This window comes from Amblyraja radiata, chromosome 38 (genome assembly GCF_010909765.2).
Source record: "Amblyraja radiata isolate CabotCenter1 chromosome 38, sAmbRad1.1.pri, whole genome shotgun sequence".
Lineage (NCBI taxonomy): Eukaryota > Metazoa > Chordata > Chondrichthyes > Rajiformes > Rajidae > Amblyraja > Amblyraja radiata.
In genome coordinates this window covers 17785556-17924123 of record NC_045993.1, presented here as the reverse complement: position 1 = coordinate 17924123, position 138568 = coordinate 17785556, and the positions used below count along the sequence as shown (strand labels likewise).

The window sequence follows — 138568 nt, the reverse complement described above, 5'->3', positions numbered from 1 at the left end:
AGCGCGGAAACAGGCTCTTCAGCCCACTGAGTTCGCACCGCACATTAACACTATCCTACAGAAGCCAATCCCGAGGAAACCCCGCGCATGTCACAGGGAGAATAGAAACATAGAAAAAAGGTGCAGGACGAGGCCATTTGGCCCTTCGAGCCAGCACCGTCATTCAATGCGATCATGGTTGATCATCCACAATCAATAACCCGTGCCTGCCTTCTCCCCATATCCCTTGATTCCGAATGTGCAAACTCCGTACAGACAGCACCTGAAGTCGGGATGGATTGCGGGTGTGTGGCGCTGCTGTCTACCTGCGCTTCTTCCCGGGTTATCCTACCTTGCTGCTCGCCAAATCCCTGGATCCATCCGTGCGAGACAGATGCACGACTCCGCTGCGGAAAAGCGCTTGTTCAAAACAACAACAAATTAGGCTTCTAAAGCAAAATAATCATTGTTTTTATCTTGATATTCTGTTACTAGGAGTCAATGTCAGTTTCACTCTCTGCTCTGGAGACCGAAACTGTCTTCCTGGAGTGAAATTGTCAATTGAAAGTATTGAGAATGTTTTCTGAACTTTCAATGGACAAAAGGCGGGGGCGGCGCCGCAAATTTACCGCCGAGCTTTCCGGACTTTTTTCTGGTAATCTGACTTTTCATGTGGCCGTTCGCTGGCAATTTGAAACGGGTGGTAAAGTCCCCGGTGATGTGTTCCCTAGTGTATGTAGGATAGTGTTAGTGTGCAGGGATCGCTGGTCGCCGCGGACTCGATGGGCCAAAGGGCCTGTTTCCGTGCTGTATCTCTAAACTAAACTAAAAATTAACTATCTACACACACAAGGGACAATTTGCTTTTTTTTAATACCAAGCCAATGAACTGACAAACCTGTATGCCTTTGGGTGTGGGAGGAAAGCGAAGATCTCGGAGAAAACCCACGCAGGTCACGGGGAGAACGTAAAACTCTCTCTCTATTGCTCTCTTCTATGTTCGGTCACAGACAGAGCATGCAAACTCCACACAGACAGCGCCAGAGTTCCCGATCGAATCCTGCCCACAACAGTGCCACCTGCTGAACCACTGCACCACCCAGTGGTCGGAGGACTGTTCACCGGTGAGCTCAGACTCGAGACATTCAGCAGAAATAAATGTGCCCATTGCGAAAAAAATCCCTGATTCTCTAATAATAAACTTGTTGACATAAATCGACCAAGAAAGTAATACTGATTTTCACGAGTCCAGGGGTAATACCCTGAATGAAAAATGGTGCTCGGTGAAAAAAAAGAAAATGTCATTTATTGCAGGGGGATTTTCTGATGGTCACTAGGAATGAGAAAAGAATATTAGTTCCCTGTCCCTAACCACTTATTTTCCTTCCTCTGGCTCTTCCTATTCGGAGTGATGCTGCCCTTCCTCATGGAGTCTGACATGCTGCCGGCTAGAAGCATGTCGTTGTACACTTCCAGCAGGTCAGGGCCCACCCAGTCCCACAGAGCCCAATACAACTCGGCCGGTAAGCCATTGCTTCTGGGTGTTTTACTCGGGTCAAAGGAACGGATGGAGCCAGTCAGCTCCTCTAAGGTCAGTGGTTGGTCCAGACTCTCCCGCTTGCTGTCCTCCAAGACCTCCGTGATAGAGGACAGGAAGTTCTGGGAGGGGGTGCTGTCTGTGTCTTTTTGTCATACAAATCCGTGTAAAAGGATTTACAGATCCTCAGCATGACCGTCTGCGAGGATGCTATTGAGCCGTCCTCCTCCCTAAGGCTGTTGATCACAGAGTTCCCCCTGTGAACCTTATGGAAGAAGAAACGTGAGCACGTCTCATCCTGCTCCACGTGGCGGACCCTGGGTCTTGGAGGATTCAGAAGTAAAGAGCCGAGCTTGCCGGTCCTTCACCTCTCTAAGTTCCTCCCTCACATCCACCCCTCTCGACTGCAGAAGGAGCAGTTGTTGCAAATCCAGACAAATGCATACCTCCAGATTCAGGGACAGTTTCTTCTCAGCTGTTATCAGGCAACTGAATCATCCTACCACATCCTGAGAGCAGTGCTGAACTACTCTCTACCTCATTGGTGATCCTGGGACTATCCTTGATCAGACTTTACTGGCTTTACCTTGCACTAAACGGTAATCATTTATCACGTATCCTCCACTGTAAATGGCCCGATTGTAAGCATGTTTAAGAAAGAACTGCAGATGTTGGAAAAATCGAAGGTAGACAAAAATGCTGGAGAAACTCAGCGGGTGAGGCAGCGTCTATGGAGCAAAGGAATAGGTGACGTTTCGTGTCGAGACCCTTCTTCAGATTGTAATCATGTATTGTCTGTGACTGGTTGGAACAGAACAAAAGCTATTCATTGTACGTCGGTACACATGATAAAAAAAACTAAACTAAACGAAAAAATGCGTGGGAAAGATTTCCTGGTGCCCATCCCTGGGGAAGTCCCATCTTCCCTCTGATTCAACAAGTGATTTTTCACAACCAATCTTTACTTCCTGTTCCTGACGCAATTTTCTATCAGTCCTGCAACAGCTCTTTTTATTCCCCCACAGAGTTTGGTGTTTCCACTCCATTTTCCAGCCCCTGATTTCACCCCCACCCTCCCCTCACCCCATCTGGTACATCTGCATCTTTACTTTTGCCTGGTGTGTTCATGTTCTTCCCCTCCCACACTGCTCCATTTGCCCATCATCTGCCTGTTCACTTTAGACTTTAGTAATATAGCACAGAAACAGGCCCTTTGGCCCACTGAGTACCCACCAAGCTGCGAACTAGCACTATCCTACACACACGAGGGACAATTTTACCCATGCAAAGTAACCTGCAAACCTGTATGTCTTTGGAGTACGTGAGGAAACCTGAGCACCTGGAGAAAATCCATGCAGTCACTGGGAGAATGTACAAACTCCGTACAGACAGCACATGTAGTCACGATCAAACACGGGTCTCGGGCGCTGTGAGGCAGCAGATGTGTGTGTGTCTGGCTGTGTGGCTGTGTGTGTTTCTGACTTGTGGCTGCAAACGTTGCTACGCCAACACCCGACCCAGTTTTTTTCCATTTCGGTAGAGATTTCACTTTTTATTCCACTCCTCATTAAATTTCGTCGTGTTTATGTACACAGCTGCGTTGGGGGAGCAGGCACAACGGGTCTGCACTTGGTCTAGTATGACAATAAAATTCTTGACACTTGACTCCCTCCCTCTAAACTCTCAGTCCTGTTCCCGATGTTGGGAGAGTCCAGAACCAGGGGCCACAGTTTAAGAATAAGGGGCAGGCCTTTTAGAACGGAGACGACGAAAAACTTATTCTCACAGAGAGTTGTGAGTCTGTGGAATTCTCTGCCTCAGAGGGCAGTGGAGGCCGGTTCTCTGGATACTTTCAAGAGAGAGCTAGATAGGGCAAACAATGATTGTGGAGTCAGGGGATATGGGGAGAAGGAAGGAATGTGGTACTGATTGGGGATGATCAGCCATGATCACATTGAATGGCGGTGCTGGCTCGAAGGGCCGAATGGCCTACTCCTGCACCTGTTGTCTACTGTCTGTTGCAAGATCCTGACCCGAAACGTCGATTGTCTGTTTGCCTCCACAGATGCTGTCTGTCCCACAAGCCCTCATCACTCAACGTGTATAAACACTAGCCGTCCCATTCTTTAAACGTTGCCCCTCTCACCTGAACGCTACGGCCTCTGCTTCATCCTGATGATGCCTCATAAACAAGTAAGAATACATTTCAAACAAGATGGACTTTTTCAGTGAAAGACCGACTCAGTAAAGACTGATACATAAACAAGTAAACAAATTGTACCCACCCCATCACTTCACACCAGCCACTCCCTCTTCTCCCTTCTCCCATCAGGTAATATAGAAGTGTGAAAACGCACACCACCAGAGATACAGCGCGGAAACAGGCTCTTCAGCCCACTGAGTTCGCACCGCACATTAACACTATCCTACAGAAGCCAATCCCGAGGAAACCCCGCGCATGTCACAGGGAGAATAGAAACATAGAAAAAAGGTGCAGGACGAGGCCATTTGGCCCTTCGAGCCAGCACCGTCATTCAATACGATCATGGTTGATCATCCACAATCAATAACCCGTGCCTGCCTTCTCCCCATATCCCTTGATTCCGAATGTGCAAACTCCGTACAGACAGCACCTGAAGTCGGGATGGATTGCGGGTGTGTGGCGCTGCTGTCTACCTGCGCTTCTTCCCGGGTTATCCTACCTTGCTGCTCGCCAAATCCCTGGATCCATCCGTGCGAGACAGATGCACGACTCCGCTGCGGAAAAGCGCTTGTTCAAAACAACAACAAATTAGGCTTCTAAAGCAAAATAATCAATGTTTTTATCTTGATATTCTGTTACTAGGAGTCAATGTCAGTTTCACTCTCTGCTCTGGAGACCGAAACTGTCTTCCTGGAGTGAAATTGTCAATTGAAAGTATTGAGAATGTTTTCTGAACTTTCAATGGACAAAAGGCGGGGGCGGCGCCGCAAATTTACCGCCGAGCTTTCCGGACTTTTTTCTGGTAATCTGACTTTTCATGTGGCCGTTCGCTGGCAATTTGAAACGGGTGGTAAAGTCCCCGGTGATGTGTTCCCTAGTGTATGTAGGATAGTGTTAGTGTGCAGGGATCGCTGGTCGCCGCGGACTCGGTGGGCCAAAGGGCCTGTTTCCGTGCTGTATCTCTAAACTAAACTAAAAATTAACTATCTACACACACAAGGGACAATTTGCTTTTTTTTAATACCAAGCCAATGAACTGACAAATCTGTATGCCTTTGGGTGTGGGAGGAAAGCGAAGATCTCGGAGAAAACCCACGCAGGTCACGGGCAGAACGTAAAACTCTCTCTCTTCTGCTCTCTTCTAGCAGATATAGCATGCAAACTCCACACAGACAGCGCCAGAGTTCCCGATCGAATCCTGCCCACAACAGTGCCACCTGCTGAACCACTGCACCACCCAGTGGTCGGAGGACTGTTCACCGGTGAGCTCAGACTCGAGACATTCAGCAGAAATAAATGTGCCCATTGCGAAAAAAATCCCTGATTCTCTAATAATAAACTTGTTGACATAAATCGACCAAGAAAGTAATACTGATTTTCACGAAAGAGTCCAGGGGTAATACTCTGAATGAAAAATGGTGCTCGGTGAAAAAAAAGAAAATGTCATTTATTGCAGGGGGATTTTCTGATGGTCACTGGGAATGAGAAAAGAATATTAGTTCCCTGTCCCTAACCACTTATTTTCCTTCCTCTGGCTCTTCCTATTCGGAGTGATGCTGCCCTTCCTCATGGAGTCTGACATGCTGCCGGCTAGAAGCATGTCGTTGTACACTTCCAGCAGGTCAGGGCCCACCCAGTCCCACAGAGCCCAATACAACTCGGCCGGTAAGCCATTGCTTCCGGGTGTTTTACTCGGGTCAAAGGAACGGATGGAGCCAGTCAGCTCCTCTAAGGTCAGTGGTTGGTCCAGACTCTCCCGCTTGCTGTCCTCCAAGACCTCCGTGATAGAGGACAGGAAGTTCTGGGAGGGGGTGCTGTCTGTGTCTTTTTGTCATACAAATCCGTGTAAAAGGATTTACAGATCCTCAGCATGACCGTCTGCGAGGATGCTATTGAGCCGTCCTCCTCCCTAAGGCTGTTGATCACAGAGCTCCCCCTGTGAACCTTATGGAAGAAGAAACGTGAGCACGTCTCATCCTGCTCCACGTGGCGGACCCTGGGTCTTGGAGGATTCAGAAGTAAAGAGCCGAGCTTGCCGGTCCTTCACCTCTCTAAGTTCCTCCCTCACATCCACCCCTCTCGACTGCAGAAGGAGCAGTTGTTGCAAATCCAGACAAATGCATACCTCCAGATTCAGGGACAGTTTCTTCTCAGCTGTTATCAGGCAACTGAATCATCCTATCACATCCTGAGAGCAGTGCTGAACTACTCTCTACCTCATTGGTGATCCTGGGACTATCCTTGATCAGACTTTACTGGCTTTACCTTGCACTAAACGGTAATCATTTATCACGTATCCTCCACTGTAAATGGCCCGATTGTAAGCATGTTTAAGAAAGAACTGCAGATGTTGGAAAAATCGAAGGTAGACAAAAATGCTGGAGAAACTCAGCGGGTGAGGCAGCGTCTATGGAGCAAAGGAATAGGTGACGTTTCGTGTCGAGACCCTTCTTCAGATTGTAATCATGTATTGTCTGTGACTGGTTGGAACAGAACAAAAGCTATTCACTGTACGTCGGTACACATAATAAAAAAAACTAAACTAAACGAAAAAATGCGTGGGAAAGATTTCCTGGTGCCCATCCCTGGGGAAGTCCCATCTTCCCTCTGATTCAACAAGTGATTTTTCACAACCAATCTTTACTTCCTGTTCCTGACGCAATTTTCTATCAGTCCTGCAACAGCTCTTTTTATTCCCCCACAGAGTTTGGTGTTTCCACTCCATTTTCCAGCCCCTGATTTCACCCCCACCCTCCCCTCACCCCATCTGGTACATCTGCATCTTTACTTTTGCCTGGTGTGTTCACGTTCTTCCCCTCCCACACATTGCTCCATTTGCCCATCATCTGCCTGTTCACTTTATACTTTAGTGATATAGCACAGAAACAGGCCCTTTGGCCCACTGAGTACCCACCAAGCTGCGAACTAGCACTATCCTACACACACGAGGGACAATTCTACCCATGCAAAGTAACCTGCAAACCTGTATGTCTTTGGAGTGCGGGAGGAAACCTGAGCACCTGGAGAAAATCCATGCAGTCACTGGGAGAACGTACAAACTCCGTACAGACAGCACATGTAGTCAGGATCAAACACGGGTCTCGGGCGCTGTGAGGCAGCAGATGTGTGTGTGTCTGGCTGTGTGGCTGTGTGTGTTTCTGACTTGTGGCTGCAAACGTTGCTACGCCAACACCCGACCCAGTTTTTTCCCATTTCGGTAGAGATTTCACTTTTTATTCCACTCCTCATTAAATTTCGTCGTGTTTATGTACACAGCTGCGTTGGGGGAGCAGGCACAACGGGTCTGCACTTGGTCTAGTATGACAATAAAATTCTTGACACTTGACTCCCTCCCTCTAAACTCTCAGTCCTGTTCCCGATGTTGGGAGAGTCCAGAACCAGGGGCCACAGTTTAAGAATAAGGGGCAAGCCTTTTAGAACGGAGACGACGAAAAACTTATTCTCACAGAGAGTTGTGAGTCTGTGGAATTCTCTGCCTCAGAGGGCAGTGGAGGCCGGTTCTCTGGATACTTTCAAGAGAGAGCTAGATAGGGCAAACAATGATTGCGGAGTCAGGGGATATGGGGAGAAGGAAGGAATGTGGTACTGATTGGGGATGATCAGCCATGATCACATTGAATGGCGGTGCTGGCTCGAAGGGCCGAATGGCCTACTCCTGCACCTGTTGTCTACTGTCTGTTGCAAGATCCTGACCCGAAACGTCGATTGTCTGTTTGCCTCCACAGATGCTGTCTGTCCCACAAGCCCTCATCACTCAACGTGTATAAACACTAGCCGTCCCATTCTTTAAACGTTGCCCCTCTCACCTGAACGCTACGGCCTCTGCTTCACCCTGATGATGCCTCATAAACAAGTAAGAATACATTTCAAACAAGATGGACTTTTTCAGTGAAAGACCGACTCAGTAAAGACTGATACATAAACAAGTAAACAAATTGTACCCACCCCATCACTTCACACCAGCCACTCCCTCTTCTCCCTTCTCCCATCAGGTAATATAGAAGTGTGAAAACGCACACCACCAGAGATACAGCGCGGAAACAGGCTCTTCAGCCCACTGAGTTCGCACCGCACATTAACACTATCCTACAGAAGCCAATCCCGAGGAAAACCCGCGCATGTCACAGGGAGAATAGAAACATAGAAAATAGGTGCAGGACGAGGCCATTTATCCCTTCGAGCCAGCACCGTCATTCAATGCGATCATGGTTGATCATCCACAATCAATAACCCGTGCCTGCCTTCTCCCCATATCCCTTGATTCCGAATGTGCAAACTCCGTACAGACAGCACCTGAAGTCGGGATGGATTGCGGGTGTGTGGCGCTGCTGTCTACCTGCACTTCTTCCCGGGTTATCCTACCTTGCTGCTCGCCAAATCCCTGGATCCATCCGTGCGAGACAGATGCACGACTCCGCTGCGGAAAAGCGCTTGTTCAAAACAACAACAAATTAGGCTTCTAAAGCAAAATAATCAATGTTTTTATCTTGATATTCTGTTACTAGGAGTCAATGTCAGTTTCACTCTCTGCTCTGGAGACCGAAACTGTCTTCCTGGAGTGAAATTGTCAATTGAAAGTATTGAGAATGTTTTCTGAACTTTCAATGGACAAAAGGCGGGGGCGGCGCCGCAAACCTACCGCCGAGTTTTCCGGACTTTTTTCTGGTAATCTGACTTTTCATGTGGTCGTTCGCTGGCAATTTGAAACGGGTGGTAAAGTCCCCGGTGATGTGTTCCCTAGTGTATGTAGGATAGTGTTCATGTGCGGGGAATCGCTGGTCGGTGCGGACTCGGTGGGCCGAAGGGCCTGTTTCCGCGCTGTCTCTCTAAACGTCGAGGTATGGAGCAATGGATATTGTGTAGTCTAATCAGGGTAGGACACATACCTCACATGGAAGGGTCCAGAGGAGTACTGAGGAACTCGTGTACCTTGGTGGCCCTGAAGGTGGCAGGACATGTAGATCATGGTGGTGAGGAAAGCAGATGGAATGCTAGTTTCTTTTACACATGGCATACTGTAGAACTGGCTCTTGCCCCTCCACTCTTCAGCTTTCTTTCCCTCCACCCCTGCAATCAGTCTGAAGATGGGTCCCAACCCAAAATGTCACCCATCAATGTTTGGCACGTTCATAAGTTCTAGGTGTAGAATTAGGCCCCATCAAGTCTACTCCGCCGTTCAATCATGGCTGACCTATCTTTCCCTCTCAATCCCATTCTCCTGCCTTCTCCCCATAACCCCTGACTCCCGTACTAATGTTTTCCAGGGATGCTGAGCCACTGAGTTACTCCGGCATTTCATATCTTTCCATAGCATGGAGGTCTGTCAACAACTTTGTAAAAGATTGGTTAGGCTGCACAAAAACCCAGGTCTAAACAAAAATACAATTTAAAACAGTAAGGACAGGCAGTTAATAGCATAAAAAGCACAGATTTATATAACTACTAGACTAAGTGGGATCCAACGGGAGGCCTGGTCCCCCAACGCAATATTCCCCCTCTCCACCAATTCCAATATTGGTGACCAGTGGGGGGGGGGGGGCTTTCTGGAGCACTAGTATGGGTGTTGTGGGCTGAAGCGACTGGTTCCCGGAGGGCCAGTATGGACATTGTGGGCCGAATGGATTCTTGGGCTGGTGACTTAGTCACTCAAGCCTGTTGTGCTGGCAGCTCACTCACTCACGGCTGGTGGGCTGGCAGTTGACTCATGGCTATTCGTTGAAATTCCATTTCAAGCTGGGTGCAAGGCCACTAAAGACAGTGAGCCGTGACCTCTCTGTCCTCCATCTTGCAGAGACTGAGCCACGCAAACACTTCTGGGTTTTATAGTCCCTCCCACCAGAAGGGGCATCGCCTTCATGCGTGATTGACAGGAGAGAGAATCTCAACATTTTTTAAACACTAATAACTCTTTGATTTTTCGTCGATGGGAAAAACCCTCGGCACCTGATCAGCAGAGGGGGACTCCGAGTAAGATGACCAAAAATCACTGTCGTATGTGGCAGTGTTTTTTCTAAAATCAATATACAGAACAGGAAGTGATCAAGATCAGACTTTTAGTAATATAGATTTATAATATAAAATTGAGAATGTAAAAGGACAAAAAGCTGAAACACTGAGGTCAAATACAGAGTAAAGTCAGATTAAAAGATTTTTAGCTGCCATTTAAAAATGGCAACTGTGCGGGCGACTCTCATAGCCCTGGGTCAAGTATTCCACAGCTTGGGGGCGTCATTGAAAAAGGCTGCTTCACCAATTGTTTTTAATGCTGCGGCACTGAGAGGTTAACAGGCCAGCTTCAGAAGACCAGGCCTTCAGAAGTAGGGGTATAAGGAGTCTGTACAGAGGGAGTCTGTAAAATATGCTGCTCCCTATGGGCCTGTCCCACTTAAGCGATTTTTTAGGCGACTACGACATTGAAATTCACCGAAGTCAGCACCGGCAACAACCGACGTCACCTGTCAACAACCAATGACAACCTACGACAGCACCTACGTTAAGTTACGCTCATTTGGCTTCAAACCCAAGGTTGTCACTAGAACAAGTTCTAAACACTCACTGTGTAAATAAATTATCTCCAAGTCACTTTGGAGGTTTTTAGGGATCAGTTTCATTCTACTCCTCCTTGTACTTGACCCCTCCACCAGAGTAGTTTCTCACTCAACTCCTTTCACGCTTTTGCATCTCTCAGTTTTCTTCGTAACCCCTCATGTTCCTGGAAGAACTGAAAAGGCTGATTATAACACAATGGAATTCTTAATCAAGTTGGAAGGTGACATAGTTTAATTTTCAAGGAATGTAGCAAGACCTAGGCATCATTCAAGTATGGGCTGAGAGGTGACCAGTAACATTCATACTACAGTAGGTGTCAAACAATCTGAGGCTTATATTAGAAATGTTACCCTTGCCTTTCCACACAATACTGAGCTATTTCTTATATTGGCTGCTCCTGTACACTCTCAACTTCTGCACCCTCATCTGAACATACCACGACAGTCCATTCTGTCAGTGGGGGATCGCTCAATGCTCAGCACTTCAACTCCCCCTCCCATTCCGTATCCGACCTCTCTGTCCTGGGCATCCTCCATGGCCAGAGCGAGCACCACAAGAAATTGGAGGAACAGCACCTCATATTCCGCTTGGGGAGTCTGCACCCTGGGGGCATGAACATTGAATTCTCCCAATTTTGTTAGCCCTTGCTGTCTCCTCCCCTTCCTATCTCTCCCTCAGGCTCCTCCTCCTCCTTTTTCCTTTCTTCTACCCCCCCCCCCCCCTCCCATCAGTCTGAAGAAGGGTTTTGGCCTGAAACGTTGCCTATTTCCTTCGCTCCATAGATGCTGCTGCACCCAGTGGCGTAGCGTGGGGGGGGCCAGTGGGGCGGTTGCCCCGGGCGCTAAATTTTTAGGGGCGCAAAAAAATTGTTGCTCCGAGGCCAGGTCGCCGCTGTCGCTGCTGCTGCCGCCGTCCCAGCCGCCGCCCCCCCCCCCCGACACCGCCCCCGCCCCCACCGCACCGCGCCCCGCCCCCCGGCTAATGAGGAGGCGCAAAACTTTAAACTGCCCCGGGCGCTCAAAACCACCCTACGCCACTGGCTGCACCCGCTGAGTTTCTCCAGCATTTTTGTGTACCCACCACCAGGCATATCTTCTTTCTTTACTGCTTTCCACAAGGATCACGCCTTCTACGACTCTGGTCCACTCTTCGGGCCCCAACCACCACGGCCCATCCCAAAGCACCTTACCATGCAATCGTAGGAGATGGAATATCTGCCCATTCACCTCTTCTTTTCCCACCTTTCAGGTGAAGCAGCAACTCACTTTCACTTTATCTATTCTGATGGACTGCATTCAGTGTTCATAATGTGGGCTCCTCTACATTGAAGAAACCCACGCAGATTTAGTCGTCCCTTAGCGGAGCACCCCCCTCAGTCCACAGCTTCCAGTTGTTTGCCAGTTTAATTGCCAATCCCACTCCTACGTCAACATGCGTGTGTGCAGCTTCCACCACTTCCAAAGTCAGATCCAAAGTAAACTAGGAGAACAAAGTCTTATTTGTTTAGGCACTTTGCAGTTCTTTGGAATGAACATTGTATTTTCCAACTTCAGGGAAACTGCTCTCTTATCATTTCCCATTTTTATGCTTGTGTCCCTTTCTCCACCGTTTTCATTCAAATGCCTGAAATCAGTCTTCCTGCTCCTTATTTGTGGTTTACAATTTCCATATCGTCTTTTGTTATGGAATCATACAGCACAGAAACACGTTTTCCCACCACACCCATGCTGACATTTTTGCTCTTCTTCCCCAATCCCATTTGTCCCAGTAGGAATGTACCTTGCACCTCACTCCTCCCCAGCTCTGCTTTGAAACTCACTCCCCTCATTCTTCCCCCAGTTTTGATGAAGGGCCCCTTTTGATGAAGAATTTTATAAGTTTCTATAAGATCCCCTCTCAATCTCCTAAATTCTAGAGAGTATAAACCAAGTCGATCCAGTCTTTCTTCATAAGACAGTCCTGACATCCCAGGAATCAGTCTGGTGAACCTTCTCTGCACTCCCTCTATGGCAATAATGTCCTTCCTCAGATTTGGAGACTTTGGAGAATTGTTACACGTATTGAAACTAATGGTATTGTGATCACTGGACCTGAAGTGCTCCCCAACGCATACCTCCGCCACCTGACCTGTCTCATTTCTTAACAGGTGTCCAGCACTAACTCTTCTCTAATAGGTACCTCTATGTATTACTGTAAAAAACTATCCTGCACACATTTTACAAACTCCAAACCATCCAGCCCATTTACAGAATGTGTTTTCCCAGTCTATGTGTGGAAAATTGAAATCTCCCACAATGCTTACTACTAATATCTGCTATCTCCTTACATATTTGCTCTTCCAATTCTCGTTCCCCATTAGGCGGTCTAAAATACACTCCTATAAGTGTTGCTACACCTTTCCCATTTCTCAGTTCCACCCAAATAGCCTCCCTAGACGAGTCCTCTAATCTATCCTGCCAAAGCACTGCTGTAATATCTTCCCTGACAAGCAATGCAAATTGAGAAGAAATGAGTTCAAGTATCAATAAAGGAATCAGTTGGAGGTGGTACCCAAAGGCTCTCTATTCACCTGCCAGAGACACCAATAGCAGAGATAAAAGTAAAGTTCAGACATGGACAGATTAATACTGTTACACACATTGCAAAAAGCAGATGCAGGTTAAAGAGGCAAACAACAAAAGAATGTACCAGAAGTTAGAATGGAACTGAAAAGCAGAGTAGTGGCAGTGCTAAACCGGAAATGAATATGGTTTCGATATAGATGGCCCGGTGGATTTCAAATTTTAAAACGAGTGAGGCGCTGGATAATGCATAAAGAAGATTGACCTCGATAATACCAGCACGGGCAGGATATATCCGTCAGCAAACATTCAATTGCCTGGGACTATTCCCCCGACAAAACACAGAATCGCTCCAGTTTTACCAATGAGTTTAATTAAGTGTACAGATGCCCATGGATGTTATGGCAGAAATAATAAAGTATATTATTGGTACATAAGTACAGTACATAAAACACAATGGACCCATGTAAATGCACTGGGCAAAATATAAACAAGTCCGGTTGTTGTAAGCAGAAGCTGCACGCCGCACAAGTATGCCTGTAAACACAATGCCTGTAAACTACAGTGCCCCCATAGTGACAAGTGTACACGTAGGTGCACGATGCACACTAAATGCAAGTGGTGGATACACAGTCTACAGTCAACACACACTGCAGACTTACTGTATGCGGATCACCGGCGCAACCTCCCCCCTCCCCCCAACCCAAGCGGCACCTTACCCGGCACAGCTAGGTTGGCAAGTGGCAGGGTGCAGTGACCACGGGATATGGGAAATGTGTCTTGTGGTGGGATCCCGTTGAAGGTGGCGAAAATGTCAGTGCATTATGTGTTGTGTGCGACGGCTGATAGGGTGAAAGGGAAGGACTAGGGGGCTCTGTCCCTGTTGCGATTAGGGGGAGGGGGAGCAAGGTCGGAGCTGCGGTGTACCGAGGGCCTCATCTATGATGGAAGAGGGGAACCCCTGTTCCTTAAGGAATGAGGGCATATTGGATGTCCTGGTATGGAACACCTCATCTTGGGCGCAAATGCGGCATAGATGGAGGAATTGGGAGTAGGGGATAGAGTCATAGAGTGATACATCGTGGAAACAGCCCCTTCGGCCCAACTTGCCTACACCAGCCAACATATCCCAGCTACAGTATTCCCACCTGCCTGCTCCTGGTCCATATCCCTCCAAACTTGTCCTATCCACGTACTTGTCTAACTGCTTCTGAAACATTGGGATAGTCCCAGCCTCAATTACCTCCTCTGGCAGCTTGTTCCATACACACATCACCATTTGTGTGAAAAAGTTGACCCTCAGATTCCTATTAAATGTTTTCTCCTTCACCTTAAACCTATGTCCTCGATTCACCTACTCTGGGCAAGAGACTGTGCATCTACCCAATGTATTTCTCTCATGATTTTATACACCTCTATAAGATCACCCCTCATCCTCCTGCGCTCCAAGGAATAGAGACCCAGCCTACTTCCCACATTGTACTTGACCTGCAGATCAGATGATGAGCTCACGTTCCATATTCAACTCATCGAACAAATTAAGCGCAAGTAACTTGAGCCGAAGATGGACCTTGTATAATCCAACTCAAAGTCAGTCCGAGCTTGTGGGACTGAAAGATTTATTGGTCCAGTTCAAGAGTCATGAGTGTTTAATTTTCATTTGTACAGGAGATAGAACAATGAAATTCTTATTTGCTGCAGATTAACAGGCCCAGTAATGAAATAACACACAAATAAATATATAAAAATCAATTCCCTGCATATCCATAAGCCTATCCAAAAGTTTTTTAAATGCCACTAACAAATCTGCTTCAACCACCATCCCCAGCAACGCATTCCACCCTCTAATTCAAGCATCATTCTGGTAAACCTCTTCAGTTTAGTTTAGAGATACAGCACGGAAACAGGCCCACCGAGTCCGCTTCACCCAGCGATCCCCGCACATTAACACTATCCTACACACACTGGGGACAACTTATAATTTTGCTGAAGCCAATTAACCTACAAACCTGTGCGTCTTAGGTGTGTGGGCGGTAACCAGCAAACAAACTCTGGTCTGTTCAATGGTGGGGAGAAAACCCACACAGGTCACGGGGAGAAAGTACAAACTCCATACAGACAGCACCCGTGGTCAGGATCAAACTCGGGTCTCTGGCACTGTAAGGCAGCAACTCCACCGCTTTGCCAACGTGCCGCCCCAAATAATACATTAAATCAATAACTAATAATAGTGAAAACCCGATGTCCGTCGTGCAACCAAACACACAATCCATTGAAGATCATAGTTGCTGAGTGGTTGGTGGTGTGTAGTTTTCAAGAGCCTGATGGCTGCTGGGAAGAAGCCATTCCTAGACATAGTTGTCAGTTTACAAGCTTCCCAATGGTAGGAGCAAAATGAGAGTGTAGCCAGGATGATGATGATACTGGCTGCCTCCTATTGATCTGTTCAATGGTGGGGAAGTCAGTACCAGTGATAGACACAATACCTGTGTCTCCCACACTCAGCAACCTCCTTTGTTCCTTGGCATTCAAGTTACCCATCCAAACCTTGTACAACCAGTGAGTATGCTCCTCGCTGTACATTCATGGACGTTCAATATACTATTCATCGACATTTGTGAGTCTCCTCAATCGTCTATTGGAAGTAAAGGCGTTCATGGGCTTACTTTATGATTGAATTGATGTGCTGACCACAGAACAGATAGTCATTGAGCCATACAGCATGGAAACAGGCCCTGCAGCCCAACTTGCCCACACTGACCAACATGCCCCATATTACACTAGCCCCTCCTGCCTGCATTTGGTTAATTTTCCTCTAAACCTATCCTATCCATCTACCTGCCCAAATATTTCTTAAACTTTGAGATAGTACCTGCCTCAACTACCTCCTCCGGCAGCTCGCCCCATACACCCGCCACCCTTTGTGTAAAAAGGTTACACCTCAGATGTTCAGAAATATGTACATCAAGGAACTTGAAGCTGTTGACTCTCACTTCCACTGTCCCATTGATATAGACAGGTCCATGGATCGCCGGCTTTCCTTTCCTGAAGTCAGCTCCTTAGTTTTGCTAACCTTGGCAACAAGATTATTGTTCTGGCATCATTCAATCAGTTTATCAATCTTCCTCCTGTACTCCGACTCATTATTGTCTAACCACAGTTCAGTGTCAGGGCAAGTAGAAGGACTGGAGGATGTTCCAGTAAATCAGGAGAATGTTCCTGTACAGACACTTTCCAAGATGGCGCCCAACACAGATTATTTGCGTGCTAGCCACAGAAGCAGATCTACAAACTCATATTACATATCGCTCCACACTCTTAAATCTCTAAACATTTATTACTTTAACTATGATCTTCTTAAACTTCTATCAGATCCGTCCTTACTTCTAATTGGACTTTACTGTACTTCATGGGACTAAACGTGATTCCCTTCATCATGTGTAGCAATGTTACAAAATTTTGAGATTTTAAAAATCAAGTCTGCAATTTATCCCATCAGATAAAGCATAAAAAAGAAGTTTAATTTGACACCTAATTCACTTTCATATCTTCAGTATTAAAAATGTTATGGCCATTTTCATACTCGGAAATTAGCATCTTGTTCCCGATTGCTTTTCCATTAACTTAACACAAAAGCTGTGATTGAGGACAGTCAAAAGCCCTTAACCTTCCTAAAAATTAAGAGAACTGAAAGGAATTTTCAGTTATTATAGATTGAAGCATTCTGAAACAAACATGAAACAATCTTACTTGGATGACCTGAAATTCAAGCATATAATTAGTTAGTTACCCAATTATAGCTAATTACAAAATTCAATTACTAGATCTAAACATTTATCAATTTCTTAAGAAAAGATTAACATTTTTTAATAGCCTAAGAGTCCAAATAACATTCACACAAGAATTCACAATATAACATGATTTTAAAATCTCATTGTCATGAATTTATAGGCCAAATGGAAGGAATTTAGTGGTTAATTCATGTGAATTAATGGCCATTTAAATCATCTTGCGAGTGGGTTTTTGTGGAACACGATCGTTTGGAACGTTGCGGTTTGCGGTGAATTTAAACCCCATATCGGCAGGAAAAACACTGCCGGTTCGTGTGGGGCCTAAATCACCTTTTAGCAACGTAAAATGTGGATTAAAGTCATCCTAAGAAGCACGTTTATATGTAAAATAAACGGCTTTCCTTTAGCTGTCCCGTACCTGAAATCCGTCCCCGTTGTCGGCGTTCACGGCATTAGAAGCGGCTTTTTAGTTTACTCCAGCGCTGAAATGGTCCAGCGATTAAAAAAAAATTTCACAGTCCGGCAGTCGGAACAAATTTTCAGCGTTAGCTAGCTTCCCAAGAACATATATCCAGGACAGGCGGTAGAAAACCGCATTTTAACCCCGCCCCCCCCTCCCCTCCCCTCCCCTAAGGCGCCAAAGTCGCACACGGCCAGTGACAGAACTGCAGCGCTGCTGAAGGTAAGTTTTGTAACATACCTATCATGTGCGTATACACTGTGGATAGCCTGATTGTAATCAGTATAGTCTACCACTGGTAGACAAAAAATGCTGGAGAAACTCAGCAGGTGAGGCAGCATCTATGGAGAAGGAACAGGCGGCGAGACTTCATCAGACTTTCCGCTGACTGGTTAACATGCAACAAAAAGCTTTAAACTGTACCTCAGTACACGTGACAATAAACTAAACTGTAGATAGACACAAAAAGCTGGAGTAACTCAGCAGGACAGGCAGCATCACTGAAGAGAAGGGAGGTGGCGGGACACTTCTTCAGACTATATGCGGGACACACTGGTGCCCAGGTGAGGCCACACGTGACCCCCCGCCGCAGGCTCACCACGTGATCTAGCCACTCCTCACGTGCCCCCCCCCCCGCAGGCTCACCACGTGACTCCAACCACGCCCCACGTGCCCCTACGATCACTCTCCACCCCACGTGACCCCCTAAACGGCACGTCACGCACCCGAATTGTGCGTCACCGGTTTCCAGGTGCGGCCCCGCCCCCTCGGTGGCGCGTGACGTCACGCGCAGAGGGCGGGGCAGCGGCGGGCACAACAACATGGCGCTGAACAGGAATCACTCGCAAAGCGGCGGTGGCGTCGTCATCAGCAACAGCGAGAGGTGAGCCGCTTCCCCCCCCCCCGGGCTCGGCGGCGGCTTTCGCGGCCGCTCCGGTCGGCCAGTGGTTTCGTGGCGACATGCGGAAATCATTCTGGAATGTTCTCCCCGCCGCCGTCAGGGCCTTCTTGTGGGCCCGGGTCACGGTTGCACAGCGGTGCCCGCGTTATTCCGCTCCTGCCCGGGGGGGAGGAGTGAGTGGGTAGGTTGGAGTGGGCAGGTTGGAGGGGGAGGAGTGGAGGAAGAGGGGGAGGGGAGGGAGAAAAGAAGAGGAGGAGGGGGTGGAGGAGGGGAAGGGGGGGGGGAGGAGGGGGTGGAGGAGGGGAAGGGGGGGGGGAGGAGGGCGATGGAGAAGGGGGGGGGGGAGGAGGGCGATGGAGAAGGGAGGGGGATGGAGGGGGAGGGAGAAGGGAAGAGGAGGAGGAGAGGAAGAAGAGGGAGGGGGGGAAGAAGAGGAGAGGGGAGGGGGGGAGAAGAGGGGGAAGAAGTGGGATGGGGGGGATAAGAGGGGAGGGGGGGATAAGAGGGGAGGGGGGAAGGGGAGAGGAGTCACCCAGCTCCCACCTCCATCTCTTGCTAATTTGCTGCTCCCTGCTGAGCTCGCGGTCCCATTGGCGGAGCGGGCTGTCAGTCAGAGCCGAGCGCCTCGCCCTTCACAGAGATGTAAACACGGTGCGATGTCACCACCCCGTGATGCCGCCGCTGGCCGCTCCTCACCCGGCCCCTACCTCCTCACTGTTGCTCTGTCGCCCGCTCAACATTGCTGGAGGAAGCAGCGAGTCAGGCAGCGTCTGTGGCGGGAAATGTCTGGATAGAGTTGATGTGGAGAGCATATTTCCACCAATGGGGGAGTCTAGGACCAGAGACTACAGCCTCAAAATAAAAGGATGTACCTTTAGAAAGAAGATGAGGAGGAATTTCTTTAATCAGAGGGTGTTGAATCTGTGGAATTCATTGCCACAGACAGCTGTGGATGCCAATCCAATAGATGTTTTTAAGGCGGAGATTGACAGATTAGTTTAGTTTCAGTTTAGAGATACAGCGCAGAAACAGGCTCTTTTAACCCCCCCCCCCCCCCCCCCCCTTTTCCATGCCAATCAGCCATCTCTGCACACTTGCACTATCCTGCACACACAAGGGACAATTTACAATTATACCAAGTCAAATAAGCTATAAACCTGTATGTCTTTTGAGTGAGCGAGGAAACCGGAGATCCAAAATAAACACACCCGGGTCATGGAGAACATACAAACATAGAAACATAGAAAATGGGTGCAGGAGTAGGCCATTCGGCCCTTTGAGCCTGCACCGCCATTCAATATGATCATGGCTGATCATCCAACTCAGTATCCTGTACCAGCCTGTAGCCACCAGGGCCACATCTAACTCCCTCTTAAATATAGCCAATGAACTGGCCTCAACTACATTCTGTGGCAGAGAATTCCAGAGATTCACCACTCTCTGTGTAAAAAATGTTTTTCTCATCTTCCTGCATCTAGCCTGTCCAACCCCTTAAGAATTTTGTAAGTTTCTATAAGATCCCCCCTCAATCTTCTAAATTCTAGAGAGTACAAGCCGAGTCTATCCAGTCTTTCTTCATATAAAAGTCCTGACATCCCAGGAATCAGTCTGGTGAACCTTCTCTGTACTCCCTCTATGGCAAGAATGTCCTTCCTCAGATTAGGAGACCAAAACTGTACGCAATACTCCAGGTGTGGTCTCACCAAGACCTTGTACAACTGCAGTAGAACCTCCCTGCTCCTATACTCAAATCCTTTTGCTATGAACCTATACTCAAATACTTTTGCTATATACACCGTACAGACAAGCAACTGTTGTCGGGATCAAACCCAGCTTCTGCCATTGTAGGGCAGTAACTCTACTGCTGTGCCACTGTGGTTCCCCTAAAGGTGTCGGGGGTTATGAGGAGAAGGCAGGTGAATGGGGTTGAGAGGGAAAGATAGATCGACTGTGATTGAATGGTGGAGTAAACTTAGGCCGAAAGGCTTAATTCTGCTCCTAGAACTTATGAACAAGGCATTATTTTGGGTAGGTACACAAAATTGCTGGAGGAACTCAGCGGGTGCAGCAGCATCTATGGAGCGAAAGAAATAGGCGACGTTTCGGGCCGAAACCCTTCTTCAGACTGATAGGGGGTGGGGAAAGAAAGAAGGACAAAGGGAGGAGGAGGAGGAGCCCGAGGGCGGGCGGATGGGAGGAGACAGCTAGAGGGTGAAGGAAGGGGAGGGGGGGAGGGGACAGCACGGGCTAGCCAAATTGGGAGAATTCAATGTTGATGCCAAGGGGACGCAAGGACCCCAGACGGAATATGAGGTGCTGTTCCTCCAATTTCCGCTGTTGCTCACTCTGGCAATGGAGGAGACCCAGGACAGAGAGGTCGGATTGGGAATGGGAGGGGGAGTTGAAGTGCTGAGCCACCGGGAGGTCAGGTAGGTTATTGCGGACTGAGCGGAGGTGTTCGGCGAAACGGTCGCCCAACCTACGCTTGGTCTCACCGATGTAAATCAGCTGGCATCTAGAGCAGCGGATGCAGTAGATGAGGTTGGAGGAGATACAGGTGAACCTTTGTCGGACCTGGAACGACTGCTTGGGACCTTGAATGGAGTCGAGGGGGGAGGTGAAGGGACAGGTGTTGCATTTCTTGCGGTTGCAACGGAAAGTGCCCGGGGAGGGGGTGGTGCGGGAGGGAAGTGAAGAATTGACGAGGGAGTTGCGGAGGGAGCGGTCTTTGCGGAAGGCAGACATGGGGGGAGATGGGAAGATGTGGCGAGTGGTGGGGTCACGTTGGAGGTGGCGGAAATGGCGGAGGATTATGTGTTGTATTTGCCGGCTGGTGGGGTGAAAGGTGATAAAAAAAATTATTTTGGGTAGAGTCCTTTCTTCAGATTCCTGACCTGAAATATCGTCTGGAAACGCAAGGAACTACAGATGCGTGGAACACAAAGTGCTGAAGAAATTTAGCAAGTCAGGCAGCATCTGTGGAGAGAAATTGTGTGACGTTTGGGTCGGGAGCCTTCGATCTCAATGCTTCAATCAATTTACCTCCACCGAGCCACTGACTTACTGCAGCAGTTTGTATGTTATTGGAGATTCCACCGTCTGCAGTCTCTTATATCAAAAATATATACTGGGCTTTGCCAGCAGATTGCACTTTGTGAAAGAGTCAGTTGCACACCCTGGAAAGTGGCCCTGCGGCCCAACTTGTCCATGACAACTAAGTTGTTTAACCAAGCTAAACACACTTGCCTGCACCAGGCCCTCCAAATCATTCCTATCCATATACCTGTACAAGTGTCTTTTAAATGGTGTCATTGTATCTGCCTCTACCCCTCTACCCCTTCCATTGGCAGCTTATTCCATATATGCACCTCCCTCTACATGCAAAAGTCACTCTTTTTCTTTGTCATTCACCTTTAACTCATGGCCTCTAGTTTCAGCCCCCCCCTACCAAGGAGAACGGACTGTGACCATTCACGTTATCTATGCCTCTCATGATTTCATAAACCTCTAAGGTCACCCATCAGCCCACTGTTTGTATTATGACTGCAGAAACGTAATTTTGTTTGAACATGTTCAAATGACAAACGATTCTGATTCTGACTTAGTTCAGAGGAAAAAATGTTCTAGCCTATCCTTGAAACTCAATCTCTCCAATCCTGGTGACAGCTCAAATAATCTTTGCACCCTTTCCATTTTAATGACACCTTTTCTCTATACGGTGACCAGAATTGTAGATATTACTCCAATTGTATGACTTGTACAGTCGTAACATGACATCCCAACTCCTGCACTCAATACCTGACTGTGACAGCAATTGTGCCAAACACCTTCACTGCTTTATCTACCCACGTTGCCACTTTCATGGAACTATGTACCTGTACCCCTGTGTCTCTCTGTTCTACATCACTCCACAGGGCCCTGCCATTAACTATTAATACTGGCCATTTGCTCTGCCAGAATGCAGCATTTTGCATTTATCTGAAATAAACACCATCTACCATTCCTCACCACATTGGCCCAGTTGATTAAGATCCCATTGTAATCTTATAAACCGTCACTGCTCGCGACACCACTGATTTTAGTATAAATTATGATCAACAGCGAACACAGCATCAATCCTTGTGGTACACACAAACTGCTGGAGTAACTCAGTGGGTCAGGCAGCATCTCTGGAGAGAAGGAATGGGTGACGTTTCGGGTCGACACCCTTCTTAAATCAGAAGAAGGGTCTCAACCAGAAACGTCACTGATGAGTCTGAAGAAGGGTCTCGACTCGAAACGTCACCCATTCCTTCTCTCTAGAGATGCTGCCTGACCCGCTGAGTTACTCCAGCATTTTGTGTCTACGTTTGATTTAAACTGGCATTGCAGTTCTTTCCTACACAATCCTTGTGGTAAGCCACTTGTTGAAATCCACCATTTGAAAATAAAATCCTACACCACCAATTTGTCTCCAACCATCAATAAATATTGTATCCACGCTTGGAATCCCATGTGATCAAATCTTCCAAAGCAACCTACCTTGTTGCGTTGTCAAAGGCCTTGCTAAAGTCCATGTAGACAATATCTACTGCACTGCCTTCATCAATCTTCTTGGTCATTGCTTCAAATACCTCAATCAATTTTGTGAGAGTTACCATGCACAGAGCCATACTCCCTAATCAGTCCTTGCCTTTCCAAATGGGTTTAAAACCTGTCTCTCAAAATCCTCTCCAATAAAGTTTACATCACTGATGTTTGGCTTTTCCTTGCAGCTGTTCTTAAATAGAGGTACAACATTCGGCACCCTTTATGGTGGTGCGGTGGTGCAGTGGTAAAGCTACTTCACTGTATATGGACCTCTCGCAACACCCAACTGCCTCTGGTTCAAAGTCATAGGGTGGCACAGCGGTAGAGCTGCTGCCTGACAGGGCCAGAGACATAGGTTTGATCCTGACTATGGGTGTTTGTATGGAATTTGTACGCTCTCCCTGTACCTGCGTGGGTTTTCCCTGAGTGCTCCGATTCCCTCCGACACTCCAAAGACGTGCAGGTTTGTTGGCTAATTGGCTTGATATAAATGTAAATTATCCCTAATGTGTGTAGGATAGTGTTAGTGTGCGGGGATCGTGGTCGGCGTGGACTCGGTGAGCTGAAGGACCTGCTTCCATGCTGTATTTCTAAACTAATAGTCTGGTCTCCCAGCACCTCACTTGTGACTATTGATTGTATAATATTCTCTGAAAGTAGTGCTGCAATTTTTCCCCTAGCTTCCACCTAATCCTTGGGATGCACTGGATCAGGTCCAAGTTTAGCCGTAAAGCATTTGAACCACTCCAGCACGTCCTCTTCTGTAAAGTGGACTTTCTTCAATACTTCCCTGAGTTTTCAAAAATCCATGTCGTTCTCCACGGTAAATACAGATGAGAAATATTCATTCATCAGGTTGAACAAGTTAGGGCTTTATTCTTTGGAGCGCAGAGGTTGAACAAGTTAGGGCTTTATTCTTTGGAGCGCAGAAGGTTAAGGGGGGACTTGATAGAGGTTTTTAAAATGATGAGAGGGATAGACAGAGTTGACGTGGAAAAGCTTTTCCCACTGAGAGTAGGGAAGATTCAAACAAGGGGACATGACTTGAGAATTAAGGGACTGAAGTTTAGGGGTAACATGAGGGGGAACTTCTTTACTCAGAGAGTGGTAGCTGTGTGGAATGAGCTTCCAGTGAAGGTGGTGGAGGCAGGTTCGTTTTTATCATTTAAAAATAAATTGGATAGTTATATGGATGGGAAAGGAATGGAGGGTTATGGTCTGAGCGCAGGTATATGGGACTAGGGGAGACTATGTGTTCAGCACGGACTAGAGGGGTCGAGATGGCCTGTTTCCGTGCTGTAATTGTTATATGGTTATTATATGGTTATTTAACACATTGCCAATCTCATGACTTCACATATAGAAGAACTGGATTGAAGGAAGCGTATGACACAAACAAAAATGATTTTACAACCAGTCATCTATCTCGGAGGGCAAATGTAAGCTTTCGGATACCACCTTATACCTTCCTCTGAGCTATGTCCCCATCACTGAACTTCAAGCCCTTTTCTCCCAGAAAGTCACACATCTCATTTCCTTGGGAGCTCCAATTATATAACCCCCTGACCCTGTGAGCTTCTGCCCAAGATCCACAAGCAGAGCTATCCACACAGACCCATTCTTTCAGTCAGCTCCTGTCCCCTGAACGCGTATCTTCCTAACCTAGCTCCATCCATCCCCAGGCTATTTCCATTCACATCTGTGATACCTCAGATGCTTTCCACCGCTTTCACACTTTCTAATTTTTTGGTCCCAACTGGCTCATCTTTACAACTCCATCTCACACCAGCATGGCCTGAGGGCACTCTGCTTCCTTAAACAGAGGACCAGACAGTTCACCAACATCCTCATTTGCCTGGCTAACCTCATTCTCACATTGACTTGTATATGGAGACTCTCTTGCTGCTTAATAGATCATCCAACATTAATTGTAATTCTATACCATTGACCTCCCAAGTCAAGAAACTTCCAACTAATGTACTGGTGTCATCCAATATTAGCTGCTCTACCCTCACCACCATTTAATTTGTGCTTGTCCTTTCTAAATGTTAAATACTCAGGAATATTTAGATCCCAATTTTGGTCACCCTGCAGGCCTGTTGCTGTAATGATAAACAGCAATTAGCTCATATGAAGAAAGATTGGAAAGACTGGGCTTGTATTCACTGGAATTTAGAAGGATGAGAGGTGATCTAAGAGAAACATGTAAAATTATAAAAGGACTGTACAAGCTAGATGCAGGAAAAATGTTCCCAATGTTGGGGAAGTCCAGAACCAGGGGCAGTCTAAGAATAAAGGGGAGGCCATTTAAATGTTTCCAGAAAAAATGTTTTCACCCAGAGAGTTGTGAATTTGTGGAATTCTCTGCCACAGAAGGCAGTGTAGGCCAATTCACTGGATGCATTTAAAAGAGAGTTAAGGGCCTGTCCCACTTGCCGATTTTTGATGGCGATTGTCGGCATCATTGACTGACGTATAAGGTCACCGAAAAAGTCGTGGCGTGATGACGTATTGACGTGCGGTGTCTCATCAAGTGTCGGAACTTTTTTTGTGGCCGCTGGATATTCAAATGTTCAAAATCTTTTGGCGACACTGATACGTCAGTCAATGACGCCGGCAGTCGCCGATAAAATCGCTAAGTGGAACAGGCCCTTTAGATAGAGCTCTTGGGGTTAGCGGAATCAAGGGGTATGGGGAGAAGGCAGGCACGGGTTACTGATTATGGATGATCAGCCATGATCACAATGAATGACGGAGCTGGCTTGAAGGGCCGAATGGCCTCCTCCTGCACCTATTTTCTATGTTTCTATATCTGTTTATGGCTATTTGTAAATTAATTTATTCACCATCTATAATATGCTTTTCTATATAATATCTTTACGTTTTGCCAAACCTTTCATAATATTAAATACCCTGAAGGTCAGCCTTTTCTTAGGACAAAAAGGATCCAGTCTGTTTGTCCTATCTTGATACATATACTCCTATATTTCTGGCATAAATTTTGTAAATCTTCTCTACAATTCTGCAGTGCAACTATTTCCTTAACACAGTGTGACCATTCCATCTCCAAATACATTTGTGTCTTTTTTTTTAAAAGCCTTATGGTAAATACCTGAAAAGAAAAATTATGAAACCTTTGGTGATATGTATGTACAGAATTTGTACGTTCTCCCCGTGACCACGTCGGTTTCCTTCCACACTTCAAAGACGTACATTAATTGGCTTGGTATACTTGTAAAAATTGTTCCTAGTTAATCTGCAGAGATCGCCGGTCGGTGCAAACACGGTGGGCTGAAGGTCTGTTTCCGCGCTGTATCTCTAAACTTAACTAAATATTGGTTAAAAGCGATTTGGTGGAATCTGAGTGCATTTGGTAGAGAGAATATAAACATTTCCCATTTGGCCAAAGAAAATTTAACCTAGGAAACTGAAGTGCATTGAAACAGCATTATATCTAAATGCATTCAGTGTCCACTAAAAGATGGAAACATTGATTGTACAGATATTCTCACTTGGATGTGATCTAATTGCCATTAGTTATGACTGATCTTAATCCTCATCTATAGAATTTTGAAAGCATACAGCACAAATATGAACCTATTCAGCCCACCTTGTCTATGCCGACCATGATGCCTATCCACCCTGATCCCATTTATCCATGTTAAGATAATTTCCCTTTTCTATCCTTATTCTACCACCACCACCTCCTTTGGCAGCTCATTCCAGATATTCACTACCCTCCGCATGGAAAACCTTAGCCCTGAGAACTCTTTTAAATTTCTCCTTTCTCATTTCTTCCTATCTGTTCCTCTTTATCCAGAAGACTATTGATCTCAACAGTGAATTGAGGTAGAGAGAATTCTAAAGATTTTTAGTTTTATGCACCAATATGTTTTGCCCCTATACGCCTCCCCCCTTATCCTCATATCCTGAACGGTTTACACTCCAGCTGGAGGAAACAGCTTTTTAGCATTTACTTTATAAACTCTCATGTCTAATTGAGGTCACCATCTTTTCTTTTCTGTTCCAATCAGATAAAGCAATCTTAATCTCTCTCTATCCCAGGAATTAATTGAATGGATTTACACAGCACAAACCTACGTCTACTTCAAGGTACACAGTCCAAAATTCCGTGCAGTACCCCAAGTCTTCCTAAAAACATGTATATCTGGCCTGGCTTCCTTTTTGTACTGGACAGCATACTTTTTGTTCTCCCAATTACCTACTGTACCTGGATGTTTGCCTTCTGCATCTTTCAGGTTCTCATACCAAATCTGTCTGTGGATTTACTAGTTTCTCGCGTTAAAAGAAGCATCTCATCCTGTCTTGTAAGTGGAGTTCGTGAACAAAAACTTTTCACTTGTACCGCGATACATGTGACAATAAACTAAACTGAACTGAACCGATATCTTAAAATTCGGTGAGTTTTCGGAGTTTTTGTTGTGGCTTAGTTGATGTCACCCATGCTTTCAAAAAGAAGAGGGCGTAGGATGAGGCGAGGGATAGAAGGATGCAAACCTGATGTGGGGCAGTCGCATTAGTTTCTGTGCTGAATGACTCCAGTATACCGGTTCTATGGGTCTTATTGCTATGCTGTTATCAAATTCTCAGCCAACACACCAAATTAAATGAATCACCTGATCAGTGTCACATTGTGGATTGTTTTGTGCAAGTCAGGTGCTATTTCTCTTATCTTACAATAATGACCACAGTCCAAAACAACTTTTCCATTTGCATTCCCAGTTAATTTAGTTATTTGTGGCTTGCAGATATCATAACAATAAATTCTGGAGGTAAGAGATTATTTCCTATAAATGTAATCAATTCTATTCACTAAAGCAGTTCATAAAAATGTCTCAAATATCTTTTGGTTTTAATAAAAATCATTGGTCTGAATCATTAACTGATTCCCTGAGCACTCCATTTTCTACATTTGGGTCATTTTGAACTACTTCCAGGAGTTACAAAACAATCAATCACATCCGGTGTAAGTAGTGAATTGTCACTGGACCTGCTGCAAGACCTGAATATCATTCCTAAAGTAGGCCATTGAGCACTAACCATAACTCTCACGTTTTAATAAAATTTGGTACAATAGACAATAGGTGTAGGAGTAGATCATTTGGCCTCTCGAGCCAGCACTGCCATTCAATGTAATCATGGCTGATCATCCACAATCAGTACCCCGTTCTAGCCTTCTCTCCATATTCCCTGACTCTGCTATCTTTAAGAGCCCTGTCTAGCTCTCTCTTGAAAATATCCAGAGAACCGGCCTCCACTGCCCTCTGAGGCAGAGAATTCCACAGACTCACAACTGTGTGAAAAAGTGTTTCCTCATCTCCGTTCTAAATGGCTTACCCCTTATTCTTAAACTATTACCCCTGGTTCTGGACTCCCCGCAGCATTTGGAACATGTTTCCTGCCTCAAGCGTGTCCAAACCCTTAATAATCTTTTGTTTCAATAAGATACCCTCTCATCCTTCTAAATTCCAAAGTAAGCAGCCCAGCCGCTCCATTGTCTCAAGATATGACAGTCCCGCCATCCCGGGAATTAACCTTGCTCCCGTAATAGCAAGAATGTCCTTTCTCAAATTTGAGACCAAAACTGCACACAATACTCCAGATGTGGTCTCACCAGGGCTCTGTACAACTGTAGAAGGACCTCTTTGCTCCTATACTCAACTCCTCTTGTTATGGAGGCCAACATGCCATTCGCTTTCTTCACTGCCTGCTGTACCTGCATGCTTACTTTCATTGACTGATGAACAACTACCCCAGATCCCGTTGTACTTCCCCTGGAGCATCCACGATGCTGAGAAAGTCGTGAATAGCACGTACAGTGAGTTGGTCACACCGCAGGTAAAAGGTAAGAGGACAGAAAGGGAACGGGTGGCCACTAGCCGGCATAGCAGTAGGCAGGTAGTGCAGGAGTCCCCTGCGGTCATCTCCCTCCTAAACAGGTATACCATTTTGGATGCTGTTGGAGGAGATGGCTCATCAGGGGAAGGCAGCAGCAGCCAAGTTCATGGCACCATGTGTGGCTCTGCGGCACAGGAGGGGAGAAAAAATAGTGGAAGGGCAATAGTAATAAGGGATTCAATTGTAAGGGGAATAGATAGACGTTTCTGCGGCCGCAAACGAGACACCAGGATGGTATGTTGCCTCTCTGAGCGGCTGCAGAACATTCTGGAGGGGGAGGGTGAACAGCCAGTTGTCGTGGTGCACATTGGCACCAACGATATAGGTAAAAAAAAAGGGATGAAGTCCTACAAGGTGAATTTAGGGAGCTAGGAGATAAACTTAAAAGTAGGACCTCAAAGGTAATAATCTCTGGATTACTACCAGCGCCATGGGCTAGTCAGAGTAGAAATAGGAGGATATTGCAGATTAATACGTGGCTTGAAAAATGGTGCAAGGGGGAGGGATTCAAATTTCTAGGGCATTGGAACCAGTTCTGGGGGAGGTGGGACCAGTACAAACAGGACGGTCTGCACCTGGGCTGGAATGCAACCAATGTCCTTGGGGGAGTGTTTTCTAGTGCTGTCGGGGAGGATTTAAACTAATGTGGCAGGGGGATGGGTGCAAGAGCAGAGAGGCAGAGGGGTGTAAAATGAGGGTAGAAGCAATAGGTAGCAAGGTGAAAAGTAAAACTGGCAGGCAGACAAATCCAGGGCAAAAATCAAAAAGGGCCACTTTTCAACATAATTGTATAAGGGGTAATAGTGTTGTAAAAACAAGCCTGAAGGCTTTGTATCGTAATGCAAGGAGCATTCGTAATAAGGTGGATGAGTTGAATGTGCAGATAGTTATTAATGAATATGATATAGTTGGAATCACAGAGACATGGCTCCAGGGTGACCAAGGCTGGGAGCTGAACATCCAGGGATATTCAATATTCAGGAGGGATAGACAGAAAGGAAAAGGAGGCGGGGTAGCGTTGCTGGTTAGAGAGGAGATTAACGCAATAGAAAGGAAGGACATTAGCTTGGAGGATGTGGAATCGATATGGGTAGAGCTGCAAAACACTAAGGGGCAGAAAATGCTAGTGGGAGTTGTGTACAGGCCACCTAACAGTAGTAGTGGAGTTGGGGATGGCATCAAACAGGAAATTAGAAATGCGTGCAACAAAGGTAAAACAATTATAATGGGTGACTTCAATCTACACATAGATTGGGTGAATCAAATTGGCAGGGGTGCTGAGGAAGAGGATTTCTTGGAATGTATGCGGGATAGTTTTCTAAACCTACATGTAGAGGAACCAACGAGAGAGCAGGCTATTCTAGACTGGGTATTGAGTAATGAGGAAGGGTTAGTTCGCAATCTTGTTGTGCGTGGCCCCTTGGGCAAGAGTGACCATAATATGGTTGAGTTCTTCATTAGGATGGAGAGTGAAATTGTTAATTCAGAAACAAGGGTCCCGAACTTAAAGAAAGGTGTCTTTGAGGGAATGGGACGTGAATTGGCCAAGATAGACTGGCAAATGATTCTTAAAGGGTTGACGGTGGATATGCAATGGAAGGCATTTAAAAACTGCATGGATGAACTACAACAATTGTTCATCCCAGTTTGACAAAAGAATAAATCAGGGAAGGTAGTGCATCCGTGGATAACAAGGGAAATCAGGGATAGTATCAAAACAAAAGATGAAGCGTACAAATTAGCCAGAAAAAGCAGCCTACCAGAGGACTGGGAGAAATTCAGAGTCCAGCAGAGGAGGACAAAAGGCTTAATTAGGAAAGGGAAAATAGATTATGAAAGAAAATTGGCAGGGAACATAAAAACTGACTGCAAAAGTTTTTATAGATATGTGAAGAGGAAAAGATTAGTTAAAACAAATGTAGATCCCTTGCAGTCAGAAACAAGCGAATTGATCATGGGGAACAAGGACATGGCAGACCAATTGAATAACTACTATGGTTCTGTCTTCACTAAGGAAGACATAAATAATCTGCCGGAAATAGCAAGGGACCGGGGGTTAAATGAGATTGAGGAACTGAGTGAAATCCAGGTTAGCCGGGAAGTGGTGTTAGGTAAATTGAATGGATTAAAGGCCGATAGATCCCCAGGGCCAGATAAGTTGCATCCCAGAGTACTTAAGGAAGTAGCCGCAGAAATAGTGGATGCATTAGTGATAATTTCGAGCCCTGTCCTGAGGATTGGAGGGTAGCTAATGTAACCCCACTTTTTAAAAAGGGAGGAAGAGAGAAAACGGGGAATTACAGACCAGTTAGTCTAACATCGGTGGTGGGGAAAATTCTGGAGTCAGTTATTAAAGATGGGATAGCAGCACATTTGGAAAGTGGTGAATTCATTGGACAAAGTCAGCATGGATTTATGAAAGGTAAATCATGCCTGACGAATCTTATAGAATTTTTGGAGGATGTAACTAGTAGAGTGGATAAGGGAGACCAGTGGATGTGTTACAGTGCATTGAGAAAGTATTCAGACCCCTTTACGTTTTCCACATTTTGTTACATTACAGCCTTATTCTAAAATTGGCTAGTCATTTTTTTTTATCATCAATCTATGCACAATACCTCATAATATAAAAGCGAAAACAGGTGTTTAGTAATTATTGCAAAATAATTAAAAATATATAACTGAAATATCACATTTACGTAAGTATTCAGACCCTTTGCTGTGACTCAAAATTGAGCTTTGGTGCATCGTGTTTCCATTGATTATCCTTGAGATGTTTCTACAACTTGATAGGAGTCTACAAGTGGTAAATTAAATTGATTGTACATGATTTGGAAAGGCACACACCTGTCTATATAAGGTCCCGCCGTTGACAATGCATGTCAGAGCAAAAAACAAGCCATGAAGACGAAGGAATTGTCTGTAGACCTCCGAGACAGGATTGTGTTGAGACACAGATCTGGGGAAAACATTTTTTGGAGCATTGCAGGTCCCGAAGAGCACAGTGGCCTCCGTCATTCTTAAATAGAACTTTGAAACCACCAGGACTCTTCATAGAGCCTGGCCAAACTGAGCAATCGGGGGAGAAGGGCCTTAGGATAGAGACTTACTAACATATTCAGGGAGATGACAGAGCTCCAGAGTTCCTCTGTGGAGATGGGAGAAACTTCCAGAAGGACAACTATATCTGCAGCACTCCACCAATCAGGCCTTTATTGTAGAGTGGCCAGACAGAAGCCACTCCTCAGTTAAAGGCACATGACAGCCCGCTTGGAGTTTGCCAAAAGGCACCTAAACAAGATTCCCTGGCCTGATGAAACCAAGATTGAACTCTTTGGCCTGAATGCCAAGTGTCACGTCTGGAGGAAACCAGGCACCGCTCATCACCTGGCCAATACCATATCTACGGTGAAGCATTGTGGTAGCAGCATCATGCTGTAGGGATGTTTTTCAGCGGTAGGAACTGGGAGACCAGTCAGGATCGAGGTAAAGATGAACGGAGCAAAGTATAGAGAGATCCTTGATGAAAACCTGCTCCAGAGCGTTCAGGACCTCGGACTGGGGCAGACGTTCACCTTCCAACAGGACAACGACCTAAAGCTCACGTCCAAAACAACGCAGGAGTGGCTTTGTGACAAGTCTGTGAATGTCCGTAAGTGGCCCGGCCAGAGCCCGGACTTGAACCCGATCGAACATCTCTGGAGGGACCTGAAAATAGCTGTGCATCGACACTCCCCATCCAACCTGACAGAGCTTGAGAGGATCTGCAGAGAAGAATGGGATAAATTACCCAAATACAGGTGTGCCAAGCTTGTAGCGTGATACCCAAGAAGACTTGAGGTTGTAATCACTGCCAAAGGTGCCTCAATAAAGTACTGAGTAAAGGGTCTGAATACTTATGTAAATGTGATATTTCAGTTAATTATTTTTTATTATTTTGCAATAATCACTAAACGCCTGTTTTCGCTTTTGTATTATGAGATATTGTGCGTAGATTGATGATTAAAAAAAATGACTAACCAATTTTAGAATAAGGCTGTAATGTACCAAAATGTGGAAAAAGTGAAGGGGTCTCAATACTTTCTCAGTGCACTGTATATCTGGACTTTCAGAAGGCTTTCGACAAGGTCCCACATAAGAGATTAGTATTCAAACTTAAAGCACACGGTATTGGGGGTTCAGTATTGATGTGGATAGAGAACTGGCTGGCAGACAGGAAGCAAAGAGTAGGAGTAAACGGGTCCTTTTCAGAATGGCAGGCAGTGACTAGTGGGGTATCGCAAGGCTCAGTGCTGGGACCCCAGCTATTTACAATATATATTAATGATCTGGATGAGGGAATTGATTGCAACATCTCTAAGTTTGCGGGTGACACGAACCTGGGGGGCAGTGTTAGCTGTGAGGAGGATGCTAGGAGGCTGCAAGGTGACTTGGATAGGTTGGGTGAGTGGGCAAAAGCATGGCAGATGCAGTATAATGTGGATAAATGTGAGGTTATCCAGTTTGGTGACAAAAACAGGAAAGTAGACTTTTATCTGAATGGTGGCCGATTAGGAAAAGGGGAGATGCAACGAGACCTGGGTGTCATGGTACACCAGTCATTGAAAGTAGGAATGCAGGTGCAGCAGGCAGTGAAGAAAGCAAATGTTATGTTAGCATTCATAGCAAAAGGATTTGAGTATAAGAGCAGGGAGGCTCTACTGCAGTTGTACAGGGTCTTGGTGAGACCACACCTGGAGTATTGCGTACAGTTTTGGTCTCCTAATCTGAGGAAAGACATTCTTGCCATAGAGGGAGTACAGAGAAGGTTCACCAGACTGATTCCTGGGATGGCAGGACTTTCATATGAAGAAAGACTGGATAGACTCGGCTTGTACACGCTAGAATTTAGAAGATTGAGGGGGGATCTTATAGAAACTCACAAAATTCTTAAGGGGTTGGACAGGCTAGATGCAGGAAGATTGTTCCCGATGTTGGGGAAGTCCAGAACTAGGGGTCACAGTTTAAGAATAAGAGGGAGGTCTTTTAGGACCAAGATGAGAAAATCATTTTTTACACAGAGTGGTGAATCTGTGGAATTCTCTACCACAGAAGGTAGTTCAGGCCAGTTCATTGGCTATATTTAAGAGGGAGTTAGATGTGGCCCTTGTGGCTAAAGGGATCAGGGGGTATGGAGAGAAGGCAGGGATGGGATACTGAGTTGGATGATCAGCCATGATCATATCAAATGGCGGTACAGGCTCGAAGGGCCGAATGGCCTACTCCTGCACCTATTTTCTATGTTTCCCAACTTAACACAATTTAGATAGACATTAGGTGCAGGAGTAGGCCATTCGGCCCTTTGAGCCAGCACCGCCATTCAATGTGATCATGGCTGATCATCCCCAATCAGTACCCCAGTCCTGCCTTCTCCCCATATCCCCTGACTCTGCTATCTTTAAGAGCCCTATCTAGCTCTCTCTTGAAAGTATCCAGAGAACCGGCCTTCATCGCCCTCCGAGACATAAAATTCCACAGACTGACAACTCTCTGTGTGGAAAAAGTGTTTCCTCGTCTCCGCTAAATGGCTTACCCCTTATTCTTAAATAATAATCTGCCTTCCTGTTTTTGCTACCAAAGTGGATAACCTCACATTTATCCACATTAAACTCCATCTGCCATGCATCTGCCCACTCACCCAGCCTGTCTGTCACCCTGCATTCACATAGCATCCTCCTCACAATTCACACTGCCACCCAGCTTTGTCTGCAAATTTGCAAATGCACAGGTATTCATACGTTATGCTCAAAATTTTAACTCCTGCATGACATTATCCATTTTCATTGCTTTTGCATCTCTGGGATAGGGTTTGATAATTTTCATATCTGGATTGCCAAAAATCCTACCATCATTCATCAGTAATAAAGAATACAGTGCTGGAGTAACTCAGCAGGACAGGCAGCATCTCTGGAGGACATGTTTAGGTGACGTTTTGTGTCAGGACCTTCTTCAGATGGTCTGAAGAAGGTGCTGACCAGGAATGCCGTTTATCCATGTCAACCAGTGATCTTGCTTGACCCGCTAAGTTACTCTGGCAACTTCTGTTCCATGCAAGATTCCAGCATCTGCAGCTCCTTGTGTCTTTCAGTAACATAGTCAGCAATATTTTTTTGCTTGTAGAATATATGATAGGGTCTGCAGTGTTGCAGTTAACTGGAGTTAGCACCATTCTGACCAATTAATCCTTTGGTCGCTTTTCAGAGCCTGGGCAATTCATTCCGTGAATGGCATTTACTAATACAAAGCTTAGTTGTATTGGAGCTGGTTGATTTATTCAAAAAGTCAGAGCAACACCTGTTGCAGTACCTCTTTGCCAAGTAGACCAGTCATGCTTAATAGCTGATCTGCAGCTATTTAGCTTAGGTCACACTTGTAATGAATTAAGCCAAGAACGGAAGATAAGAAAGTTCCATAATTATTCTGTACAGTTTGCTAGCCTATTAGTCTGTTAGTTTCATGCTTTCAGTCAGTGAACTTTATTCCCTCTGGCCTTGCTGAAATACTTAATGTAATGATTTATGATTCTACTTGCAGTAATCTGCTTACTAGATTTAATGTAGATTTGCGCAATGCTGTTTAATCAGAGAGCTGACAATGTGTGGCTCACATACAAAATGGTTAGCGCATTATAATTACATTGATGCATGAATTCAAGTATAACGTATCCATCAATTCAGTTAACTTTTGGGCAGGTATTTTGAAATCTATTCTTTCAAGTTAAAAGGCAAAGGAAAGAGTCTGAAAAGATGGTTTGGATTTCAAAAAACAATCCACAAAATGTATTATTGTCATGTGTAACAAGGTACAGTGAAAATATTTTGTTGTATGCTAATCAGATAGCAGAAAGACTATTATTACAATCGAGCTGACCATGCACATTGTATCACAAGCCATCCACAAAGTACTTTCAAGTCCATTTAGTGTGTAACTAAGCAGGATGAGCAGCAGCCAATTTAAAGCAGTGAAATATAATTGCCATATTATATTAGAGCTAGATAGGGCTCTTAAAGATAGGGGATATGGGGGAGAAGGCAGGAACAGGGTACTGATTGGGGACGATCAGCCATGATCACATTAAATGGCAGTGCTGGCTCGAGGGGACGAATGGCCTACTCCTGCACCTATTGTGTGTTGTCTATATTATTATTTTTTAGCAACCATCAGACTGGCATTGCCTCCAAGAGTGCAGCTCTCTCTCAGTTCTACATGTGTGCCATTTTAGAACCAATGTTCAGCTCCTTTGAAACAGGACTTGAATTCATACTTTTGATGCTCCCACTGCATCAATACTGATGGGGAAGCGATTAAAGAATTGGACAGAAAGGATAAGGTTGTGTAAGAAATTGTTACGTAGGAGAGCCAAGTAAGCAAGAGAGAGTCAGTGTCCCAAAGTATGGAAATGGATCTTTCGGCCCATCATGTTCATGCTAGCCATCAAGTACCAATCTTATACCAATCATTATTTCTAGATCTCAGCCCCTAGCCTATGTGCCATAACTTTTCAAGTTCCCATCCAAATATCTATTAAATGTTGAGAATACCTCCCATCACATCCTCTCAGGCAGTGTATTCCAGATTTCAACCAACCTTCGGTAAAAATGTTATTCCACAAAATTCCCCTCTAAATTTTCTTTCTCCTTATTTTCAACCTTCATACGTCTCTGCCGTGGAGAAAAAAAATCTCAATATCTCATCTATCTTGCTCCTATTTCTGCTCCAAAGAAAATAATACCAAACTTTCAAGTTTTTCTTCATTGTAATTTCCTGCCTTGAGTCAATAGTACTTTATTGTCACATATACTTTGATCCAGTGAAATTCTTTGTTTAGCATACAATTCATTAAAATCATACTATACATGAGCACAAACATACATAAGAAAAGGAGTGCAATGATTGTAGTGTAAAAATGGTAGTTTTCCTATGAGAAATTGCTACATTTCCAGCGTCATATTTCATATTTGAAGTTTGAAGTTCTTAAAAATATAAAGTCTTCCCTTGGCCTTAAAGGCCCGTTTCCCTGGTGGTGGCACTGGGCTTCCAATAGCATTGTGTGTTGCGTTTCATTCAACCCTCTGGGACATCTTAACGCCTCCTATTTTTAACTTGTTCTGGAGTTAAAATATCTCCAACCCTCCTGCCCCTATCCCCAACATTTCCAACTAACATCTCTTTCTCCAGAGTGAGTATAGAGGAGAATTATGCATGTAAGACATTGTTTGTATCCTCCGGCCCACTGCACAGATTGGCCCTTGATCCCCACCCTTTCCCTGGTTATCCCCTTGCTGTAAATATGCATGAAATGATTTGGGATTTTCTTTAACCTTGTTCATTAGTGCTATTTCGTACTCCGTCGGCATTGTCTTAATTAATCCTCTCTACATCCCTGCAATGTTTCCAGTTCCTCATACTAGTTACATGCTTCCCTTTATGGAACCCTTGACATTCAGAATTATTAGACTTGTTGGTCGTGTCTTTCACCCTTATGGGAACTAGTTAGCCCTGAACTCTCACTGTTTCACTTTTGAATATCTTCCTCTGGTCGAGTCAACAATGTGTTTTACTTTGTCATATGTCCCAGATAGAACAATGAAATTCTCTCTGCTCTTTATCTACTTTTGTCAGACCCAGTCTTATCATTATTGAAATGGGCCTTCCCCTAATTCTGGATCTTACATTTCTTGTCCACCATTATTTTACTCCATAATAACCTTCAAACTTAAAGTTGGTATCTCTGAAATGCTCTCCAACTGACCCACCCACCACATTCCTGGCGACATTTCAAACAATCGGGGCGGCGCAGTGGTAGAGGCTGCTTTACGGCTTCAGAGATCCGGGTTCAATCCTGACTACGGGTTTGTACGTTCACCCCTGACTGGTGTTTGTACGTTCACCCCAAGACCACGTAGGTTTTCGCCGGGTGTTTCGGTTTCCTCCCATACTCCAAAGATGCACAGGATTGTAGATTAATTGGCTTTGGTAAAAATTGTAAATTATCCCTAGTGTGTAGAATAGTATTAGTGTTTGGGGATCACTGGTTGGTGTGGACAGTGGGCCATTGGGCCTGTTTCGGCATGGATCTCCAAACTAAACTAATTTGATCCAGTAAACCCCTTCTCTCAGCTTAATAAGCTCTCCTGAACACACTCTCAACATTTTGCTATATCAAAGCTTTTCACAATACAATACAATACCTTTTATTTGTCATTTGAACCTCACATGAGGTTCAAACGAAATTTGGTTTCTGCAGCCATACAAAAAAAGAACCAAGACACACACCAACACAATTCAATTCACATAAACATCCATCACAGTGAGTCCTCCTCACTGTGATGGAAGGCAAGACTTGTCTCTCCCCTGCTCGCCATTCCTCTCCCGAAGTCGAGGTCAAAGCCCCCGGCGGGCGCTAGCAAGTCCGCGGCCACTACTACTACAACAAGGCAGTAGTAGTAGTGGCAGTTAAAAAGAAAACATTAGTGTGGAGAGCAGAAGATGAGTTACAATTTTTAATATGTTAAGATCAAAAATGGTCTTTTGTTTCAACTGGTTGCTTGGAGTTTGTTGCAATTCTGGGAGCTGCATGGACGTTGAACAAAGGATTTTATATCTTTTAACATATATGGGCACTGGTCCAATATTGTAGTTTGTTATGAATAAACCCTGGAGAGAGGCCACTTTACAGATGACCTACAGGAAACAGAAAAGGTGAGTTGCCTAAAGTTGTTGAATTTAATATCGAATCATTCCAGGTCATAATACACACCTGAAGGATTGTGTACAATTTTGGTCTCCTAATTTGAGGAAGGACATGCTTGCTATTGAGGGAGTGCAGCGTTGTTCACCAGATTAATTCCCGGGATGGCGAGATTGACAAATGATGAAAGAATGGATTGACTGGGCACTGGAATTTAGAAGGTTGAGAGGCCACCTTGTAGAAACATAAAATTCTTAAGCTATTGTACAGGCTAGATGCAGGAAAAATGTTCATGATGTTGGGGGAGTCCAGAATCAGGGGTCACAGTAAGAATAAAGGGTAGTCTGTTTAGAACTGCGATGAGGAAAATCTTTTTCACCCAGAGAGTAGTGAATCTGGAATTCTCTGCCACAGAAGGCAGTGCAGGCCAATTCAATGGATGTTTTTCAAGAGAGAGTTAGATAGAGCTCTTAGGGCTAATGGAATCGAGGGATATGGGGAAAATGCAGGAACGGGGTACTGATTTTAGATGATCAGCCATGATCATATTGAATGGCGGTGCTGGCTCGAAGGGCCGAATGGCCTACTCCTGCACCTATTTCCTATGGTTCTCGAGTGGCTTCCTGTTGCGGGCCCTTAGCCTGTACTTTGTGGACAATACAATTTGTAAATTTCAAAACTGTACGGATATGTAGTCCACATTATAACAGGTTCTCGTTTGTGTTAATGCCTGATTGTTCTATATCTGTAACAGATGGGGCAAAATGAATATCTCTGATAGGGCTAGGATTACTGTGGAAGTGTTTTAATGAAGTCATCTGCTTGATAGAAAAATGACGGCAGAGAGAGAGAGAGAGAGAGAGAGAGATAGTGTGCGCAAATGAGAGAGGGGAGTGCAAACAACAGAATAAAAACTGCAAAATCAAACCTGTAGAAAAGATTTGGCAGGTCAGGCAGTATTAATGGAGAGAGAATAATTGAGGTCACTTTACTGATGACCTACAGGAAACAGAAAGGGTGAGTTGTCTAAAGTTGTTGAATTTAATATCGAGTCCTTCTAGGTCAGACTTTTCTGTCAATAATGACCTTTCATCCCTGACTGTCACTCATCAGTAGATGTTTATCTCGGACTACAAGTACTCTCTGAGCAACAAGCTTAGCACAGTTTAATCAATCACCTTCTTGAAGCGGCACTGTGTGGGTTTAGCTATTGGGAAATGAAAGCTGATCATTTATATACTGATTGTGTAGGAAAGAACTGCCGATGCTGGTTTAAATCGAAGGTAGACACAAAATTCTGGAGTAGCTCAGCATCTCTGGAGACTCTGCAGCATCTCTAGAGAAAAGGAATGGGTGACGTTTCGGGTCGAGACCCTTCTTCCGACTGATGTCCGGGGAGTGTGCGGGACAGAGATAGAATGTTGTCGGAGACAGTAAGACTGGTGTGAGGTGAGGACAAGAGGGACTCTGCCCTTGTTGCGAATGGGGGGAGCAAGAGCAGAGCTGTGGGATATCGAGGAGACCCTAGTGAGAGCCTCATCTATAATGGAAGTGGGGAACCCCCGTTTCGTAAAGATTGGGGAGATCTCCGATGATCCAGTATGGAAAACCTCATCCTGGGCGCAGATGCGGTGTAGACGGAGAAATTGGGAGTAGGGGATAGAGTCTTTACAGGAAGCAGGGTGGAAAGAAGTGTGGTCTAGATAGCTATGGGAGTCAGTTGGTTGATAGTAGATGTCGGTCTACACTGCCATAATTCAAAGTCAAACATTTATTCTTAAAACAACTGAATATTAGATATCACAATCCTTGTTAAAGATACATTCCACCCCCCACAGTGCCCAGCAGTCCCGGAAATCATCCAGGGTGCCCATGGACAGCGTGTAGTCCCTCTCTAATGACATCTGGGCGCGGACGTAACCCCGGAAAAATGGCAGGCAGCCGGCTCAGGCAGAGCCCTCTTCCGCCTGGCGCCGTGATTCGCAGATAGCCAGCTTAGCCAGGCCCAGGTGTAACCCAACCAGGACATTCTCGGTTCTACCCTCTCCCATACGCACACAGTGTCCAGAGATAGGATGGTGGGTGTGAAATGCAGCCACAAGCAAAGGAGCACAGCCCCTTCAGATATAGGAACCGAGGCTGCAACCTCACACACTCCATATGGAATACAGACTCATCCAGCACACAAGAGTGGCAGGCAACTGGCCAGTCTGTGAACCGGCACAGAAGCAGGTTACATTTAATAAAAAATAAACTATCTTTTTTATATGAAAATAATATTTACATAACAAAACAGTGATAACACACCCACCATCATAATACAAAATCACCAAATTAACTTATCACTAAATTTTCAAATAACTATAATCACCATGCTTGTCAAGGATACATTCCAACCCGCCCGTGGAGCCCAGCGATCCCGGAAATCCCCCAGGGTGCCCGTGGACAGCGCGTTGTCCCTCTCAAGTGAGACCTCATTTAGAATATTGTGTTCAGTTCTGGGCAACATGTTATAGGAAAGATATTGTCAAGCTTGAAAGGGTTCAGAAAAGATTTATGAGGATGTTGCCAGGACGAGAGGGTGTGAGCTATAGGGAGAGGTTGAGCAGGCTGGTTCTCTATTCCATGGAGCGCAAGCGGATGAGGGGAGATCTTATAGATGTATACAAAATCATGAGAGGAATAGATCGGGTAGATGCACAGTCTTTTACCCAGAGTTGGGGAATCGAGGACCAGAGGACGTAGGTTGAAGTTGAAGGGGAAAAGATTTAACAGGAATCCGAAGGGTAACTTTTTTACACAAAGGGTGCTGGGTGTATGAAAGAAGTTGCCAGAGGAGGTAGTTGAGGCTGGGACTATCCCATCGTTTAAGAAACAGTTAGACAGGTACATGAATAGGACAGGTTTGGAGGGATATGGATCAAGCACAGGTAAGTGGGACTAGTGTAGCTGGGACATTATTGGCCGGTGTGTGGGCGAGTAGGGCCAAAGGGCCTGTTTCCACACTGTGTCACTCTCCATATAGGCATGGAACACAGACTCATCCAGCCCGCAAAGGTATAGAAAGAGGTTACATGGGACTCCTCTGTGTTATACCGTCCACTCCAGGTCCCCGATGTAAAGGGGGTGAATGGAGCGATGAGCACGGTTGGGAGCACTGAGCGGACTCGCTGCTGTGTCGGCGAGGCCCACTGGAGTCTGGGCTTCTCGCATCCGCTCATTTTCCCATCGCGGCTGTTTCTGTGATCCTCTCCCACAGTTTCTGTTCATTTTTAATTTGCAAATCATTCAGGTTATGAACGCCGTCATAATTTGAGAACTGTCTGTACGTGTCACAGTTCTGCAAGATGTAGCTCTCAAGGTCAGACACCCAATAGGAGCAATATTGGCTGAGTTCATGTCGGGTTAGGAATAAATAGATGAATTCATTAAGTTTGAGAGAAACAGTATTGAATTATTAGTTGAATTTTTTTATTTATATTTCAGCTTTTTAAAGGAATGCAAAGATGTGGAGCTATCATTCGGTGATTTGACTGCAAAGTCGGATTTCTTTAAAGGGACCAAGAAGGGAACTCTGTACTTGACCCCATACAGGGTAAGTTTCTGATCACAGATTGATTTCAACCCTACACTCAAATTGTTGGTCTGACCACAGATTTCTTCATTAAAGCAACTTAATGGAATTTTATCAAATGTCAATGGCATCTCTATAGTTTGCCAGGTTCAAAGAAATAAAAAAACATAACTTAACACATTTTCTATTCTACCTAATATGTCCTTAAACACAACTTCAAGATGTGTTCCAATGATTTGCTACCCTTTGAATGAAGAAACATTCTCATCTCAGCCCTGACAAGCCATTCTCTACGTTGAGTCGCTGACCTCTGGTTCGAACACCCCAGCCAGGGAAAACATAACCCCTGAATGTATCATGTCGTGCCCAGGAACTAATATGTACTGTTCAATGAGAAAAAAGACACTGTGCTAGGAAAAACTCAGCGGGTGCAGCAACATCTATGGAGCGAAGGAAATAGGCGACGTTTCGGGCCGAAACCCTTCTTCAGACTGATGGGGGGTGGGGGGGAGAAGGAAGGAAAAAGGGAGGAGGAGGAGCCCGAGGGCAGGGGGATGGGAGGAGACAGCTCGAGGGTCAAGGAAGGGGAGGAGACAGCAAGGGCTAGCAAAATTGGGAGAATTCAATGTTCATGCCTGCCGGACGCAAGCAACCCAGGCGGAATATGAGGTGCTGTTCCTCCAATTTCCGGTGTTGCTCACTCTGGCAATGGAGGAGACCCAGGACAGAGAGGTCGGATTGGGAATGGGAGGGGGAGTTGAAGTGCTGAGCCACCGGGAGTTCAGGTAGGTTATTGCGGACTGAGCGGAGGTGTTCGGCGAAACGATCGCCCAACCTACGCTTAGTCTCCCCGATGTAAATCAGCTGACATCTAGAGCAGCGGATGCAGTAGATGAGGTTGGAGGAGATACAGATGAACCATTGTCGCACCTTAAACGACTGCTTGGGTCCTTGAATGGAGTCGAGGGGGGAGGTGAAGGGACAGGTGTTGCATTTCTTGCGGTTGCAACTGAAAGTGCCCGGGGAGGGGGTGGTATGGGAGGGAAGGGAAGAATTGACAAGGGAGTTGCGGAGGGAGCAGTCTTTGTGGAAGGCAGACATAGGCGTAGGCGGAGGAATTGGGAGTAGGGTATGGAGTCTTTACAGGGGGCAGACTTTAGAATTTCAGGACAGGACCCTCCTATATTTAAGAGGGAGTTAGATGTGGCCCTTGTGGCTAAAGGGATCAGGGGGTATGGAGATAAGGCAGGTACATGATACTGAGTTGGATGATCAGCCATGATCATATTGAATGGCGTTGCAGGCTCGAAGGGCCGAATGGCCTACTCCTGCACCTATTTTCTATGTTTCTATGATGCGCAGGAAGGTCTGAAGAAGGGTCTCGACCCGAAACGTCACCCATTACTTCTATCTAAAGATGCTGCCTGTCCCGCTGAGTTACTCCAACATATTGTATCCATCTTCACCAGCATGCTGCCTAGGATGGAGCAGTTCAATTGTGAGGAGAGATTGGAGGAGCTAGGTCTTTTCTGCATGCAGTGGTGGAGGTTAAGAGGAGACAAAATGGAGGTGTATAAAATAGAGGGTTATAAATAATGTACACTGTAGGAAGCTTGCATCCACATCAGAAGTAGATAGAAGGAGCACATGAGGTTTAGGGTGGGGGGAATAGATTAAGAGGGGATGTGCGGGAGGGCTTTCTTCACCCAGAGAGCGGTGAGTACGAGGAATACACCAAACCTGAGGGGGTGATTGACAGCATTTATGGAGTGTCTCCATGAATCATTGTCATAAAGGCTGTGACCAAGGGCTGGGAGATGGGATTAATATAAAAGGCTCCCCACTGGTTTGCCAGGTTAGTTGGGCTGAATGGTCTGTTTCCATGATGCACCATTTAGTGATTTTAGTTGCACACCACTTTCTCCCTTGACTGACCAGCTTTTAGGAATGTTCAGGAAGGAACTGCAGATGCTGGTTTAAACCAGATAGACACAATAAGCTGGAGTAACTCAGTGGGACAGGCAGCATCTCTGGAGAAAAGGAATAGGTGATATTCGGGAAGAGGGTCTCGACCCGAAATGTCACCTAGTCCTTTTCTCCAGATATGCTGCCTGACCCGCTGAGTTACTCCAGCTTTTGTGTGTACCACAAGGATTCACTGTGTTCACTGTTGATCATAATTTATACTAAAATCAGTGCCGTCACAAGCAGTGACGGTGTCTAAGATTACAATGGGATCTTAATTAACTGGGTCAATTGGACAAAATGTCCAAATAATTTGAATATCAGACTATAGAGCATTAAGTTTGAGCTCTGGTTCCTGGAGTCACAATCACTTTCTGCACATAACATGGTCTTGGAATTGTCCACCTGCTGCAGTGCCACACGTTATCTGTCATCATGCCTGTGTGAGATTAGCCTGATTACCAATCACGTATCAACTACTGGCATGGTGATGCAGCGGTAGAGTTGCTACCTTACAGCGCTTGCAGCGCCAGAGACCCAAGTTCGATCCTGACTACGGGTGCTGTCTGTACGGAATTTGTGCGTTCTCCCCGTGACCTGTGGGTTTTCTCCAAAATCTTTGGTTTCCTCCCGCACACCAAAGATGTACAGGTTTGTAGGTTAATTGGCTTGGGTTTATACACTAGGTATAAGTGTAAATTGTCCCTAGAGTGTGTAGGCATTGTGTTAATGTGCGGGGATCACTGGTCGGTGTGGACTCGGTGGCCCAAAGGACCTGTTTCCTCGCTGTATCTCTAAACTAAACTAGATTTTATACTTGTTAATTTTTGTCTCGTACCAATCCTACACACACACACACAAGTACCAGTTTTAATTAAATGTACGCAATGTTCCAATTTAAAGCAAATCCAATTTAAAAATGGAGAGAACTACAAGCTCATAAGCCAGATTAACCTAAATTTACCTTCAGATTTACATCACCAAGACTGAACAAGGTATTTGCAATCCTATAATGTTTTATAAATAGAATCATAGAAAATAGGGGCAGGAGTAGGCCATTCAGCCCTTTGAGCCAGCACCGCCATTCAATGTGACCATGGCTGATCATCCTAAATCAGTACCCCGTTCTGCTTTCACCCCATGTCCAAATCTGTAACCAAATCTTTCCTCACCAAATTGTTCCCACTGTAGGCACCACACGCAATGGGCACAGCAAACTGCACACCACACGTAATGAGTACAGCACACACAATGGACACAGCAAACTGCACACCACATGCAATGGGCACAGCAAACATATGGTGTGTTTATCCATTACAATTGATGTTTGATATAAACAACCATGATGATGATCAGTCACTGCTGCATTAACTGCTTTCAGCTGGGCGTGTGCGAGTGACTGAATTTTTCAGCCTGTAGTGAGTTATGGGGAAATGGAGACAGGCTGCCACCACCCATTGCAACTCATTATTCTGTAATTACAAGCGCCGGTGGACACAGTGACGCAGCGGTCAAGCTGCTGCCTTTCAGCACCAGAGACCTAGGTTAAATCCTGATTATGGGTGCTGTCTGTACGGCGTTTGCACGTTCTCCCCATGACTTGCTTGGGTTTTCTCTGGGTCCTCCCACACTCCGAAAATGTGCACGTTTGTAGGCTAATTGTTAATTGTCTCGTGTGTGTGTGTGTGTGTAGGATTGTTAGTGTGCAGGGTCGGCGTGGACTCAGTGGGCCAAAGGGCCTGTTTCTGTGCTGTTTGTCTAAACTAAGCTAAAGCGCAGGTCTGTAGGTATAAGGGAGCACCAGATCTGGCTGTGATGAGTCTGAACACTCCACCATAATTTACAGCTGAGGTTTGCACTTCAGTTACCTCAAATAACCCTCTTTGTCAAGTACAGCAGAGTATCTGGCATAGGACTGTGCCAAGTTTTTTTTTAAAACTGGGGCTAAGAGGAAACAGGAAATGGGAAAAGGGCAGATTTCCGTTGTGAAATTTCCTTTCCTAGTAATGAGGCTTTGTGTTTGCGTAGACATGCGCAGGTTCAAGTGGAAAGAACACAATACACACATAAAATAAAATTTAACATAAAGATCCATCACTGTGATGGAAGCCAATAAAGTTCAGTCATCTTCCTCCTTTGTTCACCCGAGGGGAGAGAGGGGAAAAAGGGAGACACTGAGAAAGTCGTATCTTTGTCGAGGTAAATGACTGAAAAATAGTTTTCCCCTATTCTCCCTGGTCCCCATATAAACTAACCGAGAAACATTGAAATACACATTTAAAACATACTTAAAATAATAAAAACAGAGAAGGGACATGACAGACTGCTGGCGAGGCAGCCATTGCTGGATGTGATGCACGTGGTCTGTTAATTTGTCAATTGTTTTTGCAGTCATTCTACCTGGAACTAGTATATAGAGAGCCAAGGGACAAAATAGTCTCCACCCCATTGCTGCTTCCTATATCTCTGTTCATTTGTCGGGGAAAATCAATTGAAACATAACCTGCAAGCTGTTGCCAAATTCTCTTGTTTCAGATGATCTTTGTATCAAAAGGAAAAGACCCAATGCAGTCATTCATGATGCCCTTCTATCTGGTAAAAGGATGTTCTATTGAACAGCCAGTCTTCTCAGCTAATTACATAAAGGGTACCGTTCACGCTGAGCCTGAAGGTATGTGGAATTCATGAAAGGTTAAGTTCAGAACTGTCACGCTATTATTTTAGCAAGTAAACAGGGAATGGAGAGATATGCATCGTGTGCAGCTGAAAGTTTCTTTTGGCATCATGTTCCTGAGCTGCAGTTCTTTATATTGTATGCTCTATGTAAGCTGGATGTGGAAACTGAAAGGCAAAACAAATGTGTAACGTCACGAATCTTACCAGTAACTCAGTTATGTTTCAAATTCACTGACAGGGTGAATAATCTCCAATTGTCCTTGAATCTCAAAGGCAAATTGTTATCTGAGATTTTATCGGGCAGGAAAAATCATGTAAATTTGTGATTATTAGTAAATCCAGCAGGGATCAGACAGGAAACAAAGAGTAGGGATAAACAGGTCCTTTTCAGAATGGCAGGCAGTGACTAGTGGGGAACCGCAAGGCTCGGTGCTGGGACCGCAGCTATTTACAATATACATCAATGATTTGGATGAAGGGATTCAAAGTAACATTAGCAAATTTGCAGATGACACAAAGCTGGGTGGCAGTGTGAACTGTGAGGAGGATGCTATGAGAATGCAGGGTGACCTGGACATGTTGGGGGAGTGGGCAGATGAAGTTTAATGTGGATAAATGTGAGATTATCCACTTTGGTAGCAAAAACAGGAAGGCAGATTACTATCTTAATGGCGTCAAGTTGGGAAAAGGGGAAGTAAAACGGGATCTGGGGGTCCATGTTCATCCGTCTATGAAAGTAAGCATGCAGGTAGGTACAGCAGGCAGTGAAGAAAGCGAATGGCATGTTGGCCTTTGTAACAAGAGGAATCGAGTATAGGAGCAAAGAGGTCCTTCTGCAGTTGTACAGAGCCCTAGTGAGACCACACCTGCAGTACTGTGTGCAGTTTTGGTCTGCTAATTTGAGGAAGGGCATTCTTGCTATTGAGGGAGTGCAGCGTAGGTTTACAAGGTTAATTCCCGGGATGGCAGGACTATCATATGCGGAGAAAATGGAGCGGCTGGGCTTGTACACTCTGGAGTTTAGAAGGTTGAGAGGGGATCTTATTGAAACATATAAGATTGTTAAGGGTTTGCACACGCTAGTGGCAGGAAACGTTCCCGATGTTGAGGGAGCAGGGGCCACAGTTTAAGAATAAGAGGTAAGCCATTTAGAACGGAGACGAGTAAACACTTTTTCTCACAGAGAGTTGTGAGTCTGTGGAATTCTCTGCCTCAGAGGACGGTGAAGGCCTATTCACTGGATACTTTCAAGAGAGTGCTAGATAGGGCTCTTAAAGATAGCGGAGTCAGGGAATATGGGGAGGAGGCAGGATTGGGGATGATCACATTGAATGGCGGTGCTGGCTTGAAGGGCCGAATGGCCTACTCCTGCACCTATTGTCTATTGTCTAAAATTCCTTTCTCCCACATTGGTCAAAATGGAGTTGTTAAAGGGAATAAAGTTGGTTCATTTGATATAGATATTTGTGGACAAGCATGTAATCTCTATGTAGCATCAATGTGTAGAGCAACGTACATGCATATTGTAACCGTGTAATGCAATGTTGCAGGTTTGTTGCCAGGATAACATTGAGCAAAGTGCCGAGGCTTTTATTTGGCCCTTCAGGACGTAAATACAGTGGTGGAAAGAAAGGAGGGTTTTAAAATTAATTTTTTTGATTAACAATGTCTGTTTGTGCGAATTATAACATAAACTCTCTTTGCCTGCAGGCGGCTGGGAAGGTCAGGCAGCATTCAAGTTGGTTTTTAACAGTGGAGGGGCTATCGATTTTGGTCAGCTGATGTTTAAAGTGGCTCAACAGGGTAAGTTCAAAATAGCCACACCTGACCCTGTCCATTAAGCAATAGTCCTTTGCAATGGTGAGGGAAAATGTTAACTTCGATACAAGCATTTCCAAACACAGTTTCAACACTTCCATTGGAAATGTCCAGGCAACTGAACCATCCTGAACTGAACTGAAGGCCACTAGCGGCGCCGCATTGAAGGCAGCCTCTGCCTACAATCTGTCTGTTTTTTACTATCTTTTTTTATTTTAGTTTGTCTTAAAATTGTGTGTTTGGAGTTTCTTTACTTTTTCTATGTGGGGGAGGTGGGTAGGGTAAGGGGGAAACCGCTTCTCAGTCGCTTCCTGGCGAGGAGTCGCAGTGCTGGATTCACCTCGGAGTGGAGAGGAGCGATGCCTACCTGGATCGCCGTTTGAAGCTCCGGAGTGCTGGGCCCGCTGTTCCAACATCGTGGAGCTGAGGTTTGAAGAGCTCCCAACGCGAGCGGTGCTGACCTCAACGTCGCTGGGCCGAGGGCCGCCAGCGTGCATCACCGCCCAGCGCAGCCTGTGGACTCCGGGAGCCGCGGACTCTGGTAGGAAGCGGCCGATTCGGAGGTCCAAGCCGCGGAGGTTGTTCTCCCGTATCGACATCGGAGTTCCATCCCGGCGAGCGGGCCTGAATATCGGGCCACCCGTAGCGGCGACTGCGGAGGGCTCGGGAGGCCCAGACCACGGGTGAACATTAAGAACAACAGAGGAAGAGGACTGACTTTGGTGCCTTCCCTCACAGTGGGAAACTTTGATTCTGCTGTGTGGGGATGTTTTATGTTGGACTCTATCGTGTGTTGTGTACTTTATTTTAATTGTATGGCTGTATGGTGAACACACATTTCACTGTGCCAACTGGCACATGTGACAAATAAATGTATCTTGTATCCTATCAACAACTAGAGAGCGGTCCTGAGATACGATCTACCTCATTGTGTTCCTCACACTATCTTTAATTGGACTTTACTGAACTTTTATCTTGTACTAAACATTATTCCCTTTATCATGTATCGGTACACAGTGGATGGCTCAATTATAATCACATATAGTCTCTCCGCTGACTGGTTAGCACACAACAAAAAGCTGTGACAATAAACTAAACTATTCTAAACTAAAATGGTTCTGCAAATTCAATGCGGACAAGGCAAGCAAAAATACTTATTCTAACTAAAATCAATGTCTCCTGGCAATTAAAGCAATTAGGGAAAAATCGAACATAGAATGTACATAAAGTTTATTTCTATTTGCACCAGACATGCAATAGTTAACTGCAATAGTTAAAAAGAGTGAAAGGGCTGCAACGAATTAGATTGGGAGAAAGGGAATAAAACCCTATCTATCAGAGGTCAATTCAAGGGTGTATTAATAGCGGGCAAGAAGCTCTTACTGAATCTGGCGTTAAGTATTTTGAAGCCAGTGGGTGAGGGGAGAAGAGAAAATGATCGGGATGTGAGTGGGCCTTAATTAAGATGGTTGGTTCCCCAAGAGTGTGAAATGTATAGGAAGGACCTGCAGATGCTGGTTTAAACCGAAGATAGACACAAAGAGCTAGAGTAACTCAGCAGATCGGACAGCATCCCTCTACCCGGAACATCATCTATTCCTTTTCTCCCAAGAGTGTCCGACCAGCTGAGTTAATCCTGCTTTTTGTGTCCGTCTTCAGTGTGAAATGTAGATGAAGCGGGTGTAGGGGTGAGGAGGGCAGGCTGGTTTGTGTGGTGGACTGGACAGCATTTTCAACTCCCTGCAATTTCCTGTGGCCTTGGGCTATGTGCCACACTGTAATGCATGTGGATAGAATGTGTGGGGAGGAACTGCAGATTCTGGTTTATACTGAACATAAACATAAAATGCTGGAGTAATTCAGTGGGTCAGACCTCATCTCTGGAGAAAAGGAATAGGTGACGCTTCAGTTCGGAATCCTTCTTCAGATTGAAAGACAGAGCTCTATCTTCCAGTCTGGATAGAATGTGTTCAATGTGTATCTGTAGAAATTGGTCAGAATCATTGAAGACATGCTGAATCTCCTTAAGCGGCCTTTTCACGGGGCGAGTTGACGCAAGATGTCACAAGAGTGAAGAGGTCGTGGTCCAGCACGAGTCTCGCACGATATAACGGGGATAGATAAAGAGTTCCCACGGTACTCGGCATTTATGTTATTTGTGCGAGTGACTTGGCCGTTTCCCGAGCTTTCGCGTTAAATCTTGAATGAACATCGTGAACTACACGTGACACAAATGATGTAACTTTTTTTTTCACACACTATAAATATCCTCCCTTGGTTGAATTGGCTCATTTGGAGACATATTTTACTGTGTATGTGGGAGACACAGATGGACTGAGCACAGTACCTCGGTCTTACTGTGTGTGGGAGAGGGGGAGAAAGAGACGTACACTCACAGAGGCAGAGTCTCTCAGCCTGTGTAAGAGGGAGGGAGAGAGAGAGAGAGGCACACACAAGGTGGATGTGAAATCTCACCTGCCTGTTTCAGTGACAGACACCCGCCGCCAGTAAATGAAGACACCCCCATCTGTCTCCCCCTCCTCTCCCTCGACTCCCCCACCTTTCCCTCCCAACTCCAGTCCCGTCCCGACCCCCTGGGAAACTGAATAGAGCAACAATATAGATATAGAAACTGAAACAATATAGAAACTGAATAGCGCAACATGGCAAAAACATCTGACACGCTTTACCCCCTTTCTTTGAGATTTTCTGGGAGCCATCTCTGCAAGTGTTCCTGTTAAAAAGATTATCCAACAATGACAATTAGGTGGGACGTCCTCGAAGGACACATGTTCCCTTGTCGACATTTTTACTCACCTTCTGTCCCCTCTGTCCAGCTTCCGGGTTTACCGTTCGCAGGAGTTCCCACGCGCTATATCTCTAAAATCTGAAGTTAGGCAATGTCTAAAGGAACTGCAGACGCTGGTTAATGCTGGTTAATACGCACAGAAGGACACAAAATGTTGGTGTAACTCAGCAGGTAAGTCAGATCTGGGAAGAAAAACATAAAAAGCTGGAGTAAGTCAGCGGGTCAGGCAGCATCTCTGGAGAAAAAGAATAGGTGACGATTCGAATCGGAGCCCTTCTTCAGACAGCCTAATTGGAATTGAGTCTGAAGATGTGTCTCGTCCCGAAACATCAGCTTTTTTTCTCCAGAGATGCTGCTTGACTCGCTGAGTTACTCCAGCTTTTTGTGTCTGTCTTCGGTTTAAACCAGCATGTGCAGTTCATTCCTTACACGGGTCTCTGTACAACATTGATTGGTAGCGTTCCGGACCCCTGGACCCGAGGACTCCGACCTGTATCTCTCAAAGAAGTACATGTGAAAAATTTCTCACGGACCATAAAAATGCGTAACCTTTCAGTAAAGTCCCTTTTAAAGTCCCTTTTAAAGATTATAGTTATTTTCTTGAATCTCATTAACATAACTCATGAATAAGTTGATGTCCATATGCGGATGCAAATCTTTATTTTTATTTATTTTTAAAATTCAATCCCACAGAAGATAATTTTTACTCACCTTCTGTCCCCTCTGTCCAGCTTCCGGGTTCACCGTTCGCAGGAGTTCCCACGGTACCCGCAAGAGTTATTACGGATATCGCACTGGCCACTACGTCCATATAATGTTGCAATACTCAACCACAAGTGTACAAGTCAATCTTGGAGAAATTCAAACTTTCTTGAATTTTCTCCCGAGTGACCAAGTTACACGATGACCTGCCGTTAGCGCTACGGTGGTCCACGGTGGTCCACGAATGCCGTACTGTTACCGCACGAGGTTCCCACGATGTTAAACTCCGGTTAACTCTTGCGTCAAGTCGCCCCGTGAAAAGGCCGCTTTAGACTGCTGAGGAAGTAGTGGCGTTGGTGGGTTTTTTGGTGGTGGCTTCAGTGTGGTCAGACCAGGACAAATTGTTAGTGATATAGTGGTATAGTGATAATGGTTAGTGACCCAACTCGTCCATACCAACCATGTTGCCCTGTATATGCTAGTTCCATTTGTCTGCATTTGGCCCATATCGAACATAGACACAAAATGCTGACCAGCAGACATAGGTTTAAGTTGAATGGTAAAAGATTTAATAGGAATCTGAGAGGTAACCTCTTCACACAAAGGGTGGTGGGTGTATGAAACTAGCTACCCAAGGAGATAATTGAGGCAGGGACTATCCCAACGTTTAAGATGAGTACATGGATCGGACAGGTTTGGATGGATATGGGCCAAACCCGGATAGGTGTGAATAGTGTAGCTGTGACATGTTGGCCGGTGTGGGCAAGTTAGGACGAAGGGCCTGTTTCCACGTTGCATCCCTCTATGACTCTATTTACACCTAGGAACCTGTTCATTTTTAGGACTCGTCTCTTTATGAAGCACCTGTTTATCCTGTTCATATCTACTGTTCTGATGAGGGTAGGTATTGTGGGAATATAGACAGACACAAAATGCTGGAGTAACTCAGTGGGACAAGCAGCATCTCTGGAGAGAAGGAATGGGTGACATTTTGGGCCGAGACCCTTCTTCAGATTTTGGCCTATTTCAATAGACAATAGGTGCAGGAGTAGGCCATTCGGCCCTTCGAGCCAGCACCGCCATTCAATGTGATCATGGCTGATCATCCCCAATCAGTACCCCGTTCCTGTCTTCTCCCCATATCCCCTGACTCTGCTATTTTTAAGAGCCCTATCTAGCTCTCTCTTGAAAGCATCCAGAGAACCTGCCTCCACCTGAGGCAGAGAATTCCACAGACTCACCACTCTCTGAGAAAAAGTGTTTCCTCGTTTCCGTTCTAAATGGCTTACTCCTTATTCTTAAACTGTAGTCCCTGGTTCTGGACTCCCCCAACATCGGGAACAATCTTATATGTTTCAATGAGATATCCTCACATCCTTCTAAACTACAGAGTGTACAAGCCCAGCTGCTCCATTCCCTCCAGTCCACCCATCCTGGGAATTAACCTTGTAAACCTACGCTGCACTCCCTCAATTGCAAGAATGTCCTTCCTCAAATTAGGGGACCAAAACAGCGCACAATACTCCAGGTGTGGTCTCACTAGGTCTCTGTACAACTGCAAAGGACCTTTTTGCTCCTATATTCGATTCCTCTTGTTATAAAGGCCAACATGCCATTCGCTTTCTTCACTGCCTGCTGTACCTGCATCCTTACTTTCATAGACTGATGTACAAGGACCCCCAGATCCCGTTGTACTTCCCCTTTTCCCAACTGGACACCATTTAAATAGTAATCAACCTTCCTGTTTTTGATACCAAAGTTCCTTTGACTTCTGTTAATAGATGATTGTTGGATTTAGTTGAGTTTATTATTGTCATGTATATCAAGGTACAGTGAAGAGCTTTTTTGCGTGCTATCCAGGCACAGAAAAAACAATACATGAGTTCAATCAAGCTGTCTGCAGTGCACGGATAAAGGGTACAACATTTAGTGAAAGTCCAACAAGGTCTCCAATGAAATTGATGGGAGGTCAGGACAGCACTCGAGCTGATGACAGGACCGTTCAGTTGCCTGTTAACAGCCGGGAAGAAACTGTCTCTGAATCTGCGGGTGTGCGTTTTTGAACTTCTGTACCTCTTTGCAGATGGGAGAGGGGAGCAGAGGGAGTGTCCGGGGTGACACTGGTCCCTGATGATGCTGGCTGCCTTACCCAGGCAGCGTGAAGTGTGGACGCAGTCAATGTTGGGGAGGCTGGCTTGTGTGAAGGTCTGGGCTATGTCCACAAGTATTTGCTATCTCTTGCAGCTGTTCCAAAACCAGGTTGTGATGCATCTCAATAAAATGCCTCCTGCAGCACATCTGTATGCCCTAGTGAGGGTTGTTGGGGACATTCCACACTTCCTAAGCCTTCTAAGAAAGTAGAGAATTTTGCAACTGATTTTAAAAGACTTCATCTGTACTTCATATGTTTTAAAAGATGTTAGTGAAACATTTCAATGAACCTGGTACGTTTTCAGTGGGGACTGCCAACAGAAGCAGACGAGTGGACGTACTGGAAAGTAAGGTCCCAGTGAGGGTACGGGAGCCCCGGGGAGTGTAGAGAGAGGGGGCAGGGGAAGTGTAGAGGGAGGGGGCAGGGGAAGTGTAGAGGGAGGGGGCAGGGGAAGTGTAGAGGGGGGGCAGGGGGAGTGTAGAGGGAGGGGGCAGGGGAAGTGTAGAAGGAGGGGGCAGGGGAAGTGTAGAGGAAGGCAGGGGGAGTGTAGAGGGGGGCAGGGGGAGTGTAGAGGGAGGGGGGCAGGGGGAGTGCAGAGGGAGGGGGCAGGGGAGGTGTAGAGGGGGGCAGGGGGAGTGTAGAGGGAGGGGGCAGGGGAGGTGTAGAGGGGGGCAGGGGGAGTGTAGAGGGAGGGGGCGGGGAGGTGTAGAGGGGGGCAGGGGGAGTGTAGAGGGGGGCAGGGGGAGTGTAGAGGGAGGGGGGCAGGGGGAGTGTAGAGGGAGGGGGCAGGGGGAGTGTAGAGGGAGGGGGCAGGGGGAGTGTAGAGGGAGGGGGCAGGGGGAGTGTAGAGGGAGGGGGCAGGGGGAGTGTAGAGGGAGGGGGCAGGGGGAGTGGAGAGGGAGGGGGCAGGGGGGAGTGTAGAGGGAGGGGCAGGGGGAGTGTAGAGGGAAGGGGCAGGGGGAGTGTAGAGGGAGGCAGGGGGAGTGTAGAGGAGGGGGCAGGGGAGTGTTAGAGGGAGGGGGCAGGGGAGTGTTAGAGGGAGGGGCAGGGGGAAGTGTAGAGGGAGGGGGCAGGGAAGGGGAAGTGTAGAGGGAGGGGGGCAGGGGGAGTGTAGAGGGAGGGGGCAGGGGGAGTGTAGAGGGAGGGGGCAGGGGGAGTGTAGAGGGAGGGGGCAGGGGAAGTGTAGAGGGAGGGGGCAGGGGAAGTGTAGAGGGAGGGGGCAGGGGGAGTGTAGAGGGAGGGGGCAGGGGAAGTGTAGAGGGAGGGGCAGGGGAGTGTTAGAGGGAGGGGCAGGCGGAGTGTAGAGGAGGGGCAGGGGGAGTGTAGAGGGGGGGCGGGGGGAGGGTAGAGGGAGGGGGGCAGGGGGAGTGTAGAGGGAGGGGGCAGGGGGAGTGTAGAGGGAGGGGGCAGGGGGAGTGTAGAGGGAGGGGGCAGGGGGAGTGTAGAGGGAGGGGGCAGGGGGAGTGTAGAGGGAGGGGGCAGGGGGAGGGTAGAGTGGGGCAGGGAGAGTGTAGAGGGAGGGGGCAGGGGGAGTGTAGAGGGAGGGGGGCAAGGGGAGTGGGGATTGCGATCGTCACCTTGTTTCCAGCAGGTTAGACAGCAGATTATTGGAGTTTTACTGTGGTCACGGTGGGAGTGGACATAGTAAGGTCATGCATTAACACGGTGCATAATTGGTTGGGTTAATGGAACAAATGTCTGCACTAGAACCTTTAATTTGTTGGGAACTCTGGCAGTACCATCGACACACAGCCGTGTCATTTTTATATACTGTTTAGTACAAAAGGAGCTTTGTATAGTTTATCAAAAAATTGTCTTGTGTCAGCTCTTTTCAGTTTGAGAAGCATGGTTACCTGTATATGTGATGGTGCTGTGGTAAACTGCTGACCAGTTAAACCGCATTTTCCTGGGTGCAATGGTTGCATTGAGGCATGTGATTCTCCGTTGCAATAACCCCTGCTGCCTGCCACATCTAATTCTGTTTTCTTGTTCCTGTTAGCTTCCAGGGGTACTCCTGTGCAGAACAATGCTTATGGATATGAACCAGTGGGTGTGATGAGTTTTGGATTTGCACCAGCAAACGGCCCCTATGCAGCCAATGGCCCCTATGCAGCAAATGGCCCCTATGCAGCAAATGGCCCCTACGCAGGGAACGGTCCATACGCCTATCAGCCGCCTCCTATGAATGGTTATGGACCTCAGCCAACAACAGTGGGTTACTCTTATGGAATGTCTGCACTACCTCCAGGTATCTCTCCAACTTCAAGTAACCCTTCCTTTCCCTCTCTTCGTCCCTCCCCCACTCTAGTTCTCCGACTAGTTTCACTGACCTGCTGATTCATTTGACTGTTTGTATGGAAACGTAGAAAATAGGCGCAGGAGTAGGCCATTCGACCCTTCAAACCATCAACTGATCATCCAAAATCAGTACACTGTTCCTGCCGTATCCCTTGATTCCGCTAGCCCTAAGAGCTAAATCTAACTCTCTCTTGAATACATCGCCTCGTTGTCACCTTTACCTCGGCCAACAAAGAACCATTGTACATTTCCTTGATCATCGTCTGCTTTCATCTGTCCTTTTCACACCTGACATGCTCTTTATATCTTTCCATATCTCTAGTTTCCCTCTCCCCTGACTGTCTGAAGATCTCGCCTGACTCTGAAGAAGGGTCTCGACCTAAAATGTCTCCCATTCCTGCTCTCCAGCGATGCTGCCTGACCTGCTGTGTTACTCCAGCATTTTGAGTATACCTTAAAGAAAAGGGTCTGATAAAATAATGTCACCACTATCAGACATGCAGCTTATGCAGCAGCAGAACCATTAATAAGCATGTTGTTCCCTCTTAATAAATGCTAAAAAAAAATGCAGGCATCATCGATGATAAAAGATCAAGTATCATCTGATTGCCATCTACAATTCTGCACGTTGTGTTGTGTAGGAAGCAACAGCAGATGTTTGTTTACACCGAAAATAGACACAAAAATGGTGGAACAAGTCAGTGGGACAGGCAGCTTCTCTGGAGAGAAAGAATGGGTTAAGTTTTGGGTCAGAGTCTGAAGAAGGGTCTCAACTCAAAACGTCACCCATTCCTTCTCTCCAGAGATGCTGTCTGTCAGACTGAATAACTCCAGCATTTTGTGTCTATCTTCTGTGTAATAGTGTTATTGGCTAAGCATGGGAATTAATCATTGTTGTATGGAAACAGGCCAGGAATGAGATGAGAGAAACCGCTGGCATTGGAGAGCTTTGGAACTGTAGGTCTGAAGGACCAGTCTGAACCAAGAAACCTCTGCATCCCACACATCTCAATTTACTCCAAATTATTATTTTGGAAATTTTGCTTTAAAAGTGAAACCTCAGTGTTGTCCTGCTTGGCAGATTTCCCGAGCTCTGGGTTAATTTCGAAAGACTAGCACATTCGGAGAAAGAAACCTTGGCCGGCACGGTGGCGCAGCAGTAGAGTTGCTGCCTTACTGCGCCAGAGACCCGGGATCGATCCTGACTATGGGTGCTGTGTTTGTATCGGAATCAGAATCACACTTTATTTGCCAAGTATGTTTTGCAACATACGAGGAATTTCATTGGCCAGGTCAGTCATACAATTAAAAGTAACAGATCACTCAAAAACACATTTTAACATGAACATCCACCACAGTGACTCCTACACATTCCTCACTGTGATGGAAGGCGAAATAAAGTTCAAGTCTCTTCGTTTTGTTCTTCCTCGGTCGGGGGCCTCGAGCCTCCGTTGACGATCTTGACTCCTGTAGCCGGCGGTGTTCGGACCCTCTGCGTCGAGGCGATCAGCTCCTGCATCGGGGGGGTGGTCAGCTCCCCCGCACCGGGCGATAGAACCTCGCGTCGGGGCTGGTCCAACCCTCTGCGGCGTTGGAGCTCCCGACTAGCCTCACCTTGATGGTAAGTCTGCGGTGGGAGCGATCCCAGGCAAGGTATCCGCTCCCATGTTAAGTCCGCGCCTCCGATGTTAAGTCCGAGTAGGCCTCCAGCTCCAGCGATGGAAGGCCGCAGAGCCCGGAGAATGTGATCTGAAAAATTGATCACATCTCCGGGAAGGTAGGAACTTGAAAAAAAGTTTCCCCCGATCCCCCCCCCCCCCCCCCCCCCCCCCCCCCCCCACATAAAACAAACCAAAGTACATTAAAACAAACTTTTAACAAACGCTAAAAATAACATGTTGGCCCTGTGACCTGCGCTGGTTTCTCCAGGATCTCCGGGTTCCTCCCACACTCCAAAGACGTGCAGGTTTATAGGTGAATTGGCTTGGTATAATTGTAAACTGTCCTGTGTGTGTAAGATAGCGTTTGTGTGCGGGGATCGCTGGTCGTCGTGGACGCGGTGGCCCGAAGGATCTATTTCCGTGCTGTATCTCTACATTAAACTACTGCAATCTGGAGATTTCTTGAACGTCTGCAAATCTCCTGTGGTTAAATGTGGAATAAGTGTGTTCACAGTGGTGGGAGTCAGCAGATTCTATTGAAAACTACTTTCTCCCCAATGTAATTCTGTATCAGTGCTACCATCAAATGGCCTTGGGCAGGAATAAATGCACATTGATTGTAATTTGTGCATCTAACTTCTGATTCCAGGTGCGCACCCATCTGCTCCTGCCATGGACATGTACATGCCGCCCCCACCTCCTTACCCTGGACTTCCTCCAGCTAATGTGGCTCAACATGGACTGCCTGGTATGTACACTGAAACTCACCCTTAGGATAATGATAGGATAGAACTTTATTCATCCCCAGAGGGAAATTGGTCTGCGCATCACCTTCTGTGCGTGTTCCTGAATTCCAGTTCAGTTTAGTGAGTTTATTGTCACGTGTACAGAGGTACAGTGAAAGCTTTTGTCGCGTGCTAACCAGTCGGCAGAAAGACAATACATGATTACAATCAATGCATTTGCAGTGTACTGATACATGATAAGGGAATAACGATTAGTGCAGGGTAAAGCCAGCAAAGTCCAATCAAGGATAGTCCAAGGGTCATCAAAGAGGTAGAGTAGTTCAGCAATGCTCTCTAGTTGTGGTAGAATGATTCAGTTGCCTGATAACAGCTGGGAAGAAACTGTCCCTGAATCTGGTGTGTGTTTTCAAAATTCTATACCTTTTGCCCAAAGGGAGGGGGAGAGTGGCCAGGGTGCGACTCGTCCTTGATTATGCTGCTGGCCTTGCCGAGACAGCGGGGGGGTATAAATGGAGTCAATGGAATGGGAGGTTGGTTTGTGTGATGACCTGGGTTGCGTCCACAATTCCTGCGATCTTGGATGGAACTGTTCCCAAACCAGGCTCTGATGCATCCTGATAAAATGCATTCTATGGTGTATCTGCAGGAGTTGGTGAGAGTTGTAAGGGAGATTCCAAACTTTCTAAGCATTCTAGGGATGTAGATGGTCGTTGCTTCAATATGGGTGGTCTAGGAGAAATTGTCGCTGATATTTACTCCTAGGAATTTAAAATTTTCAACCTTCTCTACTTCGGCACCATCAATGCTAACTGGGGTATGTGTACCGCTTTGCTTCCTGAAGTCAATCACAATATCCTTTGCCTTGCTGACATTGAGAGAAAGGTTGTTCCGACACCAGGACATGAGGTTCTCAACCCTGTACTCCGTCTCATCATTATTTGATATCTGGCCCACAGTGGCAGATTTGTCTGCGACTTTGATAATTGAATTAGATTTGTACATGGCTGTGCAGCCGTGGGTGGAGAAGGAGTAAAGAAGGGGGCTGAGAATGATAATCGCTCGTTTCTGAGCTTTCCCCCAGTCTAGCTTCAGTAAAAACACTGAATCAAGCACTTGCAAAGATTAAAGTTTATTCTACCAAAATTATAAGCACGTTACAGATCACACACTGTACCTACTGTCCCCACAGCGGGTTTGATCCCTGCTTCTGTCTTTTCAAGCCCTCTAGGCCCCGCTTAGAGTCACTCCATCAGCCCTCCTGAGGATCGACCACGAACCTCGTGATCACCGTCTTTTATATGCCCCGCGAACCTGAGGGCCGAAGCACACTGGGGGTTGTCTTACAATTACCCAATAACAGATATTGATTAACCCCATACATAACAGATGTTTCCCTAACCCAATAATACAACAGTTCAATACATTATATTCCCAAAGAACTCCAGGGTGAAGTCAATTATTGAAACATGTACCCTGATTTACTGGGTTTCCAGACAAGGCTTAACACCATATCCAATAAACATCCAGCAGAGTTGGATTATGCAACATTATATACAATGTATTTACCAATGTATATCTAGTTTGCAACCACCCAATCCATTCTATGCATTTGGTATCTGATTGACAAGGCTTTCAGGTTCCCAACCCTTTTGCACAGAATTGTGTCTAAACTCCAGACCATCTGGCACCTCTTGCAGCCTGTCCCAGCTCTGCAGAGATAATTCCCTATCTGACCAAATTTCCCAACAAGCCCTGAAACTTAGCCCCATTTTAGAAGTCCTGACTGGTCCAATTTAGCCTGGATTAACATTTCTTCCTTTTATCATTATGATAATCCATCATAAATGATAACTAAAGTAGATGATGTTGTTTCTTCTGAGAATCTTGTAAAGCATCCCGAGTTTGCATGGGCATCACTTCACAAGTCCTGTCTGAGGAATCTTCACCTCCCGAGTTTTGTGGGTGCGAACTCCCTTCATCCGTGCACCTGCCCAGTCTTCCTTCACCTTCCAGTTGAACCTAGATCCTAGAAAAACCTCAAAAACACTTGGACAAAGCAAGCTACCATTATATCATACACTTGCTATTACCATTCCACTGAAACCTAACTAGCCGTATTATAATGTCTATTGCTCGCATTCCCTAACCTAAACTATAATTCTAGGATTGGCCAGGAATCCCCCTCTTCACACAACATGATGACAGAGAATCATATCATTTACAGCTGGGTGTGGTCGGAATTTCCCTAAAGGCGAAACTTAAATTTAAAGCAAACCATAATACGTGTTCCAATTAAACCAAATTCAGTCTCGGCCTTCAATTTACCATTTTATATTTCCATGCCCTTTCTTTATTCCACTGCATTGTAGCTGATATTACAATTCCATTCCAATTCCTGTGGAATTCCCAGCTGTTCAAATTTAGACAATCAATTTCCATCCCACTAATTCATGCAAAATCCAATTAAAGCTCCAAATCCAGGGACAATTTCTTCCCACCTTGATAGCATAAGCCTCTTTATTATCAAGGGTTAAGCAATTCTAATCTGTTGGGCAAATACACATCGGTTCTGCTATTCCAATACAATACAAGTTTTAACCCCTGCAGTTAACCAAATCAATCCTATACTCTCCCTTAGCCTATATGCTCTTACTATGATGATGCTAACTTCATTCTAAAGCAGGGCTCTCGCTTAACTTTTTTTCCCTGTTGCCAGCCGGGCAACCTTGGCAGCTTTTTAGGTTGCCAAATGACAGTTTAGATGGTCATTTAAGATGGCTTGCATGACGCGTGCTCGGACGAAGTGTGTAGTTACCAGTCGGAATTATGCTCAATGAAGCATTCACATATTATTTCTGCTTCAAATAAAGTCACAAACTAACATATTCACCAATCAAGACATGATATATACCTCAATGACATGCAGCAAAATTATAATACGGTATCTCAACTCTTTTTACACATTGCAATGAATGCAATTTTTATTATTTCTTTCCACTTCCAAACAAAAATGTGGTTGGATTATTCAGCATATGATCAACCTGTGTCAATAAATCATGGATCTTGATAACATATATGCATAACCATACACACTACAGATTGATACAAGCATGTTTTCTGTGAAGGACCGAAAATTATCATGACATGGCCATAGCATGGGTCGTTATTGCTATTTTCTAAAGGCATTTTATGATTATAGCTGTTAAAACTGACTATACCCATCTGACAGTTTAAACATTGTACTAACTGACAAGAGATGGCCAAAGGACATAAATGCAGCAAATGTTCTTTTGGTAATATATTTAAAGGTGTCATTATTAAAAGACGCCACATTACCAGACATTCAGATTAGTTGTATGTGTTGTGAACAGCAATGAAGATACCCAGTTTGTAAGCAACAAATTTTTTTAAAATTGTTGATAAAAGCTTTTTCCATCATTCGCACTTCAGAATTAACGTTAAAATTTCAACTGAAATAACTCCTGACCAAATTTGTGATGTGTATGACTGACTGTAGAAGTAAAACCTGGATAAATCCAATGTATAATTGTGAATGTTGCTCATTAAATAACTATAGTACTGATACTCCATAGTAAGACCATTGATTTGCCATTAAAATGAATTCTGTAATAACGTGTCAACGGTAGCAGTGACAATCGAACACTGCGGTTTTAATGTTTCACGTGTTCACAATTTAATTAATCCATCTTTATGGATTGAAACAAATAATAACATTGGGAATTAAAACATATTTGATTGCATTCCGTTATCAAACATAGTCAATGTTAGCTCTGAAGACATTTCCAGCACAATAGGGTCGGGAGGTGGGGGGGGTGTGAATCAGTGCAGGATGGGTAGATGGTGGTGGGGTGGGGGGGGCTTGAGAAGGCAATCGGTGCGGATTGGATGGATTGAGGCAGGGCAATTAGTGCGTGTTGGTTGGAGTAGGTAAAATTGTGAGGGGAGAGCGCGGGGGATGACTGGGTTGAATGGGGCGGATCTGTGCAGGATGAAGGAGAGGAACAGTGCAGGTTGGATGGGAAGAGGGGGGTCAGTACAGGATGAATTGGGGGACCAGTGTAGGATTGATGGGGAGTGGCAGGAGAATCAATGCGAGGTGGATAGGGAGATCAGTGCAGGATGAATAGATGGGAGTGGGGGGGGGAGAGTAGATGAGGAAGGGAGCACGGGGGATGTCAGTGAGGACTGAATAGAAGCAGGAATGGGGATCAGTGCGGGATGGAGAGGAGGGGTCTCAGGATAAGGGGAGTGGAGGGGGGTGTGAGAGAGAGAGGAAGGGGCAGAGGAGGTGGGAAGGAAGGCCAACGCTCCTCGGACAACACCGGCATCATCGCTTCCTTGGCCGTCCCTGTCAGGCACGGAAATTGCTATCAAAATATGGAGGTGGCCGGCACTCACACACACGCGCGAGGCTTTGGAGGCCCTGTGAACGGTAATTTCAGCTCAATCCAGCGTTAAATACAGCTCAACTCTGCCTGTCTCGCCTACAGCCTTATCTCAATCCAGACAAGGCTGTAGGTTATCCTAGCGGGACAGGCAGAGTTGAGCTGGGTTTAGCGCTGCTTCTCTGCGCTGGCTGTGGGCCAGGGGTACCGCGCCCGTCTGACTCCCGACGTCTCTGGCCACCCCGGGGGGGGAGGGGGGGATGGCCCAGTGGCGGTTCGGCAGCGATTACAGCGCCGGAGACTGGGATCGATCCTGGTTGTGGTGCAGGTCTGTCGAGAGTGTTTTGGCTCGTCTCCCTCCTCCAATCACCACGCTCTTTCCCCAGTCCCCCCCCCCCCCCCCCCTACTTCCGCCTCTGACCGACACGTCCCTCCTCCAAGGGTTTGGTTTGAAAGCGCCGTTGGCGGAGTGGCAGCAACGGCCGTTATCAAGGCCGGCGGGAGGAGGAGGAGATGGAGCCGCCGTCGCTGCTGCTGTGCGGGGCCCGTCATTCGCTCCGACCCTCCGTCACGCCACTCTTAGCATCTTTCCCACAACCGTCGCCGACACAAAACGTCACGCTGCCGGACCCGCGGAGTCTTCGGTATAAACCAAGCTGCCAAGCCGGGCAAAATGACTCGCCGTTTAGGTTGCCCGGCGGCACTTTGAGTGGTCAGTGGCACCTGGGCAACCGCTAATTTCGAGCCCTGCTCTAATGGTTCTTTATTTCCACTCCTATTATGTCAGTCCTATTATTCTATTCTTACTAGGTTGGCTTTGTTCTCTGTCTAGTGGTTCTTGTTTTCATTCTATTGGCTCCTTTTATCGTCTTCCCTGGCCTCGTTGTCTTTTACTCCACTACTCCACCACTATCATTACGTTGTTAAATAGTTCTACTGCTCCATTACTATATTACTCCAATACTTTGTTAGCTCCATTGTCTAGGGTTTCTTGTTCGTACAATTTCCTTTTAGATGTTTAGTATCAGCCATCCGAGGGGAACATATAAACTTTCAATTTATCTCATCATTTTATTCCACCATCTTGCTTTCTTAGGGTGAGTCTTAGTTTCGAATACTGGTTAAGGTCTGTTCCTCTTTCGAGGGCAACCATATGGTCTTGTCCTATCTTAGACTATTTCTTATGGGTAGGACACGGGAAGAATGTTAAATTAACAGTAGATCCTTCACTAATTCTAAGACTATCCCATAGGCCATTTCCGAGGGAACTTACATATAATTAAATTTTGGCGCAAAGTGAGTATTTTTGCCCTGAATCGCAGAAAAATATTATATTTGAAAATATTCTTCAGCGAGATCTGTCTCGAGAGTCATTACATGGCCTTAATAATTTTTACTCCGAGGATGTTTTAAGTATTTTCTTCCCTCCTACTGTTCGTCGTTCTAATAACTAGGTGTTATGAGGAGAGGCACTAGGGCAGGCTCTTTTCTTCTCCCTTTTAACGATGGTCTAGGGGAGTGGGGGGGTCGCTAATGTTTCAGGTATTGCTAAAGGGCAGGACAATGTCAAATTATTTCCAGTTGGTTACCCTTTCCCTGGGGAGCTACATTACCTCCAGTTCTTGTCCTCCTGCTCTCGTAGGTCTGTGTTCTTTTTACCTCGCTCCCAGGCAGTCTATCTTTTGCTGACACACTGTCCTACAGATACAAAACTCTGCAATGGATTAATACAGTATCTTCATTCCCCACTCCCGATTCTCCTGCACAATGAGTATATTGTTAGTTTCCCTAATGCCTCTTTAGTTGATGTCTTCCCCACCTAGCTACTGTCTCATTCTTTTCTTGCTTTCCTCATTGCTCTTTTATTTTTCTTCAATCCAGTTTTTTCTTCAATCCAGTCCTGCTTTCTCAATGGACAACCCCTACTCCAATGGCCTAGTTGGGCACAATTGAAACAAACTCCCAACTTCACCATCTTCTTTACTTTAAGGGGTTTCCCAGGATGACCAAGAGAAGGTTTATAATCTTCTTCCCTAACATTTCAATGTTTTACTATAACAATCCGCTCATCCTGGTAGGACACTTGAGAGGGATTTGGAGTTGGGGCCATGTTCCCAGCTCCAAGGTGGGTAGATGGGTCAGGACTGAGAGAATGGTTTAGATTGGGTAAATGGCATATGACTTCTGGGTTCCTGTTATTCAGACCACCTTTCTTTCTGGATTCCAGTAATCCCTATAATTAAAGGGTCTCCCATAAGTCCTCGGATGCCTCCAGATTCTTCAGAACTCTAAGTTCTTCTTGATCACGGAAATCCCATCTCTGACCCATCTGTTTTATCCATATCTTTGTGGGACAGGCCCTACTCCAATCTCCCATCCCTCCACAAGTACAGCATTGGGGGTCTTTTTCTACCCCTATGTTCCATTAAAATTTGCTCAAAATGATGGACAAAACAGCGGTGACCATTCGAGTAATCTGGGACCCTAATTCTTTCCAATCTGTAATTTCCGGGTACTCTGGGAATCCCTGGGTCACAATTAGACTTTGGAAAATCTTCTTTTGCTGTGCATTTACTTTCCTTTTGGGTGACGGGGTAATCCTTCTGATTTCTACCCTCCTTCCAGTAATATCTCACAGCTCTGGCTATCTGGCTGGCTCGGCTTTCAGACCATTTCCTGTTATTTATTCTGATTAAATTGGCTATTCTAGTAGGGAGACAAAGCAATAAAACTGCACAATATTGAGGGGAACTTGCTCCATTCTGAAAGTCCAGATGTCCTGATTGATCTATGTATAACTTTGAAAAGTGGGCTAAGAAATCGTCGGCTCCTTCACCCTTTTCTGGTCTTAATTCCAGGACTCAACTTAAATTTCCTGGTTTCTGAAAGGTTCTTGCGAGGGCTGTTAAAACTGCCTCTTCCCTTGCACTGTCATCCATTATTGCATCTGCTAATTTTTCAGAAAGTAGGATAACCTAGGGCTAGTAGAAATCCAGTATTCTCATCTGGAGTGATTATCTGCTGAATGATTTCCCACAGATCCCGAGAGTCTGCATGGTATATACGCATGGTGGTTCGCAAATACTCTATGAACGCAGCAGGGGATTTCTTTCTATCAGGAATTCAGTTTAGTACTGCCATTATTTTATGGGATATGGGTGTCTGTGATGGGGGGAATACTCACACTCACTGCGCTGGCCGAATCTGTTATATTTCTTCTTTTACTGGTAACTGCTTATAGGTTACTGGTCCAAGAAATAAGCAATCGGTTATGTCAAAGTCTATCTCCGTCTCTAAAATCACTGTCTCTCCCTCCAACAAGTCTTCTGCTTCGCTAAATGTCTCCCGGTATTGCTCAATTAAGTCCTTCCTCTCTACTCGAGTGATCTGCCTAGGCGGTGGCTCACAGAAATCCTCTAGTGGTTGTGCAACATCAAACATACCTTCCTTCTCTTTAAGCTAACCTTTTTGTTCTACTCCGGGTGCAATAAGCTACTGGGTGATCTGTCAGAGAGGGCGTGAATAAGCTTGACGGACCTGGTACTTCAGTATCAGTGGTTGACGAAACCTGTTCAGAGGTAGAGTCTGCCGGAGTTGTTATAGTTTCTGCAGGTCTCAAATATTTATTATGGGCACGTCAGACATGGTGCTAATGAAGCCTGGGGATTACAAGAGGAACATGGTGGGAGCTGTGAACCTCTACTGACACTAGTAATAATCCATTCCTCTAAATACTCATCCTCTTCCCGTTCAGGATCAACACGAACCATCGGATTCTTAATCTCTAATGTTATAGGGACTCCTTTTCTTCCAGGTGATCCACCTAGCCTTTGCTCTGAATGTTCCCCTCTATCTCCACTTCTGCTTTCATCATCGCCTGGAGGTCGATTCATTTTACCTTCTTTTAATTCTAATCCAAGCTTAGCGATTGTTCTTTCCCAACTAGCCATTCTCTTAACCTCCTTCTTCACCTTTCGAACTTGGAAATATTTTTCCCTTAATCCTATCAATTATTTTGCCCCCTCATTATTACTATGTTGCCAAATGATTCGTTCTATGTACTTTATCCCTTTTACCGTTCGGATTCCTCCCGGAGGCCGTAATTGATTCCCTAATTTTTTATTTAATGCTCCCGATAAATTTCTCAATTTCTCGGCTTTGTGAGGAAACTCATTACACATTAATTGTAGCTGCTTGCAGTGCAGCTGCTTGCGCCGACGATGGCTGCCGTGATGTACTGCTCCTTGCTGTTTTGTATGTGTTTGTTCGTTTGTGTCGTCTGTGAAAACCCTACAAAGATTACTTTCACAAGAGATACTCATAAACATCGGACATACGGTACCTCCAAACATCGTTCCGGATTGCTCTCACTCGCTGGATTATTTGGACATACTCGTCGGCGGAGCTATGGCTGTGTTCAAGGTCTTGAGACGGAGGCGGATCAGTGGGAAGCGCTCTGGAGCACTCGCCCAACTCCGGCGACGAGGATCACGCACACCACTCCCGAGCATATTCCTGGCAAGCGTACTTTCTCAAGAACAAAGTGGACGAACTGCAACTCCTGCATCGGACAAACAAGGACTTCTCTCGAGCTGCTGCTCTGTGTTTCACCGAGACCTGGCTTTGTGAGTCGACCCCGGACAGCGCGCTGCAACTGGCTGGCTTCCAACTTCACAGAGCGGATCGCGAAGTGGAGGCAGCAGGGAAATCAAGAGGCGGTGGAATATGCTTCTATACCAACCCGGACTGGTGCAGCGACATCACGGTACTGTCAAAATTCTGTTCTACCAACCTAGAATCCCTCTTTATAAACTGCAAACCCTTCTACTCTCTGAGGGAATTTAACTCCTATATTCTCGCTGGAGTTTACATTCCCCCCCAAGCCTGCATACGTGAGGCGCAAACACAACTCGCTGACCAGGTAATGAGGGTAGAGAGTGACTTCCCGGACTCCATGGTCATTGTTTTGGGGGACTTTAACAAAGCTAACCACAGCCGTGACCTTCCAAAATGCAGACTTCATGTTACCTTCCCCACCAGAGGGGAGAGAACACTCGATCACTGTTATACGGCAATCAAGAACGCATATCGCTCTATTCCCCGGGCGGGTCTGGGTCTCTCTGATCATTGCATAGTTCACCTTATTCCGACCTACAGGCAGAAACTAAAAGCTGCTAAGCCTGTGGTCAGAACAATGAAAAGGTGGACAAGCGAGGGCATTGAGAACCTACAATCCTGCTTTGACTGCACGGATTGGAATGTGTTCAGGAAAGCAACCACAAGCCTCGATGAGTAGAAACATGGGAAAAAATAGGTGCAGGAGGAGGCCATTCGACCCTTCGAGCCAGCACCGCCATTCATTGTGATCATGGCTGATCGTCCCCAATCAATAACCCGTGTCTACCTTCTCCCCAGTATACGGACACTATCATCATATGTCAGCTTTTGCGAGGACAGTTGCATTCCATCTAAGACCCGGACATGATTCAACAACAACAAGCCCTAGTTCACTGCAGAACTCGAAGACAGCTCCAACGATCTAAAGAGGAGGCCTACAGGAGCGGGGATGCAGACCTCTACAGGCAGGCCAAGTACAAGCTGAGAAGAGGAATCAGAGCTGCCAAGGAAAGGTACTCTGAGAAGTTGAGGAGCAAGTTCTCAGCTAGTGACTCTTCTTCAGTTTGGAAGGGTTTGCAAGAAATTACCAGCTACAAGAGGAAAGCCCCTCACTCTTTGGACAACCATCAGCTGACTAACAACCTGAATGAGTTTTACTGCAGGTTTGAAAATCAGAAACATAACCCTGGTACCCCCACTCCCCCTTCCCCAGAGCCCAGTCTGCAAAGAATGGACCCTGCTCCCTCTCCTTCCCATTCACCACTTCACACCTACTTAAGGCAAGACTCCAGTATGAAAAGACTGGACCATTTCCCACCCCAACCAATACTTCACACCCATTCACAGCCTGACCTCAGTCTGCAAAGACTGGGCCCAAGACACTTGAAAGGCTTGTGCTGGCCAAGCTGAAAAATATCACGATCCTCCTGCTGGACCCTTTGCATATCGGGCCAATAGATCTGTGGATGATGCAGTCAACCTGGGCCTGCACTTCATCCTCCAGCAACTGGACTGCCAGGGGACTACTACACTATAAACTTTCCGAGTTGACTGTGTCTGAACCCCTCTGTCGGTGGATCACCAACTTCCTGACAGACAGGAAGCAGCATGTGAGGCTGGGAAAGCACATCACGGACCCGCAAGCGCTCAGCATAGGAGCACCGCAAGGCTGTGTACTCTCTCCTCTCCTCTACTCTCTCTACACCAACAACTGCACCTCCACAGACAGCTCTGTCAAGTTTGAGGATGACACAACCCTGATTGGACTGATCCAGGATGGGAAGGAATCTGCCTACAGACAGGAAGTGTCACAGCTGGTGCCATCGTAACAACCGAGAGCTCAATGCTCTTAAGACAGTGGAATTGATTATAGACTTTAGAAGAGTTCCCCCTCCCCTCACCCCACTCACCATCAACAACACCACAGTCACATCTGTGGAGTCTTTTAAGTTCCTGGGAACCATCATCTCCAAGGACGTTAAGTGGGGGGGCTACCATCGACTCCACAGTCAAAAAGGCCCAACAGAGGATGTACTTCCTGCGGCAGCTAAGGAAGCACAATCTGCCACAAGCAATGATGGTCCAATTCTACACGGCCATCGTAGAGTCTGTTCTCACCTTCTCCATCATGGTCTGGTTTGGCTCAGTCACCAAGCACGACACCTGGAGGCTGCAGCGAATCGTCCGATCAGCTGAGAAGGTTAGTGGCTGCAACCTTCCCTCCATTTATGAACTGTACACTGCAAGGGCCAGGAAGCGAGGGGGCAAGATCATCTCTGAACCCTCTCACCCTGACCACAAACTCTTTGAATCACTTCCCTCTGGAAGGCGACTCCGGATTGTCAAAGCTGCCACAGTCAGACATAACAACAGTTTTTATCCACGAGTAGTTGCTCTTTCCAACAGCCAAAAATCTGTAGCCTCCCTTTGATCTGGTATTTTGTTGGTTCACATGCTTGATCAATGATGTTTTATCATTAATGTTTTATTATTATTAATGTTTGGTGTTTTCTGAGTTATTCGTAACTGTCGCTGTATGTCATGTTACATGAGCACCAAGGCAAATTCCTTGTATGTGAATACTTGGCCAATATACTTACTTGTAGGGGGCTTTTCTCTTCCTCAGTCACGTCCCTGGCCACATTGTTTCCCATGCTTCCGATCTGTGAAATAGAATTCTAAATATTTTGTTTTATCCCGGAATTTACCAAACCTCTTAGATAATGACTAATGGTTTAAAGCGATCGCAGCTTCGCAACTAGCTACTCCTTCTTCCCACCAATCCTTATTTTCTTATTCAAATTAGTCTCCTGTTTCCTACAAATCCACACTCCTCCGATCTTATAATTTTTAATCAAAATATCTAAAGATAATTTTTAAACACCCAATTAACACAGTCCACAAACACTACCCATCACTATTATGCACAGCCACACTCCTAAATAAAACACGAACATTCATTAATTATACACCGCGCACTCTAAGTAATCTTGTCCGTGGCTCAGTCAATCAGTAAGGTGACTCCTCCCCTCGACGCAGTGATTGAAGGAGTGCAGCCCCTGATCGAACTGCCCCAACTCGGATTTCTAGAACAGTCTTAACCCAATTCGCAATCCCAAATAACCCAGAGAACCAGTATTTAGAAATTTTGCTGCAAATTTGGAAACAGTCAATCTAGAACTCCTAAAATTTAAGAGCGTATCAATTTGTGCGTGGGCTCCCGAATAAGCTTGAAAAACAAATTGCCCAATTTAGATTCCTTGAACAAACTAAAGTATTCCGGCCAATCTATACCTAGTTTATTCAAGCTCGGTACAGTCTCGAAGTTCTTCGTCTATCAAAATAGACTCAGATACTTACACGCAGACACTCCGCCCTGCTAATGTACCGAGGGTCCTGCGCCTCGCCGCTTTGCGCTGTACCTTATCGGTGCCGTCTTGAAAAGCGCTGCTCCAATTCACACTCCCGGCAACGATCACAATAGAACCTGTCTTGAATATCCCACCTAATTTGGATACCAGTTTACCCTTGGTCCACCCCACACCCGATGAAGCTTGCGTTAAAGGCAGCTGCAGTCTGCCCAACTACGACCAGTTTAGGCCTCTAACCAAGGACTGGCCTACACCCAACCCCACCAAGGCCTCTAGCCTTGGCCAGATTCTACCACTAAAGTGCTTGCTAGACTCTGTTCTAATGATCTCGTTTAGACCATTTCCCAAGCTCGCGAAAGATCGATCCTCGCTGACTCACGAGGTGTCGAAAGTAGGTGCGCAAACCGCACCGTAGGCCCCAGTTCCGCACCCGCGATCGAACCAGCTCAACACTATCAACCACAAACCTGTGTTTGGAGTTCTTTAGAGATCCCAGACGAGCCCCCAATGATAATCGCTCATTTCTGAGCTTCCCCCCAGTCTAGCTTCAGTAAAAACACTGAATCAAGCACTTGCAAAGATTAAAGTTTATTCTACCAAAATTATAAGCGCGTTACAGATCGCACACTGCACCTACTATCCCCACCGCGGGTTCGATCCTTGCTTCTGTCTATTCAAGCCCTCTAGGCCTCACTTAGACAGAGTCACTCCAGCAGCCCTCCTGAGGATTGACCACGAAACTCGTGCTCACCGTCTTTTATATGCCCCGCGAACCTGAGGGCCGAACCACACGGGGGTTGTCTTACAATTACCCAATAACAGATATCGATTAACCCCATACATAACAGATGTTTCCTACCCCAATAATACAACAGTTTAACACATTATATTCATAACAAACTCCAGGGTGAAGTCAACTATTGAAACATGGACCCTGATTTACATGGTTTCCAGACACTATCCAATAAACATCCAGCAGAGTTGTATTCTGCAACATTATATACAACTTATTTACCAATGTATATCTAGTTTGCAACCACCCAATCCATTCTATGCATTTGGTATCAGATTGACAAGACTTGCAGGTTCCCAACCCTTTTGCATAGAATTGTATCTAAACCCTAGACTCTCTGGCACCTCTCGCAGCCTGTCCCAGCTCTGCAGAGATCATTCCCCATCTGACTAAATCTCCCAACAAGCCCTGAAACTTTGCCCCATTTGTGAAGTCCTGACTGGTCCAATTTAGCCAGGATTAACAAGAACGCATCCTTGCAGAGCTCCTGTGTTGAGGATTATCGTGGAGGTTGATTTGTCCTTAATCCTCACTGATTAGGGTCTGTCAGGAAGTCGAGGATCCAGTTGCAGAGATGACCCCAAGTCCCGTGAGTTTGATGCTGAGCTTGGATGGTATAATGGTACTAAAGGTAGAGCTGTAGTCTATGAACAGAATAGGTCTGATATAGGTGTCTCTCTTCTCCAGGTGTTCCAGGGATGAGTGTAGAGCTAGGGCGATGGCATCATCCGTAGACCTGTTGTGGCGGTAGGCGAACTGCAGTGGGTCATCTAATGGTGGATGTCATGGCCACTGGACGATAGTTGTTTAGGCATGAGGTCTTGCTTTTCTTTGGCACTGGGATGATGGTGGCCTTCTTGAAGCAGGTGGGTACCTCGGAACAGAGTAGGGAGAGATTAAAGATGTGGAGAACATGAGGAAGAACCAGGAGGAACCTAAACATCTTTGAGAAACTTCCAGGGTAGTGGAAAAAATAGGTGCCGTTAATTCAAGGTAGTCAGAAGTTACCCAACAGTAAATTCAGGGAGGTGGTGAGATTGTGGGACGTGTTTCAGCCTGTGGTGGTGTTCCAGGGGAAGCTGGAGATAAACAAGAGAGAGAAACAATTGCAAGCTTGGACAAATAGTTCAGTTTAGTTTATTGTACAGTGAAAAGCTTTTGTTGCATGTTATTCAGACAGCAGTAAGACAACACATGATTTCAATCGAGCCATTTACAATGCATAGATACATGATAAGGGAATAACGTTTAGTGCAAGGTAAAGCCAGCAAAGTCTGATCAAGGTTTGTCTGAAGGTCACCAAAGAGGTGACCTTCAGCACTGCTCTCTGGCTGTGGTAGGATGATGGTTCAGTTGCCTAATAACAGCTGGGAAGAAACTGTCCCTAAATTTGGAGGTGTGCGTTTTCACACTTCAGTACCTTTTGCCTGATGGGAGAGGAGGAAGAGTGAGCTGCTCCGACCCAATGACTTTCCATCTGTAAATTCTATGCCATTCCTATGTAAAGTTGAAGTTGTAAGGGTGTTGTATTTACTATTGATGTGAAGACTATTAACAGTTTCCAGAATACTGAATATTGAGTGAAGAAGGGTCTCGACCCGAAACGTCACCCATTCCTTTTCTCCAGAGATGCTGCTTGTCCTATTGAGTTACTCCAGCGTTTTGTGTCCATCCAGAATACTGCGATTGTTCTGGTCTTCACTAGCAACATCACAGCAACAATCCCACCTCTGTCAGAGTGATTGCAGCAGTATGGAAACATTCACTTCACACAGCAACTGTCTGATGACATTGAGGACAGGTGTGAATGGTTCTGAGAGGAGGAAGTGCAGAATATTTTGTGTTTCCTGGGTTGGGCAAGGTGGAGAGTTTGTCTTCAACGGGGGAAGAATTTCAAGAAATGTGCTATGTTGAATGAAGTCAAAACCGTTTGTCTTTTAGGTGGAGCTAAAGCCGCAGAAGCAGCGTCCAGTGCGTACTACAACCCGTGCAATCCTCACAGTGTCTACATGCCGATGGTAAGTCTTCACCTTTAGGCATTAGGTGTAAGGTAATGTCTGTCTTTTTCATCCGTCAATTTTTTTTTCAAAGAAAACAAAGTGTCGGAGTAACTCAGCTGGGTCAGGCAGCATCTGTGGAGGGAAACGCACAGTCAATGTCTTGGGTTGGGGCATATCTTCAGGACCCATCTGCTCATTTCCCTCCCTTTAAATTTCGTTGTACCATGTGCAATGACAATAAAAAGAGATTCATTCATAAACGCTGCCTGAACTACGGAGGTAATCTAGCACTTTGTTTTTGTTGACGATTCTAGCATCTGGAGTCTCTTGTGTCAACCAAAGAACTCCACAAGGTGAGCACAGGGCAATCTGCAGATAGACGCAAAGTGCTGGAGTAACTCAGCTAGTCAGGCAGCATCTCTGGAGAAAAAAAGAGCTTCTTCAGACTGAAGAAGGGTCCCCACCTGATACGTCACCCATCCTTTTTTCCCCAGAGATGCTGCCTGACCGGCTGAATTGCTCCAGCATTTTAGAAACATAGAAAATAGGTGTAGGAGTCGGCCATTTGGCCCTTTGAGCTAGTACCGCCATTCAATTTGATCATGGCTGATCATCCAAAATCTCCTGCTTTCTCCCCATATTCCTTGATTGCATTAGCCCTAAGAGCTATATATAACTCTCTCTTGAATATATCCAGTGAATTGACCTCCACTGCCTTCTGTGGCAGTGTCTATTTTAAGTATAGACCAGCATCTGCAGTTCCTGGTAACAACCAATACGCAGTAACATATGACAATTATTCTTATTTAAGTTACTCCATTGATCCTGAGTAGATTCAATGTGGTGAATGTGACAATTTTGCAATGGCTTCAAGTGCTTACAGATCACAGGTATAGAATAAGTGTAAAGCCTAGAATCATGAACATTTTTTCTTTGAGGCAGCAGTGCTTTGCAAGTGCAAATGAAGCTATTATATATGAAAGGTTTGCTCTACAATAGGGTGGCTCAGTGGAGTTGCTGCCTTACAGCGCCAGAGACACGGGTTTGATCCCGACTTCGGGTGCTGTCTGTACGGAGTTTGTACGTTCTCCCCATGACCTGCATAGGTCTTCTCCAAGATCTTCGGCTTCCCCCTCTCACACTCCAAAGACATACAGGTTTGTAGGTTAATTAGCTTGGTTATAAATGTAAATTGTCCCTAGTGTGTGTGTAGGATAATGTAAGTGTGCAGGGATCGCTGGATGGCGCGGAGTCTGGGCCGAAGGGCTTGTTTCCGTGCTGTATCTCTAAACTAAAATTAAATTAAATATTAATTTATCATAATACTGCTGTTCCTGGCATTTCCTGCCTCAAAGAAAAGTTATGCTTAAGTTACTTAACTGTATATGGACCTGTCAGCAACACCAAACTGCCTCTGAAGAAGTAGAGTTGCTGCCTTACAGCGCGGGAGACCAGAGTTTGGTTCTGACTACGGGTGCTGTCTGTACGGAGTTTGTACGTTCTCCCCTTGACCACTTGCTCCGGTTTCCTCCCATGCTCCAAAGACGTACAGGTTTGTAAGCTAATTGGCTTTGGTATAATTGTAAATAGTCCCTAGTGTGTGTAGGATAGTGTTAATGTGAGGATCGCCGGTGGGCCACAGGGTTTGTTTCCGCGATGTATCTCCAAACTGATCTGCTTGTTGAATGGATGTTTGTGCAAGGACCTCTGTCTTTTAACAAATTATTTTCCTGTCTCCATCACAAGAGTAGAGAATGTGTAATGTTTGGAATTGGATTGTTCATACAAAGCCTTCTGGTTATTTAATATTGCACCTCATTCATCCAAATGCTTGTTGCCCGATGCCTCAGTGTTGAGATCCAGCAGTAAAACGAGTCTGTTCTCTTTCAGGATCAGCCCCCACCGTATACACCAGCAGAGGAGAAGAAGAACAAGTGAAACACTCTGAAGTTGCGATTCTTCCAACCGTTTGTGAATTGTTTACTTTCTAAAAAAAAAGTGTGTTGTTAGAAGCTGCATTTTTATTAGACTTGAGCCAGTCCATAATCTCTTTCCACATTGTATCGTCCAGCTACAGAACTGAGTCTCGGACTGCAGGCATCTGGTTGTGTCTGTGCACAGATATCTTGTGCATTGAAGTAGGTGAGGTGGCCAGAACATGACACCATTGTACGCCGTCTCTTTCCTCATCCTTGTCGTCTTTTCTACTTTCCTTGCCTCTGCCGGAAGTAATCTGCCTCCAAACTTCATTGACCTCCGTACATTGTCAAGCGAATGTTGGAAAGAAATTAATTAAATTGCTCCAATTGAGCCAAGCCTGTCTAGGTCCTGCAGGATCTACTCCATCAGGAATTCGGACCAGACCGGGGGTGAAAATATTAGCCTGATGTCACCAATGGCCAGTTGGAAGCATTGTGCTGGTTGGTGCTGCAGCTGTCTAGACCCTGAAGGCAGTGAGACTTAATGAATAACATCCTTAAATGCCAAGATGCTGCTTGTAAATATGACAATATACAATTATACCAGAAACATATCGAATTATTGAAATTTTTTCACATAATGCAAACAGAAACACGTTCCCACAAGATGACAGTACTGGATTGTGAACCATTTGAATCAAGATTAAAATCACAGTGATCATCATTGCCCATTTACCAGAACGTTATCACTAGGCATTAGGGTTTTAAGATATAGAAAGTTTTAAGTATTCAAATTCTTTATTTAAAGTTTTCTATATGAAATAAAAGACTTCTTATGGCTGAGATTAAATTATACGACTATTGCTTGGAATTTACCAAGTAATATTTTGACAGCTTGGCAGAAAGGGATTGGAGAAATTCCTTCTTAACATTTGTCTGTGCAATTTTGCTAGCAAGGGTTTCTTGGCATTTCTTACAGAGAAAGATCAGATCAGATTAACTGATTTCAAATTAGCTGTGACTTTGCTGCTCTGTGGTAAAGTTCACAAAGTTCCCACTGGGCAATGTGAATTACTATTGGTGGGAATATGAGCTTCAGCAGTTCAACCTCTGGCACTGAATCAACGAATATTAATCAGTGAACATTAACCCAAAGCCTTTTTGCACTTCATCATTTTATATTGTCGCCACCATAATTGAAGTCTGACGTTCATGTTCCACTCAGTGAGGTGAATGGGTCGAGAGGAAGCACTGAGACTCATGTAGGGTTATAAAAACATAATCCTTCCCTGTTGGAAACAATGTGCACAAGATCCATTGTTGCATGGTTGGGTCTTGTTTGTGTTTCTAAAGCCTTGTGCCCTTCAGTAATACTGCTTGCTTACTTAGTGTCACAGAGTGATACAGTGTGGAAACAGGCCCAACTTGCCCACACCGGCCAACATGTCTCAGCTACACTAGTCCCACCTGCCTGCACTTGGCCCCTGTCCCTCCCAACGTGCCCTGTCCATGTACTTATTTTGTCTGATTATTTTTAAGAGTGATGAGCAGTGTTGGTGTTGGTTTGCTCTGGGTGGGTGGGGAGATCCCACAACTTGTTAGTGGTGGGAATGGCATTGATGATGAACTGGGCCCTAACCACATTTCTTCAAGGAGACCTGCATCTTCCAACTGACCCACAATAGCATGTTAGGTAGGGGAATAGCTGTTTACTTACTGATTCTCCCTGTGCCTCGGTGGCCTTATGACTGGACTATACACCAGGGCACAGACACCATGTGAAGCATTGTAGAAAGCTGCATGGAACAAGCTGCTTTGTGCACACAGTAGGTAAGACAAAGGTTTTTTTTATTTGGGATTATCTTCTCAAACATTACACATTTTCCAATAGCCAGTTTCTGCAAAATAACAATGTGAAGCCAGTAATGGGCTCCCCTCGTGCCCAGACTTACATAGAAAACTTCAGGGCTGTTTTAATGCATTGACTTCTATTGTTGGGAGAGGGATCTCTACACCTGCATGATATTGAGGCCTCCTGCCAAAGGATAAACCCTGCTTGTCCAGACTGTGCTGGTGGCCAACTATAGACCAACCCTGAGACCGGTTCATTGGAATTAGCAACAAATCAAATGATTACCCCAGAACTTTAATCAGTCTGGACTGCTTTATTTCCCTGTCATGTTCATAAATGATAGGAGCAGAGTTAAGCCATTTGGCCCATCTGGTCTATTCTGCCATTCAATCATGGCTGATCTATCTCTTCCTCCTAACCCCATTCTCCTGCCTTTTCTCCGTCACCCCTGACACCCGTACTATTCAAGAATCTATCCATCTCTGCCTTAAAAATATCAATTGACGGCCTCCACTGCCCTCTGGATGAAAGAAATTCCTCCTCATCTGTCTACAGTTCCACTTCATAGGCAGCGTGGTGACCAGTTGCCGCCACAGCTTGCAGTTGTGTGTGTAGGAGAGTAAAGGAACACAAGGAGGGAGTTAGCTGTGGAGTAGACAGAGAATGAGGACTCAACTCAGCTCATTAGTAATACTGCGTTTTACAGAGCAAACTGGTTCATGAAAATTAATGTCGCTATTTTTCACTCCTGGAAACCTTTGTACCATTATCCGTGCATGTGGTAACTGAAGGTACAGCAGAGGCCCCTAGTGTGGTCTTTGCCTTTCCTCCACTGACTGCTAACCGACTTCTTAGAAGTAGTGTCCTTTCTTGGTATAGCATGTTCTTAAACTTGATTTTTATATATATCGAAAGGAAATCGCTTAGTGTGACTTTTTATCAATGAAAAGATTGATGTTTCTACTTTCTACTGATGGGGATGAAATAATACACAAAGTGACGGAGCAAATGATTGTAGTGGTGTCACTGGGTAAGGGCAGCATTGCTTTTGGCCCACTGGGCCCATACTAATGTTGATATCATTCTGTGAATAAAGAAAATGGGACTAAATTAATAAGAAAATTGAGTTGTTTGAGAACTTCAATATGATTGTTGCTAAACTTTATTATTGCAAAGCATCAAGTTAAATCATAGACAAGTGTTGTAATGCTGACAGCTAAGTGCTTGCTTTGGTAAGGAGCTAGGAAGAAGTAATTTAATGGGTTTTTTAAAAAGCAAAATGAATAGATTCATTTTAGTAGCGACATGATGTCCTGGTATTTTAACAAGTCTTGGTTATTAGTCTCCTACCTAAAACCAGTAGCTTCTCTGACTAATAGTGGTACCGGCCACACTTCTAATTTAAATACTTGTAGCTGGAGAACCATTTAAAGCACCCCCATGTCCTTCTGCAAAATCCTATTGGCAAGTGGTCTTGGCCACTTATATTCCAACCAGTCCAACAAGCCAAGGAATAACGATGCATCTATTTTTGCTAGATGGCAGAGAAGAATTCTGCTCCATACCAGGATTTGCAACCATTGCAGCTAGACCAGGAGTGGGGAACCTTTTCATGTTGGAATGCTGCATTAATCTGTAATTAAGCTAGCTGTAATCTAATAAAGTCGCATCCAAGAAACTTCAATTAGATATACTTCAAAATGTACATTATTTTGTAAAAATCTAACTACTATGTACTAACTTTAAGAAACTGAAAAACATTTATTAATTCTAAAGTTAAGTAATCTTTTAATGACTTTGTTGTGACAGCTTTTTGTGGGAAAGCATTTAAATATTTGGTTGCAACATGGAGGTACGCAGTTTAAGCTGATCTTCTAGATTGGTGTCCGTCATTTGTGACCTTAAGGGCGTCTTGATTTGGGTTAGGTAGGAGAATGTAGATTCACAGCAATAAGTGTTTGAAAAGCAAGGAAGCATTTTTCGTGCATGTTGCCGAAGACGTGGGTATTCTATTGTATTTTTCCATATTTCAATCGGATCTTAGCGTCAAATAAGGACTTTAAAACTTTAAAATGTCATCTTCTGAGAGCTCAATCAAATCCATCTGTAGTTCTTTAAGAGCCTTGGAGATATCAACTAGGTGAGGTTGAAATGCTAATGCGAGTGTGATGTCATGATTCTCAAAGTCAGTGAACCTTTCATTGTATTCTTTAATAAGCCTATAACAGCTGCATATTCTTCAAATGATTCGCATGAATCCTCCTGCTCATCAATGACCTTCGCTAACGCTAAATGTTCACCCGAAATTTCATTTTGAAGAAGATGAGTTTTGAAAAAAGATAGCTTTTTTCAAAATTGATTTTTTGCCAGATATATATAGACTTAGTATTACCTTGCAAAGAAACATTCAAGTCATTTTGCTTTGACATGATATCACACAGAAATGCAGTATTTCTATAGAAAATTGGATTCATTCAAAAGGCCACAATTAATGGCGTAGAAGGCCGCACGCAGGTTCCCCACCCCTGAGCTAGACGTTAGTAGGTAGAGCAATCATTTAAAATGTAGCAGCGTACAATGAATTCATAGATTTATAGTTCTTCATAAAGATCTCATCGCTTGTAAAGGAGTTATTGGTTTAAAGGACCTGCATTTAGCTATGGTTTATGAAAAGGAAGTGTTCACTGACTTTCCTTGCACGTGTTGCAAGTAACAATATAACATGATGCAAAAAGCTGTGTAACTCAGCGGGACAGGCAGCATCTCTGGAGAGAAGGAATGGGTGACGTTTTGGGTCGAGACCCTTCTTCATCCGAAACGTCACCTGCTCCTTCTCTCCAGAGATGCTGCCTGTCCCCGCTGAGTGACTCCAGCTTTTTGTGTCTATCTTCGGTTTCAACCAGCATCTGCAGTTCCTTCCTGCACAATATAACAGGAGATTTGCACGAGCTGCCTCACCAAGTCTCTCTACACTGGTTCCGTAGTGGATTTTGTGGTCATTGCCGTATTGAGGTCTTATTATTGTCGGCCCGAGACTCATGATGAACCAGAAACTGATCGCGGTGCCCCAAACCACAGGAACCTCTGAGCTGCCCAAGTGATTCTCAGACCAACACGTGTGTCGATGGGACTTTCTGGGGAATTGTTTAAAAATTGTCCCAGCAATGGGACAATTAAACCAAACAACCTGCCTACAAATAGGGGTATTCCAGCAGCTGTATGGACAGTCTTGCACATTATTTGCTTCCTATAATTAATGTCTCCCAAATTGCAGTCCTAACCAAGCTATTTTTGTGTGCAGATACACAGTGAGGTTGCAGAAGAAAAAAATTATGAGTGTTTTTAGCACGTCCCTTCATTTGAAATTAATTATTTAGAAATGTTAAAATGGTGTGTAAAATATAATGTAAAATAGTGAATGATATTGTCGGAGAGGAAAAATATTTCTAGAAAATTCAGTTTAATTCATTGCTGAGTGAAACTTCTGGAATGCGGGATCGTCCCTAGCTTCCTTCCTTATCTTACTTGAAGTGCAGAGTTTCTGTCAACTGTTTGGTAGGAAATTCCTTGATTCTTTTTTCAGTGCTGATTTTTATTGAAGTTGGCCAGTTTATTTGACTTGATTTTTTGCTTTTGGCCATCCGCTGACGAGTGCAGTAGGATGAACGAGTATTAGTCATGATGATTTAGGGCAAGACCATGGAGTATACATACGCATCTGAAACAAGTGCCTGTTGAGATGCAGCACAAGGTGTGGCAGCTTTAAAGCAACCTGCTTCCATTGAGGAAAGATGGCCAATGTAATAAAATCCCAGAGAATAAAAATGCATTGCTCTCTATTTAATCTGTACTTTTGTATTAACTGGAGAATTGAGTGACCTGCTAGATTTCTATAAATGAATGTTTACTCATTGTGAATAATTCTGTATGTATGCTTCAATAAAGCTTTACAACTTGTTAATAAATGCTTTCATAAGCAGATAAACAAACCCCTTTGTGTGGTGTGAGCAGCGCTGTCTTTGGGAAACTAGTTTAGTTTAGTCTGGAGATACAGCGCGGAAACAGGCCCTTCTGCCCACCGAGTCCGCGCCGACCAGCGATCCTTGCACACTGACACCATCCTACACACTAGAGACATTTGATCATTCTTACAGTAGCCAATTAATCTACAAACTTGTACGTCTCTGGAGGGTGGGGGAAAACCAGAGCTCCTGGAGAAAACAGGGAGAACGCGGTCATGGGGAGAATTTGTTTCCCTCCCTCACGGCAGTCCCCTTGGGCCAGGTTCATCTTTGTTCTCTCCCACTCCCCCTCCCGTCCATTCCCCCACGCCAGGTCGTCTTTTGTTCCCAGTGGCGCGTCCTCCGACTACCACGTAGCCCGTCCCAGTTCAGAGATACAGCGCGGAAACGGGGCCTTTGGTCCACCGAGACAAGTGGCGGAAATCCCGGGCGGCCAAGGGGGGACATGTCCCCCCCTCTATTTTGAGAGGTGCGAGACGACCCCCCCCCCCCCCCCAATTTTTTGTAATCCATATTTTAAAACCCGGTGAAATCTCCACTTTCCGCGAGATTGGGGGTGGGACTGATGATCAAGGGCGCCGATTGGACGAGAGAGACGGCGGTCAGCAGGCAATGGAGGCGGGACATGATGATTGAGTGCGTGGATTGGTGCCCAGGTCATAGGGTCACAACGGCAGCTCTGGACACAGACCTGTGCCTCATCCGCAGCCAGGATCGATCTCGGCTGACTACGGCACTGCAATCGCTGCCGAACCTCCACCGAACCTTCCCTGTCCCCACCCGAGTGCCCCCCACGCCCAGGGGTGGCCAGATACGCCGGGAGTCAGTCAGCCAATGCGGAGAAGCAGCGCTAGCTCCACGGCTCCGGACTAGTATTCCTTCAGTCCAGGCAGGGCTGTAGGTTAACCCGGCGAGATAGGCAGAGTTGAGCTGCATTTAGCACTGGGTTGAGCTGTAATTACCATTCACAGAAGCCTCTGAAGCCTCGCGTGTGTGTCCACCGTGTCCCCCGGTCCCTTCCATATTTTGATAGCGATTTCCGTCACTGACCGAGACCCTGCTGACTAACAATCCCTGCACACTAACACTATCCTACACACATTAGGGACAATTTACAGTTAATACCAAAGCCAATTAATCTTCAAATGCCTTTGGAGTGTGGGAGGAAACAGAAGATCTCGGGGAAAACCTATGCAGTCACATGGAGAATGTACAAACTCCGTACAGACAGCATCCGTAGTCGGGATGGAACCCGGGTCTCTGGCGCTGCATTCGTTGTAAGGCAGCAACTCTACCGCTGCGTTGCAACACTGGAAGGTGGGGAATGTTTTCACCGTGGGGAATGTGGAGCAGGTTGGTCGGGCTGAGCATTGATCAGAGGCACCGGGTGTGAATCATCTCCCCCTCACTGCCTCACCACCCCGTCACCTCCGTCTCCTTGTATATACGTTGATACCGAGGGCTGGGCGGGTGACTATTCTCCGACTGTGTCTTTATCAGGGAAGAGTTGAGCACAGGAGTATAGAGGTTTTACATGTCCTGTGCAGTTTCAGTGCCCTTTGTCCTACATGAAGAAGGACATACTTGTCACAGAGGGAGTGGGGCAAAGATTTACTCGACTGGCCCCGTGTTTGGTGGGTTTAGCCTTTGGATCTAGATAGAGCAGACCTGGCCTGAATTCTCATGTTTTGGAAGAATGAGAGACAATGGAGATGAAATAACAACTAAATCTGATTTTCTCTGCATATACGTGAGAGAATGGAGTGTGGTAAATATGGAGTGTGCCAATGTCAAAGACTAGAGGGCATTGCTTGAAAGTGAGAAGGGAAAATTTTAAAGGAGATGTGTGGGGCGTTTTTTTTTACACGGGGCAGTGGGGGCCTGGAATACACTAGTGGTGGAGGCAGCTACGAGGGAGGTGTTCAGATACGCACATGGATACGGAAGGATATGAATCGTGCAGGCAGGAGACTTTGCTTTGTGTTCAACACAGACATTGAGGGCTGAAGGGCCTGTTCCAATACTGCATTCTATCATCATTTGATGATTGTGCGTACACACATCAGAGTGGGAATTAAATGCGGTGGTGAGAACAAAAACTCTAAATTGAAAAGGGCAGGACCAAGCTTTTAAATATTCCTGGTTATAAAGTTTTCAGGGTGGACTGGGAAAGGAAAGTCAAGAGGGCTTAGACAAGTCACCAGGACCCCATGGACTGCACACCAGGATCTTCAAGGAAGTGGCTGCAGGGGGAGTGGATACATTTAAGATTTTCACAACTCACTAGAAACCTGATCAGTTGAGAAGTCAGATCGCTGTGGGGAAGATGCAGTTCTTAAGTCTTGAAATCCGGGTTTTCAACCTCCTGTATCCTCTTCCAAAAGGTAGATGAGAGAAAAGGAAATGGCCAGGCCTCCATGATGATACTTCTATCCTTCCTAATGCAATGCACCATGAAGACGGACTGGATGAAGGAAGTGAGGAGCCTGTGATGGACTGGGCTGTGTTCACCACTCTGTGCAGGTTCAGGCAGCCAGGAGCCGAGGAGCAGTGGCCATATAAGGTTGTGATGCATCTCAGAAGGTTCTCAACCCAAACATCACTTATCTACGTTCTCCAGAGATGCTGGCTGACCCGCAGTTCCCTGTTTCTGCCATCAGAACAAGTTCTCTGGTGCATTCAAGTGAATTCTTGTGAACTTGTCCATTCTTCTCAGACATCAAAGAAAGAAAATACACTTCTTCAGTTTGAAGAAGGGTTTAGGCCCGAAACGTCGCCCATTTCCTTCGCTCCATAGATGCTGCTGCACCCGCTGAATTTCTCCAGCATTTTTGTGTACCTAAAGAAAATACACTGATGTCCAAACAGAAACACAGTTGAGGGAGGGACAGGACTGGCAGCTTAATGTTCAGGGTAACAGTATTGTGCTACTTAGATTATTGTGTGCTGTTTTGGTTCCTAATTTGAGAAAGGCCATTCTTGCCATTGAGGGAGTGCAGCATAGGTTCACCTGGTTAATTCCCGGGATGGCAGGACTGACATATGGGTCGACTGGGCTTGTGTTCACTGGAAGGATGAGGAGGGATCGTATGGAAACATATACAATTCTTTAGGGATTGGACAGGCTAGATGCAGGAAAATTATTCCCCATATTGGGGGAGTCCAGAACCAAGGGTCGTAGTTTAAGAATAAGGGGTAGGCCATATAGGACTGAGGTGAGGAAAAACATTTTCACCGAGAGTAGTGAATCTGTGGAATTCTCTGCCACAGTAGGCAGTGGAGGCCAATTCACTGGTTGTTTTCAAGAGTTAGATTTAGCTCTTAGGGCTAACGGAATCAAGGGATATGGGGAAAAAGCAGGAACGGGGTACTGATTTTGGATGATCAGCCATGATCATATTGAATCGCGGTGCTAGCTCCAATTGCCTACTCCTGCTCCTATTTTCTATGTTTCTATTTTACTGTCGGGATAGAGGTGAATGTGAGAGAGGAGGGCAAGCTGGGTTTTTCATTTGGGAGAACATAACGGTAATAGTTAGAGAGGTTATTCCTGGGGGATTGTGCTGAGGCCACATGGGTGGAATTTAGCAATAAAAAGGGCGTGATCACTTTGAGGAGATTGTACTATAGGCTTCCCAAATAGTCAGCTGGAATTGCAGAGAATTATGGACGCAGCCCAAACCATCACTCAAACCAACCTACCTTCCATGGACTCCATTTATACCTCACGCTGCCTCGGCAAGGCCAGCAGCATAATCAAGGACCAGTCTCACCCCGGTCACTCCCTCTTCTCCCCACTCCCATCAAGCAAAAGTGTTTTGTATATAGTTTATCCTGTCTGTAGACAGTGAGTGTGCAGCCATTTTGAGTTGTCTTGCTGCCAGCATTGAGTAAAGCATTAAAGACTTCTGTTGTAAATTGAAGACTCTCATGTTTTGTGCAGACTTAGAAAACGAACACGAAAAAAATGTATAGAAGTGTGAAAACGCAAACCTGCCGATTCAGGGAGTTTCTTTCCAGCTGTTATCAGGCAACTGAATCATCCTACCAACAACCAGAGAGCAGTCCTGTGCTACCATCTACCTCATTGGTGACCCTTGGACTATTTCTGATTGGAATTTACTGGACTTTATCTTGCACTGAATGTTGTTTCACATTATTCCCTTTATCATGTATCTGTATATTGTGGGTGGCTCAATTGTAACCATGTATTGTCTTTCCGCTGACTGGATAGCACGCACCAAAACTTTTCATTGTACCTCGATACACGTGACAATAAACTAAACTCAACAGAATTAGACAAATAAATATGCAGGGTCACCTGGAAGGAAAGTAGGGTTGTAATTTGAGGTGATTAGAGTAGAACACCACAGGAGATCCTTCTTCCCTGTGGCTATCAAACTGTACATCTCCTCCCCCTTCTGTTGTGGAGTAGACTGAGATTGACACCCCCCCCCCCCCCCCCCCCCTCCCAAGCTTTGCACATCCCCAATCCTTTCCACTCGTCACTTTAGTTTCATGTTTCATGTATCTAGTTGTGTTTTTATGGCTGTTGGCAGATCAATTTCCCTCCTGGGATAAATAAAGTTCTGTCGTATCGTATTTCAACTTCCTGCAGATGAACATGGACTGCCACAGTGCAAAGAGGCTTGGATGAGGTGGAATCTGTTAGATGTGTCTGGAAACACTTTATTCATCTAGGGTTTATTCTTTATTTATCAGGATTATGTTTATTAACAATATAGAATAAGGGATAGAATTACGGATTTTCCTTATATACAGCATCAAAGTAGCGGGACACCAAAGTGGACACTTACTGAAGAATCACCCAGCACTTCTCCACAAAGCCCTATATTGGGGCAAGGCAGATTGAGATGGTGTTGGACAGGAACTTGCAAAGGTTGAGTGGGAAGTCTAAAGAAGGGTTTCAACCCAAAACGTCACCCATTCCTTCTCTCCAGAGATGCTCCAGCATTTTGTGTCTACATTCGATTTAAACTAGCATCTGCAATTATTTCCTACACATTTTGATTGGGAGAGACTGAAGGAAATGTGGAGGCTTTGAAAGTGAGAAAGGGCTGTTCAAGGCCAGCATATTCCTGTTAGAGTGAAGGGCATGGTGGCTAGATTATGGAACCCTGGTGGCGAGGGATATTTGGGCACTGGTTGAGAAAAAGGAGGCATATATCTGGTCGGCAGCTGAGATCAAACAAATCGTGCCTTGAGGAGCAGGAAAGTAGGAATGTGAGCAATTTTGGGCCCCATACCTGAGGAAGGATGTGCTGGCCCTGGAGAGGTCCATAGGAGGTTTACAAGAATGATTCCAGGAATGAGTGGGTTAACATATGATGAGCGTTTGACTGCACTGGGCCTGTACTCACTGGAGTTTAGAAGGTTGAGGGGGAACCTCATTGAAACTTGCAGAATAAAGAAAGGCAGAGATAGCGTGGATGTGGAAAGGATGTTTCCACTGGTGGGAGAGTCCAGGACCAGAGGACAGAGCCTCAGAATTAAAGGATGCTATTTTAGAAGGGATGTGAGGAGGAACTTCTTTAGTAAGAGAGTAGTTAATCTGTGGAACAAATTTGTGGAGGCCAAGTCAGTGGATATTTTTTAAGGCAGAGATAGACAAATTCTTGATTAGAACAGGTGTCAAGTGTTATGGGGAGAAGGCAGGAAATGGGATTAGGAAGCAGAGATCAGCCATGATTGAATGGCGGAGTAGACTCGATGGGGCGAATGGCTTAATTCTACTCCTATAACGTGAACTTAAGAGGGCAAAAAGAGGGTAGATAGATTTAGCAGGAGAGATTTAAGAGAATCAATAAGTTTTTTAAGAGCAATAGGGTAAGAAGGAAAAGAATAGGCCCCCTGCAGCGTCAACGCGGTTCCGACGTGGAGCCACAGGAGATGGGTATGGAGTTAAATGAATATTTATTTTCTGTATTTACCATTGAGAACATCATGGAATCTAAGGAATTGAGGGAAATGAGGAATGAGGTATTAATAACATATTCACATCACAACAGAGAAGGTGCTGGTGGTCTTAAGGCATATTGAGGTGAATAAATCCCCTGGACCTGACCAAGTGTATCGGAGGACATTGGGTGAAGCTGGGGAAGACATTGCAGGGGATCAGCAGAGGCAGAGATGTTGGCTGGATGACGTCTGTTTTTGGAGTCTGAACAACAAGGCATGTTGGTCAATGACATTTGCTGCTCTTGGGTACATCAGGGAACAAACTGCAGGCTTATGGCAAGCTGGACAACAATGCCAGATGAGGAGGTCTTTCAGAGAATGGAGGTCAAAAGTGTCCCAGATAGAACAATGAAATTCTTACTTGTAGCAGCATAACAGAATATGTAAACATAGAACACTGTAAACAATATAATAAACAAGGAAAAAAAAGTTCAGTGTGCGTATAAGATCATAAGTGCAGGAAAAAACTGCAGATGTTGGTTTAAATCGAAGACAGACACAAAATGCTGGAGTAACTCAGTAGGACAGGCAGCATCTCTGGAGAGAAGGAATGGGTGACGTTTCGGGTCGAGACCCTTCTGAATCAGTCTGAAGAAGGGTCTTGACCCGAAACGTCACCCATAAGATCATAAATGATAAGAGCAGATTTAGGCCATTCAGCCCATCAAATCTACTCCACCATTCCATCATGGCTAATAGAAACATAGAAACATAGAAATTAGGTGCAGGAGTAGGCCATTCGGCCCTTCGAGCCTGCACCGCCATTCAATATGATCATGGCTGATCATCCAACTCAGTATCCCGTACCTGCCTTCTATCTCTTCCTGCTAATCCCATTCTCCTACCTTCTCTCCATAACCTCTGACACCCGTACTAATCAAGAATCTATCTCTATAATCATAATAATAATAAATTTTATTTTCGGGCGCCTTTCAAAATCTCAAGCACACCTTATAGAAATTAACAGAAGAGAAAAAACATATAGTCGGAGTAAAATAAATAATAAGGACATCACCAATACACAAATTAAAGACAGAAATCGCTCCAAAGACAAAAAATCAAAAAACACAATGTGATCTCTGCCTTAAATATATTCACTTATTCATATATTCACTGACTTTATAGGAATCTGAGGGGTAACTTTTTCCACACAAAGGGTGGTGGGTGTATGGAAAGAGCTGCCAGAGGAGGTAGGTGAGGCAGGGGCTATCCCAACGTATAAGAAACAGTTAGACAGGTACATGGATAGGACAGGTTTGGAGGGATATGGACCAAGTGCAGGCAGGTGGGACGAGCGTGGCTGGGACATGTTGGCCGGTGTGGGCAAGTTTGGCCGACTGTATCACTGTAGGAGGTGGGCTCAATGTGCCGACTGGTCTCCTTTCACACTGCAATGACGCCCCATAATTCTACATTTCAGTCTTTACAGAGTTCCTCGTTATCACAGCCAAGGTTAGTCCCACTTTACACCAACAGATCCAAAACACAAAGTGCTGGAGGAACTCAGCGGCTTTCCATCTGTGGCGGGAAAGAGCAGACGATTTTTTGGGTCAAGACCCTATATTCGAGAGACACAGCATAGAAATAGGCTCTTTGGCCCATCAAGTCCACGTCGACCATCGGTTCACACTGGTTCTGTTATCTAAGGGGGCGGCACAGTGACACAGCAGGTAGTGCTGCTGCCTCACAGCACCAGCGCCTGTACAAGCGGGACATCTGTTGGTATAAAGTGAAACTGCAGGTAACAGCGCCTGTGCTAGCGGGACATCTGTTGGTGTAAAATGGAACTGCAGGTAACAGCGCCTGTGCTAGCGGGACATCTGTTGGTGTAAAATGGAACTGCTGGTAACTGTCTGTGCGATGGAGTCGGGGTGTAAGGAGGAACTGCAAGTCACCTTTCCATTGCTATTGAGTCTGAAGAAGGGTCTCGACCTGAAAGGTCATCTGTCTTTCCCTCCTCAGGTGCTGCCTGACCCACTGAGTTACTCCACCACCTTTTGTTCTATGTAAGATTCCAGCAGCTGTAGTTTGTTGTGTTTCCTTCTGTTGGTGTAATGGAGACACAATAAACTGCAATTGTGGAATCTTGAGCAAATCACTGGAGTGTTTTGACCACTAGTTCTATATCCTATACAGTAGGGGCAAAGTGCTGGAGGAACTCAGCGGGTCAGGCAGCTGGAAAGGGAAGGGAAATGAACAAAGGATGACTTGGTATGGGGGGAGGGGGAAGAACAAAGGGGCATCTGACGCAGGGGGTAATTTGTAACTTCATCAGCGTCCTTTGTGGGCGACTCTTTGCCTACCTCGGAGCCAGGGTGAACCGCAGGAAGAGCGAGGCCATGCTCTTTGGCAATTGGCCCGACCAATCTTCCTTCCCCTTCACCATCAAGCCTGACTTCTTGAAGGTGCTGGGGATCTGGCTCGGGGGGAGGGTTGAGGCGTGTGACAAGAATTGGCTGGAGCGGATAGCCAAGGTGGGGAAAAAACTGGAGCTCTGGAAGCACATTTCTCTATAATGGGGAAAAATGTGGTCATCAGGTGTGAGGTGCTCTCGGGGCTGCTGTACTTGGCACAAGTGTGGCCTGTCCCTCCCTCCTACGCCACAGGGATCACCCAGGCCATCTTCCAGTTCATCTGGGGGTCGAGGATGGACCAGGTGTGACGGGCCACAATGTAGAAGTCGGCAGACAACGGGGTAAAAACTTGCCCAACGTCGCCCTCACCCTGATGGCCACCTTTGTGTGTGGCTGCATCAGGCGGAGTGTAGAGCCAAGGCACGTGGGCACCAAGTGTCACTACCTGCTGAGGTTCTACCTGTCCCCGGTGTTGCGAAAGATGGGCCTGGCGCAGATGCCACACATTGTGCCAGTCAGCTGGACATTGCCGCCCCATCTGTCGTTTGTGGAAAGGTTCTTCTGGACCAACACCTTTGACCACAAGTCCATTGGGCAGTGGTCAGCACGGAATGTCCTGCAGGCACTGCAGGGAAAGGACTCGATGGATCCTGTGGCGTGTTCCCAGAGCAGACTGCCCAGCTTGTCTGGCAAAATGCCTCATCGCCAGAACTCACCACCAAGCACCAAGAGCTGGCTTGGCTGGCGGTGAGGGGAGCCCTCCCAGTCAGATCCTTCCTGCACCCTCAGATCCTCACTGCCAGCGCACGCTGCCATCGGTCCGCTGCTATGGAGAGGAGACGGTTGCCCACCTCTTTGCAGAGTGTGGATTTGCAAAGAGAGTCTGGAGATTTGCGAGGGTCTTAACCTGGGAGTCGTGACCCACATGGGGGTCGTTTGGGGTTTTTCCGGTGGTCATGAAGCGGTTGTAAATAACATAAATTTGTTGAGCTCATTTTTAGGAACCTAACAAAGATACATACCACATACAGTGTTTTGTTCGCATATGCGTGTACGTATACACAGGGCCTATGAGAGGGGGGTGCTGGGGGTACATCATACCCGTGCCCGGAGTCCAAAAGAGGGCCCGGGAGCTGGAGGAGAGGGGCCGGGAATTTCCTGTATGGGTCTTCCCTGTAGGAGGGGGGAGCACTAGGACCCAGCAGAGTCATCACCACTGATGGGTTTTCCCTGTAAGGGGAGGTGTGGGGAGAGCACTAGGACCCAGCAGAGTTAGACCACGTGCTGTCTGCATGGTGGAGGTTGTGGGCCTGGTGCTGCGCCAGGAACTCTGGTGAGGTGACGGTTCTAGCCCACTGGTGGCCGGTGGAGAAGCGAGGGTCGGCGGAGTTGCTGGTGGAGGCCCGTGGGGAGCTGGAGTAGAGATAAGGGCAGCAGACGAGGGAATTAAATGCAATCTCCAAGTTTGCGGATGTCCCAAAGCTGGGTGGCAGTGTGAGCTGCAAGGAGGATGCTATGTGGCTGCAGGGTGATTTGGGATAGGTTGGGTGAATGGGCAGATGCAATATAATGCGGATAAATGTGAGGTTATCCACTTTGGTGGAAGAACAGGATGGCAGATTATTATCTGAATGGTGTCAAGTTTAGAAGGGGAGGTGCAACGAGACCTGCGTGTGCTTGTACATTAGTCACTGAAAGTAAGCATGCAGATACAGCAGGCAGTGAAGAAAGCTTCATTGCGAGAGGAACTGAGTTTAGGAGCAAGGAGGTCCTACTGCAGTTGTATAGGGCCCTGGTGAGACCGCACCTGGAGTATCGTGTGCAATTTTGGTCTCCTAATTTGAGGAAGGATATTATTGCTAATGAGGGAGTGCAGCGTAGGTTCACCAGGTTAATTCCCGGGATGGCGGGACTAACATATGATGAAAGAATGGGTCGACTGGGCTTGTATTCGCTGGAATTTAGAAGGATGAGAGGATACCATATAGAAACATATATAATTCTTAAAGGTTTGGACAGGCTAGATGCAGCACAAATATTTCCCGTGTTGGGGGCGTCCAGAACCAGCGGTCACATTATAAGAATAAGTGGTTGGCCCGTTAGGACTGAGATGAGGAAAAACTTTTTCACCCAGAGAGTTGTGTATCAGTGGACTTCTCTGCCACAGCAGGCAGTTGAGGCCAATTCACTGGATGCTTTCAAGAGAGTTAGATTTAGCTCTTTGGGTTGAGGGAATCAAGGGATATGGGGAAAAAGCCGGATCGGGGTATTGATTATGGAATATCAGCCATGATCATATTGAACGGCGGTGCTGGCTCGAAAGTCCGAATGGCCTACTCCTCCACTGGGCCTGTACTCTCTGGAGTTTAGAAGGACGAGGGGCTAATCTCATTGAAACTTAGCGAATAGTGAAAGGTTTGGATAGAGTGGATGTGGAGAGGACGTTTCCATTAGTGGGAGAGTCTAGGACGAGAGGCCATAACCTCTGAATTAAAGGACGTTCCTTCAGGAAGGAGATGAGGAAGAATTTCTTTAGACAGAGGACGGTGAAACTGTGGAATTCTTTGCCGCAGAAGTTAATGGATATTTTTAAGGCAGATATAGATAGATTGATTCTCGATTAGTACGGGATAGATCAGCCATGATGGAATGGCTGCGTCTTTGACAGTTTCTGTACACGGACCTTACAGTGGGCCGCGCTCTTGACAAAGGGCGGATTGGGGCCCGAGGGGCCGAGTGTCCTGCTCCCACGGGTACGCGCGAGGTGGTCCCTAGAAGCCCAGCAAGCAGAACAACGACGGTAGTTGCTTACCTTAAACGCTTTCCAGTGCCGTGCAGCCCACGGCCAAGTCCAGTAACCGCCACCGACGTCGAGTGAGTGTCCAGTGCCGTGCAGCCCACGGCCGAATCGCCACCAATGACGAGAAGCCGAGTCTCCGAGAGGCAGCGCCGGTGATAACGGGGTGACACATCGGTAAGCGGTGCAGCCCGTGAAGCCAGCAAAGCCAGCCCGTGAGGACAGCCCGAGAAGTCACCGATGCACCGGAGTCCAGAGATAGTCAAGTCGGACCGGTGAATTAATCGTAGCAAAAGCTGGACTTTACGATAACAATAATTAAGAGGATATACGTGTGCATTGCATGTATATGGCTTGAAGTATATTGGTATATTATTATATCAGTACATTATTAATGTTAGTATGTTGGTGTAAATTGATTATTAGTATATTATATTGGTATATTAGTATAAATCGATTAGTATGAGGATTATTAGTAGTGAAATTACTGGATAACTGCTCAGTGATATATTTAAAGGAAGCAAGGGTTATCACACCCTAAGGGCATTGCTGCAGCCAGCTGAACAAGGAATGTAAGGAGGCTTTACATGCTCACTTCTTGCCAAGACCAACAGAAATAGTGCAAAGATGTCGATTTTATACATGCACACAAGCAAATGAAACAATCCCTCAGTTCCTGCCATTCAGAAGAGGGCCCGTTAATTCCTACTCTTTGCTTCCTGTCTGCCAACCAGTTCTTTATCCATGCCAATACCCTACCTCCAATACCACGTGCTCGAATTTTGCACAATCTCCTGCCAAAGGCTTTTTGAAAGGCTTTGAAAGCCTTGTCAAAGGCTTTTTGAAAGTGCAGAATTACCACATCCACTGGCTCTTCCTTATCCATTCCACTTCCTCAAAAAATTCCAGAAGTTTATTCCAGAAGAAAATTTCAAGCATGATTTCCTGTTATGTATTGGTGCTGGAAACGGATTTACGTCACGCAGGTGGCGCACGAGGATTTTGTGCAGTACGAAATCGTGGAGCGCCGCGCAATACCGCGTGCAACTCCACGCCTGTCCATGCGCCCGTCCCGCACTACCCACACGCTACCCGTGTGTCACAACGCGCCAACCACATATTTGTGGATGCACCTGGAGTATCGTGTGCAGTTTTGGTCTCCTAATTTGAGGAAGGATATTATTGCTATTGAGGGAGTGCAGCGTAGGTTCACCAGGTTAATTCCCGGGATGGCGGGACTGACATATGATAAAAGAATGGGTCAACTGGGCTTGTATTCGCTGGAATTTAGAAGGATGAGAGGGTATCTTATAGAAACATATAAAATTCTTAAAGGTTTGGACAGGCTAGATGCAGCAAAAATATTTCCCGTGTTGGGGGGCGTCCAGAACCAGGGGTCACAGTATAAGAATAAGTGGTTGGCCCGTTAGGACTGAGATGAGGAAAAACTTTTTCACCCAGAGAGTTGTGAATCAGTGGACTTCTCTGCCACAGCAGGCAGTGGAGGCCAATTCACTGGATGCTTTCAAGTGAGTTAGATATAGCTCTTTGGACTAAGGGAATCAAGGGATATGGGGGGAAAGCAGGAATGGGGTACTGATTATGTAATATCAGCCATGATCATATTGAATGGCAGTTGTGTTTGCCAGAATTTGCAGCGGAAGGAGATGAGACGGAGCGTTCACACCTTTATGTTTGTTTGCTTCTTTTCTCTGTGTCATTACAATGGCTCAGTGACTGTGCTTCCCTTGGAGAGGCTGCCTTGCCTATATTTGTGAGACGCAGGCAGGCAGGCCTCACCTCACAGGGTTCACTCTTTATTGAAACCCTTCGATTTGTGCTCGCCCCATGCGATCAGGACCCACCCCAACCCAACGGTAGTGTGCACATTGGATTCTCTAATTTGAGGTCAAAAGGCAACAGTCAAAAGGCAACAGCCCGCCCTCGTCTCTCTCTCCCTCACATCGTGTTAATATGGTGATAATAGTGACATTTAACAATTGCTTAACAGTGACCGTTAACAGATCGTTTTCTTCTCAGAGGAATGTTTGACGGCACTGGGCCTGTACTCTCTGGAGTTTAGAAGGACGAGGGGGTAATCTCATTGCAATTTAGCGAATAGTGAAAAGTTTGGATAGAGTGGATGTGGAGAGGATGTTTCCATTAGTGGGAGAGTCTAGGTCGAGAGGCCATAACCTCTGAATTAAAGGACGTTCCTTCAGGAAGGAGATGAGGAAGAATTTCTTTAGACAGAGGACGGTGAAACTGTGGAATTCTTTGCCGCAGAAGTTAATGGATATTTTTAAGGCAGATATAGATAGATTGATTCTCGATTAGTACGGGATAGATCAGCCATGATGGAATGGCTGCGTCTTTGACAGTTTCTGTACACGGACCTTACAGTGGGCCGCGCTCTTGACAAAGGGCGGAACGGGGCCCGAGGGGCCGAGTGTCCTGCTCCCACGGGTACGCGCGAGGTGGTCCCTAACCCTCCGCAGCTCGAGAAACACGACCGCAAGAAACGTCGTCGCTCGCTCGCAGCCGAGTGGGCTCGGCGTGATAAAGAAATGGTCGGTGCAGCCCGCCTTCCTTCCTCTCTCCCTCCTTCCCTTCCTGCTGCGGCAGCCAGCCTTGTGCCTGTGACGTCACTATTTTGAAATTAAAAAAATAAAATAAAATAAAATAAATCTGTTCTTATCAGTTTAATATCTGATACGTCCCTTATCTAGGGACCATATATTAAATTGATTTTTGGAACAGGGGGATGGAATAGGGGCTTGCTCCGTCCACTCCACGCATCGACCCAGTATTGCAGTGCCTCTGGGAACGGTGCACTTCCCTTTTGGGAGATTTTCAAAGTTCAAAAGAAAAGACAAAAATTCCTCCTCACGCTTGCTTAAAAGCTGCGTGTCTGCCTGCTGCCCTCTCTCACTCTGCGTCTGCGTGCGTGCGTGTGTCTGTGTTGACGGACTACTCAAGTCAAATGCTCTGCCTTCCTTTATTTCACCAGTGGATACTTTCAAGGGAAAAGAGGTCGCATTTCAACCCAACTTCCGGAAGGAGAAAAAAATCTTCAGCAAATTCTTCAAAGTCACAATTGTCAGCACTGCCAATCATGTCGCCACAATCGGGGTGATGTCGGTCTGAAGAGAAGAGACTGAGCTGCACTTCAACCACAGCGAGTACCACACCGCTAAGGTAGGACTCACTGACTCTGACGGGGGCAGTGCTCAATTTAGCGCCTTCGCACCAGTGATTGGCCGGAGGGCGAGCCATGGTTTGGTCAATGTGGCGCACCCGACCCCCCGACAGAAGACCTGGCCGCACGTTCTGGGATGAATGGACGGGAAGGCGGCCGGCGCACTGCGCTGTCGGCTGTGTATTGGCAAGGCGTCTATCTGTCTGTCTCTCTGTTGCTCGTGTGCCTGGATGGGTCGGGGGGTGCGGGGTGGCGCCAGAGGTAATGACAAGGCCTTTATGGATTTGTCACAAGCCAGGTTTAAGGCTGAGGAGGAGAGGCAGCAAGCAGCTGGATGGCTGGCTGGCTGGTGGAGGGGAAAGGCAAGGCCAGGTGAGCAACTTTTCTAAATTGCTCTGAGAAGCCTCTCACGTGTTTGCAAGAAGTCTTCAGGAATCTATTGGAAAGCTAGACTAAGGAAAGGAGAGGGGAAGAAATGCAATCCGTGGTCGGGCTACGGAACCGGTGTTCCTGTGCCCAGTGGAGATGTGGTTCTGTTGCAAAATTTACTTTGTGTTGAGAGATGAAGCTTTCACCGAGGATCTAGTGGGAGGGAGGAACTGAAGGAAATACACATTAGTCAGGAAATGGTGTTGGGTAAACTGTTGGGACTGAAGGCAATCCCCAGGGCCTGATGGTCTGCATCCCAGAGTACTCAAGGAGGTTGGTCTAGAAATTGTGGATGCATTGGTGATCCTTTTCCAATGTTCTCTTGACTCTGGATCAGTTCCTGTGGACTGGAGGGTAGCTAATGTAACCTCACTTTTTGAGAAAGGATCGAGGGAGAGAAAAAACAGGGAATTATAGATCAGTTAGCCTTACATCCGGAGTGGGGAAATGGCTGTATTAAAGATTAAAGTGGGAGAGTCTGGACCAACCACTGACCCTAGAGGAGCTGACTGGCTCCATCCGCTCCTTTGACTCGAGTAAAACTCCCGGAAGCGATGGCTTACCGGCCGAGTTGTATTCGGCTCTGTGGGACTGGGTGGGCCCGGACCTGCTGGAAGTGTACAACGACATGCTTCTAGCCGGCAGCATGTCAGACTCCATGAGGAAGGGCAGCATCACCCTAATCTACAAGCAGAAGGGGGAGAGGAAGGATATAAAGAATTGGAGACCCATAACATTGTTGAATGTAGATTACAAGATCCTGTCTAAGGCCATCGCCAACCGGGTCAAGTCTGCTCTGGGACGGGTGATCCACCCGGACCAAACCTGTGCTGTACCTGGCAGGAAAATCTCAGACAGCCTAGCGCTGCTGAGAGATACCATCGCCTACGTGCAGGACAGACGGGTGGATGCCTGCCTAGTCAGCTTGGACTAGGAGAAGGCCTTCGACAGGATATCGCACACGTACATGAGGGACGTGCTCTCCAAAATGGGTTTTGGGGAGGGAATCCGAAATTGGATCAAACTGCTCTACATCAATATCCGTAGTGCAGTCCAAATCAATGGGTGGGAATCAGACAGTTTCCCTGTAAGGTCTTGAGTCAGGCAGGGATCCGGTGGCGTGGTTCCCAGAGCAGACTGCCCAGCTTGTCTGGCAAAATGTCTCATCGCCAGAACTGACCAACAAGCACCAAGACCTGGCTTGGCTGGCGGTGAGGGGAGCCCTCTCAGTTAGATCCTTCCTGCACCGTCGGAACCTCACTACCAGCGCACGCTGCCCCCGGGACGGTTGCTATGGAGAGGAGACGGTTGCCCACCTCTTTGCAGAGTGTGGATTTGAAAAAAGAGTCTGGAGAAGTGTGAAAGGGTCCCTGGAACGATTTATCCCGAACAGCTCCGTCACAGAGGACTCTGTGATTTATGGACTGTTCCCAGGGACACATTCAGAGACTGACATCGAGTGCTGCTGGAAGGTCATCAACTCGGTGAAAGACGCTCTTTGGTATAAAAACATTTGTATAGTCTCTGAAAATGTCGGATCAATTTTGTTTGAATGGTTCAGGAATTGTATATATTTACCAATTGAATAAAGTATATTTTGAAATTTAAAAAAAATCTGTACTTATCAGTTTAATATCTGGTACGTCCCTTATCTAGGGACCATATATTAAATTGATTTTTGGAACAGGGAGATGGAATAGAGGCTTGCTCCGTCCACTCCACGCATCGACCCAGTAAGGCAGTGCCTCTGGGAACGGTGCACTTCCCTTTTGGGAGATTTTCAAAGTTCAAAAGAAAAGACAAAAATTCCTCCTCACGCTTGCTTAAAAGCTGCGTGTCTGCCTATTGCCCTCTCTCACTTCTGCGTCTGCGTGCGTGCGTGTGTCTGTGTTGACGGACTGCTCAAGTCAAATGCTCTGCCTTCCTTTATTTCACCAGTGGATACTTTCAAGGGAAAAGAGGTCGCATTTCAACCCAAACTTCCTGAAGGAGAAAAAAATCTTCAGCAAATTCTTCAAAGTCACAATTGTCGGCTCTGCCAATCAAGTCGCCACAATCGGGGTGATGTTGGTCTGAAGAGAAGAGACTGAGCTGCACGTCAACCACAGCGAGTACCACACCGCTAAGGTAGGACTCACTGACTCTGATGGGGGCAGGGGTGAATTTAGCACCATTGAGCAGCCGGAGGGCGAGCCATGGTTTGGTCAATGTGGCGGACCCGTCCCCCCGACAGAAGCCCTGGCCGCACGTTCTGGGAGCGTGGTCTGGAGGGCGGCCGGCGCACTGCGCTGTCGGCTGTATATTGGCAAGGCCTCTGTCTGTCTGTCGCTAGTGTGCCTGGATGGGTCGGAGGGTGCGTGGGTGGCACCAGAGGTAATGACAAGGCCTTTAAGGATTTGTCACGAGCCAGGTTTAAGGCTGAGGAGGAGAGGCAGCAAGCAGCTGGATGGCTGGCTGGCTGGTGGAGGGGAAAGGCAAGGCCAGGTGAGCAACTTTTCAAAGAAGTTTGCAAGAAGTCTTCAGGACTTAATTGGAAAGCTAGGCTAAGGAAAGGAGAGGGGAAGAAATGCAATCCGTGGTCGAGCTACGGAACCTGTGTTCCTGTGCCCAGTGGAGATGTCAGCATGGATTTATGATGGGGAAATGTTGTGTATGAGAATATGATTAGCATATTGGAATGTCTTGTGCAATTGTACGCATGTGCAGAGAGACTCAAGATGGCGATTTAAATACAAGAAGCTTGTTAAGTACCCGTGTGTTCCGAGTCTTATTTAAGTCAGTTTCCAGCACCAATACATAACAATTTGGAGACAAGGATGTAAATTCCGTTAGCAGGAACAGAATTGCGATCATTTTGAAGCTTTTCTCAAGATCAAACAGATAGTTAAAGACAAGTATGTATTTGGCGGGCAAAAAGTTGGAACGGGAACGCACGATGGCCAGGCAACAAGCAGTGCTGTAGCAGGGCAGCGCAGCTAGAAGCTAGAAACTAGAAGCCCAGCAAGCAGAACAACGACGGTGGTTGCTTAATTTTCTTCAAAAATCTTAATAAAAGAAAAGCGGCAGGGCCAGACTACCTTAGCCCCGCTGCGCTCAACCACTGTGCAGCTCAGCTGGCTCCTGTGTTCACCTCCATCTTTAACAATTCCCTCAGCCAATGTAGAGTCCCGCAGTGTTTTAAATCATCTATTATCATCCCTGTGCCCAAGTCCTCCAAGGTGAGCTGTCTGAACGATTTTAGACCTGTTGCACTAACATCAGTTGCCATGAAGGCCTTTGAGCACATAGTCCTCACCCATCTGAAAACACACACTGCCCCCATCATGGACCCTTTCCAATTTGCATACAGCGCCAACCGGTCTGTGGAGGATGCTATCAACTTAGCTCTTCGTTACTCCCTACATCATCTGGAATCACCGAACACTTATGCACGCATCCTGTTTATAGACTTTAGCTCGGCCTTTAACACTATACACCCAATTAAACTCTACAATAAACTGTTGGACAAGAGCATTCACCCAGCCATGTGCCATTGGATTCTGCACTTTCTGACAAACAGACAGCAAAGAGTCAAGGTGGGTGAAAAACTCTCCAGCCCTCTGACTCTCAACACAGGAGCCCCTCAAGGGTGCGTTCTGTCACCTCTGACAGTCACTCACTACACAGATTACAGCGCATTGTCTCCAAGGCCTCCGGGATCATCTACTCCCCCTTCCCCTCAATCCATTCCATTTACCTCCAACGTACCTCAAAACGGGCAATAAAGATCATCTCGGACCCCTCCCATCCAGCAAACCACCTTTTCCAGTCTCTCCCTTCAGGGAGGCGCCTCAGGTCACTTGCTACAAAATCCACCCGCTTTAAAAACAGTTTCTTCCCCTCAGCAATAAGAACACTCAATTCCCTCCAATAACAGTCAATATTAAGGACTTTTGATGTATACAGTGTCTTGTCTATGGTCTTTGTCTGTTCTTTTGCACTATGTATTGTTGGTGAGATTTGTGATTTGTGATGTGGTATTTATTACTGTGATCTGTGTTGTTATTAGTGTTAATGTGACTAAAGCAGTGTGCCATCATGTACCGAACCCAAATATATCTATATCTATATCTATATCTATATCTATATCTATATCTATATCTATATCTATATCTGTCTGTCTGTCTGTCTGTCTGTCTGTCTGTCTGTCTGTCTGTCTGTCTGTCTGTCTGTCTGTCTGTCTGTCTGTCTATCTATCTATCTATCTATCTATCTATCTACTTTCCAGTGCCGTGCTGACCACGGCCAAGTCCAGTAATCGGCACCGACGTCGAGTGAGTGTCCAGTGCCGTGCAGCCCACGGCCGAACCGCCACCAATGGTATATTAGTATAAATCGATTAGTATAAGAGGATTATTAGTAGTGAATGTACTGGATAACTGCTCAGTGATTTTTTTAAATAGGCTGTGGGCCGAGCATCAAAAATGTGTCTAGAAAAAGGATTTCGTGACCCAAGTCACCAAACTACATGAAATTTTCACAAATTGTGTAAAAAAAATGATATAAATCACCCCTGAAACTCGATATCAGACCCCGACAACAGGAAAAAAACGGAGGGATATCGATCGCTATTTATAGGCTTCCATTCCAGTAGAATTCCATTCCGTTTTTTTCCCGTTGTCGGGGTCTGATAACGGCCGCTATAGACGGCACTATGTACAGCCTTCCCCCCCCCCCCTGCCCGCCCGCGGAGATGATCCACGGCTCCGTTTTCGCGAATCGGCCGCTTATTAATTGAGACCGCAGCTTCACTTTACCGCGAGTACCTATGTCCCGCGATCGGAGCACTTTTTCCCGGTAAGTTTTCGCAGGCAGCTCCGAGATTAGCTGTTAAAGACTTATTACTGTACAACAGGCTGGCATTAGTGACAATGTTTAATTGACTGTTATGGACACATATAGTTTAGGCCCTCAACTTCATGAATGAATTAAGTAAGTGAATGAATGAATTTATTCACATTATAAAAGGGTGCAATTAAATTAATTAAACTCCATACAGATAGATTTTCATAAATTCAGACTTTAGATCTTACCTTTTAGTTAGAGTTGGTTCCTGGCTCTTGATCATTGTGTTCCAGGACCTCAGCAGGGACTTTGCTTTCAAGACTTCCATCACTTTCAACACTTCCATCAACTCAGCAGCACTTTCTTCAGCCTTTTTAATGCTTTTCCCACTAAATACAATTACCTGCTGCAAGTTTCCACGACATTTATTCCACAGAACAACAAATCGGTATCTCCAGTAAAACAGGCATCTGTGAAGCCCCCTCAGCCATTTTGTGTGCTAGCCTGAAACAAAGCGCGTGATTGGCCAACTGGCAGACAACTCAATGTTAAACGTGCTTTGATTACATAGAAATTAGGTGCAGGAGTAGGCCATTCGGCCCTTCGAGCCTGCACCGCCATTCAATATGACTCAGTATCCCGTACCTGCCTTCTCTCCATACCCTCTGATCCCCTTAGCCACAAGGGCCACATCTAACTCCCTCTTAAATATAGCCAATGAACTGGCCTCGACTACCCTCTGTGGCAGAGAGTTCCAGAGATTCACCAGTTGGACAAAAAAATTGGAGATTGGTTAAAAAATACCCGAAATTTTTCCGGTTTTTCTCTAATTTAATAAAAATGTGCAAGTCTTCTTCATATCGAGTTTCAGGGGTGATTTATATAATTTTTTTTACACAATATGTGAACATTTCATGTAGTTTGGTGACTTGGGTCACGAAACTGCAGAATAAAGCTCCTCGGCCCACAGCCTAAAAGGGATTAAGTCCATTGCAGAGAACATTGTGCCAGAGGACGGCACGTTGTGTGCCTGAGTAGCAACAGTGTAACCATGGCTAATCTAATAGTAGGGAATGTGCCCAAGTTAGAATCTGGTTATACTTTGAGGAATGGACCAAAGTCTTAGAGGCTTGGTTCACTCCAAATTATATCACTACAGAAGAGAAGCAAAGAGCATTGTTCCTTAGGAAGCAAGGGTTATCACACCCTAAGGGCATTGCTGCAGCCAGCTAAGCCGGCTAGTAAAACGAACAAGGAATGTAAGTAGGCTTTACATGCTCACTTCTTACACTCTAATAGTGCAAAGATGTCGATTTTATACATGCACAGAAGCAAATGAAACAATCCCTGTTCCTAGGGGGCGAGAGAAAACCATCCCAGTTGCAAGGAATGCTGAAAGCCACGGTGGGGGTGTTGTGTTTGCCAGAATTTGCAACTGAAGGAGATGAGACGGAGCCGTTCACACCTTTTTGTTTGTTTGCTTTTTTTCTCTGTGTCATTACAATCAAAGATCATAGAGGAGCAAGATAGACCACTCCTCCGAAATCCAATGGACTGACGTGTAGTACGTGACGGAACGTCACGGCCGCCATTTCTTAATGCGACACGCGACTTCCGGTATGCCACCCGCTGAAATCCAAAGCAAAGATTATAGAGCTCCTCCATAATCTTTGATCCAAAGCAAAGATCCTCGATCCTCGAGTATCTTGTAGCGGGAACAGCCCCCTCCTTTGCGTAGTTTCCCTTGCATTGTATTGTGTAGTTTCCCTTGTATTGCTTTAACACACACTGCACAAAATTAAATTTAACGTATATATATTTTATATATTTATATGAATGTGTGTCTGTGTGTGAGAGGCAAGTTAGAGATAATAAAGTTTATTCTCATGGATCAGAAGCAACTTTGATTTAAATAATCACTATTAATTCATTTGTCTTGTAAGATGATATACATAAACCATAAAGGCAATTATATATATAATTATATAGTAATAATAAATATATGCATATATATATATATATTTATACACATACATATATATACACATACATCTATACACACATACATACATATGCACACATACATATACACATATATAAACATATACATACATACATATATACACACATATACATATACATGCATTTATACACATACATGTATATATACACATACATATATATTTATACATATGATCATTTTCCAACAATCAATAGATTTACGATCAGTTCCTGTGGATTGGAGGATAGCTAATGCTATCCCACTTTTCAAGAAAGGAGCGTGAGAGAAAACGGGGAATTACAGACCAGTTAGCCCGACTTTGGTGGTGTGAAAGATGCTGGAGTCAATTATTAAAGATGTAATAATGGGGCATTTGGATAGCAGTAAAATAATTAGTCCAAGTCAACATGGATTTATGAAAGGGAAATCATGTTTGACTAATCTTCTGGATTTTTTTGCCGCAAGGCTTGGTGTTGGGGCCGCAACTGTTTACCATATATATTAATGATTTGGAAAAGGGAATTAGGAGCAAAACTAATGCATACATACCTACATATTTAAATTCATCTGATAAGTTGGTCAAATAACATGGGCACCTTCTTGCTTTTTTTGAGACATGGATTTTTTAAAATGTGAATGTCTCATAGCAACACATTTGTGGGTCAGCAGTATTTTGTACCAACCCCCACAATTTCAAATAATTCTAAATTGAACTTCTTAAACAAGGAAAACAATTTTTATTTACATCATTTTGTGTGGCTGTCAAGGTGGATGTGTTGACTGTAATTATGAGACTGCCGGGCAATATCACTGTGAATGGCGGTGGCTGTGTGTTTTAATGCAAGTGTGAAAAGGAGAGTAAATTTAAAGAGACAATGTGAGAGCCATCAGGGTTTCATCCAAGAACCAATTTAAAGGCAAGGTTCCATCAATTACAGTATTTTAATTGAAAGTCTTACTCTTAATATTCTTCCTAATTAGGCTTTTTGTGTTCCCTCTTGAACTTTGTGTCTCCCAGAGCCTCTGGGGAGGTTCTGGAGATACAATAATCCAATCTTGAGGCAAATAACCATCATTAAAACTGGCATTGCCTCTGCCTTTAATTCTACATTCTCCGAGGATGCTGGAGTCCGCGACAATCTCTTGCAACAAGTACAGAAAGGCAGTCAACTGCAAAAAGATCAAAGAGAGGAAAGAGTATGGAAGGGAAAGGCTTTTCAGAATCATAATCAGATTTTATTTGCCAAGTATGTTTTGTAACATACAAGGAATTTCATTGGCCAGGTCAGTCATACAATTAAAAGCAATAGCACTCAAAAACACATTTTAATACGGACATTCACCAGTGACTCCTACACATTCCTCACTGTGATGGAAGGCGAAATAAAGTTCAAGTCCCTTCCTTTTGTTCTTCCTCGGTCGGGGGCCTCAAGCCCCCCGTTCAAACTCCGTTCAATGGTGAACTCCTCTTGGTCTCCAGGCCTATAGTGCTGCACAAATCACTGCACCACATGCATCTATTTATTCCCTTTTCTCATGGTTCATGCAGCTGGATATTAACTTGCCGACATGGAAAGAGATGCAGTGAGCATTCAATAGTTCAGACTTCTGGGTGAATTAAGGGGCTGCTTGATGGGCTGAGGGTAATCGAGATTGTATGATTGTCATTCTTTTGGAAGAACTGATGGAAGTTCTTATGGAAAAGCTGATGAATTGACTACGGGATGAGCTGGTGGGCTCGAGGATTGCTGGATGAGTGTTCTAGAAACATAGAAAATAGGTGCAGGAGGAGGCCATTTGGCCCTTCGAGCCAGCACCGCCATTCATTGTGATCATGGCTGATCAGCCGTAATTGATAACCCGTGCCTGCCTTCTCCCCATATCCCTTGATTCCACTAGCCCCAAGAGATCTATCTAACTCTCTCTTAAATCCACACTGCCCTCTGTGGCAGGGAATTCCACAAATTCACAACTCTCTAGGTGAAAAAGTTTTTTCTCACCTGTCTTAAATGGCGTCCCCTTTGTTCTAAGACTGTGGCCCCTGGTTCTGGACTCGCCCAACATTGGGAACATTTTTCCTGTATCTAGCTTGTTCAGTCTTTTTATTCATTTATATGTTTCTATAAGATCCCCTTGCATCTAACAAGAGTGTTTTATTGTCATGTAGAACAATTTCCTGCATCTAGCTTGTCCCAGATAGAACAATTAAATTCTTACTTTCAGCAGCACAACAGAATCTGTAAACATAGTACACTGTAAAAAATATGATAAGATATGCCCCTCATCCTTCTAAACTCCAGTGAATACAAGCCTAGTCTTTTAAATTTTTCCTCATATGAGATGCATTCCTGGAATATGTAGGAAGTTTATTGTAACCTAGTGCCCTAGTGGATTAAGGGCGGCATGGTGGTGCAGCGGTAAAGTTGCTGCCTTACAGTGGGTGCTGTCTGTACAGAGTTCGTACATTCTCCCCGTGACTGAATGGGTGTTCTCCGAGATCTTCGGTTTCTTCCCACACTCCAAAGACATACAGGTTTGTAGGCTTGGTATAAGTGTAAATTGTCCCTAGTGTGTGTAGGATGGTGTTAGTGTGCGGGGATCGCTGGTCAAAGCGGACGCGGTGGGCCAAAGGGCCTGTTTCCGCGCTGTATCTCTGTAAGAAATAGAAACAAGGATAAGCCATCTAAGTTCACACCACCATCAGTAAGATTATTGTTGATCCTGCAACTCAACACCTTATTCCCACATTCTCTCCATTATCCTTCATCCTTTTCGTATTTGAAAAGAAATATCTCTCCTTTCAAGGACTCGACTTCCACCATCTCACGCGATAAAGAATTCCAAGATTCCCAGCCCTTGAGTGAAGAAACTGCTCCTTGTCTCATTACTAAATATCATGACCCATATTCTGAGACTTTGGCCCTCGTTCTAGATCACCAGACCAGCCGCAATCTCCACCCACGAATCCAATCTAAACAGAGATAGACACAAAATGCTGGAGTAACTCTGTGGGTCAGGCAGCATCTCTGGAGAAAAGGAATAGGTGATGTTGCAGGTCGGAAGCCTTCTTCAGACTGCGTTCTGACACTTCTTCTTCTTCTTCTTCTTGCGTATGGCGTGCACAGCCTAAAGTTGTAGGACAACTTGTTCTATTTGATCTTATTTGACTGTGCACACCAGGTTTATTGGATTTGTCGAAACAGGGCGGACCACGTGAAGGTTGCAATCTCCCACCAATTCTGACACCAAAGAGCAAAATGTCCAACGTAGATACAATAATAAATATATCGCCATTTGCATTAGTTTTGTGCAGATAACAAATCACAATTTCACACAATGTACATAAGACGGCAGTTATTTGACAAATACTCTGCAGTTCGGTGCAGGAGATCATGTCGACGAGTATTCTGGACCCACTGTTGACATCTGAAATTACAGGAGATATAATTTAGGATTAACTAATAAGAAAAAAGATGATCATAACTACATGCCTGAACAATGGATGATATATCACTTAAATGCAATTGTTTTCAGTTGTGTGGAGAGACCTGTATGTTGAAGATGCTTTTTGCCTCTAATATGTCAATTTATCTTAAATGTAGAAGAGCTTATTAAAATCTTCTTACAAAGACCATTAAGTATTTTCTTTCTATCCTCTTTTGGACCCAAGGCATAGCAGAGCTGCCAACTCTCACGAAGAGGTAAGGGAGGGAGAGAGGGAAGTGAGGGAGAGAGGGAAGGGAGGGTGATCGAGAGAAGAGAGGGAGAGAGAAGAGAGGGAGAGAGAGAGAGATCGAGAGAAGAGAGGGAGAGAGAGATCGAGAGAAGAGAGGAGAGCGAGAGATCGAGAGAAGAGAGGGGAGAGAGATCGAGAGAAGAGAGATCGAGAGAAGGGGGGAGAGGGGAGAGGGAGATGGGGGAGAGGGAGAAGGGGGAGAGGGAGAAGGGGGAAAGGGGGGAGAGGGAGAAGGGGACAGGGAGGAGGGGGAGTGGAACGATAGCACATTATAACGCGCAGCCGTCCCATTCCGACCAAAGATTATAGAGCAGATCTCCTCTCGTATCTTTGATTGCGGCCGCCGCCGCCGAACCCCCCGGCCCACCATTGCACCCAAAGATGATAGAGCAGAGTTGTATAATATTTGATTGCACCCTTCTTCACGGCGGGCTTGTGATCTTTGCTTGTGATGTATCGACAATTCGAGGAATATAACGGGTAACAGCCGCCGCGTTCTCGGACTCGAATCTGAGCTCGAAAAATCTCCTGGTCACTGGGCCTAATGTGTCCCGCGGGCCATATTTTGGAGACCAATCCCTTACAAGAACAAAACCAAAAACGTACAGAAGTGTTAAAATTGTCTTTATTATTATGGTAAGTAAAGATCTATTAAAAATAAGTCTAATAACTTTCTAATGTACTGACAAACCTAGCTTCCCAATGGCCGTTGATGGGAGAACAGAAAATAACATTTTCACGACAGAATATCGACTGAAAATAATAATAATATTTTCTTACTTTTCTTTTTTATGGGGAACCTAAAGAATGACAGGTCGGGTCGTTTAGATTTACGATTTGAACAATTGATAGCGGAGCAGTGAGATGAAATTTAGATAAGGACGCCATGACAGTGTGGGGGGGGGGGGGGGAGCCCAAAAAAATGCCTCAAAAAATGGCGTCGACAGTCAAACACGTCATACTACGCGTTTTTCGAGGAGTGGTCTATCTTGCTCCTCTATAATCTTTGATTACAATGGCTCAGTGGCTGTGCTTCCCTTGGAGGGACTGCCTTGCCTGTATTTGTGAGACGCAGGCAGGCAGGCCTCACCTCACAGGGTTCACTCCTTTTTGAAACCTTTCAATTTGTGCTCGCCCCAAGTGATCAGGACCCACCCCAACGCAACGATGGTGTGAGCATTGGATTCTCTAATGTGAGGTCAAAAGGCAACAGCCCGCCCTCGTCTCTCTCTCCCTCACATCGTGTTAATATGGTGATAATAGTGACATTTAACAAGCGCTTAACAGTGACCATTAACAGATCGTCTCAGAGGAATCTTTGACGGCACTGGGCCTGTACTCATGGACCCATTGCAGTTCGCATACCGTCCGAACAGATCCACGGACGATGCGGTCTCCCAGATTTTGCACACTGCTCTCTCTCATCTTGACAGCCAGAAGGGGGGCTATGTGAGGATGCTGTTCATAGACTTCAGTTCAGCCTTCAACATGATAGTCCCCACCAGACTGGCCGGGAAGCTACTGGAATTAGGGCTCAACACCCCCCTGTGTGCCTGGGCTCTGGACTTTCTCACCGCCAGGCCCCAAGTAATCAAGATGGGAGGGAATACATCGAAGTCCCTCACCCCTCACCCTGAGCACAGGATCGCCCCAGGGTTGCGTCCTCAGCCCCCTATTGTGCTCCCTGTACACACATGACTGTGTGGCTAGGTTCAGCTCCAACTCAATAATTAAGTTTGCTGAAGACACTGTGGTGGTGGGCCTGATCTCAGACAACGATGAGAAGGCCAACTGGGAGGAGGTGGCTGATCTAGCGCTCTGGTGCCAGGACAACAGCCTCCTCTTGAACATCAAAAAAACTAAGGAGCTGATCGTGGACTTTAGGAGGGCACATCATCCGAGGACATACACACCATTGAGGATAAATGGGGATACTGTGGATAGGGTGAGCGGTTTTAAATATCTGGGAGTCCACATCTCTGAGGATATGACATGGACATCACACGCCGCAGCACTCGTGAGTAAGGCAAGGCAGCGCCTTTACCACCTCAGGCAATTGAGGAAATTCAGAGTGTCTCCGAGGATCCTCCAGTGATTCTACTCAGCGGCTGTGGAAAGCATCCTGTCCGGAAATATTACCATCTGGTTTGGGAACTGCTCTGCCCAGGACAAGAAGGCTCTGCAGAGAGTAGTGCGTTCGGCCGAACGCACTATGGGAACATCACTCGCCCCCCTGCAGGAACTATACATCAGGAGGTGCAACTCCAGAGCCAATAAAATCATGGGAGACCCCTTCCACCCCTGCAATGGACTGTTCCAGCTGCTACGGTCAGGCAAACGCCACCGTTGCCATGCTGTGAGAACGGTGAGTTTGAGGAGTTTCTTCCCAGAGGCCATTCGGACTGTAAACTCCTATCTCACCAGGGAGTAACTTTACTGAACGTTTTTCCTTCCAATATTTAATATGTAAAAGAATATGTGCGTGTTTATGATTGTGTTTATATTTTGTTTGGTTGTTTGTTTGTTTGTCTTTTTGCACAAAGTCCGCGAGCATTGCCACTTTTCATTTCACTGCACATCTCGTATGTGTATGTGACGAATAAACCTGACTTGACAAAGATGTTCAAAACAAATGTTTGAAGCGCTCCATTCCACCACTCTCTCATCTTCCATACCCATTGTTGCCTTACAGGCTACAGCTCATGGCATAAAACCCATAGTAGATAAAAACAGGATGACTAATGGAGAACGGTATGGGCCTGAAGTAAACTTTGTACCCACTGATAAAATTCCCCTGAGGCCCTGCATATACCATGTGTTTTGTGAACCTTGTCTTCCAAGACGCGCATGTACAGTGAAGCATTTCTCAAGTTCGGCTTCACAAGCATTGTTCAAAAATCCGTGGTCAAGCCGCAATGTGTTATCTGTGCCAAGGTTTTGAGCCATGAGTGCATGAAGCCCAGCAAACTGAAGATCCATTTGGAGTCTTGTCACAGCGACCTGGCGGGGAAGGGTGTGGACTATTTCAAACTAAAAGAAGCCGTACTCAAGGGTTCCCGCATCGATTCGACGGCTCACTGCGCTCATCAAATTGAAGCAACGGTGGAGGCTTCATACCGGATTGCTTATCGAATCGCACAGACTAAGAAACCTCACAGCATCGGTGAAGAGCTTATCAAGCCATGCCTTCTCGAAGCAGCAATGTTGGTGCAGCAGTCAAACAAGTTCAGGCAGATTTCCCTTTTGAATGACACAGTCACAAGTCGAATCTGGGATATGAGTAATATTCTGCTGCGTAGTGTTCACTGTGAAGAGCAGTCCAGTGTATTCACTGCAACTGGACGAGTCAACAGATGCTCATGTTCCCAACTGCAAGTCTACGTTCGTTACCTCGATGGAGAAGCCATGAAGGAGGAGTACATGATCTCAGAGCCATTGGCCATTACCACTCGGGGAAGAAGATGTGTTCAGAATGCTGGAAGCCTTCCTCATCAAACATGAGCTTGGCTGGGAACGCCTTGTTGGGATGTGCACAGATGGGGCACCTTCCATAGTCTTCAGGAATTAATTGGAAAGCTAGACTACGGAACCGGTGTTCCTGTGCCCAGTGGAGATGTGGTTCTGTTGTAAAATTTACTTTGTGTTGAGAGATGAAGCTTTCACCGAGGATCTAATGGGAGGGAGGAACTGAAGGGAATCCACATTAGTCAGGAAATGGTGTTGGGTTGACTGTTGGGACTGAAGGCAATCCCCAGGGCCTGATGGTCTGCATCCCAGAGTACATAAGGAGGTTGGTCTAGAAATTGTGGATGCATAGGTGATCATTTTCCAATGTTCTCTCGACTCTGGATCAGTTCCTGTGGACTGGAGGGTAGCTAATGTAACCTCACATTTTGAGAAAGGAGGGAGGGAGAAAAAACAGGGAATTAGACCAGTTAGCCTTACATCCGGAGTGGGGAAGATGCTTGAGTCCATTATTAAAGATTTAATAGCAGCGCATTTGGTAAGCAGTGACAGGATCAGTCAGCATGGATTTATGATGGGGAAATGTTGTATATGAGAATATGATTAGCATATTGGAATGTCTTGTGCAATTGTACTCATGCGCAGAGAGACTAAAGATGGCGATTTCAATACAAGAAGCTTGTTAAGTACCTGTGTGTTCCGAGTCTTATTTAAGTCAGTTTCCTGCTCCAATACATAACAATTTGGAGACGAGGATGTCGATTCCGTTAGCAGGAACAGAATTGCGGCCGTTTTGAGGCTTTTCTCAAGATCGAACAGAAAGTTAAAGACACGTATGTATTTGGCGGGCAAAAAGGTGGAACGGGAACGCACGATGGCCAGGCAACAAGCTGTGCTGTAGCGGGGCAGCGCAGCTAGAAACTAGAAGCCCAGGAAGCAGAACGATGCTGGTTGCTTACCTTAAACGCTTTCCAGTGCCGTGCAGCCCACGGCCAAGTCCAGTAAACGCCACCGACGTCGAGTGAGTGTCCAGTGCCCATGCAGCCCACGGCCGAATCGCCACCAATGACGAGAAGCCGAGTCTCCGAGAGGCAGCGCCGGTGATAACGGGGTGACACATCGGTAAGCGGTGCAGCCAGCAAAGCCAGCCCGTGAGGACAGCCCGAGAAGTCACCGATGAGATAGTCAAGTCGGACCGGTGAATTAATCGTAGCAAAAGCTGGACTTTACGATAACAATAATTAAGAGGATATACGTGTGCATTGCATGTATATGGCTTGAAATATATTGGTATATTATTATATTAGTACATTATTAATATTAGTATGTTGGTGTAAATTGATTATTAGTATATTATATTGGTATATTAGTATAAATCGATTAGTATAAGAGGATTATTAGTAGTGAATTTACTGGATAACTGCTCAGTGATATATTTAAAGGAATTAAGTCCATTGCAGAGAACATTGTGTAAGAGAACGGCACGTTGTGTACCTGAGTAGCAACAGTGTAACTATGGCTAATCTAATAGTAGGGAATGTGCCCCAGTTAGAATCTGGTTATACTTTTGAGGAATGGACCAAAGTCTTAGAGGCTTGGTTCACTTCAAATTATATCACTACAGAAGAGAAGCAAAGAGCATTGTTCCTTACCGGTTTAGGAAGCAAGGGTTATCACACCGTAAGGGCATTGCGGCAGCCAGCTGAGCCGGCTAGTAAAACGAACAAGGAATGTAAGGAGGCTTTACATGCTCACTTCTTGCCAAGACCAACAGAAATAGTGCAAAGATGTCGATTTTATACATGCACACAAGCAAATGAAACAATCCCTCAGTTCCTGCCATTCAGAAGAGGACCCGTTAATTCCTACTCTTTGCTTCCTGTCTGCCAACCAGTTCTTTATCCATGTCAATACCCTACCTCCAATACCACGTGCTCGAATTTTGCACAATCTCCTGCCAAAGGCTTTTTGAAAGGCTTTGAAAGCCTTGTCAAAGGCTTTTTGAAAGTGCAGAATTACCACATCCACTGGCTCTTCCTTATCCATTCCACTTCCTCAAAAAATTCCAGAAGTTTATTCCAGAAGAAAATTTCAAGCATGATTTCCTGTTATGTATTGGTGCTGGAAACGGACTTACATCACGCAGGTGGCGTACGAGGATTTTGTGCAGTACAAAATCGTGGAGCGCTGCGCAATACCGCGTGCAACTCCACGCCTGTCCATGCACCCGTCCCGCGCTACCCACACGCTACCCGTGTGTCACAACGCGACAACCACATATTTGTGGATGCACCTGGAGTATCGTGTGCAGTTTTGGTCTCCTAATTTGAGGAAGGATATTATTGCTATTGAGGGAGTGCAGCGTAGGTTCACCAGGTTAATTCCTGGGATGGCGGGACTGACATATGATAAAAGAATGGGTCAACTGGGCTTGTATTCGCTGGAATTTAGAAGGATGAGAGGGTATCTTATAGAAACATATAAAATTCTTAAAGGTTTGGACAGGCTAGATGCAGCAAAAATATTTCCCGTGTTGGGGGGCGTCCAGAACCAGGGGTCACAGTATAAGAATAAGTGGTTGGCCCGTTAGGACTGAGATGAGGGAAAACTTTTTCACCCAGAGAGTTGTGAATCAGTGGACTTCTCTGCCACAGCAGGCAGTGGAGGCCAATTCACTGGATGCTTTCAAGTGAGTTAGATATAGCTCTTTGGACTAAGGGAATCAAGGGATATGGGGGAAAAGCAGGAATGGGGTACTGATTATGTAATATCAGCCATGATCATATTGAATGGCAGTTGTGTTTGCCAGAATTTGCAGCGGAAGGAGATGAGACGGAGCGTTCACACCTTTATGTTTGTTTGCTTCTTTTCTCTGTGTCATTACAATGGCCCAGTGACTGTGCTTCCCTTGAAGAGGCTGCCTTGCCTGTATTTGTGAGACGCAGGTAGGCAGGCCTCACCTCACAGGGTTCACTCTTTTTTGAAACCCTTCGATTTGTGCTCGCCCCATGCGATCAGGACCGACCCCAACCCAACGGTAGTGTGCACATTGGATTCTCTAATTTGAGGTCAAAAGGCAACAGCCCGCCCTCGTCTCTCTCTCCCTCACATCGTGTTAATATGGTGATAATAGTGACATTTAACAATTGCTTAACAGTGACCGTTAACAGATCGTTTTCTTCTCAGAGGAATGTTTGACGGCACTGGGCCTGTACTCTCTGGAGTTTAGAAGGACGAGGGGGTAATCTCATTGCAACTTAGAGAATAGTGAAAAGTTTGGATAGAGTGGATGTGGAGAGGATGTTTCCATTAGTGGGAGAGTCTAGGTCGAGAGGCCATAACCTCTGAATTAAAGGACGTTCCTTCAGGAAGGAGATGAGGAAGAATTTCTTTAGACAGAGGACGGTGAAACTGTGGAATTCTTTGCCGCAGAAGATAATGGATATTTTTAAGGCAGATATAGATAGATTGATTCTCGATTAGTACGGGATAGATCAGCCATGATGGAATGGCTGCGTCTTTGACAGTTTCTGTACACGGACCTTACAGTGGGCCGCGCTCTTGACAAAGGGCGGAACGGGGCCCGAGGGGCCGAGTGTCCTGCTCCCACGGGTACGCGCGAGGTGGTCCCTAACCCTCCGCAGCTCGAGAAACACGACCGCAAGAAACGTCATCGCTCGTTCGCAGCCGAGTGGGCTCGGCGTGATAAAGAAATGGTCGGTGCAGCCCGCCTTCCTTCCTCTCTCCCTCCCTCCCTTCCTGCTGCGGCAGCCAGCCTTGTGCCTGTGACGTCACTATTTTGAAATTAAAAAAATAAAATAAAATAAAATAAATCTGTTCTTATCAGTTTAATATCTGATACGTCCCTTATCTAGGGACCATATATTAAATTGATTTTTGGAACAGGGGGATGGAATAGGGGCTTGCTCCGTCCACTCCACGCATCGACCCAGTATTGCAGTGCCTCTTGGAACGGTGCACTTCCCTTTTGGGAGATTTTCAAAGTTCAAAAGAAAAGACAAAAATTCCTCCTCACGCTTGCTTAAAAGCTGCGTGTCTGCCTGCTGCCCTCTCTCACTCTGCGTCTGCATGCGTGCGTGTCTGTGTTGACGGACTGCTCAAGTCAAATGCTCTGCCTTCCTTTATTTCACCAGTGGATACTTTCAAGGGAAAAGAGGACGCATTTCAACCCAACTTCCGGAAGGAGAAAAAAATCTTCAGCAAATTCTTCAAAGTCACAATTGTCAGCACTGCCAATCATGTCGCCACAATCGGGGTGATGTCGGTCTGAAGAGAAGAGACTGAGCTGCACTTCAACCACAGCGAGTACCACACCGCTAAGGTAGGACTCACTGACTCTGACGGGGGCAGTGGTCAATTTAGCGCCTTCGCACCAGTGATTGGCCGGAGGGCGAGCCATGGTTTGGTCAATGTGGCGCACCCGACCCCCCGACAGAAGACCTGGCCGCACGTTCTGGGAGCATGGACGGGAAGGCGGCCGGCGCACTGCGCTGTCGGCTGTGTATTGGCAAGGCGTCTATCTGTCTGTCTCTCTGTTGCTCGTGTGCCTGGATGGGTCGGGGGGTGCGGGGTGGCGCCAGAGGTAATGACAAGGCCTTTATGGATTTGTCACAAGCCAGGTTTAAGGCTGGAGGAGAGGCAGCAAGCAGCTGGATGGCTGGCTGGCTGGTGGAGGGGAAAGGCAAGGCCAGGTGAGCAACTTTTCTAAATTGCTCTGAGAAGCCTCTCACGTGTTTGCAAGAAGTCTGCAGGAATCTATTGGAAAGCTAGACTAAGGAAAGGAGAGGGGAAGAAATGCAATCCGTGGTCGGGCTACGGAACCGGTGTTCCTGTGCCCAGTGGAGATGTGGTTCTGTTGCAAAATTTACTTTGTGTTGAGAGATGAAGCTTTCACCGAGGATCTAGTGGGAGGGAGGAACTGAAGGAAATACACATTAGTCAGGAAATGGTGTTGGGTAAACTGTTGGGACTGAAGGCAATCCCCAGGGCCTGATGGTCTGCATCCCAGAGTACTCAAGGAGGTTGGTCTAGAAATTGTGGATGCATTGGTGATCCTTTTCCAATGTTCTCTTGACTCTGGATCAGTTCCTGTGGACTGGAGGGTAGCTAATGTAACCTCACTTTTTGAGAAAGGATCGAGGGAGAGAAAAAACAGGGAATTATAGACCAGTTAGCCTTACATCCGGAGTGGGGAAGTGGCTGTATTAAAGATTAAAGTGGGAGAGTCTGGACCAACCACTGACCCTAGAGGAGCTGACTGGCTCCATCCGCTCCTTTGACTCGAGTAAAACTCCCGGAAGCGATGGCTTACCGGCCGAGTTGTATTCGGCTCTGTGGGACTGGGTGGGCCCGGACCTGCTGGAAGTGTACAACGACATGCTTCTAGCCGGCAGCATGTCAGACTCCATCAGGAAGGGCAGCATCACCCTAATCTACAAGCAGAAGGGGGAGAGGAAGGATATAAAGAATTGGAGACCCATAACATTGTTGAATGTAGATTACAAGTTCCTGTCTAAGGCCATCGCCAACCGGGTCAAGTCTGCTCTGGGACGGGTGATCCACCCGGACCAAACCTGTGCTGTACCTGGCAGGAAAATCTCAGACAGCCTAGCGCTGCTGAGAGATACCATCGCCTACGTGCAGGACAGACGGGTGGATGCCTGCCTAGTCAGCTTGGACTAGGAGAAGGCCTTCGACAGGATATCGCACACGTACATGAGGGACGTGCTCTCCAAAATGGGTTTTGGGGAGGGAATCCGAAATTGGATCAAACTGCTCTACACCAATATCCGTAGTGCAGTCCAAATCAATGGGTGGGAATCAGACAGTTTCCCTGTAAGGTCTGGAGTCAGGCAGGGTTGCCCTCTCTCTCCTGTCTTGTTTGTCTGCTGTATTGAACCTTTTGCCGAGTCCATCAGGAAGGATGCGAGCATAAGAGGAGTGACATTGCCAGGCAGTGGGGGCATGCAAGTAAAAACCTCCCTGTACATGGACGATGTCGCCGTCTTCTGCTCGGATCCAAGGTCGGTCCGCAGATTGATCAGCATCTGTGACCAGTTTGAGTCGGCCACGGGAGCCAGGGTGAACCGCAGGAAGAGCGAGGCCATGCTCTTTGGCAACTGGCCCGACCGATCTTCCATCCCCTTCACCATCAAGCCTGACTTCTTGAAGGTGCTGGGGATCTGGTTCGGGGGGGCTGAGGCGAGTAACAAAAATTGCTGGAGCGGATAGCCAAGGTGGGGAGGAAGCTGGAACTGTGGAGGCAACGCTCCCTCTCCATAACCGGGAAAAATTTGGTCATCAGGTGTGAGGTGCTCTCGGGGCTGCTGTACTTGGCACAAGTATGGCCTGTCCCTCCCTCCTACGCCACGGGGATCACCCGGGCCGTCTTCCAGTTCATCTGGGGGTCGAGGATGGACCGGGTGCGACGGGTCACAATGTACAAGTCGGCAGACAACGGGGGTAAAAGCGTGCCCAACGTCGCCCTCATCCTGATGGCCACTTTTGTGTGTGGCTGCATCAGGCGGAGTGTAGAGCCAAGGCACGTGGGCACTAAGTGTCACTACCTGCTGAGGTTCTACGTGTCCCCGGTGTTGCGAAGGATGGGCCTGGCGCAGATGCCACGCAATGTGCCAGTCAGCTGGACATTGCTGCCCCATCTGTCGTCTGTGGAAAGGTTCTTCCGGACCAACACCTTTGACCACAAGTCCATCGGGCAGTGGTCAGCACGGAATGTCCTGCAGACACTGCAGGGAAAAGACTCGATGGATCCGGTGGCGTGGTTCCCAGAGCAGACTGCCCAGCTTGTCTGGCAACATGCCTCATCGCCAGAACTGACCAACAAGCACCAAAACCTGGCTTGGCTGGCGGTGAGGGGAGCCGTCTCAGTTAGATCCTTCCTGCACCGTCGGAACCTCACTACCAGCGCACGCTGCCCCCGGGGCGGTTGCTATTGAGAGGAGACGGTTGCCCACCTCTTTGCAGAGTGTGGATTTGCAAAAAGAGTCTGGAGAAGTATGCAAGGGTCCCTGGAACGATTTATCCCGAACAGCTCCGTCACAGAGGACTCTGTGATTTACGGACTGTTCCCAGGGACACATTCAGAGGCTGACATCGAGTGCTGCTGGAGGGTCATCAACTCGGTGAAAGACGCTGTTTGGTCTGCCCGAGCGTTGCTCAACACCCAGCAGAGCGAGATGTCCGTCAGGGAATGTTGCCGACTGGCCCACTGCAGACTGCAGGAGTACGTGCTAAGGGACTCGCTGAAGCTTGGTGCAGCCAACGCCAAGGCTCGGTGGGGGAGGGCCACAGTCTAGGGTCCTTCCGCTGCTGGACATGGGGGGCACGGTATGGTGGAGACGCCCCTCAAATTAAATTAAGGGAAGATATCCCACACCAGGGGGCCACATGAGTGGCACGGGTGGGGGACATTTTTGTGGAATTTAAAAGACATAAACTGTATTGAACAATCTTTATAGCCTACAAAAATGTCGGATGGAATTTTCGAACTGTGCACACATTGTATATATTTATTACTTGGACAGGGGCCACAGAGTGGCATGGGTGGGGGACAGTTTTGGTGGAATTTGACAAATGTAAAAATATTGTACTGAAAAAAATTTGTATAGTCTCCGAAAATGTCGGATGAATTTTTTGTTCGAATGGTTCATGAATTGTATATATTTATCAATTGAATAAAGTCTATTTTGAAATTTAAAAAAATCTGTTCTTATCAGTTTAATATCTGATACGTCCCTTATCTAGGGACCATATATTAAATTGATTTTTGGAACAGGGAGATGGAATAGGGGCTTGCTCCGTCCACTCCACGCATCGACCCAGTATTGCAGTGCCTCTGGGAACGGTGCACTTCCCTTTTGGGAGATTTTCAAAGTTCAAAAGAAGACAAAAATTCCCTCACGCTTGCTCAAAAGCTGCTTGAGCAAGCGTGTCTGCCTGCTGCCCTCTCTCATTCTGCGTCTGCGTGCGTGCGTGTCTGTGTTGACAGACTGCTCAAGTCAAATGCTCTGCCTTCCTTTATTTCACCAGTGGATACTTTCAAGGGAAAAGAGGTCGCATTTCAACCCAAACTTCCTGAAGGAGAAAAAAATCTTCAGCAAATTCTTCAAAGTCACAATTGTCGGCTCTGCCAATCAAGTCGCCACAATCGGGGTGATGTCGGTCTGAAGAGAAGAGACTGAGCTGCACGTCAACCACAGCGAGTACCACACCGCTAAGGTAGGACTCACTGACTCTGACGGGGGCAGGGGTGAATTTAGCACCATTGAGCAGCCCGAGGGCGAGCCATGGTTTGGTCAATGTGGCGGACCCGTTCCCCCGACAGAAGCCCTGGCCGCACGTTCTGGGAGCGTGGTCTGGAGGGCGGCCGGCGCACTGCGCTGTCGGCTGTGTATTGGCAAGGCCTCTTTCTGTCTGTCTGTCTGTCGCTAGTGTGCCTGGATTGGTCGGAGGGTGCGTGGGTGGCACCAGAGGTAATGACAAGGCCTTTAAGGATTTGTCACGAGCCAGGTTTAAGGCTGAGGAGGAGAGGCAGCAAGCAGCTGGATGGCTGGCTGGCTGGTGGAGGGGAAAGGCAAGGTCAGGTGAGCAACTTTTCAAAGTTACTCTGAGAAGCCTCTCACGTGTTTGCAAAAAGTCTTCAGGACTTAATTGGAAAGCTAGGCTACGGAAAGGAGAGGGGAAGAAATGCAATCCGTGGTCGAGCTACGGAACCTGTGTTCCTGTGCCCAGTGGAGATGTCAGCATGGATTTATGATGGGGAAATGTTGTGTATGAGAATATGATTAGCATATTGGAATGTCTTGTGCAATTGTACGCATGTGCAGAGAGACTCAAGATGGCGATTTCAATGCAAGAAGCTTATTAAGTACCTGTGTGTTCCGAGTCTTATTTAAGTCAGTTTCCAGCACCAATACATAACAATTTGGAGACAAGGATGTAAATTCCGTTAGCAGGAACAGAATTGCGATCATTTTGAGGCTTTTCTCAAGATCAAACAGATAGTTAAAGACAAGTATGTATTTGGCGGGCAAAAAGTTGGAACGGGAACGCACGATGGCCAGGCAACAAGCTGTGCTGTAGCGGGGCAGCGCAGCTAGAAACTAGAAGCCCAGCAAGCAGAACAACGACGGTGGTTGCTTAACTTAAACGCTTTCCAGTGCCGTGCTGACCACGGCCAAGTCCAGTAACCGCCACCGACGTCGAGTGAGTGTCCAGTGCCGTGCAGCCCACGGCCGAACCGCCACCAATGACGAGAAGCCGAGTCTCCGAGAGCCAGCGCCGGTGATAACGGGGGGACACATCGGTAAGCGGTGCAGCCCGTGAAACCAGCAAAGCCAGCCCGTGAGGACAGCCCGAGAAGTCACCGATGCACTGGAGTCCAGAGACAGTCTAGTCGGACCGGTGAATTAATTGTAGCAAAAGCTGGACTTTACGAATTTAATGTATTGTTCATTGATAACAATAATTTAGAGGATATATACACAGAGTTCTCAAAAAACACGCCAACCTATTTGATAACAGCACCCATGGAGTACTGAAGGGATACCAAGCCAAAGTGTATCCGCAAGACGAAAACAGTGAAGCAAAGTTTTACAAGGCAGTCTGTTTCATATGCTGCTAGAAAGCAGATTGATGCCGCTTTTGGATGACTTGCTGCAGGATGGCATTATCAAGCTGATGAAGACAGCAGATTTCGCATGCCCGATCATAGCTGTTCCGAAACCGAATGGGAGCATGAGAGTCTTTGGCAATTACAAGCTCACAGCAAATAAGGTGCTGAAATAGGAATAGTATCCACTTCCAACGTTGGAGGATCTCCTGCAGGAACTAGAAGGAGGAGAAAAGGTCTCTAAATTAGACCTCTCCCATGCCTATCATCAGATAGAGTTATGGACCTGTCCCACTTGGCCGTCATTTGCGCGCCATTTACGCGACCTCCAAAAATGTGGTCGTCGCGTTGTGATGCACTGGTAGCGCGGGACGGGCGCATGGAGAGGTGTGGAGCTGCACGCGGTATCGCCCGGCGCTCCAGGATTTCATGTTGTATGAAATCCTCGTGCGCCACCAGGTAAGTCTGTTTCCACCACCAATACATAACAGGAAATCATGTTTGAATTTTTCTTCTGGAATTTTTTGAGGAAGTGGAATGGATAAGGGAGAGCCAGTGGATGTGGTGTATCTGGACTTTCAAAATGCCTTTGACAAGGTCCCACCCACAAGATTAGTGTGCAAAATTTGAGTACGTATTGGCGGTAGGGTATTGACATGGATAAAGAACTGTTTGGCAGACAGGAAGCAAAGAGTAGGAATTAACAGGTCCTCTTCTGAATGGCAGGCAGTGACTAGTGGGGCGCCACAAGGCTTAGTGTTGGCACCCCAGTTATTTGTAATATATATTAACGATTTAAACGAGGGAATTAAATGCAACATCTCCAAGTTTGCGGATGACCCAAAGCTGGGTGGCAGTGTGAGCTGAGAGTAGGATGCTATGAGGCTGCAGGGTGATTTGGGTGAATGGGCAGATGAAATATAATGTGGATAAATGTAAGGTTATCCACTCTGGTGGCAATAACAGAATGGCAGATTATTAATTGAATGGTGTCAAGTTTAGGAGAAGGGGAGGTGCAACGAGACCTGTGTGTGCTTGTACATTAGTCACTGAAAGTAAGTGGCCGGAGGGAGAGCGATGACTTGGTCAATGTGGCGGACCCGTCCCCCCGACAGAAGCCCTGGCCGCACGTTCTGGGAGCGTTGACGGGAGGGCGGTTGGCGCACTGCGCTGTCGGCTGTGTATTGGCAAGGCGTCCGTCTGTCCAGTGTGCCAGGATGGGTCGGGGGGTGGGGGGGGGGGCAGCTTCAGAAGTAATGACAAGGCCAGCCACCTTTGTGGATTTGTCACGAGCCAGCTTTAAGGCTGGCTGGCTGGTGGAGGGGAAAGGCGAGGCCAGGTGAGCATGAGCAGAGTTTTGCGCAGGAGGCGACTTTTGCAAGTTGCTCTAAGAAGCCTCTCATCCAGTTTGGTGGCAAGAACAGGAAGGCAGATTATTATCTATGTCAGTTTAGGAAGAGGAGGTGCACCGAGACCTGGGTGTGATTGTACATCAGTCACTGAAAGGAAGCATGCAGGTACAACAGGCAGTGAATCATTGCGAGAGGATTTGAGTTTAGGGGCAAGGAGGTCCTACTGCAGTACTGTCTGAAGAAGGGTTTCGGCCCGAAACGTTGCATATTTCCTTCGCTCCATAGATGCTGCTGCACCCGCTGAGTTTCTCCAGCTTTTTTGTGTACCTGAGGTCCTACTGCAGTTGTAATTGGGCCCTGGTGAGACCGCAAGTATTATGTGCAATTTTAGTCTCATAATTTGAGGAAGGACATTATTGCTATTGAGGGAGTGCAGCAGTTAATTCCTGGGATAGCGGGACTGACATATGATGAAAGAATGGGTCGACTGCGCTTGTATTCGCTGGAATTTAGAAGGATGAGAGGGTATCTCATTGAAACATAAAATTGTTAAAGGATTGGACAGGCAAGATGCAGCAAAAATATTCCCTGTGTTGGGGGAGTCCAGAACCAGGGGTCACAGTTTAAGAATAAGGGGTAGGCCATTTAGGACTGAGATGAAGCAAAATGTTTTCACCCAGAGAGTTGTGAATCAGTGGAATTCTCTGCTACAGTAGGCAGTGGAGGCCAATTCACTGGATGTTTTCAAGAGAGTTAGATTTAGCTCTTTGGGTTAAATCTAACTGCTTTGCATGTATTTATGAGACGCAGGCAGGCAGGCCTCACCTCACCTCACCGGATTCACTCTTTTTTGAAACCCTTCAATTTCTGCTCGCCCCATGAGATCAGGACCCACCCCAACACAACCTAACCCAACGGTGGTGTGAGCATTGGATTCTCCAATTTGAGGTCAAAATTGAAAAAAAAACAGCCCGATTTATTAAAACATGTCTGCCAATGCTCAGTGAATGGGATGGCTGAAATTGCTTCACAGCCATCAGGCAATCAATCGAATGCTCGACAGGCAGCACCTCATGTCAGCATCGATCACAAGCCTATTGCATACCTTTGATTTCAGAGTTACCATGGTTGAGAATCCAGCCTCACAGCGATAGGTTGAGGGGGACTGGACCAATAGGATCAGGGCCTTCTTCAAAAGAACAGGACAGTCTTTCACTTTCAGCCTAGACGTGGCAAGCTCTTGTTCCATGAAGCCACTCTTGAGCTGCACATCTTCACAAATTTGGTAAAATTGAACCTTCACAGTCACGTCAGTATCGCTGATGGCACCGTCTTCAATGGAAAAGAGTCGGATAATCCACACAACACGAGAGCGGTCGTCCAGTCTGGTGAAGTAACTTTCGATGGATTCACTAATTACCAGAATGTGGGTTGAGATCTCTTCGTGGAAGTGGCATTCAGCATCTGGCGTAGCATCCAGGAGTCGTCATCTCAGGGAAGATAGTTGTGTCACCGTCCTGGGCTCTTCTCTGATAAAGATAAATCTTCCTCCTGAACGCTGCCACTTTGTCACGAGCATTGGGAGGTTTCCTTGAAGTGACAAGTTCAAGGAATTCACCTCGGCGAAGTCAGCCAAGTAAGCAACCTTCATCAAGAACAGTTCATCCTGCATCTTTTCATGAAGCTGATTCTCCTTCTCGGTACACCCTCTCTCCAAGAACAGCGCTATTTCCTCTTGTGAATCACACGATTGAGAACTCTACCATGCAAAAGCCAGCGCACCTCTGTGTGAAATATCAGAGGTCATGTTTCTTCACACATGACTTTGAAGATTCTTGAATTTGTTGCGCTCCCTCAGGTGTGGTTCACAATCTTCACCACATCTGAAAGCACTTCTTGAAGACCAGGATGGAGAGTTTTCATCGCTAAAGCATGGCGATGTATCATGCAGTGGGTGAAGGAGACATGGGGAGTGACATCCTTCACGAAGGCTTTGAAGCTGGATCTGCATCCGACCATGGAAGGTGCCACATCTGTGCACACCCCGACAAGGCGTTCCCAGCCAAGCTCATGTTTGATGAGGAAGGCTTCCAGCATTCTGAACACATCTTCTTCCCGAGTGGTAGTGGCCAATGGCTCTGAGATCATGTACTCCTCCTTCATGGCTTCTCCATCGAGGTAACGAATGTAGACTAGCAGTTGGGAACATGATGTAACATCTGTTGACTCGTCCAGTTGCAGGGAATACACTGGACTGCTCTTCACAGTGAACACTACTTGCAGCAGAATATTACTCATATCCGAGATTCGACTTTTGACTGTCATTCAAAAGGGAAATCTGCCTGAACTTGTTTGACTGCTGTTCCCCCAGCACCAACATTGCTGCTTCGAGAAGGCATGGCTTGATAAGCTCTTCACCGATGCTGTGAGGTTTCTTAGTCTGTGCGATTCGATAAGCAATCCGGTATGAAGCCTCCAACGTTGCTTCATTTTGATGAGTGCAGTGAGCCGTCGAATCGATGCGGGAACCCTTGAGTGCGGCTTCTTTTAGTTTGAAATAGTCCACGCCCTTCCCCGCCAGGTCGCTGTGACAAGACTCCAAATGGATCTTCAGTTTGCTGGGCTTCATGCACTCATGGCTCAAAACCTTGGCACAGACAACACATTGACCACGGATCTTTGAACAATGCTTGTGAAGCCGAACTTTTTTATTATTATTATTATTATTGCTTTATTTATATAGCACATTTTAAGTCAACTTGCATTGACACCAAAGTGCTTTACATAAATTAAATAATAAGTTTACATACAAACCATAGAAAAAGGTTAAAAATAAAGAAAGAAAGAAAATGGACACAACACATTATAGAGTTCAACACAAACATTCCCACACAACAGAATCAAAAATTTCCACTGTGCGGAAAGGCAACAGAAAGTTAAGTCCTCTTCCTCTGAAACACCCGAGGTTGGGGCCCATTTGTGGCCTTGCAGCCAGTCCGATGATTTTCAGGGCCCTCTTGCTGTGAAGATGGAACACTGGCGTCGGGTGAAACAATTCCTCAAGCGGCTTGGAAAGTCTGGAGCGGCTGCCTCCTCCCTGGAGACCGGAGACCGGGGCAGTCGTAGACTTCAGGCCGCGCCGACCCCGGCGAACTCGATCCCTGGCTCTGCGGCGCTCCAAACTCAGCGCCGCCCGCGGCCGGACGCCCGCAGCCCCAGCTCCGCGATGTTTGGATCGACGGCCACAGCGCTCCGGAGCTTACCGCACGGCGACCCGGCAAGGCATCGCCCGCTCCGTGGCTCTGCTCCGTGATGGTGTCCTTGCGCTGCGCCGCCGCCGAAGCTGTAGTCCTGGCCGGTCCCGACAGGAAACGCCGCTCCATTCTCGATGGTAGGCCGCGAGGACGGAGCGAAGAAGCAGCTCGGAGAGATGCTGCCTCTCCGACCAGGTAGGGGACTAAGAATTAAAGTTTCCCCCTTCCCCACCCCCACCCACCACATAAAAGACCTCCACTAACATTTTGGACAGGACTTAAAATTAAAAAAAGGTGAAGAGCCGGACTGCGGGCAGGCTGCCATACACAGACGGCGCCCACTCCCGCTCATCCGCCATCTTGAGAAATGCTTCATTATACGTGCTCGTCTTGGAAGACAAGGTTCACAAAACACACGATATACGCAGGGCCTCAGGGGAATTTTATCAGTGGGTACAAAGTTTCTTTCAGGCCCCCTACCCTTCTCCATTAGTCATCCTGTTTTTATCTAGTACGGGTTTTATGCCATGAGCTGTAGCCCGTAAGGCAAAAAGGGGTATGGAAGATGAGAGAGGGGTGGAATGGAGCGCTCTGTTGATTTTCTGCATTTGAGGCCTTATGCTCCTATACTCCCTCCATGATAAATATAAGTAAATATAAATAAAATAAAAAAGATCAGAAAGCTCATTTGTTTTGAACATCTTTGTTTATGCTACAATACAGATAAGGAGAAAGAATTCACATTGAAACATCCTTTTATATTTCAATTCAGATCAGATCATCAGAAGACATAATTATTAGTGAAAAGTAAAAGAAGGTAGATAAGCTTAGTATTTGCTTTAAATAAAGAGCTTTCCTGACCTTTTTTGTGAAAAATTTCGAATCACAGCATGAAAATGTATTGTTCTGGCAATGTTTGATTCAATACTTAGCCTGGCCAAATCCACAAGACGTTCCTGAGACATTGTAAACCTTAAATAATTCTTAATCAGCTTGAGTTTGCTAAATGATCTCTCTGCAGAAGCTACTGTTGCTGGAATTGTTAATAGTATTCTTTAGCCAACTCAAACATTTGGAAACAGGTCACCAAGTCTGAAGAAGGGTTTCGGCACGAAACATTGCCTACTTCCTTCGCTCCATAGATGCTGCTGCACCCGCTGAGTTTCTCCAGCACTTTTGTCTATCACCAAGTCTATACTCAGTTAAAAAGTTCAACAGATCTAATGGTTTTAACTGCATTTACAAAATTCATCCTCCCACTAATACACACTCACATACACACACACACCCACCCACACACTCACACACACACACCCACCCACTCACACCCGCACACACCCACTCACACACCCACCCACTCACCCACCCACACTCACACACACCCACTGACACACACACCCACACCCACTGACACACTCACCCACACCCAAGCGACTGAAACAGCCGCGGCTGCCGCCTCTTCAGAAAGCCACCGATGCTGCTGCCCTTATCTCTACCCCAGCGCCCCACTGGCCTCCACCAGCGACTCCACCGACCCTCGCCTCTCCACTGGCCACCAGTGGGCTAGAACCGTAACCTCACCAGAGCTCCTGGCGCAGCACCAGGCCCACAATCTCCACCATGCAGACAGCAGGGAGGAACAGAGAAAGAGGGAGGGAGTAAGTTATGGAGGGAGGGAGAGAGGGGGAAAGGGAGGGAAGGGGGGAAGAGTGAGAGGGGAGGGAGGGAGGGAGGGACAAAGAGAGGGAGAGAGACTGAGACACATGAGAGCAGTTGAAAAAACAAAGACAACGAAAGCTGTTGGGGGCAACGAAAGTTGCCTTGCATAACACTGTAGAAGTGAGTAATAGAAGCAGGCAGCTACGTTGTAATTACATAGATCTGTTTTGCCTTCTTCTTCTTTGTGTTGTGAACGTGTGCCCGTGAAAAAACCCCCAACAAATAGCACGCAGGAAATACCATCAAATACCTGTACCAACAAATTCCAGGTAATTTGGGATTCTATTTAAGGATTATTTTTTTGAGGTGTGGAAGTACTTGAAGGAGATGAGATGGTGCCGTTCACACCTTTTGTTTGTTTGCTTTTTTTCCTCTGTGTCATTACAATGGCTCAGTGGCTGTGCTTCCCTTGGAGAAGCTGCCTTGCCTGTATTTGTGAGACGCAGGCAGGCAGACCTCACCTCAGAGGGTTCACTCTTGTTTGAAACCCTTCAATTTGCGCTTGCCCCATGCGATTCTCATTGTCCAATTTGTGGTCAAAACTCTCTTTCCCGCCCATTGGCAAGCGCAATATATTTCAAGGGGGCTAGAATACAAAAACAGGGATGTAATGCTGAGACTCTATAAGGCGCTGGTCAGGCCGCATTCGGTGCATTGTGAGCAATTTTGGGCACCATATCTGAGGAAGGATGTGCTGGCTCTGCATAGGGTGCAGAGGAGGTTTACAAGAATGATGCTTGGAATAAGTGGGTTAACATATAATGAGTGTTTGACGGCACTGGAGCTAGATATTGTGGAATTTTTATGGACATCTTCAACCCCTCATTACTAAGGTCCACGGTTCCCACCTGCTTTACAACATTAAAGAACTTTGAACATTCCATGAATTGGTATGGTTTAGTTTAGAGATAAAGCATGGAAACAGGCCTGTTGGCCCATCGAGTCCATGTTGTGCAGCAATCATTTGTACATGAGTCTATCCTACATGAGTATGTCCATGAATACTTCTACATGTGTGCAGTCGAGAGCATGTAGATTGGTTACATCTCGGGCTGGTTCAGCTTCTCAAACTCCTAGAAACAAAGATTACAAGGAATGGTGGACACTGCCCAGTCCATCACACGTACTGACCCTTCCACAATTGAAGGGATCTACAGGAGGCACTGTCTCAAAGGCATCATCAAGGACCCCCACCACCTTGGCCCCGTTGCACATTTACTCGTACCATCAGCAAGAAGGTACAGGAGTCTGAAAGCCTCGACGTCTAGTTTCAAGAACAGTTTCTTCCCAACAACCATCAAGCTCATGAACATTACAAAACAAACTAAACTATGAAGTGTCTTTGTTGCAGACTTTGGGCTTTTTGCACTAATATTGATTGGGGTTTACAATTTGTTGGTGTTTATGAGGTTATATACGAGTACTGTGTTTACTGTCGTTGTGCTGTTGGTACATATGACAATTGGGTGGCTGAGTTCAGGTACGTGTCAGTCAGTGCTATATGGATGTTTGCGGACACGTGCGGGAGTTGGAGGGGGGAGGGTGGGTGTCGGTGCTGGTGGCATATTGACGAGATGCTGTTCTACGAGTGGTCTTGGCTGGATAGGTGGGGAGTGCTTTAGTGGTGGTGATCATGAATGAGTTTGAATTGGCATTATCACAGTCAGCTCTCTAAATTGGAGGACGGCGATATTACAAGACAGAGAGGAGATGCGGCAAAAGTGGATGAAATCTGCCACTTGGGGCGAATGCAGGAAAAAAGATTGTGCAAATATAGACACACAAAATGCTGGAGTAACTCAGTGGGTCAGGCAGCATCTCTGGAGTGACGTTTCGGTTCGAGACCCTTCCTACTGGATTTATTCATTCTCTTTCCATAGACTTCATTTAATCTAATTTGGGTTATTTTACAGATGAATGCAAGCAACAGGATATCTGAACAGAGGATGCAACCGGAACATGGATTTCTTCCCCTCCCCTTTCCTTTGATTAACTTTCCGAATTCCAATCAGTACCTGAAGAATTACTGCAGTCATGTGACATTCTATGTTAACGGTGATATCTACGGATATGAACAGCAGTTCATTTACAATGTACTTTCTGGTCATATCGCCGGCCGACATTACCCTGCTTCAGTGCCGGACTGGCGAAGAGAGGGGTGTCAATTCGCCTGTCGATCCACAAGTCCAAAGGGCTTGCCTGGATTGGGGCAATGCCCATAAGATCTAGGGCGCAGACAGGACTTTGCAAAAAGGGCCAAAACCTGGCACCTCTTACGTGCGGCGGGCTCAGTAGACTATTTCTGTGCACTTTGCTAATTGGGAATTGTGCTTGTATATGGACTGTATGAAAGAAACTGTATGCAGCTTTCCAAATTCCAATCAGCACCTGGAGAATTATTACAGAGGTGTGATATCCTATGTTAGCGCTGACGCCTTGAGATGTGAACTGTAATTCACAAATAACTTACTTTCTGTTCAGATTGCCACCCTGCATTATTCTGACTTCATTGAGTGCTGGCAGTAGTGACATTGAACAATTGTGCTGAAGTATCATTTTTAAGCTTTTTGTCATTAAAATCTTCCGGTCTAAATCCGAGCAGCTCTTAGTAAAGGCACCACACATAATCCTCATAATCAACACTAAACATTGAAGGCAACCATTGATGGTGACATGAATCTTTGTTCACCAAAATCAAAGCATCATCAAAGTGTCACAAAACAAGATGGAGAAAAGCTAAAGATTGCAGTTGGTTGAAATCGTGCAAATACGAGCATTTGGAATATCCATTTCCTGACATGCAATTCACAACAGGCAATTGCCCAGGCCCCAGCATAAGTTCATCATTCATAGGAGCAGAATCAGGCCATTCAGCCCATCAAGTCCACTCCGCCATTCAATAATGGCTGAACTACCTTTCTGTCAACCCATTCTCCCCTCTAGATCGCTTAATGAGTAATAGCGTAGCAGTGAACAAAGGAACAGAAGGGAAATTACACTAAGTGCTGGAGAAACTCAGTCTGAACTGAAGAAGGGTCCCAACCCAAAACAACACCTCATGTGCTCCAGAGATGCTGCCTGACCTGCTGGTTTACTCCAGCACTTTTCCCCCTTTAGTCAGAGCTGCCAAGTTTTGTCAGAGCATTTCAGTATTCTAGTACCTGAAAATCAGTATTTTGCTGAGGAAATCAGTATTTGTGTACGGTGCCATTTTGCTGAAAATTGGGTTTTTTAATGTGCGGTCATACCCATGCAAGAGTACAAGAATGCATAACTTTGCTACCAATTGACATGTCTTCTACGCACCTTACTTGACAGTGCATTCATTGCCATCTCTTTGTCTACTGATGTTTGAACAGCTGCTTCCTGCTTTTAGCACCAGATGATGATGTAGAAGCCATTTAGGAAGCCTCCCTCTCCCTCCTTCCTGTCTCTCCCTCCCCCTCCTCGCCCTCCCTCCCTCTCTCCTTTTTTTCTCCCTCCCTCCCCTCTCCATCCTTCCCTCTCTCCACCCCTCCCTCTTTCTTCCTTGAGCCCACACACCGTTCTGTAAAATCAAGGTTTAAAGTTTCTTGAAAACGGCTTCACAGGTAGATCAGGGCGACACAGTGTCGCAGCGGTAGTTGGTGCCTTGCAGCGCCAGGTTCGATCCAGACGAGTGCTGTTGGTACGGAGTTTGTACGTTCTCCCCGTGCCCTGCAAGGGGTTTCTCCGAGATCTTCGATTTCCACCTACACTCCAAAGACATACGAGTATGTTGTTAAATTGGCTTGGACAATGTGAAAGTACGAAAAAAGCGTGTGTAGGATAGTGTTAATTTGCAGGGATCACTGGTCGGCACAGACCCAGTGGGCCAAATGATCGGTTTCTGCGCAGTATCTCTAAAACTAAAGAAGCCTTCATCGGTCAGGGTATTGAGTATAGAAATTATGTTACAATTGCAGGTAGACAAAAATGCTGGAGAAACTCAGCGGGTGGGGCAGCTATGGAGTGAAGAAATAGGTGACGTTTCGGTTGAGACCCTTCTTCAGACTATTTTATTCAGAGATTTTAAATTTATATCAGAGATGTTACAATTGCCTTATGTGGTCCGGACGAGGGCCTGGGCTATAGGGGAAGGTTTGGGCAAGCTAGGCGCTTTATTCCTTGGAGTGCAGGAGGATGAGGGATGATCTTGCAGAGGTATACAACATCATGAAGGAACAGGTGGGGTAGATTTGATTTGATTCAACTTTATTGTCATTGCCTTCAAGTAAAAGACAACAAAATGCTATTTCCCATACAGTCATACGAATAAAAAAAACAGAAACACAGAACACGATAGTCCACAACACAAACATTCCCACTACGCCACCAGAGTTCCCCACTGTGAGGGAAGGCATCAAAGTCCAGTCAACCTCCTCGCTGATGTTCCCCGATGTTCACCCGTGGTCGTGGCCTCCCGAGCCCCCCGCGATGTTCAGGCCCTCTCGCCAGGAACGATGGAACCCTGACGTCGAACGGAAGAACATCCTCAGCGGCCTGGACCTCTGAATTGGCCACCTCCCACCGGAGTCCGCGGCTCCCAAAGCCCACAGGCCATGCTGGGAGAAGATTCAACGCTGGCGGCCCCCGACAAAGGGTCGCAGGACTCCGCAATGTTGGTCAGCGCCAGGAGCTCCACAGACCACAGCTCCGTGATGTAAATGCAGCAGGCCTAACACTCCGGAGCCTCAAACGGCGATCCCAGGTGAGGCATCGCCCGCTCCGCGATGTATCCAGCACTGCACCGCCGCTGCTGAAGCTCTGGTTCGGTCATTTCCTCGTCAGGAAGTGACTGAAAGGGTTCCCCCTTACCCTCGCCCCCTCACCCACATAAAATACAAAAACAAAATCTCCAAAAACATACTTTAAACAACTAAAAATAGAAAAAGATAAAAAGACAAACAGACTGTAGGCGGAGGCAGCCATCAACAGCGCCACCGGATGCATAGTCGGGGAATCAAGAACCAGAATATAGGTTTAAGGTGAGAGGGGAAAGATTTAATAAGAACCTGAAGGTCAACTCTTTCACACAGAGGGTGGTGGGTATATGGACTGAGCTGCCAGAGGAGGTACTATAGCAATATTTAAAAGATTTTGATGAGAATGTACATAGCATAATTAGCAAGTTTGCAGACAACACAAAAGTGGGTGGTATTGTAGATAGTGAAGATGGTTGGCAAAGATTGCTGCATGGTATTTTTTTGTTGGGCAGGTGGGCTGAGGAATGGTTGATGGAATTTAATACATAGAAATGTGACCTGTTAGAATTTCCAGGACCTACACAGTGAATGGTAAGACTATGGGATGTTGTAGAGCAGAGGGGTTCCCTGATAATGTCATCACAGGTAGATAGAGCAGTCAAAAGGCTTTCGTCATATTGCCATCGTCCGTCAGAGTATTGAATATAGTAGTTTGGAGGTCATGTTGCAGTTATGAGGTGAGATCACATTTCAAGTATTTCGTTCAGGTTTGGTCACCATGTTATCAGAAAGATGTTAAGCTGGACAGGGTGCAGAGATCATATATGAGGATGTTGCTAAAGAGAAAGGTTGAGCAGGATGGGACTTTATTCCTCAGAACACAAGAGGATGAGGGGTGATCTTATAGAGGTGCACAAAATCATGAGGGGAATAAATCAGGTAGGACCAGTGTAGATGGGGCATGTTTGGATGGTGTGGACAAGTTGGCCCAAGGGCCCGTTTCCACTCTGTATGACCTGAAATATTTGGAAAGGTACATGGATCAGAATGGTTCAGAGGGATATGGTCAAAATGCAGGCAGGTGGAGCGAGCGTAAATGGGGCATTTTGGTCAGTATGGGCAAGTTGAGCTGAAGGGTCTGTTTCTACGCTGTTTGACTCTGACACCATGAGATGTGCGGGACAATGATTTGTATACGGAGGGTGATATGGTGGTATTTAAGAGGCTTTTAGATAGGCACATAGATATACAAGATACCAGATACATTTATTCGTCACATGTGCCAGATGGCACAGTGAAATGAAATTCCCATACAGCCATACAATAAAAATAAGGGACACAACACATTATAGAGTTTGACATAAAACATCCCCACACAGCAGAATCAGAGTTTCCCACTGTGTGGGAAGGCACCAAAGTCAGTCTCTTCCTCCATTGTTCCCCGTGGTCAGGGCCTCGCCGTGCCCTCCGCAGTTGCCGCTACGGGCAGCCCGATGTTCAGGACCGCTCGCCGGGGTGTTGTAAGTCCTACGTCGGGGCTGACGACGTGGACACCAGAGTCGGCCCCCTCCTACCTGAGTCGGCGGCTCCCAAAGTCCGTAGGCCGCGCCGGGTGGAGACTGCTGCCCCAGGACTCCGTGTTGGCGATCAGCACCGCCCGCGTTGGAAGCTCTTCCAAACCAGAGCTCCACGATGTTGGAGCAGCGGCCCAACGCTCCGGAGCTCCAAACGGCAACCCAGGTAGGCATCGCCCGCTCCGCGGTGACTCCAGCGCTGCGCCGCCGCTGTAGCAGCCCCGGTCCGGTTCCCGGTCCCCAGCAGGAAAGGCTGCTCCGATCCAGCTGGTAGGCCGCAAGGTGGGGGGGCGAGGACGCGACTCGGAGAAATAGTCGCGTCCCCGCCAGGAAGAGACTGGGAAACGGTTTCCCCCTTACCGTGCCCCCCTCCCCCACATAGAAAAGTTAAAGTTTCCCCCAACACAAGACTTTAGACTAACTAAAAATAACAGACAGGCTGTAGGCAGAGGCTGCTGCCAGTGCAGCGCCCCTAGAGGATATGCAGGGAATGGAAGGATATGGATCATGTGTAGGCAGAGATTAGTTTAACCTCGCATCATATTCAGCACATTGTCGGCTGAAGGGCCTGTTCCTCTGTACTGTTCAATATAGTTTACCGTTGATTTCATCAACTTCATCACCAATTCCTGGTTCACTCATCTCCCACCCAAATCGGCCCCTCCCCAAGTACCTTCCCAGCAACCGCAGATGTAACATCTGTTCCTGAGCCTCCTCTATCACCTATATCTAGGGGCCCCAGCAGGCCTTCCAGGTGAGACTGAGGCTCATGTGCTCTGCCTCTAACTTCATCTACTGTTTCTGGTTCTGATATGGCCTCCTATGCATCAGCGAGACTACGCGTAGAGTACATGCACTGGGTCCACTCAGGCCTGTTGGATCTCCTGGTTGCCAACCATTTTAACAATCATTCCCATTCCGTCTTTTCTATCCTGGCCCTTGTACATTACCAGAGTGAGGCCACACATACACACTGGAGGAACAGCACCTCACATTTTACTTGGGTAACTTACAAACCAACAGTATGAACATAGAATTCTCCAATTTTAGGTAATAATCGGTACTATGGCACGGTGGCGCAGTGGTAGCGTTGCCGCCTTACACACCAGAGACCCCGGTTCGATCCTGACTACGGGTGCTGTCTGTACGGCGTTTGTAGGTTCTTCATGTGACCGCATGGGTGTTCCGGCTTCCTCCCACACTCCAAAGACGTACAAGTTTGTCGGTGAATTGGCTTCAGTAAAGATTGTAAATTGTCCCTAGTGTACGGGGATCGCTAGTCAGCGCGGACACAGTGGGCCAGAGGGCCAGTTTCCAAGCAGTATCAACAAACTAAACTAAACTCTCCTTTTTTATCCCCTCTCTTCAGTGCTAGATGCCCTCCTTTACCTTGTCTGTCAGAGCATTTCAGAGCATAATCCGTTTCCCTCCATTCCCTGCACATCCTCATGTCTATCCAAATGTCTCCTAAATGCTACTATTGTACATGCCTAACCATCAACCCCTGGCAGCATTTTCATCGGAACATAGAAAATAGGTGCAGGAGTAGGACAGTTGGCCCTGCGAGCTAGCTCCGCCATTCAATATGATCATGGCAGATCATCCAGAATCAGTCTCCTGTTCCTGCTTTTTCTTCCCACATCCCTTGATTATGTTAGCCCCAAGAGCTATATCTAACTCTCTCTTGAATAAATCTGGTGACTTGGCCTCCACGGTCTTCCGTAGCAGAGAATTCCACATTCACAACTCTCTGGCTGAAAATGTTTTTCCTCATCTCAGTCCGAAATGGCCTACCCCTTATTCTTAAACTGTGACCCCTAGTTCTGGACTCCCCAACATCAGGAACAATTTTCCTGCATCTCGCCTGTTTAATCCCTTACGAATGAAATATTTTGCTGTAAGACCCCCTCTCGTCATTTTAAATTCCAGTGAATACAAGCCTAGTCGATCCATTCTTTCATCATATGTCAGTCCTGCTATCCCGGGAAATAACCTGGTGAACCTACACTGCAATCCCTTAATAGCAAGATTGTATTTCCTCAAATTAGGAGACCAAAGCTGCACACAATATTCCAGGTGTGGTCTCACCAGGGCCCTGTACAACTGCAGTAGGACCTCCTTGCTCCTATACTCACATCCTCTCGCTATGAAGGCCAACATACCATTTGCTTTCTTTGCTGCCTGCTGTACCTGTATGCTTACTTTCAGTGACTGGTCTCGTTGTACCTCCCCTTTTCCAAAACTGACACCATTTAAATAATACTCTGCCTTCCTGTTCTTGCTACCAAAGTGGATAACCTCACATTTATCCACATTATACTGCATCTGCCCACCCACCCTATCCAAGTACAATACAATACAATATTTATTACATGTCATTTGAACCCCAGTGAGGCTCAAACGAAATTCCGTTTCCTCAGCCATACAAACAAAGATAATTTCCTACAGACAAACACACAATTCAATTTACAGAAACATCCATCACATTGAACCCACTGTGATGGAAGGCAAAGTCTTTTCTCTCCCCGTTCTCCATTTCTCTCCCGATGTCGAAGCCCCAGGCGGGCGATGATAAGTCCCACGGCCATTTTAGGCCGTGCCGGGCGATGTACGGCCCCGCTCCCGGTCTAAAAGTCTCGAAGTTGGAGCCCCCGGCAGGCGCTGGAATGTCCCACCGCCATGAAGCCGCGCCGGGCAATGTACGGCCCCGCTCCGGGTCGTTCCAACCCCGCGACAAGGGCTGGAGAAGTCGCGTTGCGGGAGCTCAGAAAAGTGGTCTCTCACCCGGACCCGTGAGCTCCCGATATTAGTCCACTGGACCTGCGGCTGCAACTGGAGCCTCCGAGCTACATGGTCGGGCCGCAGCAGCGAGTCACCACCGCTCCCCACGCACCGATGCCGGCCAGCCCCACGATGGAAAGTCTGCAGCTCCGCAGGCTCCATGACTGGAGCCCTCCAGGTCGTTCAGGCTGGAGGCCGCTCCACGGTGCTAGGCCCCAACGACAACGGAGACCCGACAAGGAAAAGGTCGGGTCTCCAGTACAGGGAAGAGATTTTTAAAAGTTTCCCCCTTCCCCGCCCCCCACATATACACAGTTAAAAACACTATTAAAAAACACAAGCAACTACATTTAACTAGACCAAAAAAAAAAAAAAAAATACAGACAGGTGAGTCGCGCCACCAACCAAGTAACCCTGCAGCCTCAAAACATCCTCCTTGCAGCTCACACTGCCATCGTTTTGTGTCGTCCACAAACTTGGAGATGTTACATTTAATTCCTTTCTCTAAATTATCCATGTAAACTGTAAATAACTGGGGTACCAGCTCAGAGCCTTGCATCACCCCATTTATGCCTATCTGTCTTGGTCCACCCATTTGCCAATCAACCTCCCTCTCACTCGTATACACCTAACATTTGCTAGGCTTTGTCCAAACCACCTCTTTGCAGCTTTCTCTCCCAACTACAATTAGTCTGAGGCAGTCTCCACCCAAAACATCACCTATTCATGTCCTTCAGCGATGCAGCTTGACCCACTGGCTTACTCCTGCACCTAACCTTAGCCTACATCTGGCAAATCATGAAAACACACACCTCCAGATTCACGGGCAGTTTCTTACCAGCTGTCATCAGGCAACTGAATCATCCAACTACAACCAGAGAGCAGTGCTGAACTACTACCTACCTATTTGGTGACCCTTGGACTATCCTTGATCAGACTTTGCAGGCTCTATCTTGCACTAAATGTTATTCCTTTATCATTTAAAAAATAAATAAAAACAAAACGTTATTCCCTTATCATGTATTTATTCACTGCAAATGGTTCAATCGAAGTCTTTTAAATCCCCAGCAGCACGTTCTAGACACTCGTGACCCTTCGTGTTAAAAACTTGCCTTGCACATTTTAAAACTTTATTCCTCTCATAAAGCTATGCCCTCTTGTATTTGATTTTTTCCCCAAATGGCCTTAGTCCACCCATCTGCCAATTATCCCCTCCCCCTCTCACCTGTTATCCATCTATCATCTGCCAGGCTTTGTCTCACACCAAACTTTTCCCCAGGTTTTTCACCCCCACTACAATTAGTCTGAAGACGGGTCCCCACCCGAAAAGTCTCCTATCCATCTACTCCAGATGTTGCCTGACCCGCTGAGTTACTCCTTTACTTCGTGATTTTTGTAAACCAAGAACTGCAGTTCCTGTAACTGTGCATAACGTTTATTACTGGGGCAGCAGAGGCAACTCATACAAACTCGGTAAAACTGATAGTTATTTCCTGGTGGACAAATATAGCCACAAGTCTCGTTCCTGTGGTGGGGGGAACTGCAGCTTCAGGGGTAATAACGCAGCGCACATGATCACAGGTCACCACTCGGTCTGCGGCAGATTCCCATGCCCCAAGTTGAGGGTTGGTGTCCTGAGGCCTTCATCCATCCACCCGGGCCGCAACTTTAGTTTTGTACAGATCAGCGTTGCAACGGCAGTACACAAATTCCTGGGTTTTAATCGGTTTCCATTGATTCAGTAAGTCCCGCTAAAGATGTGCAGAACAAACAGGAGTTGGTGCAATGACCCCGCCCGCCCCGAGTTGGTTAGTTCTGGCACAAACGGGAAGGGCAGGCTATCTGTAATTGTTGAATTCAGCATTGATCGGTGAGGGTGCAATATGTCTGGACAGACATGTGGAGGCACGGTGGCGCAGCTGTAGAGACAGTGGAGACATTAGTAGTGATCTTTCAACAACCACTAGCGTTAGGAGTGGTCCCAGACGATTGGAAAATTGCAAATATTACTCCGCTGTTCAAACAGGGAGCAAAATAGAAGAGTGCAAACTAGAGCGGTTGTAGACACAAATGCAGAGTAATTTAGCGGGACAGGCAGCATCTCTGGATAGAAGGAATGTGACGTTTCAGGTCGAGACCCTCCTTTCCCCAACCGCTGTTTTTCCCTGCTCTCCCGCTTCCTCCACACAACCCCATCATTTCGCTCACACTCCCCTCCCTCCTCTGCTCACATTTTCCCATATTCTCCCCTTTCCGCAATAATGCTACTATCCCCCGCCTTATCATTCCGCTATCTCCTGCCTCTCCTTTCCCCTTCCTTTCCCCCCCCCCCTTCCTTCTTAATCCCCCTCCTCCTTCCCCCTCCCTTTCCTTCCCCTCACCTCCCCTTCCTCCATTCCCCTCATCGTCTTCCACTCCCTCCCTCCCTCCCTCTCACCTACACAATGGCGCCGAGTCCCGGAGCCGCAGCGAACGGCAGCCAGGTCGAGTCAGGTCACGTGACGGCGGCGGGCGCTCGGACAGCGGTTGCTTTTGGCGGGAGCGGCCGTCGACGGCTGAGGCGCCGGTTGTCAGTTGTCATCCGTCATCCATCCCGATTGACACCAACATCCATCATGTATTCACCTCGCTCCCAACGCTCATGCATTTTATCCTGAACCTGTCCTTCACGCAATGATTTACAGGTGAGTTTCGATGTTGATTTTTCAAGTCCAAAGCTTTTAGACTCCTGCTTTATTTTGCCCAAATTACTGGCACCTCATACCGAGAGAATTTATTGCAGAACCGGAGAAATGGGGCAGGGTGTGTGATTGTGATTATCTTCATCATTTTCCCCCTGGCATTCCAGACGAAGTATTCCTCTGTCACCATTTTAAACCTCGGCAGAGATTTAAGCTGCTCCAGAGCAAAACACAAAGCGCTGGAGGAACTCAGTTGGACCATTTTTATCCCCTTTAGAAACATCGAAAATAGGTGCAAGAGGAGGGCATTCGGCCCTTCGAGCCAGCACCGCCATTCATTGTGATCATGGCTGATCGTCCCCTATTAATAACCCGTGCCTGCCTTCTCCCCATATCCCTTGACACCACTAGCCCCAAGAGCTCTATCTAACTCTCTTAAATCCAT

At 46.3% G+C, this 138568-nt stretch overlaps 1 protein-coding gene, 1 long non-coding RNA gene, 2 other non-coding genes and 2 pseudogenes across 4 annotated transcripts; all 6 read left to right on the top strand.

The window, feature by feature from the left end:
* Positions 1–17826: 17826 nt before the first annotated feature.
* Positions 17827–78700, top strand: LOC116966986 (WW domain-binding protein 2-like). Its single transcript, XM_033013409.1, has 8 exons — positions 17827–17984; positions 41707–41815; positions 46295–46430; positions 48146–48238; positions 55916–56164; positions 58525–58623; positions 73750–73826; positions 75699–78700. Exons 1-8 carry the CDS (start codon positions 17923–17925, stop codon positions 75744–75746), a joined length of 873 nt encoding a protein of 290 aa, XP_032869300.1. The 5' UTR covers positions 17827–17922; the 3' UTR covers positions 75747–78700.
* A 16675-nt stretch (positions 78701–95375) lies between these two features.
* LOC116967152 lies at positions 95376–95571 on the top strand. Its single transcript, XR_004410163.1, has one exon. It is a non-coding gene; the product is annotated as a U2 spliceosomal RNA (small nuclear RNA).
* A 214-nt stretch (positions 95572–95785) lies between these two features.
* Positions 95786–128959, top strand: LOC116966989. Its single transcript, XR_004410106.1, has 5 exons — positions 95786–95929; positions 98298–98486; positions 114541–114728; positions 118457–118645; positions 128277–128959. It is a non-coding gene; the product is annotated as an uncharacterized LOC116966989 (long non-coding RNA).
* On the top strand, positions 97952–98126 carry LOC116967170 (annotated as a pseudogene).
* Positions 114177–114372, top strand: LOC116967164. Its single transcript, XR_004410170.1, has one exon. It is a non-coding gene; the product is annotated as a U2 spliceosomal RNA (small nuclear RNA).
* Positions 118105–118282, top strand: LOC116967149 (annotated as a pseudogene).
* Positions 128960–138568: the final 9609 nt, after the last annotated feature.

Coding starts and splice junctions, on each gene's coding strand:
- LOC116966986 (XM_033013409.1), top strand. CDS start 17,923: ATGGCGCTGAACAGGAATCACTCGCAAAGCGGCGGTGGCGTCGTCATC. Junction 41,816..46,294: donor TGTACTTGACCCCATACAGG/GTAAGTTTCTGA, acceptor CTCTTGTTTCAG/ATGATCTTTGTATCAAAAGG. Junction 46,431..48,145: donor CGTTCACGCTGAGCCTGAAG/GTATGTGGAATT, acceptor CTTTGCCTGCAG/GCGGCTGGGAAGGTCAGGCA.